The sequence below is a fragment of the Silene latifolia genome, chromosome 1 (assembly GCF_048544455.1).
Source record: "Silene latifolia isolate original U9 population chromosome 1, ASM4854445v1, whole genome shotgun sequence".
NCBI lineage: Eukaryota > Viridiplantae > Streptophyta > Magnoliopsida > Caryophyllales > Caryophyllaceae > Silene > Silene latifolia.
The window spans coordinates 18012182-18121395 of NC_133526.1; the positions used below are offsets into that span (position 1 = coordinate 18012182).

The window sequence follows — 109214 nt, forward strand, 5'->3', positions numbered from 1 at the left end:
CGTGTAAATCACAAGAACCTGCCTAGGTCAATTCGTGTTTTTCACACAAATGGGCCCACTTTTCATTTTTTTTTAATTATTGTGTTCGTCTCGTAATGTTATGCGATACGAAAAAAAAATCGTCAAAATCGGACACCCGAGCATAAAGTTATGTGTTCCGGGTGTAATTTCAGAGCAGATTTGTTACCACGTAAGCTTGTAGAATGATGGCTTTGCTTGACTCTTCCTTTCGGCCTCTCCTGAAACAATGAACAAACTGAGGGCTCGGCTTGGCACCGAGCGTACTCACTCTGACGCTCAAGTCAGTAAACTTAAAGGGATTAAGTTGTGTGTTACTTGGCACAAAGTATATTGTAGAGAGATAAGGGAGTTGATACCAGATTAGTGTGTTTAACTGATTATTTTCGGATCCTTTCCTCAATGAGGGTTGAGGAGTATTTATAGACTTTCACCTTTTGTCACGTAGTGGCCAAGTGGCTTTAGCAGGTGGAAAGACTGATCTACCCTCGGCCGAGGGACCCATGGCAGGCCGGCGGGCCCTGTTGACTCCATGCCGAGGGGTCTTGGATGTGAGTACGCGGATATGCCTCCCGGCTGGCTGGTTGCCTAGCCGAGACCCAAGTGACAAGCCGGAAGGCCGTGTCGGTTAGGCTGTCTAATGCGTTGACTTGCTGTGGATATCTTTGACCTTGCTCAATATGTTGACTCGGTCAGCGGCTGCAGAATATGCCCCATCAATTTGCCCCCAGCGTAGTCTATGTCGTGGTATGGACCTTCGATGAGTGTTAAGCGTATTCTGCGCAAGTTGAAATTTCTTCCCCGGCTTCTTCTTCCTCGGCTTGGTTCTGCTCAGGCCGTACCGTATCCCCCCTCCACATGGATGTGTAAAGGGCATCAAATGTGGAAAATAAAATGGCGCTGGCCGGGACCGAGGTTGTGAGTGCCGTGTGCTTTTGATTGCCCCCAGCCGGTGCTGCCAAGCTCGGTTGAACGGCGGGCCGTTTGGCAAGTAGATACCATGGATCGTGTTGAAGAAGATACGTCGATTGGCATTACACAAAGGAGCGTGTTGAAGAAGTTTAGTAACTGTTTGTCGATTGACATTCCATGGCTGCATGCTTGACACGTGGCTCGGCGTTGATTGGTTGACGCTTCATGGGCTTTGCTCTGATTGGTCGGATTGAGTGGGCTTTGCTCTATAAATAGGACAGTTAGCCCCTCATTTTGGCCTTCCAAATTTCATTTTTTTTCAAAAATTTTTCTCTTGTTTAGTTTTTCTTTCGCAGAGTTCCTTTCTCTTTCTAATTTCTTGAAGCGTTACTTGGTGTAACATTTCCTTCCAAGGTAATCAAACAAATTCTTCAATCTTTTTTCTTGTTAAATATTCGTTGTCATGTCTTCTCACGATGCCGGACCTAATAATCTGCGCCGGGGTTCCCCGTCGCGCCCGATGAAGAGGAGGCACTGGCCGCCATCCCGATAAGGTCCGGGGGCCCTAGGTCTCCTTCTCCTGAGGTTGATCCCAAATTTCTGGAGGGTTTCGAGGATGATGATGATGGTGATGATGACGGTGATGATGTTGACGATGATGGTGATGATGAAGAAAGGACTCATTTCGATGAAGAGAGGCCGCATCTCTTGGATCATGGCGATGCCTGTAAGATCGGTCCTGATCGTGCTTGGACGAACAAGTTCGCCAGTTGCTCTGGTTCTGAACTTCGAAAACATCATTTCTCCTTCGGCAGGGAGTATAAGATTGTTATTCCTAGAGAAGGTCAGGCCGTCTGTTGCCCTCCCCCGGGTTGTATCGGTGTATATATCAGACACCTGGAGTATGGGCTCCGGTTTCCTCTGAATGACTACGTCGTTGCCATTATTAAAGCGATGAACGTCGCCGTGGCCCAACTGCATCCGTTGGCCATCAGGACGATTATCGGTTTTGTATGGTTGTGTCTTTTCAAAGGGGAGGCCCCAACGGTGAACCTCTTCCGCCGACTCCACCATCTCAAACCAACTACCCTAGGCGGCCATGGATGGTATAGCATACAAACCGAGCCGGGCATCGTCACCGTGACCAAGCTGACGTCCTGCAAGGACTGGAGGGGGCGGTGGGTGTACGTTGAGGTTCCGGAGGATTATCCGCTGCCTCGGTCCTTCCAGCACCGCGTCAATTTGCGGTGCGAGAGCAAAGGGGAGCGTGACAAACACGTCTCCCGGAGTAAGCTCAAGATGGATGCCAACAGGGTCCCTCTTAATGAGGACGAAAAACGGGCAATGAGGTTGTTTGAGGCTGAGAAGGACGGGACGCCGAAGGGATGGATGCCCCCGACGCAGATCATTCTTCAGGACGAGCTGCTTTGCCGTGTCGGCCTCATACCGGCCCTCGAACGGGGTGAGTGGGGTCGGTGTGAGGCCCATCTTTGCTTTTTATGCTACTGTTTTTAAACTTGTGTCATTTCTTCCGCTTAACTCCTGCTTTGTCTCTTTTGTAGACCGATTTGGCCCGGAACTGTCTGCCGAGACCCTCAAGAGGTTAGGACTTGACAAGGACGGGAAAGTTGTTGATTTGCATCCTAGGGCCGCAACACGTGATCGCAGACCGGCCCCAAACGACCTTATGGATCAGCAGTTGAAGGTTTTGGACGCGGGGGTGGCTCAGAGGAAGATCGCCGGTAACGTGCCACGCCGAAAGCCAAAAGCAATGTCTTCGGCGGCGACGGCGTCAACTTCAGTTCAACCTTCAATCCCTGCAGTCCAAAAGGAGAAGCTGGTGGTCGTTGTCGATGTCGAAGATGAGGTCACCGTTGCAGAGGAATCTCCTCTCTTACGTAAGAGAAAAGAGACAGCGCCTGCTGCTGCCGCTGCTACTGCTACCGAGGTCGGCAAAGAAATGGGTCCTCCAGCCAAGAAGGCCAAGCCTGGTACAGATCTAACCTGTGGCTCAGATTTAGCTGGTTCATTAGGCGTTCCTAATGACAGGCTCTCTGGTATGTCAATAAATGTTGACATGGATGCTTTGTCCGAATTTTTTGTAGATCAACCGCCGCCGTCTACCGGTCCCTCTGAATGGCTATTAGAGAAGCGGCCTGTGCAGACGGGTGATAAGAATGTCGCCGTTGTCTCCTCCTCCCCGAAGCCTTCCCCCGCCCAGATTAGGAAGATGCTGGCGAAGTGGGCTGACGTGGCCGGTGCTCACATTATGGAGCAAGAGAAGGTCATGGCTGAGGCGGCTCCTGCGCTTGAACGGCTTAGGCTTGAGCTTGATGCTTCTAAGCAAGAGGTCGAGAAGGCGAAGAAGGACTCCCAGGCCGCCGAAAATTATTTCCTCGCTGAGCAAAAGCTCAGGGAGGATGCTGAGAAGGCGGTCCTAGTCGAGAGGGCAAAGGTTGAGGCTGCGGAGGCTGACGCCGCTAAGCTGCGGGAGGAGCTGGCTAAGGTTCAGCCTACTTTCGACTTTGCTGTTAAGAAGAGGGAAGAATGGAAGTCTCTATATTTGGCTCAGTCGAAGGCACACAGAAACACAAAGGCAATCCTCACCCAGAGGGAGGAGGACATTGAGACGCTCCAAACTGACGTCATCCCTAACATGTGCGCCCAATACCGGGACCAGGCCGAAGGAGCTGCCTGGGAAGTAATCAGAGAGCTCTTTCCTGACGGCTCTTTCCCGTGGCAAAAATTTGAACAGCTGCTTGATGATAAGGTGGCTGTTGCGGAGGCAAAGGTGGCGGAGGAGATAGAGGCGAAGAGGGCCACTGAGGAGGCTGCGGAGAAGGCGACCCACGCTGAAAAGGTGAAGGCGGCCAGGGAGGAGGCTGAGAGGGCAAAGGCAGCTGAAGCTGAAGCTGCCAAGTCGGATTCTGGGTCGCCCACTGAAGACGATGCTGCTGATGTCGCCGGTGGCGAGCAGCAACAGGCATAGGGAGACGGGCGGTCGTCACCAGATTCACCCGGCATCTCGGATAGCTTTAGCTGTTCGGGGGCCAACTATTGAGCCTTTCCTCCCTGCCATCTTTTGGCACTTCATGTCTTTATGTCTGTACCCTTTTGCTGTTCCTTCTTTTTTGTGAACTTTGGTAGGTAGTGTTTAGGCTATCCCTATGGGGACGGTCGTCGTCTTCTTTCTTGTATTACCTGTAAACATTTTTAATAAGAGTTTGTTTATTTTGCCTCTGGCTTGGCCGAGGTCTTTTTCTCATTTTTGTCTGAGTTGTCTTCTTTCGTTATTAATTGAGCGCTTTTTCCCGTTTCTGCCTTCGGCTTGGCCGAGGCAGTTAGAATGCGTATCTCAACTGTACTTAACGTTTTTAAACATGTTGGCGTGTCGGTCGCTTCCTCCACCGCCCGAGGCGGTCAGATTTGCGTTTCCCAACCGCCGTTGTGAACATGTTAGCGTATCAGTCGTTGTGTCCCCGTCACTCTCGGTCTGGCCGAGGCAATCGGGGTTACGGCGCGATAGCGTTCGTATCTGTAGACGTGTTGATTGCTTCCTCTTTCACTCTCGGCCATGCCGAGGCGTCCGATTTGCGCTTCTCAACCGTACTTATACGTTCCTAAGCATGTTGGATCAACTGCTGTGGGGGAAGTCGCGTTTTCCTCGTCACCCCCGGCTTTGGCCGAGGTGATCGAGTTTACGTTTTGACTGCTGTTGTAAATATCTTGGTATGACTATGGGAGGGACACTTCATTTTGATAGAAAACTTGGAACATTCTTCATTAGATATAATCAAGCGTTGGGGTGCCCACAATGGTCTCGGACACCTCCGCCGCTATACGAAGTATTTTCTAAGATTGTCGGTGTTCCAGTGGCTCATTAAAGGCACTCCCTCCATGTCTGTCAGCCGGTATGTACCCGGCCTCATTTCTTCAACCACTTTGTAGGGTCCTTCCCAGTTGGCCGTCATTTTGCCATGGATGTTTCCTTTGTTGGTGGCGGCCGACTTTCTTAGGACTAGATCTCCTACTCTTAAGTCCCTTTTGTGGACCCTTCGGTTGTAGGCTCTCCTCATTCTGTTTTGGTAAACGGCTAAGTTGAGCCGTGTCGTGTCTCGACTTTCTTCGACCAGGTCTAGGGAGGCTTTTAGGCTTTCCTCATTTTCGACTGGGTTAAAGGTTTGCGTTACGAATGCCTGCACACCGCTTCAATTATCGCGGGACGACTTGAGACCCATAGACAAGGTGGAATGGGCGTATCCGTTGCTTCTTTCTCCGTGGTTCTAAGTGACCACAGGGCGCGGGTAGTTCATCACCCCACCTTCCCTTCGATCTTCAACCTTCTTTTTCACCCATTTAGGATTGTTTTATTAGTCGTTCACCGCCCCGTTGCTCGAGGGTGGCAGACGGAGGAGTATGCAAACTTGATACCGAGCTCTTCTAGCCAGTTCATTATCATGTCGCTCCAAAACTCTCGGTCGTGGTCAAACACCATGACTTGGGGCAAACCAAACCGAGTTATGACGTTCTCCCAAATCACCTTTCTTACAGCCGCCGTGGTCTTGGCAGGTACCGCGACAGCTTCGACCCATTTGGTGAAGTAGTCAACGGCGACGATCAGATACTTCCTTCCTCCGGAGGCCGTCGGAAATGGCCCTAATAAATCCATCCCCCACTGTGCAAATGGCAGGGGACTAAGTACCGGTTGCAGGTCTCGGGAAGGCGCGTGTATCACCGGGGCATGCATCTGACAGTTCTTGCACTTCTTGGTCTTAACTCTGGAATCCTCAAGCATGGTAGGCCAGAAGTAGCCGGCTCGGAGAGCTTTGTGGGCTAGCATTCTTGCCCCCATGTGATGTCCACAGATGCCTTCGTGAATTTCTGTCAGTATGAGCCCCGCGTCGGCTGGGCCGACACATTTCAAAAGCGGTCTTATTACGGACCTTCTGTATAGTTCTCCTTCAGACACCAAGTACCTTGCGGCGATCCTTTTTTATCTTCTGAGAGAGACTGCGGTTCTCTGGTAACTCTTTTGTAAGTTTGAATTTCATTATCGAAGTCATCCACGTCGTCTCGGCTTCGATGTCGCCCACCATGCCGACGGTCTCAGTGATGCTTTTAGCATTCCTGATATCCACCAGCACGGTCCGGCTGACATTCTTGATGGTAGAACTGGCAAGTTTTGAGAGAGTGTCGGCTCGGTTGTTCCCAGACCTGGGGATGCATTGGATTTGGAAAGATTTCAATTTTGCTGTGTCAGCTTTTACTCTTTCCAGGTATCTTACCATCCCATCGTCTCGAGCCTCATATTCTCCTCTGATTTGATTGGTCACTAATAGTGAGTCTGTCTTCAACACAATGTGTTCCGCCCCGGCAGCTCTAGCTAGCTCGACTCCAGTTATCACCGCCTCGTATTCGGATTCGTTGTTTGAGGCCGAGAAGGTAAATTTCAAGACATACTCAAACTCGTCCCCGTTTGGGCTGATGATAAGGATGATGGCTCCTGAGCTGTTTGCCGTAGAGGACCCGTCGGTATATACTTCCCATACGTCGGGCTGTGATTCTTCTTGATATGTGCACTCGGCTAGGAAGTCTGCAAGTGCCTGCCCTTTTATCGAGGGATTGTTGAGCCTGCCAGATTGTTCAAATTTTTCCAATGCTTTCTCCAATGGTTGGTCGGTTAAGACCGTCACGGGATGTGCGTCGAAGTAAGGTTTTAGTTTCCTTGCGGCAACGACGACAGCGAAGGCTGCTTTTTCAATCAGCGGGTAATTTCTTTCGGCGGGCAACAGTGTATGGCTGACAAAGTAGATTGGGCGTTGCTGCTTGTATTCTTCTCTGATGATTACGGCACTGACCGTGGCCGAGGTAACTGCTATGTATAGATATAGCGTCTCCCCAAAGATCGGCCTGGACAGTCGGGAGAGTTTGAAGATGAGCTTTGATTGCACGAAAGTTGTGCTCTGTTCCTCCCCCACCAAGAAGTCTTTATTCCCCTTCAACACTTTGAAGAATGGGGTGCTCTTGTCGGCTGACCGAGAGATGAAACGGGCGAGAGCCGCCATTCTCCCTGTCAACATCATAACCTCTTTTCGATTCCTCGGCTCCGGTAGGTCCAAAGTATTGCTTGGACTTTCTCGGATTGGCATCAATTCCCCGGCGCCGACAAGCACGCCGAGGAACTTACCCGCCGGACACCGTTGCATTTCATTGGGTTAAGTTTCATCTTGTATTTCCTTAGTGAACAAAATGTTTCGCTCAAGTCGGCCAAGTGCTCATTGTCGGACTTGCTTTTTACAATAGCGTCGTCGACGTAAGCCTCGATGTTTCGCCCTTTTTGATCTTGAAACACTTTGTCCACCAGCCTAGTGTAAGTTGCGCCGGCGTTTTTTTCAAACCGAACGGCATCATTTTATACATGTATGTGCCGTGTATGGTGATGAATGCGCACTTAAGCATGTCTTCTTCGGCCATGAATACCGATGGTACCCTGAAAAGGCGTCGGCGAGGCTCAAGATAGTGTAGCTGCCGTTGCGTCTATTAAGCTATCTATTCGAGGCAGGGAATAGCAATGTTTAGGGCATGCTTTATTAAGATATGTAAAATCAACACACATCCTCCACCCCCCTGATGACTTCTTTACCATTACAACGTTTGCTAGCCACTCAGGGTAAGTACAAGGCATGGTAAAGCCCGCCTCTAACAGTTTGTCTACCTCGGCCTTGATGGCCTCGTCTTTCTCGGCCGAGGAGTTCCTCATCTTCGCTTGACAGGGCGGCGTTGGAGAGTACGTTCAGCTTGTGAACGATCACCTCTCGGCTCACACCTGGCATCTCGGCGGCTGAGTACGCGAAGACGTCTTTATTCTTCCTCAGCAGGTTCAGGAGGTCGGCTCTGAACTTTGGCTCCAGACCGACACCGATAGTTACGGTGCGCCCTGGGTCAATTTCTATTTGTTCGGTCTCGGCCCCCTCGACCATGCTGACGTTGTTGGTGCTCATCGGGTCACCCTCCTGTCGTAAGGATGGGCTCTTCCCCTTTTCTGATTTCTTCGCCACTTTGAGGGATTGCATGTTACACCCTCTGGCAGATATTTGGATATTGACAGTTTCGTCTCTCTCGTCGTTTGAGACGAGCTTTTGTGCCTCCCCCCGGTCCGAGACATACATCAATGTCAGGGCCCGGATGGACATTACAGCATCGGCCTCGCTCAAAGTAACCCGGCCTATCAGAACATTGTAGGCGGACGAACCATCAATGACCACCAACTCAGATAAAACGTTCTTGGCCGCATCAGCCTCGCCAAACATCACCGGCAACCTTATTGACCCCAGGGGCACCAGGCCGGCCCGAGAAGTCGTCAATGGGTTGGTGCGGGGGCTCGGTCCTCAATCTTCAGACCGAGGTTGAGGAAGCATTCCCGAACATGATGTTCGTGTAGGCGCCTGTATCAATTAGGCACCTCTTAACCAAGTGGTTGGAAATGTCCAGGGACCACCGGTCGGGTCATTTGTGCGGGGCTACGACTCCTTCGTAGTCTTTCTTTCCGATGGTTATATCGGGGACGGTGGAAGGGGATCACCGTGGAGGGCACAAAGTTGATGGCTTGGTAAAGCTCATTTAGGTGCCGTTTGTGCCCATTAGCCGACCCTCCGTTCTCGTTTCCTCCGGAACCATCCGGATCACTCCCATCCTCTAGAATACGATTTCTGTTCGCCCCGTCGGCGCTCGTTTCCGGGGCCCCAGCTACGTACTTGCTGAGGGCCCTCTTCCGGATCAGCTCCTCGATGGCGTTCTTGAGATCCCGACGATCGTCGGTCTTATGGCCGGCCTGGCCGTGGTAATCGCAAAATTGGCTTGCGTCGCCCTCCGCCCTCGTCTTGGGGGTCTTGCCCACTCGCCCTTCATTCTTGCTCGGGGCATAGACCTCGGCCGGTGATTTGACCGGGGGTGAGACCGTGATACCTCTTCGGGTGTATGGTCCCGAACTCCCCGCGCCCGCCGAGCTCGTTTCTGTTAGATTTTTCGAGGCGTGACCGACATCGTCACGGCGCCCTTCGTCGATATTCTCCCGGCGGCTCCTCCTTTCCCGGTGCCCAGCTTCACTGTGGCCTACCCAGTCTTGTGGTAATCCCCACCTTTACGGCTTGGTCCGCCATCTTTCTCGGCGGAGTCCGGGTTGAGGACCTCGCACTTGATCGGCTCATTTTTAGCTCGCCTTTCGGAGGCCTTTCATCGGTCGAAGGCCGTCGGTTCGGTGTTCGGCTCGCGGATCTGCTGAGCTTTTGCATCGAACCTCTTCACATAGCTTCGTAGAGACTCGTCCTCCTCCCCCGTCGGATAGTGAGCGGTCCGATGTCTCCACGCCTTCTCCCCGTTGCGGGCGTCTTGGGCTATGAAGTTATCCCTTAGGTCGGCGTAGCGATATCCGAACCATTAGGCGACCCCTTGTACCAACTCTGGGCCATCCCATGTAGGGTTGTTGGGAAGACTCGGCACCATACCTCGTCAGTCGCTCCCATACCGACATGTAAGACTCGAAAGCCTCGGCGTGGTCGGTTGGGTCACTATCCCCTTTGTATGATAGGGACGGCGACTTTAGTTTGGTTGGCACGGGTACTCCGAGGACGTAGGGACCGAGGGGCTGTCGACCACGTGTCGAATGACGCGTGGCGATCGGCTCCTCGCAGCCCTAGTCCGCTTCTCTCGCGTAGCGGAAGGGCTTCTTGTTGCCCGACTTTGGAGAGTCGGACTTCTTTCTTCGTATCTTCTTCGGTGGCCTCGTTGCGCGGCGCGACGCTGTCCCTCCCACGAGTGGGGGAAGGACTTTGTCCGCCACATCGATATGGGCTCCGCCGGCGTCCTAGTATGCTCCGCTCCTTGCATTTCCCCGGACAAGTTGTTCGGGGTCACTTTGGGCCCTGGTCACTGCGTGTGTCTTTGCCGTCACCGTCGGCTGCGGCGGGGTGATCGGCGTATTACCCATCGAGTCCAGGAATAGCTTGGTTTGGCGCATCGACCACGTGTCCCATGATAGTGACGTGGCGTGCGCGGTGTTCTGGTAATATTGGCATCCCGTACGCCGGTTGAATTACTCGGCCGGTGGGGGGATCGCCAATCTCGAATTGTGGACTGTGTCATCCCGATAGAATGCGGTTTAAATGTCGGTCACAATTATTTCTTGTTGCTTTGACATCTTCTTAGCTTGCTGGGTGGGTTTTGTTTTGTGTTTTTTATTTTTAAAGGGATTTTGACTAGCTTTTAGTATGAGTCCCCACAGACGGCGCCAATTATTCCGGGTGTAATTCCAGAGCAGATTTGTTACCACGTAAGCTTGTAGAATGATGGCTTTGCTTGACTCTTCCTTTCGGCCTCTCCTGAAACAATGAACAAACTGAGGGCTCGGCTTGGCACCGAGCGTACTCACTCCGACGCTCAAGTCAGTAAACTTAAAGGGATTAAGTTGTGTGTTACTTGGCACAAAGTATATTGTAGAGAGATAAGGGAGTTGATACCAGATTAGTGTGTTTAACTGATTATTTTCGGATCCTTTCCTCAATGAGGGTTGAGGAGTATTTATAGACTTTCACCTTTTGTCACGTAGTGGCCAAGTGGCCAAGTGGCTTTAGCAGGTGGAAAGACTGATCTACCCTCGGCCGAGGGACCCATGGCAGGCCGGCGGGCCCTGTTGACTCCATGCCGAGGGGTCTTGGATGTGAGTACGCGGATATGCCTCCCGGCTGGCTGGTTGCCTAGCCGAGACCCAAGTGACAAGCCGGAAGGCCGTGTCGGTTAGGCTGTCTAATGCGTTGACTTGCTGTGGATATCTTTGACCTTGCTCAATATGTTGACTCGGTCAGCGGCTGCAGAATATGCCCCATCAATTTGCCCCCAGCGTAGTCTATGTCGTGGTATGGACCTTCGATGAGTGTTAAGCGTATTCTGCGCAAGTTGAAATTTCTTCCCCGGCTTCTTCTTCCTCGGCTTGGTTCTGCTCAGGCCGTACCGTATCCCCCCTCCACATGGATGTGTAAAGGGCATCAAATGTGGAAAATAAAATGGCGCTGGCCGGGACCGAGGTTGTGAGTGCCGTGTGCTTTTGATTGCCCCCAGCCGGTGCTGCCAAGCTCGGTTGAACGGCGGGCCGTTTGGCAAGTAGATACCATGGATCGTGTTGAAGAAGATACGTCGATTGGCATTCTGTCAAGGAGCGTGTTGAAGAAGTTTAGTAACTGTTTGTCGATTGACATTCCATGGCTGCATGCTTGACACGTGGCTCGGCGTTGATTGGTTGACGCTTCATGGGCTTTGCTCTGATTGGTCGGATTGAGTGGGCTTTGCTCTATAAATAGGACAGTTAGCCCCTCATTTTGGCCTTCCAAATTTCATTTTTTTTCAAAAATTTTTCTCTTGTTTAGTTTTTCTTTCGCAGAGTTCCTTTCTCTTTCTAATTTCTCGAAGCGTTACTTGGTGTAACATTTCCTTCCAAGGTAATCAAACAAATTCTTCAATCTTTTTTCTTGTTAAATATTCGTTGTCATGTCTTCTGCTGATGCCGGACCTAATAATCCTGCGCCGGGGGGTTCCCCGTCGCGCCCTGATGAAGAGGAGGCACTGGCCGCCATCCCGATAAGGTCCGGGGGCCCTAGGTCTCCTTCTCCTGAGGTTGATCCCAAATTTCTGGAGGGTTTCGAGGATGATGATGATGGTGATGATGACGGTGATGATGTTGACGATGATGGTGATGATGAAGAAAGGACTCATTTCGATGAAGAGAGGCCGCATCTCTTGGATCATGGCGATGCCTGTAAGATCGGTCCTGATCGTGCTTGGACGAACAAGTTCGCCAGTTGCTCTGGTTCTGAACTTCGAAAACATCATTTCTCCTTCGGCAGGGAGTATAAGATTGTTATTCCTAGAGAAGGTCAGGCCGTCTGTTGCCCTCCCCCGGGTTGTATCGGTGTATATATCAGACACCTGGAGTATGGGCTCCGGTTTCCTCTGAATGACTACGTCGTTGCCATTATTAAAGCGATGAACGTCGCCGTGGCCCAACTGCATCCGTTGGCCATCAGGACGATTATCGGTTTGTATGGTTGTGTCTTTTCAAAGGGGAGGCCCCAACGGTGAACCTCTTCCGCCGACTCCACCATCTCAAACCAACTACCCTAGGCGGCCATGGATGGTATAGCATACAAACCGAGCCGGCCGTCACCGTGACCAGCCGACGTCCCGCAAGGACCGGAGGGGGCGGTGGGTGTACGTTGAGGTTCCGGAGGATTATCCGCTGCCTCGGTCCTTCCAGCACCGCGTCAATTTGCGGTGCGAGAGCAAAGGGGAGCGTGACAAACACGTCTCCCGGAGTAAGCTCAAGATGGATGCCAACAGGGTCCCTCTTAATGAGGACGAAAAACGGGCAATGAGGTTGTTTGAGGCTGAGAAGGACGGGACGCCGAAGGGATGGATGCCCCCGACGCAGATCATTCTTCAGGACGAGCTGCTTTGCCGTGTCGGCCTCATACCGGCCCTCGAACGGGGTGAGTGGGGTCGGTGTGAGGCCCATCTTTGCTTTTTATGCTACTGTTTTTAAACTTGTGTCATTTCTTCCGCTTAACTCCTGCTTTGTCTCTTTTGTAGACCGATTTGGCCCTAATCGTCACGAGACCCTCAAGAGGTTAGGACTTGACAAGGACGGGAAAGTTGTTGATTTGCATCCTAGGGCCGCAACACGTGATCGCAGACCGCCCCAAACGACCTTATGGATCGCGGTTGAAGGTTTTGGACGCGGGGCGGCTCGAGAGGAAGATCGCCGGTAACGTGCCACGCCGAAAGCCAAAAGCAATGTCTTCGGCGGCGACGGCGTCAACTTCAGTTCAACCTTCAATCCCTGCAGTCCAAAAGGAGAAGCTGGTGGTCGTTGTCGATGTCGAAGATGAGGTCACCGTTGCAGAGGAATCTCCTCTCTTACGTAAGAGAAAAGAGACAGCGCCTGCTGCTGCCGCTGCCGCTCATCGCTAATGAGGTCGGCAAAGAAATGGGTCCTCCACCAAGAAGGCCAAGCCTGGTACGATCTAACTTTGTGGCTCGATTTAGCCGTTCATTAGGCGTTCCTAATGACAGGCTCTCTGGTATGTCAATAAATGTTGACATGGATGCTTTGTCCGAATTTTTTGTAGATCAACCGCCGCCGTCTACCGGTCCCTCTGAATGGCTATTAGAGAAGCGGCCTGTGCAGACGGGTGATAAGAATGTCGCCGTTGTCTCCTCCTCCCCGAAGCCTTCCCCCGCCCAGATTAGGAAGATGCTGGCGAAGTGGGCTGACGTGGCCGGTGCTCACATTATGGAGCAAGAGAAGGTCATGGCTGAGGCGGCTCCTGCGCTTGAACGGCTTAGGCTTGAGCTTGATGCTTCTAAGCAAGAGGTCGAGAAGGCGAAGAAGGACTCCCAGGCCGCCGAAAATTATTTCCTCGCTGAGCAAAAGCTCAGGGAGGATGCTGAGAAGGCGGTCCTAGTCGAGAGGGCAAAGGTTGAGGCTGCGGAGGCTGACGCCGCTAAGCTGCGGGAGGAGCTGGCTAAGGTTCAGCCTACTTTCGACTTTGCTGTTAAGAAGAGGGAAGAATGGAAGTCTCTATATTTGGCTCAGTCGAAGGCACACAGAAACACAAAGGCAATCCTCACCCAGAGGGAGGAGGACATTGAGACGCTCCAAACTGACGTCATCCCTAACATGTGCGCCCAATACGGGACCAGGCGAAGGAGCGCCTGGGAAGTAATCAGAGCTCTTTCCCCGACGGCTCTTTCCCGTGGCAAAAATTTGAACAATTGCTTGATGATAAGGTGGGCATTGCGGAGGCAAAGGTGGCGGAGGAGATAGAGGCGAAGAGGGCCACCGAGAGGTCATGAGAAGGCGACCCACGCCGAAAAGGTGAAGGCGGCGGGAGGAGGCGAGAGGGCAAAGGCAAAGGCTGAAGCGCGCAAGTCGGATTCTGGGTCGCCCATCAAGACGATCTTTGCGATGTCGCCGGTGGCGCAAAGAACAGCATAGGGAGACGGCGGTCGTCACCGGATTCACCCTAAGATCTCGGATAGCTTTAGCTGTTCGGGGGCCAACTATTGAGCCTTTCCTCCCCGCCATCTTTTGGCACTTCATGTCTTTATGTCTCGTACCCTTTTCTTTGTTCCTTCTTTTTTGTGAACTTTGGTAGGTAGTGTTTAGGCTATCCCTATGGGGACGGTCGTCGTCTTCTTTCTTGTATTACCTGTAAACATTTTTAATAAGAGTTTGTTTATTTTGCCTCTGGCTTGGCCGAGGTCTTTTTCTCATTTTTGTCTGAGTTGTCTTCTTTCGTTATTAATTGAGCGCTTTTTCCCGTTTTACGCGCTTCGGCTTGGCCGAGGCGGTTAGAATGCGTATCTCAACCGTATTTAACGTTTTTAAACATGTTGGCGTGTCGCCGCTTCCTCCACCGCCCGAGGCGGTCAGATTTGCGTTTCCCAACCGCCGTTGTGAACATGTTAGCGTATCAGTCGTTGTGTCCCCGTCACTCTCGGTCTGGCCGAGGCAATCGGGGTTACGGCGCGATAGCGTTCGTATCTGTAGACGTGTTGATTGCTTCCTCTTTCACTCTCGGCCATGCCGAGGCGTCCGATTTGCGCTTCTCAACCGTACTTATACGTTCCTAAGCATGTTGGATCAACTGCTGTGGGGCAAGTCGCGTTTTCCTCGTCACCCCCGGCTTTGGCCGAGGTGATCGAGTTTACGTTTTGACTGCTGTTGTAAATATCTTGGTATGACTATGGGAGGGACACTTCATTTTGATAGAAAACTTGGAACATTCTTCATTAGATATAATCAAGCGTTGGGGTGCCCACAATGGTCTCGGACACCTCCGCCGCTATACGAAGTATTTTCTAAGATTGTCGGTGTTCCAGTGGCTCATTAAAGGCACTCCCTCCATGTCTGTCAGCCGGTATGTACCCGGCCTCATTTCTTCAACCACTTTGTAGGGTCCTTCCCGATTGGGCCGTCATTTTGCCATGGATGTTTCCTTTGTTGGTGGCGGCCGACTTTCTTAGGACTAGATCTCCTACTCTTAAGTCCCTTTTGTGGACCCTTCGGTTGTAGGCTCTCCTCATTCTGTTTTGGTAAACGGCTAAGTTGAGCCGTGTCGTGTCTCGACTTTCTTCGACCAGGTCTAGGGAGGCTTTTAGGCTTTCCTCATTTTCGATCAAGGTTAAAGGTTTGCGTTACGAATGCTCGGACCCCGCTTCAATTGGCAGGACGACTTCAGACCCATAGACAAGGTGGAATGGGCTGTATCCCGTTGCTTCTTTCTCCGTGGTTCTAAGTGACCACAGGACGCCGGGTAGTTCATCAGCCCACCTTCCCTTCAGATCTTCAACCTTCTTTTTCAGCCCATTTAGGATTGTTTTATTAGCTGCTTCTGCCTGCCCGTTGCTCTGAGGGTGGCAGACGGAGGAGTATGCAAACTTGATACCGAGCTCTTCTAGCCAGTTCATTATCATGTCGCTCCAAAACTCTCGGTCGTGGTCAAACACCATGACTTGGGGCAAACCAAACCGAGTTATGACGTTCTCCCAAATCACCTTTCTTACAGCCGCCGTGGTCTTGGCAGGTACCGCGACAGCTTCGACCCATTTGGTGAAGTAGTCAACGGCGACGATCAGATACTTCCTTCCTCCGGAGGCCGTCGGAAATGGCCCTAATAAATCCATCCCCCACTGTGCAAATGGCAGGGGACTAAGTACCGGTTGCAGGTCTCGGGAAGGCGCGTGTATCACCGGGGCATGCATCTGACAGTTCTTGCACTTCTTGGTCTTAACTCTGGAATCCTCAAGCATGGTAGGCCAGAAGTAGCCGGCTCGGAGAGCTTTGTGGGCTAGCATTCTTGCCCCCATGTGATGTCCACAGATGCCTTCGTGAATTTCTGTCAGTATGAGCCCCGCGTCGGCTGGGCCGACACATTTCAAAAGCGGTCTTATTACGGACCTTCTGTATAGTTCTCCTTCAGACACCAAGTACCTTGCGGCGATCCTTTTTTATCTTCTGAGAGAGACTGCGGTTCTCTGGTAACTCTTTTGTAAGTTTGAATTTCATTATCGAAGTCATCCACGTCGTCTCGGCTTCGATGTCGCCCACCATGCCGACGGTCTCAGTGATGCTTTTAGCATTCCTGATATCCACCAAAGACGGTCCTACCGACATTCTTGATGGTAGAACGCAAGTTTTGAGAGAGTGTCGGCTCGGTTGTTCCCAGACTTGGGGATGCATTGGATTTGGAAAGATTTCAATTTTGCTGTGTCAGCTTTTACTCTTTCCAGGTATCTTACCATCCCATCGTCTCGAGCCTCATATTCTCCTCTGATTTGATTGGTCACTAATAGTGAGTCTGTCTTCAACACAATGTGTTCCGCCCCGGCAGCTCTAGCTAGCTCGACTCCAGTTATCACCGCCTCGTATTCGGATTCGTTGTTTGAGGCCGAGAAGGTAAATTTCAAGACATACTCAAACTCGTCCCCGTTTGGGCTGATGATAAGGATGATGGCTCCTGAGCTGTTTGCCGTAGAGGACCCGTCGGTATATACTTCCCATACGTCGGGCTGTGATTCTTCTTGATATGTGCACTCGGCTAGGAAGTCTGCAAGTGCCTGCCCTTTTATCGAGGGATTGTTGAGCCTGCCAGATTGTTCAAATTTTTCCAATGCTTTCTCCAATGGTTGGTCGGTTAAGACCGTCACGGGATGTGCGTCGAAGTAAGGTTTTAGTTTCCTTGCGGCAACGACGATAAAAGGTCGCTTTTTCAATCGGCGGGTAATTTCTTTCGGCAACAATGTGTATGGTGACAAAGTAGATTGGGCGTTGCTTTGCTTGTATTCTTCTCTCGATGATTACGGCACCGACCGTGGCCGAGGTAATCGCTATGTATAGATATAGCGTCTCCCCAAAGATCGGCCGGACGGGCCGGGAGAGTTTGAAGATGAGCTTTCAGTTGCCTGAAAGTTGTGCTCTGTTCCTCCCCCCAGCTGAAGTCTTTATTCCCCTTCAACACTTTGAAGAATGGGGTGCTCTTGTCGGCTGACCGAGAGATGAAACGGGCGAGAGCCGCCATTCTCCCAGTCAACATCATAACCTCTTTTCGATTCCTCGGCTCCGGTAGGTCCAGTATTGCTTGGACTTTCTCTGGATTGGCATCAATTCCCCTGGCGCTGACAAGCACGCCGAGGAACTTACCTGCCCGGACACCGAAGTTGCATTTCATTGGGTTAAGCTTCATCTTGTATTTCCTTAGTGAACAAAATGTTTCGCTCAAGTCGGCCAAGTGCTCGCTGTCAGACTTGCTTTTTACAATAGCGTCGTCGACGTAAGCCTCGATGTTTCGCCCTTTTTGATCTTGAAACACTTTGTCCACCAGCCTAGTGTAAGTTGCGCCAGCGTTTTTCAAACCGAACGGCATCATTTTATACATGTATGTGCCGTGTATGGTGATGAATGCGCACTTAAGCATGTCTTCTTCGGCCATGAATACCTGATGGTACCCTGAAAAGGCGTCGAGCAGGCTCAGCATAGTGTAGCCTGCCGTTGCGTCTATTAAGCTATCTATTCGAGGCAGGGAATAGCAATGTTTAGGGCATGCTTTATTAAGATATGTAAAATCAACACACATCCTCCACCCCCCTGATGACTTCTTTACCATTACAACGTTTGCTAGCCACTCAGGGTAAGTACAAGGCATGGTAAAACCCGCCTCTAACAGTTTGTCTACCTCGGCCTTGATGGCCTCGTCTTTCTCGGCCGAGGAGTTCCTCATCTTCTGCTTGACAGGGCGAGCGTTGGAGAGTACGTTCAGCTTGTGAACGATCACCTCTCGGCTCACACCTGGCATCTCGGCGGCTGAGTACGCGAAGACGTCTTTATTCTTCCTCGCGGAGTTCGGGAGATCGGCTCGAACTTTGGCTCCAGACCGACACCGATAGTTACGGTGCGCCCTGGGTCAATTTCTATTTGTTCGGTCTCGGCCCCCTCGACCATGCTGACGTTGTTGGTGCTCATCGGGTCACCCTCCTGTCGTAAGGATGGGCTCTTCCCCTTTTCTGATTTCTTCGCCACTTTGAGGGATTGCATGTTACACCCTCCGCGTATATTTGGATATTGACAGTTTCGTCTCTCTCGTCGTTTGAGACGAGCTTTTGTGCCTCCCCCGTCCGAGACATACATCAATGTCGTGGCCGGATGGACATTACAAAGATCGGCCTCGCTCAAAGTAACCCGGCCTATCAGAACATTGTAGGCGGACGAACCATCAATGACCACGAACTCGGATAAAACGTTTCTTGGCCGCATCGCCTCGCCAAACATCACCGAACCTTATTGACCCCAGGGGCACCAGGCCGGCCGGAGAAGTCAGACAATGGGTTGGTGCGGGGCTCGGTCCTCAATCTTCGGCCGAGGTTGAGGAAGCATTCCCTGAACATGATGTTCGTGTAGGCGCCTGTATCAATTAGGCACCTCTTAACCAAGTGGTTGGAAATGTCCAGGTGGACCACCAGCGGGTCGCTGTGCGGGGCTACGACTCCTTCGTAGTCTTTCTTTCCGATGGTTATATCGGGGACGGTGGAAGCGGGGATCACTGTGGAGGGCACAAAGTTGATGGCTTGGTAAAGCTCATTTAGGTGCCGTTTGTGCCCATTAGCTGACCCTCCGTTCTCGTTTCCTCCGGTAACCATCTGGATCACTCCCATCCTCTAGAATACTGATTTCCTGTTCGCCCCGTCGGCGCTCGTTTCCGGGGCCCCAGCTACGTACTTGCTGAGGGCCCTCTTCCGGATCAGCTCCTCGATGGCGTTCTTCAGATCCCGACAGTCGTCGGTCTTATGGCCGGGCTGGCCGTGGTAATCGCAAAATTGGTTTGCGTCGCCCTCCGCCCTCGTCTTGGGGGGTCTTGCCCACTTCTGCCCTTCATTCTTGCTCAGGGCATAGACCTCGGCCGGTGATTTGACCAGGGGGGTGAGACCGTGATACCTCTTCTGGGTGTATGGTCCCGAACTCCCCCCGGCGCCCGCCGAGCTCGTTTCTGTTAGATTTTTCGCACCGTGACCGACATCGTCACGGCGCCCTTCGTCGATATTCTCCCGGCGGCTCCTCCTTTCCTGGTGCCCGCTTCACCGTGGCCTACCCAGTCTTGTGGTAATCCCCCACCTTTACGGCTTGGTCCGCCATCTTTCTGGCGAGTCCAGGTTGAGGACCTCGCACTTGATCAGCTCATTTTTTAGCTCGCCTTTCGGGAGGCCTTTCATCAGTGCGAAGGCCGTCAGTTCGGTGTTCAGCTCGCGGATCTGCTGAGCTTTTGCATCGAACCTCTTCACATAGCTTCGTAGAGACTCGTCCTCCCCCTGTCGGATAGTGAGCAGATCCGATGTCTCCACGCCCTTCTCCCCGTGCGGGCGTCTTTGGGCTATGAAGTTATCCCTTAGGTCGGCGTAGCAGTATACCGAACCATTAGGCAGCCCCTTGTACCAACTCTGGGCCATCCCATGTAGGGTTGTTGGGAAGACTCGGCACCATACCTCGTCAGGCTGCTCCCATACCGACATGTAAGACTCGAAAGCCTCGGCGTGGTCGGTTGGGTCACTATCCCCTTTGTATGATAGGGACGACAGCTTTAGTTTGGTTGGCACGGGTACTCCGAGGACGTAGGGACTGAGGGGCTGTCTGACCACGTGTCGAATGACGCGTGGCGATCGGCTCCTCGCAGCCCTAGTCCGGCTTCTCTCCGCGTAGCGGGAAGGGCTTCTTGTTGCCCGACTTTGGAGAGTCGGACTTCTTTCTTCGTATCTTCGGGGGTGGCCTCGTTGCCGCGGCGACGCTGTCCTCCCACGAGTGGGGGAAGGACTTTGGTCTGCCACTGGCAGTATGGGCTCCGCCGGCGTCCTAGTATGCTCCGCTCCTTGCATTTCCCCGGACAAGTTGTTCGGGGTCACTTTTTGGGCCCTGGTCACCTGCGTGTGTGCTGCCGTCACCGTCGCTGCGGCGGGGGTGATCGGCGTATTACCCATCAGGTCCAGGAATAGCTTCAGTTTGGCTGCATCGACCACGTGTCCCATGATAGTGACGTGGCGGCGGCGGCGGTGTTCTGTAATATTGGCATCCCGTACGCCGGTTGAATTACTCGGCCGGTGGGGGACTGCCCAATCTCAGAATTGTGGACTGTGTCATCCTGATAGAATGCAGTTTCGTCGGTCACAATTATTTCTTGTTGCTTTGACATCTTCTTAGCTTGCTGGGTGGGTTTTGTTTTGTGTTTTTTATTTTTAAAGGGATTTTGACTAGCTTTTAGTATGAGTCCCCACAGACGGCGCCAATTATTCCGGGTGTAATTCCAGAGCAGATTTGTTACCACGTAAGCTTGTAGAATGATGGCTTTGCTTGACTCTTCCTTTCGGCCTCTCCTGAAACAATGAACAAACTGAGGGCTCGGCTTGGCACCGAGCGTACTCACTCCGACGCTCAAGTCAGTAAACTTAAAGGGATTAAGTTGTGTGTTACTTGGCACAAAGTATATTGTAGAGAGATAAGGGAGTTGATACCAGATTAGTGTGTTTAACTGATTATTTTCGGATCCTTTCCTCAATGAGGGTTGAGGAGTATTTATAGACTTTCACCTTTTGTCACGTAGTGGCCAAGTGGCTTTAGCAGGTGGAAAGACTGATCTACCCTCGGCCGAGGGACCCATGGCAGGCCGGCGGGCCCTGTTGACTCCATGCCGAGGGGTCTTGGATGTGAGTACGCGGATATGCCTCCCGGCTGGCTGGTTGCCTAGCCGAGACCCAAGTGACAAGCCGGAAGGCCGTGTCGGTTAGGCTGTCTAATGCTTTGACTTGCTGTGGATATCTTTGACCTTGCTCAATATGTTGACTCGGTCAGCGGCTGCAGAATATGCCCCATCATTATGGTTGTTTGAAATTTTGTTCGTTTCTAATCGTCATTTTTGTTTGTAATTTTATCGTTTTTGGTTATTAATTATCGTTTATTATTATACGAAAATCAACGTTAAAATACGTAAAGAACGAAAAGTGATAGAAAAGTGATATGTGGGGTTTTGATTTTTGGAAACGGTTTTGATTTTGTTAACTTTTGCAATGGGTTTGTAAAATTTTGAAATCGGAATTTGAAAATGAGAAAAAAAAAAACAAGGAAATAATGTAACGGCAATAAGGTAATATGTTAGGGGCGGAATGAGTAAAACTAAAGGCGCAATATAGCAAACCCCAACTCATACATTGCGTTTGTTTGAAGTTTTTTGTAATTTGATACTCATACCTCAAACCCATGAAGTATGAGTTTATCATACCTAAGGGGGAGGTGGGTATAACTTATGAGACTCATAACCCTTGGTATCAAATTTATATTATGAAACAAAAAAATTGTTATCAAGTGTATGCATTTTCGAAAAAATAAAATAAAATGTATATTCATGCTTTTGCAAAAAAAAAAAAAAAAAAAAAAAAAAAAAAAAAAAAACTAAGAAAGGTAAAGCACTTAAGCACCCATATTATTTGTCATACTTTAAAGTCAATATCATTAAGTTAAAAGTTAATGTTTATGAGATTATCAATAAAATGCTTAAGAAATATTTTTGCACTTTTATTTTCTTTGATAATTTTTTAAGACTTTATTTGATAAGTTTTTATTTATTTAATTTTTCAAAATAAGATCATTAATTTTACCCATTGATTCCTAAATCATCTAAAACTGAACCAAACACATGGTATCCTGAATTAAGTTTCAACCCATACCACCCTAATTTGATTCATGATTCCAATAATGTCACTTTGTGAACCAAACACCCCATTAATGTATCTTGTCCATGTTGCATAATATTGATACTAGTTTAGACCCCGTGCAATAAATGCGACATATAGAGTTTTTAATTTTGAATAAATTTCTTATATAATAGTGGTATCTTATTAATTGTTCATATTTCTCGTCATTGTACATTAGTTTGAGAAAAAAAAAGGTTGGAATTGAAAATTAATCAATGTGCTAAAATGTATTTTACAGAAAATATTCTTATACCATAAAATTAATGATTTCAATTTATAATCTCTTAATTTTTCTTTTTTGCCACAAAATTAATAATAATGATTTACAGTTTTTTTTTTATATATGGTTCAAGTCATTCTCAAATAATACCATTTAAGAGATTTAACAATTTATATTTTTTTATAAATTTTATTTATATTTTAATTAAAAATATTATAGTTTAAATTTTAGTGAAAATAATATAATTTGATGTAGGATTTAATTTTAATAAAAAGATAATAATTTAATGAAATAAATCTTAATTGTAATTAGCGTCCTTATCTAAAAAGATGCTTTTTGGAGGGAAAAATTATGAAAATACCTATTCTTTTACTAGATAGGGGATTTCTCGAATATGGTTGACTCAAAAATTGGTGCGGAGATCTTTTTATTTCCGAAAAAAAATTTGAAAGTCCTTTTTTTTTTAATGGTCCATATCGCATTCTGGCATTATCAAACGGTTCTAAATTTATGAGTAAAAATCAATGGATAGTACGAGTACCATTCGAATCGGGTTTTTAACAACCATGCATGACTTAAGCAGAGCTGATTATTTGTCTGTGTTCCCTTACAAACGTTTTCCAACAGATATGGAAAGTGATGAAGGTGAAGTCTTTTTCACACTTTTTAGCATTTTTACCGACAAAACCTTACACAATGATGAGTAGAAGGGTCCATAAATTTATCCATATATATTTACCTTGTAGTTTTAGGTTAGTTTTTACTATGACCAGAAAAGGAAGTCAAAAATATGGATTGGAATAGTAAAATTTTAAGGTCATCTCCATTTGATTCTTGTCCAAATGATTCCTTCACTCATTTCTTGTGCAACTCCAACTTACATCCCTTCCATGGTAAGACTCTTCATTTTTGTGATCTTTTTGGTTTATATATAACACTAATAGACAACTATTTGTAAACAACCACATATATTAATTTTGGTTTCGACGTATAAATTAAATTAATCCCTTTATTCCACCGATTTTTATCCTGAACTTTTTCGAAATTCATCTTCACATTATTTTGAAACTGTGAGGAATATAACCAAATATAGGTCTTGGCCCGAGCTTATTTTTTCTGAAAAAGAATGTACAAAATATATAACTGTTTCTCAAAAAAGATAACCATGATTAGAAATATTGGTAATCAAAATTAATTTTTCGGCCTTTAGGTAGAAATTAAATCTAACTTCGTCCATGAATATGACAATAAAATGAATGACTAATGTTCGCATTATCTTGGATGGGGATTGTTAATTTGTTATATGAATATTACACGACTCGTGAACTTATTTATTCAGATCAACTTTGCCAGATCTAACTAAAATGTCTATAAAAAGTGCGTAATTTTACAATTTTTACGGTGGTAAATTAATTTAATAAGTGATCGCCTGGCTTGCTTCATTTTTATGAAGTGTTGGATGTAAAGCAATATGATCAAGGAGAGATATTAGCACCATGTCCACAAAATATGGACAGAAGTCCAGTGATGCAATACGGAAATTACGAAAAGAGGAACAAGCGATTAACCACAGATCAACTCGAGTTCTTGGAGAACAGTTTCCAAGTAGAGAGAAAACTTGAGCCATGCAGGAAAATGAAGCTAGCCATAGAACTAGGGCTGGAACCGCGCCAAGTCGCAGTGTGGTTCCAGAACAGGCGAGCAAGGTGGAAGGCTAAGAAGGTTGAGCATTTGTATGATACTCTTAAGCATGACTATGCTGTTGTGCTTAGGGAGAAGCAAAAGCTCCAAGAAGAGGTTAGTTAACTAATCATCTCAGTATATATGATGTTTATTTATCAGAGAATAAATTTATTGATAAATACAAGTATGTCTCTTATAAAACAGATTTACGATAAAATATTGTAAACCATTAATAAAGTACGTTGATGTTCTTATTAGCAAATCATGGTAGTTAGTGAAGGTTATTAGAGTGGAGCTAATAATGTCGTTTACACAGATTAATCCCCTATATTTACTAAATGAATAGGCGAAACTCCAACTTTTCCCGCCTAAAACATATTTCCTAGATTAGTACTTGGTATTTTTAGCATATACTATTGGTGTGGACATGATAAGTTATAAATGGATATAATCTTTTGTATTTAAATATTTATAACATTTAATATTTCACATTTTGCACAAATTTATCTTCGATCTTTTTAGGATAAGGAAATTCTTTTTTTAAAGAACTTATTGATATAAATTTATTGACTTTTTATGATAAGAAGTTGCGGCTAAAAAATATGGTATTAGTAAATATTTGTTAAAATTCACTGACTTTTTATGATAAAAATTTGTAGCTAAAAAATATGTTATTAGTAAATTTTTGTAAATTAACATCATTAATTTCTCGGTAAAAATAATAAAAAAGAATTCAAAAAAAATACTTATTTTATTATTTCTTACGATTTAAATTTTTATTTATTTCTCTAATCAAAATACATTAAGGAGAAACATGAAAAATAAGTGAATTGTCAATTTCAATTCTATAAATAATACACTAAAAAGTAAAACTCTATAAATACCGTGCATATATTACACGGGGTCTATATTAGTAACTCTATAAATACCGCGCATTCATTGCGCGGGATCCAAACTAGTTATAGATTATTTTTGTTACGTCTATTTGACATTGACCAGGATATTTCTAAAACCAAATTTAGTTAATTTTCATGGGTTGCATTATCGTTTTTCCGGGCTAATTTTATCTTTATAAGGTGATTGGTTTAGAGTGTCAGTTTTATGAAAATTCTTAGGTTTGTCGAGCGTATCATGTCACTATACAGGATACGCCCTAATCAATATCGTCATTTTTCTAATTCTATTTAGATTATTATGGCTTTTTATTTATGATAGGATGTACGTTAATATGGTACTTCAGATAAATCATAGACATAAAAATCTCGTAATTCTATGTATAGATTATAGAAGCAGACAAAAAATGGGCAGTCCGAATATATTTACAATTTGTAAAATTAAGCAGGTTATAAGATTGAAGTCAATGCTCATGGAAGTAAACAAGGAAAGACAAGTAACAGTGGCATACAAGGAAGTCTCTGAAATTGAAGAAGTTGAAAGCACAAAGGTTGAAGCTCAAATATGTAAGAAACATGAAGAAGGGTCACAAGGCATTTCCAAATTTGACCAATATAATGAAGTCAACCATCTATACAACAACGTCAATTATTTTGACTCTTTGCCACCACATTATTTGGGTGCTTACTCTTAATCATCTTCATCTTTAATGTTGTGTTTCTCTAAGTATTGTTTGTGATTGACAAGATAGTTTTTAGTTAGTTGATACTCGTAATGTTAGAAATAGTTTGGTGTTTTTTATAGTCGAGTAGAGTAAGATTTGTGTAAGACGATATTGTAAGAGATTTTGTTTTGGTTTAAAGAGAGTTACAATGGCGATCTTGATGTTGAGGGGATTTGAACCTAGGTCATAAGTCGAATATCACTACCTCTTATGACTTTACCAATCAAGTTAGTTGACTTCTGCTAAAAGATTAATATTATATATCATTTCATAATTGGTGAAGGTATAAGGTTCTTGAACTTGTAACTTTCAAATGATAATTAATGTGGAATGTGTTCTTTTTAACTATTTTGTTTATAGTATGGTACTATAAAAATGACATTGGATGTGTATCGGTAATAATTTGAAAGGTTTTTTTGGAGAAAACATTTAAAGAGAGCTTTTATGTTTTGAAAATTGTCTAACACCGTCGGCCATTATAATCGTTTAAAAAAAAATCCTCCATGATATTTCTCCATTAAATTTATCATTAGTGAGTGAAGAACCCCTAAATCCCTAATTCTTAACTGGCTGAAAGTAAAAAGAAAAATGTCTCGATAAAGTTAAGATAAAAGCTCACTTACTATTTCGTGTCAAAAGCACAAGTCTTTCCCTCACAGTCGATTTTAGAATAACATATGTTGACCCAACAACTCGTAACTAATGACCTTAAAACAATCCTAACAAGAAGCAACTTACAAGCTTAGAGTGGTAGTTAAACACAACCAGCGACCCTTGTTAAAACAAAAATCCCTTGGTATTTTACAATCTATATCGCCCCAACTTTACATGATATTGGTTAATGTTTAAAAGATTCGAATGATGAATAGTTGATAGAAGAGTCTGGTCTCACGATGTCCCGAACATTGTTAATGTTGCCGTTTCGCATGATATTATCTATGAATTAGTATCCGACAAGAGGGTCCTCGAAAAAAGAAAGATATGAATGAATACTTAAAAGAAGTTGACGAAGAGATAATAATAGAAAAGTGGATTATTCTTTTCAAAAAAGTATAAGTGTGTATATAAATAATATATATATTCAGTCAGTTTTTTTTGTAAAAATATACTCTATATTTCACTTCCAATTTATACTAAACTCCATCAAATTTATCGTAAAATAACACTAGCGTCCTAGCAGTCATAAGTTCATTCAGTCCGTTTCATTGAAAACAGTCACTATTCGTCATAAGTTGATACCCCCACTTGCACTACCCACTTGCGTTTTATGAGAGGGACACTATCAATCTTCAACTTGTGACGAATAATGGCCGTCTTTAATGAAAATTTGTGAAGTTGATTAACCGACGCTTCATTACAAGCAGACAATATATGCAAGCAAGTTGTGCTTTAGGTGTTACTAGTTCAAAAGTGTTCAACTAGTCTAAACCTAGACCTTTCCTACATTGTAAACTTGTTTACATTTTCAAACCACTTCAACACTTTCCATCTTCATATAATTCCATAACTAAAAAATAAAAAAAGAAACTCCCAAGTCATAAACATCCAAACCTGGAGTGAAACAATCAATCAAGTACACTACTAATTAAATACTCAATTAAAAAATAATACCCCAATCATCAATATCATCAAATCAAAAATCAATTCACCTAATTCTTTCCCCCCTAATTCCCCTTCTCTCTCTCTTCCCACACCTCCATCCACCTAGAGATCGCCGATGGACGCCCGGCGTAACGATTCCACGGCGGCAGAGGCGGCGAAGAGAGTCAATAACACGGCGGCGGCGGCGGCGACGACGACGGGAGAGAAACAAACAGCGACTGAACAAATAGTAAAGGAGGAGGAAGAAGAAAAACAAGTGAGCGAAAGCGGAAGCGATTACTCGTCGGAAGACGAAGGAACTGAGGATTATCGAAGAGGTGGTTATCATGCTGTTAGAATCGGTGATTCTTTCAAAAATGGCGCCTATGTTGTTCAAAGCAAGCTCGGTTGGGGACATTTCTCTACTGTTTGGCTCGCTTGGGACACTATTTACTCTGTAATTTCCTTCTTTCTCTTATTCTTTCGATTACAGTTAGTATGGTGTATGATATCTTGCTGATTTTGTCGATTTTCGTGTTTTCGCTTTCGGATTAGGTTAAGTCTGCTATTGGTTGATTAACGGCGTAGTTCAGTAATTAGGAGGTTTTTGTAAACTGATTTTGGTGTCGACTTTGCGAATGCATTGATGTTATTGTATGGATAGGCAGAGCTTATGAACCTTCGGGAGTAGTAGTTGGACAGTTAAGGAGTGAGAAATGGAGGAGCTTTAGTTTTAGAGGTGGCGATAGGTTATTGGTGCGACGTTATATTAGTGGCTGATTAAATGATAACTTTGTGATATTTTGTGATATGTTTGCGGATGTGCTAGTGGTATGTATTGCTGCAAGTAGAAATTTAGTTGTGCTAGTGAGGGTTGGAGAATAGTGATATTTGGAGCTGTGCTACAGTATTGGATTTGGGGATTGTTTGCATGGAGGTTTGATGAAACGGGGAGGGAAGGGTTTTAATGGAAAGGGAGTGCAGTGAGAGGTAGAGGGAGGGATACAAATGTTTGTTTAGTTAGCAAATAGCATTGAAGAGAAATGGAGGGGGGAGAGAATTATAATATGGTATTTTACCGGTTACCCAAACAATGAGACAAATGTTGGATATGGCCATATGGATACGACTCTAATTTTAGACACAGGGATTCTTCTAAAATAAGGATACGTGTCTTGTGGAAGTTTTCTAGTGGAGCCTTGCACTACTTAGCTGAACTTGCCAGTTGGTTTACATCTGCATGGTAATGTGTTTCCTGAACGGCAAAAGGTTGACGGAATGATTTGAACTTGCGTAGTTTTGTTTTTGATCTTTACATTTGTTGTGCCTTGTCTTTCTCTCAATTATTGTTGAAAAAGTATCCAAGCCATCTGCGTTCTTTAAATCTGAAATTTACAAAGCAGTTTCTGTAAATTGTAGGCATTAACTAATAGTGTAGCACTAATAATTTCTTAGTAATTTCCTGCTCATCCCCTGTTTAGATTTATTGTATAGCTGTTTGTATATACTACTTTATGAGGGGTGTCACTCGGTAGCAACCTTTTGTTTTCAACAAAAGGGTATTGTTGTGTATGATACTATGATGTACATCGCCCTTCCCACTTATCATGCCGTAATTATGTTCTTGTTATTGTTTAGCTTTTCTGAGTTGATCACATAATTAATCTGCTTTGCTGTTTTTGTTTGGTTTCCAAATGATTCAGCGTTATGTAGCACTTAAAGTACAGAAGAGTGCGCAGCATTATACTGAGGCTGCGATGGATGAGATAACAATATTGAAACAGATTGCGGATGGAGACCCTGTGGATAAGAAGTGTGTTGTGAAGCTTTTGGACCATTTTAAACATTCTGGTCCTAATGGGCAACATGTCTGCATGGTCTTCGAGTATTTGGGCGATAATCTTTTGACATTAATAAAGTACTCGAACTATCATGGGATGCCTTTAGTAAAAGTGAAGGAGATATGTTATCATATTCTAGTTGGCTTGGATTATTTGCATAAGCAGTTGTCAATTATACACACCGATCTAAAGCCTGAGAACATTTTGCTATTGTCAATGATAGACCCGGGTAAAGACCCAAGAAAGTCTGACGCTCCCCTTATTCTTCCCAATAGTAAAGAAAAAATCTTATATGAGTCTGGGAACAAAGATGCTATAGTGATGAATGGTGATCTGACAAAGAATCAGAAGAAGAAGATTCGAAAGAAGGCTAAACGTGCCGCCCAAGAGTGTGCTGGAAAGGAGGCTTTTGCTGAATCTGAGCAAGACACAGAAGCATCAGGTGGAGTATAGTTTTCATCATAGTAAAAAGTTAAAAATTGTGTGGAACTCCAAGTGAATGTTTCTAACATTGTGAATAGATCATCAGATGTTGATGGTGTGAAGGGAACCAGCGGGGGAAGTTCAGTTCATAAGAGAGGTAGCCGTTCTGCAAGGCGAAAATTGTTGGAGTCTGTGGAACTCAAGTGCAAACTGGTTGATTTTGGAAATGCTTGTTGGACTTACAAGCAGTTCACAAATGATATTCAAACAAGACAATATAGGTGCCCGGAAGTGATTCTTGGATCAAAATATTCTACCTCTGCTGATATGTGGTCCTTTGCTTGCATTTGTTTTGAGCTGGCCACTGGCGATGTTCTGTTTGATCCTCATAATGGTGACAATTACGATAGGGACGAGGTATGTTTTTTTGTGTTTTATGGCTTGCTAGATAAATCTTGCGATGAGCGTCATTTTGTATATTATTTTAGATTGACGTGATAGAAAACTCATTGGTGAGCACGCAAGGTTACAAGATCCCTAAAAAATTCCAGCAAATTCCGAACCGATTTCTACGTATTCCGTATCCGTATTACGACGTATCAAATTTTTGGTTTAAAATATTCTTATTAGAGCTGAGTGTAACGAGTGCTTGTAGTATGTGTATTACGTATTCGTATCGGAGCATACTACTAGTTAGTCAACCAAGGCCACCAGGCAGGTTTTTACTGCTCAAGTATTAATGCATTAATTCAGTGGGATATACTGATTAGTTCTTGTAAGGGAATAAATTTAGGTGCAGGTTGTCATATGTCTCCAGAAACATTTCTCCAACCTCTCTAAAAAAAGTGGTCTGGGAAACAAAAGAAGGAAAATAGAGAAAAACCTAATCCTTAATAGAGAGTTAGAGACTCTTATTGATCAGTAGCTTCTTAACAATGTATGTGTGTGGGTTTAAACAATTTTGATTACTCTTGTGCTTCTCACTTCTTAGGGCTTGCTTGGGATGAGAATAATTATTAAGGGAGTAATAGAGCTAAAATGAACTAAAAAATGGAGGAAAGGGATGGGGTTTGGAGATAGAAATGGATAGAAATGGGGAAATATAGTGTAATAGTACCTCCATTAAGGGAGTAATAGTTACCCACCTCCCCCTCCAAGTAATTATTACCTCCATATAGAGGTAATAGTTCCTCCCTCACCTCCTCTTTCCACCCTCCACAACCACCACAAAACACCAATCTCCTCCCATTTCTTCTTATTTCTTCTTATTTTAGCTCTCATTACTCCCTTAATAATTACTCCCATGCCAAGCAAGCCCTTAATACTATTCATTGTTTTTGGTCGTCTCCACTAACTTTTTAATTCTGTATAGGTTGTCAATTACTCAATTTCTAGTTTCCTATGCGCCTTACCTTGTTTATTCTACGCTTCTTTCCCTTCTATTACATCATTTTCCCTTTACATGATCCCTGCATTTCCTTTTCCTTCTGAATTTATAAACATAATCCTGCTTACTTGATTTCTGTCTGATCAAATCTTCTGTATCCTCAAGACACCCTAAGCATTCCAGTTTAGTACCGCTTTCTATTTAGTAGTGATCTATGTTACTCGGACACGGGAACGGAGTATCGTATCCGATACGTATCGGAGTATCCGACACGTGATTTTGAATTTTAATAGATACGGGAATACGGTCAAAAGAGTATCTTGACTATTTTTACGACACGGATACGACACGTCTTATATAAATATTTTTATCATATTTGAGAAATAAATAAAAAATATGCTTTCAATTTTATTTTTTCTGTTTTGTATAAGTAAAGTTGAGGACTAAGAGATAAAACATACTAATAAAATATTATAATTCCTCTTTCCAGCTTTCATCCACCAACCTTTTACCCAACTTCTTTCTTAGAAAAATACAAACCCTAATATACTACCCATTCTAACTTGCCGCACTACCACTTTCTCTTTCTCTCTCTCTCTTCCTCACACCATCACCATCAAGCTTCAACCTCTTGAGATCTTCTCCTTCTCCTAGCACTGATGACATACTCCAATGTCACCAGATCTGTCAAGAATCTTCATCTTCCATTGCAAGATCGCATCCTCATCTTCCATGTAAGTTTTCCTTGCCGTGTCTGTAATCAACGTATCTGATACGTATTACGTATCGTATCGTATTGATACGGAATACGTCACCCAAGTGCCGTGTCCGAGTATCGTAGGTAGTGATTAAGGCTCTCTTTAGGTGGATGACTATAGCCTCCAGTTAATCCACTTGTTTTACACAATGAAAAAGGGAGTAATCTGGTAACCAATTAAGGGCAGTTGAGGATTATGATTGATATAGTATCTAAAAATATTTCAAGATTTTCTTTCTTACCATACTCATTTTCCATGATTCCCCTCCTTGTTTTTGTTCAAGAAGGCTTTGCTTAAATAAAGAGGCAAGGGAAAGAGGTCATTCATACAGACAGTTTGAACTACGTCACTTACGTGATGGAGTCTGAAGATAACTCTCTACTGATTGTCTCTCCCTCTTAACCTGGAAATGCTATTAGTTAAAGAAGGGGCAGGGGTTGCCAACTAGCAAATGGGTGAATATTATGTGCATGGTATTAAATTACGATATTGGTTGACGTTGCAGCTATGGTAACGAATTGTGATAGCATACTATGATGCAGTTGCGTTTACAAAGTCGGTGCATTTCGATTTGTAATTTAATTGGCCATATTAGTTGGCCAAGTACCGACCTTATCTGTAAAATATTGGTTGTGAAGGCCATATTCAGGTATTTCTGAAACTCCTTAGCCTATCCGAATTTATTGACCCATTAAATTAGAATACCCCTTTATCTATCGGCTAATATTGTGTAGCCACCAGCCATTGGTTATGCGAACATGCTATTTTCTTTTCCATCATAACATTGTATAATGCTGAACAGTTGCTTCTTTCATTTTTAATTAAGTAGCATGGGTTTGAGTGAGCTCACAACTTAAACATGGATATGCTTTCATATAACGGTGTTATTTGTAAAAACTTTTCTTTAACCAAGTTAGCCGATCCAAGTGTCTTAGGATCTACGATACTCGGACACGGCACTTGGGTGACGTATTCCGTATCGATATGATACGATACGTAATACGTATCAGATACACTGATTACAGACACGATACTGACACACGATACTGACACGGTAAGGAAAACTTACATGGAAGATGAGGATGCGATCAACCTACAGTGGAAGATGAAGGATCTTGACATTCACCCAGATCTGGTGACATTGGAGTATGTCATCAGTGCTAGGAGAAGGAGAAGATCTCAAGAGGTTGAAGCTTGATGGTGATGGTGTCAGGAAGAGCTGAAGCAGGAGGTGGAAAAAAATGGGAGAGAGAGAGAAAGAGAAAGTGGTAGTGCGGCCGGTTAGATTAGGTAGTAGATTAGGGTTTGTATTTTTCTAAGAAAGGAGTTGGGTAAAAGGTTGGTGGATCACAGCTGGAAAGAGGAATTATAATATTTTATTAGTATGTTTTATCTCTTAGTCCTCACCTTTACTTATACAAAACAGAAAAAATAAAATTGAAAGCATATTTTTTATTTATTTCTCAAATATGATAAAAATATTTATATAAGACGTGTCGTAAAAATAGTCAAGATACTCTTTTGACCGCATTTCCGTATCTATTAAAATTCAAAATCACGTGTCGGATACTCCGATACATATTGGATACGATACTCCGTTCCCGTGTCCGAGTAACATAGCTTAGGATATTCACTGCCACTCCAAAGCCCGGATAAAGGAAGAGTGTTGCAGTAGGTTTGTGATAAGTTTACGTTGCCCCGAAGCAACGCGCCACCTCTACGCCAGGAGGCGCGCTTAAGGCGTGCTGCATCTCTTAATCGTGGGTGTAGTGGAAATTTTTCGGGGTTCCTAAGTCGTTTTCCAGAAGCGGTGTGCCACCCCGGCAAGCGGCGGTGGTGTCAAATGTGCAACCGCATTCAAGACGTGTGTGGGTTTAGAGGTTGTCTCATATTGACGTCTATGGTGCTCGGACTCGGGTACGGCGTACGGATACGAATCCTTGTGTCGGACACTTGAAGTCATAAAATCACGGATATGAGGACACGGTTAATTAGTGGATACGGTAACCTTTGGACACGGTCAATGTATCCGAATTTCATATTTGGACATGGTCAACATATATAAAATTTTATATTTGGAAAACCCTTTAATTAAATTTTTGTAACTACCCAAAAAATCAAATTGAATTATGTCTTTTTCTCCTCTTAAAATAATAAAATAACAATAAAAAATCCCACCTATGACCTACCCACTTGACTCTCTCAGTGTCTATTAAATACTCCTTATGACTTCTATTTGTTTCCCACACAAATAAAAAATAATTTCTTCCTCTTCCCAATAAAACCATCTCGTTAACCCCCCAAATAAAAAATGATTTCTCCTCCTTCCCCATAAAACCATACCACCCACTATTTCTTCATCTTCTCCATTCGCACTTTCTGGAAAACACAACATTAATCTTCATCTTCTATTATCTCCCTTTATTTTTGCAGTTGAAGTGTCCACTTTTTCTTGTTGCCGACCGGACACGACTGGACACGAATTCCGTGTCCGTATCCGGGTCGGGTTGTACGGACACGGGTACTCTGGGCAAAAGGGTGAGTCCGAGTATCATAGATTGACGCTAAAGGTTATAGGATGCGATGTGGAACTTGGAATTTTGGATCATTAACGGGAGATCAGTAGAAGTTGTAGATGTTATGAAAAGGAGGAGGATTCATGTAATGTGTTTATAAGAGACTAAATGAGTTGGGAGAAGGCGAGAGAATTAGCTCCTTTGGGGTTACAAACTTTGGTTTTCGAGAAAGGTTAGAGGTAAGAATGGTGTAGGGATAGTTGTTGATAGAAAGTTAATTGATGATGCGGAGAGTGACACGATTATGGCTATAAAGCTTGTGGTAGGGGGTGAGGTAGTAACAATTATTATGTACCACATGTGGGGTTGGATGCTACTATCAAACATGAATTTTGGGATGATCTTGAGGAGGTTGTTCGAGGTGTTCCTAGTAGCGAGAAATTAATAATAGTGGTGATTCGAACGGTCATATGTGCTATAGTGTGTTTGTTTTGAGAGTGTTCACAGAGATTTTGGTCTTCGGGAGAGGGGAGAGGAATGAAGCAGGAAGTGGTATATTAGATTTTGCGTTAGCTTATGATTTGGGTATAATGAACACTAGAGAAGAGGTACTCTCATTTAGTGACTTACAAAAATGGGGGTAATGCAAGTCAAATATTATATTTTTTTGGTTAAAAATTCATGGAGAAAGAGCTATATGGATTGCAAAGTGATACTCTAGAGAGTACTGTTAGTGTGGTACTCTGGATATACTATTAGGCCTTCACTATTATATGCGCTATTATATGGTATTGTGTGTTTGGCGGTAAGACATGGGCATGTACAAAAGCTATGATACTCGGACTCGCCCTTTTGCTCAGAGTACCCGTGTCCGTACAACCCGACCCGGATACGGACATGGAATTCGTGTCCGGTCGGCAGCAAGAAAAAGTGGAAAAAGTGGACACTTCGACTGCAAAAATAAAGGGAGATAATAGAAGCTGAAGATTAATGTGTTTTCCAGAAAATGCGAATGGAGAAGATGAAGAAATAGTGGGTGGTATGGTTTTATGTGGAAGGAGGAGAAATCATTTTTTATTTGGGGGGTTAACGAGATGGTTTTATGGGGAAGAGGAAGAAATTATTTTTTATTTGTGTGGGAAACAAATAGAAGTCTTAAGGAGTATTTAATAGACACTGAGAGAGTCAAGTGGGTAGGTCATAGGTGGGATTTTTTATTGTTATTTTATTATTTTAAGAGGAGAAAAAGACAAAATTCAATTTGATTTTTTGGGTAGTTACAAAAATTTAATTAAAGGGTTTTCCAAATATAAAATTTTATATATGTTGACCGTGCCCAAATATGAAATTCGGATACGTTGACCGTGTCCAAAAGTTACCGTATCCACTAATTAACCGTGTCCTCGTATCCGTGATTTTATGACTTTAAGTGTCCGACACAAGGATTCGTATCCGTACGCCGTACCCGAGTCCGAGCACCATAGTACAAAAGATGAGGGTAGCTGAAATACGTATGCTCCGCTGGATGTGTGGCCACACAAGAAATGATTGGCTAAGGAACGAGGTGGTAGGGGAGAAAGTAGGTGTTCCATGAAGCCATGAATTGAGGATAAAATGAGTGAAAACCGGTTGAGGTTGTTTAGCCATGTGCGGTTAGGAGGATTTAGAAATGGGGAAACGATAGTATTGTTAGACCGAAACAAACATGGATGAAGGTGATGGTAAGTGATATGGATGTCTTGGGGATTAGTGAGAATATGGTGATAGAGAAGGCAATCCGGAAAGAATTTATGTTGAAGATGTAGTTCGAGTTTTGATTTTTTTGTTCACAATTTTCTTACCTTGCTTTATTTTTACAACGTGCCTGTTTTTACAATGTAGTTTGCGTTTTGACCTTATTGGTGGATTCAAGCCTAAACGAATTAGATTGATGATGTTAGCCGACCCCATATCATGTTGGGCATTTTTGTATTTCGTTTTTTATGTCAAAATTCCAAAAAAGAATGGGTGTGAGAGCGACTGAGTCACACTCATTGGAGAAGTAGTTGACTTCATAAGTCAAAGGAGGTTGTTTCCTAAAACTATTTGGCTACAGGAGGCAATTTAGCAGCCCACTCACATTTAAAGTCCTACAGAAATTAGGCTGAGACTCTGAGAGTGGTATTTAAACTCTCAGTAGAGGTGAGGCCCTACTCCAGCTATGTAAATGGCCCAGGTCAAATATCAAATTTAGGTCAAAGAGATGAAGTTTGATACACATCAGATTGAGCTACACCCACGAGGAGACAGAATCCACTTCATAAAGTGTAATCGAGGTCCATCCTTGATCCAATTGGCTATAGGAGTAGATTCTTGATTTATAAAGGGTTAAACTCTCTTCTTTTTTGTTATCATGGGAGACTCGCAAATTGGCACATATAATAGTAGGTAAATTATATTAATGTAGTTTCTGTTTCGTTTATGTTCTGCTGGCACGGTCTCTGCAAATTCATCTTGATATATATAATGTCATACATACTGGACTGAACTCATCTTTCAAATAAGAGTGAGCGAGTGACCCAAAGGAAAATGCGAGTATTGATGGCCTCTTGTAACAATGCTAGGAATTAGGAAGTGTAGTCAAATACTCAAATAGTAATGCTTTCCCCTGATTGTCAAGGACGCGATGCTTGAAATGTCTTTTTTCCTTAATGTCTGGACCATTAATCTTACTTTGTTAGTTCCAGACTCCTGTAATCTGTGAAATGCCGGCCTTGTGTATTTTCTTTTCTGAAGCTATCAGGTGTCGTATGTCTGCAAATCACTTCCACCTATTTTGCTATCAGGTCCAGGTTATTATAGTAGTTCGTATAAGTTTTATTTCTCAGGTGGCAGGGTGGACTGTATCCTGTAGCCATATATTGCCTAATAGAGGAGATGGGAATGATAAATGATTAGGGAGAGAAGGATTTTTAAGGTAACATGTGAAGAATGATTGAGATGTGGATTTACCAATTGGATTTATATTTAGGAATCATTGAACTAAAAATATAATCAGGAATGGCCCAAATTGCTACAGTGAGATACCGTATATTACATGGCAAACAGAAATGACATAATGGACAGAGCTCAGTTATCTTTCTTGCATCTTTTTTGTATCGAGTGCTTTTCTTTTCCATGATAACTATGCACTCTATTTTCATCTCTTCATTTCTTATTGTAGGTCAAGTTAGACCCTTAGATTACACCTATTATTAATTGTATTTTGTAAATCTGATAACAGGATGCTGTTTGATTGACTTGGCGTCTATTGTGGTTACAGTGATAATGGCATTGTTGTTTCTGATTGACATCTATTCTTCTTCATCTTCTCCTTCTTGAGCAGTATGCTTTTGATCAGCAGAGTTGCATGTTAGCTTTTTGACAATATTATTTCTAGGTCTTGGATGTAAATTTCTAACTTGTTTCTTACAGGATCATTTGGCGTTAATGATGGAGCTTTTGGGGATGATGCCACGCAAGGTAAGAAGATATATAATATAATCTGATTTAAAAAGAAATTTTCATGTCTAGTTATTTGAGGCGTTGGCTGGTGTATGAATTTGTCTTAAATCAATCCCAGATTGCATTAGGTGGACGCTATTCAAGGGACTTCTTCAACCGATATGGAGACTTGAGACATATCCGCCGTTTGCGTTTCTGGCCATTGAACAAGGTTCTTGTGGAGAAATATGAATTCAATGAACAAGATGCAAATGAATTGGCTGAATTTCTAGTGCCAATACTCGATTTTGTCCCGGAAAAGAGGCCCACTGCTGGCCAGTGCCTTTCTCATCCATGGATTGCTATGGGCCCACACCGTCTTGTTCCTGCTCCAGCCGCTTTATCTCAGCCAGCAGACGTTGCTGCTAGAGAGAAAAAAAGGAGAGAGAAAGATGAGAGAGAAGAAATGGAGAAAGGAATGGGTAGCATTGCTATAAGTGCCGACTCGAAGACTGTCAAACAAGCTATATCTTCGCCCAAACCTTCAAAAACAGCTTTAACTAGCTCCTCCAACTCCAAGTAGGTGATTGCTTTCGTCAGGTACTCAAGTTTTCTGATGTTTAACCCTGAACTTTCTTCATCCCTTCCCAAGTTTTGTCTAATTATAGACACGACATTGTTTTTGTGGGTGGTATGGGGCGGATGCATTCTTTGGTCATGAATAGAGAAACATTGACTTGAGTTCCAAGCTACAAGTCCCGCAAGGATCCTGAACTCTACAACTCCACAGGCACTTGATTGAGTCCCAATTGTGCAATCATGTCTAGTGTGTGCACAAATGCGCTATTTTTAAGACTGTCGATTGTGAAAAGAATCTGTGTACAATATTACGATTAATGACCTTCATTCATTTATTATCTTTTGGTGCGAAGGAAGTTATGAAGACGTTTTCTTATGCTGATAAGTTTTGAATCGTAAATATGATTATGCCCTTTGATAACTTTATCGGCTATATTCTAGCCGGCATTTGCTACATTGATTGCTCATTGTTTACTTGTGGAAATTGTAGTTGGTATGAGTGCTGGGATGATGTACGATTTTACACCCATTTTATGCAAAATAGAGGAATCATAGATTAATACAAACTTGATTGTTAGTATAACGGTCCACAACTTCACCGAACCTTAAATTTGAGCAAACTTTTGTAATCAGTCATCCAAATTGGTTGAAGCGCCAGATCATTAGTTGTCCATGTAATGCGCAACCAGACATGTCTACGCAGAGCACACCGCCACCCTGATTGAGCACTTACTGGGACGAAGTCAAACTGAGTTCTGTCGTAAATGTCGTCATTTTTTTTTTTAGAATTTTAAGCAATCAATCAATAATTATATAAAATGGTCGTCAGTCTGTAGTTCCCATAAAACAAGAACACGGATCACCATAATCACACGGTTTAGCAACAATGAAGTATCTGTTTACATAATCTTGAACAAACAATCCACCAAAAATGAACAATGATACAAAGTACTATGCTATACCAATGGTGTTAGCCAGAAGCTAACACTAAAATATCAACAAGAATACACTTTCTTGTTTATTTATTTTTTGGTGCAACAATTACCTTGTCGTGTTGGTCAACAAGTTATTGACCAGCAGTTTGCATTGCTTTCTTCAAAAAAGAAATAAATCATACGAATGTTTTAGTTCGGAGGGGCATATTTCAGAAATTTGACAATAGTATTACGATTGAACTCTTGGTCTTTGATGAAAAATCAAGAATTGTAAACCTTTGTCGTCGTGATCACGGTCATTGATTTGTACAGAAGTCCAGAAAACCCATGAACTCGTGATTGTGTATCATTTGAATGCTCTTCTCAGTCCCAACCACACCTAACAGAATAATCAGCAGAACTAACTTGTGAGTTGTCGAAAAAGTTAAGGATTATGATAATTTTATTAAATAGTGAAGTGACTCGTCGTTTATTCAAAAATAACGTGTAATTACCCATCGTTAAAGCACTGGCAAAGATGACGGCGGAGAGGATGAAAACAATGATAGAAGCTCTTTTCAGAAATGCAACTAGTTTCCTAACAAAGTATTGTCCCCAGAAACCAGCAAGAAGTGAAACTGACATAAGGTACAAGGCTGCATGAAAATACAAGCATATATAGTTAGCATAGACAAATTTCCCAAAAGGCCAAAACAAACGCGATTGGCAAACCATAGTGAGTCTTTTGCTCCATCGGTTATAGAAACAATGTCGACCACGACTATTTTGTGGCAAGATTACAAACGCGATTGGCAAATGTCGCACCTAATATTTCAAAGTATTGAAGTAACATAAGTGGAGCTGTTTCTATCCATGTACTCAATCATGGGGCAAGATTACAAAGGCGATTGGCAAATGTCGCATCTAATATTTCAAATCGGTGGCATTTTCTTCTCCATGAAAGTAAATTAGGTGATTCAAAAGTTTCGTGGTCCAAATACACAACTTATTCATTCATTGGTGAAAATATGCAGTGGAAATTAAAACAGGACCTACCGTGAGGAATTGGGAACCTTCCGAGAAAGTAGAATTCCACCACAGACAACGACGATGAGAACAACATAACGAAAGTTGCTGTCGCACTGGCCACCTGTCACAATACGAACATTTAGTTGGTGCTATACTGAAAGAACAAAATACGTGATACTCCGTATTAACTTTCTAATACCCGTATGGCTGCCTGATAAAATCCAATCAGCCACTGACATCGTGTAATTAGTACTCCGTAAATAATAACTCTAAATTTTGAGGAGTCTTAGGACAATGATGAAATGACCGATTGTTACCTGAGGAATTACACCAATCTCAAGAAGAAGCGGGCCGAGTATGAATCCACCACCGGAACCCAAAAGCCCGCCAACAGTGCCTCCAAGAAGACCACAAAGTGCACAAAATGAAATGGTCATAGGAGTAAACTCAATTGAAGCTCCACAAACCGACTCTGTGTTCCCGCATATCTTCCTCTTCTTCCCCTCTTTGTACAACTTTATTGCCTCGAACCCAAACAGTCCAAAAGCTACTGGAAACTAGACGAACAGGATAAAATGAAGCGCAAAATCAGTAACATTTTTCTACAACTAGCCGTCGTGTTTCCGACATATTCCAATCATATTATTAGGAATGGGCAAATTAGGACGAAAAGCACATGGTACTCAAATGCATACTTCAGTAGTTACCTGAACAAGATTAAGCACCCAATACCATGTGCTGCAGGCTGAAGCATTATTCTGTAGACATTGTCACATGTCAGTAGCTATCCAAAATACCGACATTTTATCGAAATCAGTTCAGATAGTGCGTAAAATGCATTATTTTAAAACTGGGTTCAAAATACAGCAGACAGATATTTACTATGCAACTGCTATACGTAAATGGAAATGTAGCTTACCTTGAGAACTTGAACAAGAACAAAAACAACCCACACAACGACCATCAGCAGCAATTTTTTCCAGTTAAGGTTAGCGCAAATAATTTCCTGTACAAGTTAGGATTAAAGTGATAATCGGCGACATAAAAAACTCGCATGTAACAGTACCAAGTACAAACGCTATGAAACGAAGGATAGTTTACTGAGATACTAACAATAGCAGTTTTCTCTTCTTTCGGATTTAAAGGCTCGTAGTCCGTGTCTATAAGGACTGCAATTGATTGAGCAAACAGAAAAGAACATGTTAAGGCAATAGTAAAATTAATGATGAATCTTCTAATTTGATTTATTAATTGCTTACGTTCGCCACGGGAGTTAACAAAAGTTTCCTTTTGCTTTTCAAATTCTTTCTGCAAAGTACAAGAAACTAATCACTAAAAAAAAGAGTCAAAACATAATGGCACTTAATTTACTATAAACTAATCACAATTAGCCTGGTAGAACCAAAATAATTACCTTCAAAATCGTCTCTTCCTTCCACATCATAATCCCTCTACTGAACGACCTCGATGACGTGCCTGAAAAGCGCAATTACGATTATACAAGTAATCTCTCAAGATGTTGACTACCAACTAGGCATAATCATCACAACTACCAATAAACTGCAACGATAACATTTCAATTGTAAGACACCTGAGATCCATGAAGTCTTGGCCTAGTGGTTTAACAAGAACGGTATTAAGACAATAAGACCCTGTTCTTTTGGACTAAAGCTTTTTTAATCGAGCTAAACTGAAGTGAAGAACAAAAATGAACTTGGACTTGAACTGCGCTTAACTCAACTTATAGAACCTAACCTCAACTACCCTGAATAGAATTGAACGTAGAGGGCCTAAAATGAACAGAAATTAAGTCCAAAAGAACATGACCGGTACATGTTGAATACTCGTACTAGTTTTTCTGCATCCTTGAATCTTGTTCGGTATGAAGGACACAAGGCCATTACAAATTTACAATAAAAGTGTAAGAGAAATCGAACATCGACATATTAAAACCTCAGCATAGACCCCAAATAGCATCAAAGACCGACCACATTGACAGACATGGTAAAAATGGTTAGAAAGTGAGTAAACGAACCTATGAAAAGAATAATGATGAGAATAGTGATGAGCCAATAAGGAAAGACAACCGAAAGAGCAACACCAAGGGTGATACCAAGCATAAGCATGGGCTGAAATAAGAGAGCCAAATCATAGTCCAAAATCGGCACATCCTTTGTCGGGTGTTGCACTCTTAGATTATACCATACTGATGCTCCTGATGCTGCCATTATCATACCTACCCAACAACCATATTTCGGATCCAACATAACATATTCATCATAATCATGCAATTCAAACATTAAAACTTACCAAAGTTTTGATTTTTATTTAAATTAATCAACGGATTTTCTAACGTGTTCCCTAAGGGTACGCATCAGCAACCCAAATGTGGAAATATTCCTGTGATTATTTCATTATTAATGGTACCAATGAAAACATATTTCAATATCTCAAGAGATAACCATGAGACAACTGGGTTCTTAATGTGTGCCCTTAGTATATACGTTAGAAAATCCGATATAATAGATACAACAATAAGGAAGAACTTACATTTAGAGATAGCCGCAGCTGATTTGGTATCAAAGCCAACAATCAAATTAAGCATAGGAACAAAAATGCCACCACCACCAACACCACCAACTGTCCCAAATGCTGATCCTAAGAACCCAATTATTGTTGCAACTCCAATTCTCCATCCAAATTCTAATTTCTGTAATAAACCCACAAAAACTCACATACAATCAACAAAAATAACAATATTTTCAACATAAACTATCCATGCAAAAAGTGGTGGAGCCAGGGGAGAGCTACCAGGGGCGCTCTCCTCTGGAGAATGCAAATTTCAAAGTTTTTAGTTAAAAATTTGAACTTTTATCTAGTTTCCCTTATACTATAACCCTTTCACCCCGCTAACTTCAAATTCTGACTCCGCCACTGCATATAAATGAAAATTAAACAGAGGAAATAAATAAGTGGACATACAGGCCAAACTTTCTGGTTGTTTGAGAGACTAGAATTGAGCAGAGAAGTCTCCTTTGCATGATTTTGCTGGTATTGCGTTACAAAAACAACAGAGAGAATTGCAACAGTAGAGCATGATAAAAGATATAAAACCAGACTTTTTGTTGCCATGGCTATGTTGTTAGCAGACTTTAGTCAAGGTTTTGTATAGGAAGAACCAAAACTTGTTTTTTGTGTGTGTGGGTTGAACTGTTGATGTACAAACACAAGTGTAATTATGGACATTAATCAGGTGGGGGATTATTCGATTTATGGAAGGTAACGTATCAATTTGTAACCATACCCTTTTTGTTTTGGTCGGGATTTTGTACGTTTGTTGTTGGATTTAGGATAGAGCACGAATCGGATAACTAGTTCCTTGCATTAGTTTGGATTGTATATCTATAATAATCGAGATTTTAGAATTAATATTCGTATGTGATGATGAAAATTATGAAAAATTGGGATATTTAATCTATATTTTTCAAATTAGGTTCTATATTTTATATCGAAATTTAGAGTGGATACCTATCAGCTCGGATATTCGGATTTTTTATTCGGACTTGGAAGTGATTAAATGATCTGAGTCCACTGTTCACCGTTCAATGGGTTGTTATTTAGGTCCTGCGACTGTATCATGTTATCGTATACCTTACCAATAATAAGCCTCATTTTTTTTATTCTATTTGGATTATGTTTAGTTATTCTCTTCATCTTGGTCATTTTGTTAACCTTTACTTTTACCATAAAGAACAAGTTAAGAGGAAATCATTTGTGGTTATAGTTATTGCATGATAAGTGGACAATATTACACGTGGACGCAGTGATTGAGCGAGGAGCGAAGGAGGCTAGCAGGGATGCTCGCCCTCGTTGAAGTTTGTAAATTTCGAAATTTTTAGTTAAAATTTTCGAATTTTTTCAAGAGTCCACTTATAATATTACCATTTCATCTCTACTGACTACGAATCCCGACCCCACTACTATGAACGGTAAAATTAGCTTTTCACACGTATTCATGATACGGAAAGTTTGTAACTGACAATAATTTCATCACGAGATTTGAACGGTCCTTCATGATTTGGAGGTACATATGTCCTCATACTGCAGGGCCAAGTAGAGAAATTTGAGTTGAATTCGTCGACAATAACACTATAACACTCTCATCAAGCTAGTCTCCCTTGTTACATATCCGTCACAAGTTTGTGAGGGTTAAATACTATTCATGTGAATAAATAAGATAAAACAGATTGATATTCCCTAAATACTCTGTTTTTGTCTTATCTACTAGGCACTCTGCTTTTGTCTTATCTACTACATATAAGCTTGCAACAGATATGTCCGAAATTTTTTGTGCAGTATCATATACTCCCAACCAATTTTCATAGATTTATTCAATTGCCTACTTCATAATATTATCTAGTGTAAAAAATGCAATAATACATGTATGTGATGTATCTATCATCTTATAATTAGGACAAAAATGACCCAGCATTCTTGTATTATGCGAAATATGGCATCGAATTGTCATGCATGCATCATACAAACTCAATCTCATACTATTTGGATGACAATACTTTGTTTAATTATTTTATCTAGTTTCGGTTCTTTGTATGTAGCTCGCTAACTATGAAGCAATTTGAATCCTTTTCATTTCTTTTTCTTCATTTTGTAGTATATGTATGTCTGTTTTTTTTTTCATATAGGATCTCTATAGAAAATAAAATAAACGAAAATATTTTTATTGTCTTCAATTACTAATTTAAGTGTCGGTTTTATGAGAGTATAAATAAATTTATGATTATCAAAAATCATGGGAATTGAGATGTTTTAACCAAACAACATATAGGAACTTAATTCATGGAAAATGTGAATTACTTAATGACAAACAAATAAGTGTCCACTCCCTCCTCGACCCCAGTGGTGCAGAAGGATCATGTGGAGATTATCGACATCACTGACAAGGTGGTGACCGTTGCTAAGGGCCCTTCTTCTCCAAAGAAGAGAAAAGAGCCACCATCTGCCTCCACCGTTGCCGGGGAGAAGCCTACCGGCCCTCCAACTAAGAGGGTCCAAACTGGTACGGATCTAACTTGCGGTTCGGATTTAGCCGGTTCGCTGGACATCCCTGATGACCGGCTTTCTGATGTGTCAATGCATGGTGACATGGATGCTCCGTGTAAATTTTTTGTAGATCCTCCTTCGGCAGCTGCCGTTCTTACTGAACGGCGATTAGGGAAGCAGCCTGAGAAGGCTATTGAGAAGGCGGGTGACAGAAATGTCATCGTTGACTCTTCGGCTCAGAAGACTCCTCCCTCCGAGCTTGTGGCAGAGGGTGTGAAATTATATAAGAAGATGGCCAGGTGGACCCAACAAGCCGGCTCCTACATCTTGGAGCAGGAAAAAACCATGGCCCAAGTTGCGCCTCTGATCGCAAAGCTTAAACTTGACCTCTCTGCCGCGAGGGGGGAAGCCGGGAAGGCTAAGCTGGATCTCTTTGCTGCCGAGAAGCGCGTGGCAGAAACTGAGAAACAGTTAGCGGCCGAGAGGGCCAAAGTTGAGGATGCTGATGCCGCTACTGCCAAGATGATGGAGGAGCGGGATAGGTATAAGGGCGCTTACGACGCCTCGGTTGCCAAAAAGGAAGAGGCGCTCAGGGACGTGCAGGCTGCCCTTGCGCAAAAGGAGAAGGATATTGAAATGCTCCAAGATGATCTTCTCCCTAAAATGTGCGCCCAATTCCGGGACCAGGCCGAGGAAGCGGCCAGGGAGGCAATAAAAAGACTTGTCCCCGATGGCTCTTTCCCGTGGGATAAATTTGAACAGACTTACGGACGAGATGGCCGAGGTCATGAGGCGGCGCGCGAGAAGGCGGAGGCGGCGAAGGCGGCTCGGATAGGCCGAGGCCAAGGCACTTGAAAATGTCGAGCCCTCTCTTTGAGCCGGTTCAAGATGTCTTCGCTTCTTGAGCAAAGAACGAGGCAGCATAGGGAGACGGGCGGTCGTCACCAGACTCACCTGGCGTCTCGGATAGCTTTAGCTGTTCGGGGGCCAATTATTGAGCCTTCTCTCCCTGCCATCTTTTGGCGCTTCAAATCCCAAGTCTGTAACCTTTTGTTTTTTTTTTTGTTTCCAAGCTTTTTGTAAAGCTTTGGTAGGTAGAGTTTAGGCTATCCCTAATGGGGACGGCCGTCGTCTGTACTCTCCTTGATCATTTTCAATAGAGTTTTATCCTTTTGGTCCTCGGCTCGGCCGGGACTTTGATCACGAACCTTTACTTATCCTCTTGCGTTATTAATTGAGTGCCTTCGTTTCTACCGCCGGTATGGCCGAGTCAGTTAGGATGCATATCTCAACTGCGTAACGTCTTTAGCATTTCTTCTAGCGTATCGGTCATTGTGTCCCCGTCGCTCTCGGCTAAGGCCGAGGTAATCGGGGTTATGGCTCGATAGCAATTCTTCTAGCGTATCGGTCATTGTGTCCCCGTCGCTCTCGGCTAAGGCCGAGGTAATCGGGGTTATGGCTCGATAGCAATTCTTCTAGCGTATCGGTCATTGTGTCCCCGTCGCTCTCGGCTAAGGCCGAGGTAATCGGGGTTATGGCTCGATAGCAATTCTTCTAGCATATCGGTCATTGTGTCCCCGTCGCTCTCGGCTAAGGCCGAGGTAATCGGGGTTATGGCTCGATAGCAATTCTTCTAGCGTATCGGTCATTGTGTCCTCGTCGCTCTCGGCTAAGGCCGAGGTAATCGGGGTTATGGCTCGATAGCAATTCTTCTCTTTGAGTGCCTGCCTTGTGGCAATTTTGTGGAGGGAACAAACACTTTTATTTTGGTTATGGCTGGACCGACACACTTCAAGAGTGGTCTTATTACGGATCTTCTGTACAGTTCCCCTTCGAACACCAAGTACCTGGCGGCGATCCTTTTTATTTTGGCCGAGGGATTGCGGTCCTCCGGCAATTCTCCTGTGAGTTTGTATTTCATTATCGGAGTCATCCACGTTGTCTCGGTCTCTATGTTGCCCACCATGCCGATGGTCTCAGTGATGCTCTTCACATTCCTGATATCTACCAGCACGGTTCGGCTGACATTCTTGATGGTTGAGCTGGCAAGTTTGGAGAGAGTGTCGGCCCGGTTGTTCTCGGATCTGGGAACGCATTGGATTTGGAAAGATTTCAATTTTGCTACGTCGGCTTTTACCCTTTCTAGGTACCTTACCATTCCGTCGTCCCGAGCCTCAAACTCCCCTCGATTTGGTTAGTAACCAACAAAGGTGAGTCCTCTTCAACACAATGTGTTCTCGCTCCGACCCTAGCTAGCTCGACTCCGGTTATCACCGCCTCGTATTCGGATTCGTTGTTCGAGGCCGAGAAGGTGAATTTCAAGGCGTACTCAAACTCGTCCCCGTTTGGGGTGATGATAAGGATGCGGCTCTCCGAGCCGTTCGTCGTGGAGGAGCCGTCGGTGTAAACCTCCCATATGCCTGGGTTTGGCTCTTCTTGATATGTGCATTCGGCCAGAAATCTGCAAGTGCTTGCCCCTTTATCCAAGGCCTTGGTTTGTACTGAATGCCGAAACCAGAGAGTTCCACCGCCCATTTGATGAGCCTGCCGGATTGTTCGAATTTTTCCAAAGCTTTCTCCAATGGTGATCGGTTAGGACCGTCACAAAAGGTGTGCGTCGAAGTAAGGTTTTAATTTCCTTGTGGCAACGACGACGGCGAAGGCTGCTTTTTCAATTAGTGGGTAATTTCTCTCGGCGGGCAACAGCGTATGGCTGACAAAGTAGATTGGGTGTTGCTGTTTGTCTTCTTCCCTTATGATCACGGCGCCGACCGTGGCCGAGGTTACTTGCTATGTATAGGTATAGCGTCTCCCCATGATCGGCACAGACGAGTTGGGAGAGTCGAAGATGAGCTTTCGATTGCTTGAAAGCCGTGCTCTGTTCCTCCCCCCACCAAGTCCTTATTCCCTTTCAATACTTTGAAGAATGGGGTGCTCTTGTCGGCTGACCGAGAGATGAAACGGGCGAGAGCCGCCATTCTCCCGGTCAGCATCATAACCTCTTTTCGATTCCTTGGTTCCGGCAGGTCTAGGATTGCTTGGATTTTGTCCGGATTTGCATCGATGCCTCTGGCACTGACAAGTACACCGAGGAATTTTCCCCGCCTGGGACACCAAAGTTGCATTTCATTGGGTTGAGCTTCATCTTGTATTTCCTTAGTGAACAAAATGTTTCGTGTAAATCGGCTAGGTGCTCGCTGTCAGACTTGCTTTTCACAATAGCATCGTCGACGTAAGCCTCAATGTTTCGCCCTTTTTTATCTTGGAGCACTTTGTCCACCAGTCTTGTATATGTTGCGCCGGCGTTTTTCAAACCAAACGGCATCATTTTGTACATGTATGTGCCGTTAGCGGTGATGAATGCGCATTTAGGCATGTCTTCCTCAGCCATGAATACCTGGTGGTACCCCGAGAAGGCGTCTAGCGTGCTCGCATGGTGTAGCTGCCGTGGCGTCGATTAAGCTATCTATTCGAGGCAAAGGATAACAATCTTTGGGGCATGCTTTATTAAGATTGGTAAAATCTACACACATTCTCCATGCTCCCGATGATTTCCTTACCATCACAACATTGGCTAGCCACTCAGGGTAAGTGCAAGGCATAATGAAGCCCGCCTCAAGTAGTTTATCTACCTCGGCTTTGATGGCCTCATCTTTCTCGACTGAGGAGTTCCTCATCCTTTGCTTGACGGGGCGAGCGGTGGGAAGTACGTTTAGCTTGTGAGTAATTACCTCCCGGCTCACACCCGGCATCTCGGCCGCCGAATAGGCGAAGACGTCCTTATTTTTCCTTAGCAGGTCCAGGAGTTTGGCCCTGAATTTTGGTTCCAAGTTGACACCGACGGTTACGGTGCGGCCTGGATCCATCTCCACCTCCTCTGTCTCTGCTCCTTCAACCATGCCGATGGTTCGGCCGCTCTCGGACCTGGGAGTGTGCTGTATCTGGAAGGATTTTAATTTTGAAGCGCCGGCTCTCACCTTCTCTAGATACCTTGTCGTCCTATAGTCCCGAGCTTTGTACTCTCCTTTGATCTGGTTGGTCAATAAAAGCGAATCTGTTTTCACCACGACATGCTCCGCACCGGCGGTTCTGGCTAGCTTGACTCCGGTTATTACTGCCTCGTACTTGGATTCGTTGTTTGAGGTCACGGAGGTAAGCTTTAAGGCGTGCTCAAACACGTCTCCGTTCGGGCTGAAAATAACGATGCTGGCTTTCGAGCTATCCGTCTTGGAAGGGCCGTTAGTGTGTATCTCCCATACGCCGGGATCCTTCTCGTTCTTCGAGACGAGTTTATGTGCTTCCCCCCGGTCCGAGACGTATATCAATGTCAGGGCCCGGATGGATATCACATCGTCGGCTTCGCTCAAAGTGATCCGACCTATGAGAACGTCGTAGTCAGACGTGCCGTCGATGACCACGAATTCAGACATAACATTCTTGGCTGTGCCTCCCTCGCCGAACCTCACCGTGTCCCTGACCGACCCTGGGGGTACCGCACCGCTCCAGAAAAGATGTACAACGGGTTGGTGCAGGGGCTCAGGTCTTCAATCCTCAGACCGAGGCTGAGAAAGCATTCTCTGTACATAACGTTTGTGTAGGCGCCTGTGTCAATCAAGCACCTCTCCACCAAGTGGTTGGCTATGTCCAGGCGGACTGTAAGTGGGTCGCTATGAAGAGCGATGACTCCCTCGTAGTCCTCCTGTCCGATTGTCATATCGGGGATGCTGGGAGCGGGGGTGGCTGTGTTGGGCACGAAGTTGATGGCCTGATATGGTTCATTCAGGTGCCGTTTGTGCCCATGAGCGGACCCATCGTTCCCGTCGCCCCTGTTGACAACATGGATTACTCCTATCCGTTCAAAGACGGACTTGCTATTTGACCCGCCGGCATCTGATCTTTGGCCACCGGCAACATATTTGCCGAGGCTCCCCTTCCGGATCGGTTCTTCGATGGCGTTCTTCGATGTCGGCGATCGTTGGTTAAGTGTCCGTGTGGGCCGTGGTACTCACGATCGGCTCGTGTCACCGTCGCTCCTCGGCCTAGGGGGTCTTTCCCATTTCTGGCCCTCGTTCTTGCTCAAAGCGAAGACCTCGGCGGCCGATTCGACCAGGGGGGTGTGGGCATCGTATCGTTTTTTGTAGTACGTTCCCGAGCTCCCCCCGGCGTCCGCCGAGTTCTGTTTCCAGGCAGACTTGTCCGACCGTGACCTATTATTCTCACGGCGTCTTTCATCGGATCGTGACCCGTCGTGGTCACGGCGTCTTTCATCCGGGTTGTCCTCCCGGTGGCTCTTCTTTTCTGAGTGCTCGGCCTCACTGGGGCCTACCCAGGTTTTGTGATAGTCCTCTACCTTAATGGCCTGGTCGGCCATCTTCCTGGCGGCATCCCAGCCCAGGCCTCCGCACTTGATGAGCTCATTTTTTAAGTCTCCCCTTGGGAGGCCTTTCATCAGTGCGAAGGCCGCCAGTTCGGGGTTAATTTCTCGAATCTGCTGGACCTTTCCGTCGAACCTTTTCACATAGCTTCGTAGAGACTCGCCCCCCTCCTGTTTGATAGTTAGGAGGTCGGACGTCTCCACGGCCCTCCTCTTGTTGCAAGAGTACTGGGCTAGAAAGGCGTCCCTTAGGTCGGCGTAATAGTATACCGAGCCGTCGGGAAGCCCCTTGTACCAGCTTTGAGCCATCCCATGCAGAGTTGTTGGGAAAACTCGGCACCAGACCTCATCGGGCTGCTCTCATACCGACATGTAAGACTCGAAGGCCTCAGCGTGGTCGGCTGGATCACTATCTCCCTTGTATGATAGAGGTGGTAACTTGAGCTTGGTTGGCACCTGGACTTCTAGGACGTAGGCGTTGAGGGGCTGTCTGACCACGTGTCGAACGATACGCGGCAATCGGCTCCTCGCATTCCTAATCCGGCTCCTCCCCTCGTAGCGGGAAGGACTCCTTCTTCGACTCAGACTTCTCCTCCAACTCTGCTGAGTCGGACTCCTCTGGTTCCTTTGGGGTAAGCCTCGTTCGTGTTGCGGGGACGCTGTCCTCCCACGAGTACGGGAAGGACTTAGGTCTACCACGCCCACTTTGGGCTCCCCCGGCGACTTGGCTGGGTCAGCTTCTCCTAGCGCTCCGTTCAAATTTCTCGGAGTCACATTTTGGGCCCTGGTCTCCTGGACGGTTTCCGTCGCTCTTGTCGGTGTGACAGTGTGAGCGGGCGTATTACTAATTAGGTCCAGGACCATTTTCAGTTTTGCTATGTCAACCACATGTCCCATGATGGTGACCTGGTTGGTCGGGCGGCGTGTCCGTATTATTGGCATCCCGAACTCCGGTTGGATTACTCCGCGGGTGGAGGGTCACGCGACTCGAAATTGTTGAAGGTATCCTCGTGGTAGAACGCGGTTTCGTCGGTCACGACTGCGTCTTGTTGTTTCGACATTTTCTTGGCTTTTTGGGTGGGTTTGTTTTTGTGTGTTTTTTGTTTGGGAATGAATGTGACTAGCTTCTAGTGTCGTTTTCCCACAGACGGCGCCAATTGTTCCGGGTGTAATTCCAGAGCAAGTATTGTTACCACCCGTGGCTTGTAGAATAATGTCTTGAGTTGAATCCTTCTTTCCTTAATTGTTCCTCTCGGCCTCTCCTGCAACAATGAACGAACTGAGGGCTTGGCTTGGTGCCAAGCGTACTCACTCCGACGCTCAAGTCAGTAAACTCAAAGGATTAAGTTGTGTTACTTGGCTGGATGTATATGGTAGAGAGATAAGGAGGATATTACCAGATGAATAGTGTATTTAGGTTCAGTTGTGGATCCTTTCCTCAATGAGGGTTGAGGAGTATTTATAGGCTTTCACCTTTTGTCGCGTAGTGGCCAAGTGGCCAAGTGGCTAGCAGGTGGAAAGACTGATCTACCCCTCGGCCGAGGGACCTATGGCAGGCCGGCGGGCCCTGTTGACTCACCGCCGAGGGGTCTTGGATATGAGTACGCGGGTACGTGTCCCGGCTGGCAGGTTGCCATGCCGAGACCCATGCTGACAGGCCGACAGGATGCATCGGCTAGGCTGTCTAAGGCTGTGGATATCTTTGACCTTGCTCAATATGTTGACTTGGTCAGCGGTGCAGAATATGCCCCATCAAGGTTATTTCCCATGAATTCTATATAGGAACTCAATTCATGTGAATTGTAACTTCCTACATCAATTAAATTCCTAGATGGACCAAACAACTCCTTATTCTCATTTCCCACTCAAACCCGTCTTTTAATCAATGTCTTTCCGTCTTTCAAGATCTCATTCCTCGTTTATAGGTATCTAACACATTTAGGCATGTCCGACACAGTGTCGGAAACGGAACAACTGATTAGAAGGAGTGTCCGTGCTACCTAGTCTGCCACTGGCAATGGGTAGGATCTGGATAGGATCCTATAAGATCCAGATCCGATCCATATTTACAGGATCTGAAATTCCCATATCCATATCCGGATCCGCAGGATCTAGATTTGATCAGGTTATATTCATATCCTTTTGATAATAAAAGAAAAGTCCCTCTTAAAATATGAAAATATTATTTTTTGTATTTTACTACGATGTAACATACTATTTTCCTTTATTAGATACTAATAATAAAGCTAAAGTTCTAAAAACATAAAAATAAAGTCTTATGAAATTACAATAACACTAAAAAAGTATCTTTTTTTAACCAAAAAATGTTAATCAGAAAAAAACATGGTTTGATTTATGAAAAAAATTAAAAGAACAAAGTTTATAATTTTACTATTTGTTTAGCTGAACTTATTTTTTAAGAAAATGAAATAAAAATGGATCTAAGGATAGGATCTGAATCTCGACCCTACGATCCATATCCATATCCTTATCCACTGGATCTTAAATATCGCGATCCATATCCGCTCCGTAGGATCTGAATCTCAGAATCTGGGCAGAATCTGGGCAGGATCAGGATTCTGTTGCCATCCCTAGCCACTACATACAAAATGGGAGCCAAAATTTTAAATGAAGACAAAGGTAAAAAGGCATGAAATCTTACAAGGCTTGAGAGTTGAGCCTGAGAAATCGAGCTCTATCTATTCAATCGGTTGGTGTTGCTTAAAATCATTTTAATTTAAGATCTCTCAGAGCCTTTTTTTTTTCCACCTCTATTTTAATAGGGTAGCCCTATTTCCACGGGACCAATAAACTGCTCCACTGAATTTGTTGTGATTTGGACTATAATGCCCCTAACTTTGTTTAGGTTACTTGAAGTGCAAAAGGGTATGATAGAAAAGTACCATATAAATCCAGTGACTCCATACATAATGGTCGTGGCATTATGGGGACCCTTTTAATAAGGTGTAAAAATCGTCTTAATTTAAAACGGTCTTAAATAAAAATTAGTGTTAAACAATTGGGTTATAGTTGAATCATTTGCTCAACATCAAGTAGCAAGTGGGTTAAATTGACAACCATAGTAGAGTTGCTCTAGTCGGCCAGTCACTCTATGGTCCAATGTTTTATCTCTTCATCTCATCGTATTCCTCTTTTGCCTTCATTTCCAGCCCAGCAAGGGGCTGCGAGCTGGGACCAACTAACTGAACATTAGTCAAAATGGGTTTTCTAGCCAAATATCTTGGAAGGACCATTTGAACTATTCCAAATATGCCTGGACCCAATTTGGATCGTGCATTCATGGATCTAAAGCGAGCGAATGTACTGTACCAATTAACGGAGACTAATCCAGTTGTCGGTAGGGTCAAACATCGAGTAAAAAACCATCGTCAAATCACCCATCTGCTCTGAATATTTCCTCCTGCCCTCACGCTGCGAGATTATAATAACCGCTTTAACAGAAAACTACATGTACACAGCCTTATCTTTGTGTAAATTCGACATTAACATATAACGAGCGAGGGGAGTTTGATGATACATTGGTTTGCTTAATACCGTCATCTTGCTAAACCAAATCATAGAGGACATGCCTGCCTATTAGAAACAGAAGGTACACACACATTGATGACCAAGAATGAAAAAACTGGCACAACAAAGTCGAAAAGACTAAAGCCTTCAATGTATAGTACTCTGTAAATAAATACTAGGGATAATAATTATAAAAGAATGCATACATAATTTACATGATGAAAATGCCCCACATCAGTTCAAACTCGGATACTCACAAGCTCAAAAACGAATCATCTGTGCAAAACCCGATAACAAATTCTCTACATATTTGATATAACTTGGACGTATAAAAATAAAGCAAAACTCGACAAAGCTACTTACGTGAGATTACAGAGGACATACCTAGCCAAACCCAAAACCAACAGAGACCGTCATCCTCCCATACCGCATTTACAGTGTATGCAGCAGGACAAACCCGGCGAAGAAATTCCCTGAAACTAACCATTCGGCGAAAGAGTCTCTTTTAACGCGGGTTTACACTAACATAATGTAAAACACGCCATTTACACAAATACCCCTAAAAGAGCCTTTTAATAATTACCTTTTGGGGGGCATTTGAGGTAAATAACATGTGGTTTACGAAAATGTTTATGTACAACCACCTTAAAGAAGTATTTGTGATATTCGACATGAATGTTGATTACGGCTACTTGAGAACCAGTCTTGGAGATCTGAGATCACTAGGGATGATAGATACGGAATCTACACATAATCCACCTTTGGAATGAGTGCAATCAATCTGCTTCATAGAGAATCTGATTTCCAGAGAAGGTTCCGAGTCAGTGACAATAAATTCACCTACTTTGTAATCAATCCAACACCCACGTTTCAGGTTTCCTTTCATCTCATCTTGTTCCCCATCATCATCCAAACAGCAATCCGAAGTGGCATGCTGATTATCGGAAGTAGTGAACTCAAATCGAACTGGTTTGATCTCCCACCCGTGTGTATGTTCAAAGTTGCTTACACGCCTTCCTAGTCTCTTAGAATACTTCCCCAAGTGTAGCCTAAATGAAAGTGTGTATATGTCGGGAGGAAAAGGGAATTTTACAGCTGCATCCACCTCAAACCACCATATTTGTTGCAAATAAGCCACAACTTGAAACCTAAGAAGAAGAGAAATCGTTCCAAGACATTAAGATGAAAAGCAAACATCATATAGAAATGATGGGGAGAATGACTAGATATGTACAAGCCTTGAAACATAAGAGAATCAACCTATGTTACTTAAGCTCAGTTAGTGAATCGGACATGGCTGAGTGTCCAAGTGTCAGATTCAACCATTTTACGGCAAAAACTCATATTTTCGGCCTAAATTGAAACTTTCCAAATAAAATATCCACTCTAAGCGTTGAGTTTCAAACACAGGCAGGGTCATATGATAGAGAGTTGGCTGACAGACAGAGAAACCAATATGATTTCTTTTTGGTTATGAGTTTTAACTTTTAATACCGCAACGGAATTATTATCAAAACTTTACAAGGAGCCGCATGGGAACAAATGGCTCCACATGGACCACATGCCACATACAAATATCTATTTTCAACACATGCACAATAAACTATGTGACTCATAAAATTCCTGACACTGTCAATTAACCTTACACTTAAGCTTGCCTAAACAACTAATCGAACATAAATGAATCTAAAATTTCCCTGCTAACTGCATTCATGGAAAAAGGGGGTTTAGTCATCAAATGTAATTATTGAGGAAGCCATAAGCACCACCATCATAACAAACCTAAATTGGTAGGTACTAATACAAGAGAGGTGAATAGTAATGGGTAAACTTCATTTCTTCTGAAAAGCTACAATACTTCCAGCAAAGAATAGAGAGTATCAAACCACATCCGCTTACAAAGGAAGTAGAAGGAAAGACCAAGTTAGCTAAGTTATTTTGACACATTAGTTTACGATTTTATGATTATGACTTACGTCGTTAGTTAGTTAGTTAGTCATAACTGAATCCAAGAGAGCAATGCCGGTTTTACAATTCTACGTAAATTTTTTAGAATCATCCATAAATCTAGAAAGGCCACCAAATATAAAGAGTTAACAATCAAGTCAGCTGGGTTGGTTTCAAGCCAGGATAAGGGGGTCTACTAATATCGGGTTCACACATTGTCAGGTCAAGTCCAACTCTCCAAGTGAAATCAAGTTTGGGTCAGGTTATTATTGGTCATTTAATCCCCAAAAAACTCATCATTTTCAATCCATTATCTATGTTTTCTAGGTCTTCTTTACCTTTGCAATCTTAAATGTTCACCAATCTTCGAGCTTCTTCCTTGGGCCTCATAAGTTTCATCTCACATGGCCAAACCATTTTAAAATGATCATCATTCCTCTTACATTCAATATACACAACTTCTACTTTCTCTCTTATCACCTCATTTCTCAACCGGTCCTCCTTCCTTAGGATCCAGAATTAACAACTCCTACCCCATTTTTGTTTAAGATCCCAAAATCCAACAAATCAGAAATATACAGGGGAGAGTTCCCACTGATACTGACTAGAACCTAGAACGTAATTGTATAGAATTCCAACATTTAACTGGTGAACTCCAAGTATGATTCTCAAATCAAATTTCATACCATGCGATCTAAATTCCTAACTAAGTTCATCAACTAATCTTCTCATCAATTGAAATAACCCCAATCAACAGTACATCTCACAAGTAAATTCCGTGAAAAGGGTTCACAAAAAATCCCATACAGCATAACAAAAACAGTAAATAGAGTAAATATGGAAATTTACCTGGATTCTTCAGTAGGCATCCAGTTCCAGTACCTCCTATCTTCAATCCCAGTGATTGCCATTGCCCTGGCCGAAACCGATAAGCACACCCTCCCCGTAAATCTATCCACCCACACTTGCTGTTCAACAAACAAAGCAACACACACATACACATGATCACAATCTCATTTCTCCTCCACCAAAACAAAACCAAATCAACATCATTAACTAATAAACAAATCAAATTCCAACAACATTAAAAACTACATAGAACCTACCTACATGATCTCCCTAACCAAAACTAGAAAAACCTTAACATTTCCCCCATAATACACAAAAATCAAAGAAACCCAAATTTCTCCATATAATTTAGAAACCTAAAATCACCAATTTTCTTTACAGTTACTACATTTCACAATCCCCCCAAAAAAAACCCTAGCTTAACCCCAAATGCCTAAACTAAAGACCATAATTTTTCCTAAATGCTCAAATCAAAAACCCTAAGTTACCCCCAAATCAAAAACCCCAATTTCCCCCCAAATGCCCAAATCAAAAACCCTAATTTTCCACCAAATGCCTCAATTAAAAACTCTTAACTTTCCCTCAAATGCCCGAATAAAATCCCCCAACTTTCCCCCAAATGCCCAAATTAAAAACCCTAAGTTTTCCCCCAAATGCCCAAATCAAAACCCATACTTCTCCGCAAATGCCCAAATTAAAACCCTAATTTACACCTAAGCTCAACATCAACAAACCCAAATCAATCAAATCCTTCAAATGCCCAAATTAAAAATCCTAATTTCCTTCAAAGAACTAATTAAAACCCCTAATTAAACAATCAAATCCTTTTCAAACAAAAAAAAGGTTCCAAAAAAAGAAGAAAATACCTTATTATCATCGTCAAAGGAAATGGATCTAGCAAGAAGGGCAAAAATGTCTTTTTTAGAAAGATCCTGGAAATCATCAACAAGAAGAAACTGAAGAATCTCTCTATAATTCAATGGCAACTTAGTCTCCCACACGGCATCCGAAGACGCAGCACCACGAAACGCCCTATTAAGCCGCGCAAGATTACATATCTCCGGCGGCTTAAGATACATAAACACACACGCTACACAGGCCTCTGGTATATCTCCTAAACCCGGTCCGCTTTCGATATTTCCCGCGCCGCCCTCTGATAAATTCGAGAGCGACGCTCCCATTTTGACCCACTAATTTTGATAATATGAGATGATTCTTAATATAATTATAATTATAATTATGTAATGGTGATTGAGAGAATGATTAAGAGGGGTTTTGAGAAATTCATTTGGGGATTTTATGTGATTTTGTTGGAAATTTTTGGCATTTTTTTTATTTGTAGGAAGAAAAAGGTTGGATTTTTGTTGTGGAAGTGAGCTGGGAGTTTTGGAGGAAGGGGGGAAGAGGAGGAACTCAAAGGAAGGGATAGGTGGAGTAGTTTGTTAATATTGTGTGGGGTCTATTGTACAACATTGACTCCTAATGTGGATGAGGATTGGGGAATTTTCGATTAGTCTTTTTAATACGGGATATTCGTCTTAAAATTAAAATTAAAATTAAAATAGTTAATAGAGTACTAGTTTAGACCCCGTGTATTAAATGCACGTCTTATAGAGTTATTTTTATTTCTAATAAATTACATATGTATATAATAGTGGTATTTTATTAATTGTTCATTTTTCTCGTCAATGCATTTTGCTTTGAGAAATAAAAAAAGTTGAAACTGAAAATTAATTAAGATAATTGAGTGACATGTTGAAATGTATTTTTGAAAAAAAAAATATTTTTTTTATACCGCAAATAAGCTAATGATTTAAATTTATAAATTTTCTCAATTTTTTGCCTCGAAAGTAATTAAAATGGTTTATAATTTTGTATTATACCTAATATGAGTCAAATTATTCTAAAATAATAGCATCGGTTAAATATTTAGTAATTCATAGTTTGATACAATTTTTTTTAATATTTAAATTAAAATAACATAGATTAGAGTTAGTCAAAAATATAATTTGATGAAAAGATTAATTTTAATGAAATAATAATAATTTAATGAAATAATTTATCATAATTATTAGTTTCCTTACTTAGTTAATGTATATATAATTGTTATTAGCTACTTTATTTAAAAAGATGCTTTTTGGAGAGAAAATTTGTGAGGATGCCTATTCATTTAGTAGATAGATGATTATTTTACATGGGTATATAAGATAAATTTTTTGTTCTTCTTTATATATTTTATGTGCATATTTAACTGATTTTAATTTTAATACGGATATCCTCGTCTTAGATGAAAGTTTGTGTTGTTTGTGTTGTGTGGGGTCTTGTAGAACATTAACTCAAATTTGGATGAGGATGGGGGGAATTATGGTGTGATTATAAATCAATTTGGTTGTTAGAAAATTGATGTGATATGATATTATATTGGTGTAACTTGTGAGTGTCTTCTTGTAATTTAAAGGGAGATTGGTATGGATTAGGGGGAATATAAATGAGTTGTAATTGGTTTGATTAAAGTTGGAGTTTAGTTTCATGATCTCAGGTTTCAATTAAAATCGTCAATATTTAGAGAGTCGGTTTCTCAATAAGTTATTGAGCCACCAATCTTCTGTATTCATTTATTTATTTTTCTTAACCCTTTATTGTTTGGAAAATGAAAGGGCGTCACCGGGTGACACCCAATTTGGGCGCCACCCTCTCACATGGGGTGAGAGGGGACCCCTTCAATTAAAAATAATTGTGAGAGGGTGACACCCAAATATTATTGTTAATCGTGGCATAGAATGACTCTTCTTTAATCTCGTACCTATTTACAAATTAAATGGGTGATTTTTGATGTTGACGGAGTTTGAACTCAGGTAATGACCATCAACTCTCATAACTTTACCAACTATATTAATAACATTGTCAAGTGTTATGAGTATATGTTTAACTTTAGGTATAAGGAGGACGGTTCTCCCAAAAAACGCAAAAAATTCACGTTCATTATCTATACTTTAATAAATGGAGTACATGTTATCTTTGTACTTAAATTGTACTAGTAATTATGTGTATTTTTTTTAATTTTTCTTAGAGACTTTAGTAAAAACCTAATGATTTAACCGAGCACAAGCTACATTTCAAGCCAAATTCGAGCTTCACCTATTTAGGATCAATGAGTAATGAGCTAAGCCTGAAGTCGAACTACTGGAGCTCAAAGTTCTAACTCCATCGAGATTGATTTACTTATATCCTTCTTCCAAATCAAAGCTTTATTGTCGAAGCCAACAATTAAAGGGTGGAGCTTCCAAATCTAACTTAAACCGTTGGTCTACCTTAAAATGGTACTATCCGTCTTAATTGTAAAACAGGTCAAATATTACCCATATAGACAGATGAGACAAGATTATTCTCCTAAATATTGTACTCCTTTTTTTTGTCTCATTCATCTATTTAACTCATCCTATGTTTAAAAAACTTGCAACTTACAAGATTTTGACTTTAAATAGTGAAGTAAATTAAATAGTAAATTAAATTGGCTGGAAACGATTATTAGTTTGAAGTATTACCATTGAGTTTCTTTATTCAGCTTGAAACTTTCTTTGGTTACTAACAAGATTGTTTCTTCTTTTAAAGTTAAACGCTGAACATGACAATCAGTCCACATGGTTTCCGTCAACATGACAATCAGTCTGTCCTATGTCCGGTCGTACCGTTACTTTTATGTGCATTTTATTTTCGTAAATAACCTTCAATTATATTCCCGACGTTTACATCTATTTCCATTCCTTCATTGACAATGAAAAGATTGGTACCGTAATTATTGTGTTACGATCAAACACATTGCACAGAAAAGGGACTAATGACGGATAGATTGGACAGTCAACAAATACACACACATGCTGCACATAGTCAGCGTTTCCGAAGTATACTTCCCATCAAAGCCCTGATTTAAAACATGAAAGTTGCATATATATATTGCTGCATAAACAATAAAATCAAACTTCATAAATGCTACAACTAAAAATTCGAGATCATGTCATCCATGACTTCACACGGTCAGAGACTCGCAGTATCTCAAAGAGACGGTCTTCCTTATAACTTATTGTGAGACCGTTTCATTTATCCCGGTGATGCATTTAAATCAATTCTCGCAATTTTTTTTATAGTCCCTCAGGAGACTAACTATTGTCAAGGATCACATGTTAACAACCAAAAATTCTGTCGTCATTTATGTCCTGTGTTTTACCTGCCAAACACCATAACTTTCCCAAATAGATTTATAGTCAATTATCTCAAAATATAGTAAAAGGCTGAAGATTATGATCTAATCATCCAGCTCAATGATCTTGACAACAGAATCATCGCCAACCTTCTGACAAATGACGACTCGGTCATGTGATTTGATGATACCGAGAGCCTTCCCGTGCTCGAGAGCGACCTTCAATACGGATTCATTTGTTGCACTTGTTGAATCGGCCTGTATTATTTCAACCGCAGAGTTATTTCAATCAACCCGAGTCATTAAAAATCTATAGACATCCCTAACCAAGTGAACTGAGAGAAGAATACTTGAGATTGAGGATGCAAACTTACAGGGTGTCTGGGATCAGCAAGCATGGGGAAGAGACCTCGGACTATCAATGACTGCCTGGCCTGATGATACAAGAGAAGATAAAAGGGTTCAATAAAATGCAAACAGCTTGCACAGGTAAACATAAATAAGTGAGAAATGTACGAGTCAAACCAAGGCCACAGCTCCACCGCCAACAACCAAAAGAGAGCAGTATATGGTAAAATAAGACTTCCTTAGTGGACAAAATGAACAAAAACAAGAGGCTGCTTTTAAATGACCCAAAATGAAAATTGCATCGCATGCAGCTATTTTCCCAAAAAAAAAAAGTGTAATTAGTTTAGTGAGCCATTTCGCTTATCCATCGCAATTCACAATCCAAAATCAATAGTTAGTCCTTTGCTCTATTGGAAATGTAAACAGATAGTATCATTGTGGGCGGTGGCAATTCTGGATAAATATATCAAAAAAAAATGAACATGTTATAAACAATGATCTGGTGTAGGGGAAGCATGAGAGTAAACATGGAAGAGGGTAACTGAAGGATATGGGTGTATTTGAGATTGAAGTAAAAATAGCGTTGCAAAAAGGGGGGCGGGGATTCATATGAAATCTTTTAACTCTTTATTTTTGTTTGAATCTCTTCTTTGCTACTTTAATGTTTTCCATTCTTCTCTTCACACAGTTATTGGTTGATTGTTATGCAAAACACAAAAAAATAACCAAGGAAAATTGTTCAATTGTGAAAAAATTGTTAAACAAAGGAAATAACACTCCCAATGAATCCTCAGTTCCCCAATATAGAGAAAGTATCTTGGTTTATCTTTTTTATATCATGTTGTACTTTTACATTGTTTTGTTGCTACAAAGGTTCATGTTCGGCAACCGCAAAAATATTTTGAGACCAAGTCTTGGCGGTTGTTTGTGAGAGAAAAAACATAAGTATTCAAACTTCAAAGTGCTTGCAGATTCCTCTCTATTATTTAAATAGATCTTCTTTGGTACGATTACACAATTATGATTTATGAGTGTCAAAATACTAAAATAGGACCATCAATTTGAATGCCCCATAAAATAAGTTAATTACTTTCTAACAGCAAACTCAACAAAGTCGGATTTAAGCCACCATACCTCAAAGGCACCAGTAAAACTCCATTTTAGTTGGTTCGTCTTAAGACGGGGAATCACAACAGAGAGAACTGGCATTGTTGGCCTATATTTAGCAATTAATCTGCAATAAACAAGCACCATAATAATGATTAGTTATATATTCCAGACAGAAATCGATAAACCATGCAGAAACTGACAAATCTAATCAGGAGGATCTAGATACAGCAATGAATAATGTAGTGAATGACTTTTACTCAAGACATGAACAGATGAACTTAATGTAACCTCTAGCTTTCGATTTATAGAGCTTACAGCGGACCGTTACTAGAGCAAAACAATGGTTCTTATAATTTTACTCGAAATACCTTGCAGCTCTTCCAGAGGAAGTAAAGCAGATGATAACAGATGCCTTCACCTTTAAGGCAGCCCGCACCTACAGATAGAACGAAAGACCTAATATCAGATAAGAATGAAAAAAATTGCAGGACTTGTATAAAAGAAAAAATACTAGAGTTTCCATGACGAGCTTACAGCAGATGAAGCAATAGATTCCAAGTGAGACATTGGTTCACCCACAAACTTCACAGTTTTCTTGAAATATGCATCTTGATTAAGCACTTTTTCAGCCTGCACAATCAAAATTATGGGGCTTAAAAGAAAGACAAAAATATGACAGTTAAGTGTTAAGGAAAAGTCTGTAATTTAACAAACCTCAAAGCAAATTCTATCAACAGTTTTAACAGTTTCAATAGGGTACAGGCCTCTGAATGTCTCAGCTCCAAGTAGAATTGCATCACTTCCTGCACCCCATATTCAACCATAGAAGACGGTCGTGAACATCAACATGAGTAAAGCAAAGCCAAAGTTCAAACGCCATTTTCTTAGACATACACATTACACAGATAAAAGACCACGGTATATTGAAATAAAAATATCTGTATCAAAACAATAGGGAAAAAATATGCAAATGAAAGAGAAAAAAAGGCAAGATAACAATGAATTTCTAACAGTGTCTCGAGGGTAACTGAGATCACTAACCATCCAACACAGCATTAGCAACATCAGTGGCCTCAGCACGAGTAGGCCTTAGGTTATTGGTCATGCTGTCAACCACACGAGTAACAACAGCTGGCTTGCCAACCATATTGCATCTATGTAAAGCTGCCTTTTGGAACAAAAACACCTTCAAAAGAAGCAGATAACAACTCGTCATAAATGAGCCACAAATACATGCACCAAACAATGCAAGGAATGCTTGTACTCCCTCTGTAATGTCATAATGTTCCATATACGCCACTGTAAGCCTACCACAAGATCGAACCTATTCTAGACCTTCGTTCCCAGCGCAGCAACGCTAGCTAAGCACTACATATCTTCCACTAGTCAATAAAAGAGTTGGTGGAAAGTCGATTGGTAATGTGTGGACAGTGGTCAAGATTGTGGAAGGGGGAGTCCGGACTGGTGATGTTGGGTAAGATGGTGGACCATGGACGGGACTGGGAGATGAACTTAGATGGAGGTCGCGGAGATGACTAGGTCAGGAGTAGGGCTGTGATGGTGGTGGTGTATGCGGTGGCTTTGCGATGTAAGTTAGTTCTTCAGGACTTCGGGTTGTGACTTGTGAGTGGTGGCTGGGTATTAATGGCGGGGTGGATGTTAGGAGTATGGTTACATTCTAACTAAATTAGTTTACTGTAACCGTGACTCACTCGCCATTTTATTTATTATTCCCTCCATTTTTATATTTTCTCATCTTTGTTTTTTTAGGATCAAAGTAACCAAAGTTTGACCATAAATATGTTGGAAATAAAAAATATTAAAAAATAAAACTAAAATATTTAGATTTATTATCAAAACATCTTTCACAAAATAGTATTTACCACCCAAAAAAAAAAAAAAAAAAAAAAAAAGTTAACATATACATGTTGAAAAAAAAACGATCAAAGTTCCACTTAAAGAAACGATGTGCCAGAAAGTAATGGGACTATCATGATATTACGGAGGAAGTACTATTTAGGAAACTGAACAAAGAAAGATGTTCTTAAAGAACAAGATAGCAGCCACACCTTCTCAGGTGGGAGATCAATTCCCAGATTTCCACGAGAAAGAATGATGCCATCGGCCTCTTGGAGAATTTCATCGAAGTGGGTCAAGCCCTACACAAACAGTAACATAAGATACAGAGTAAAATTATTTATCGGTTAGATATTTAGACATGATTGTAACTTGTAAGCATACTAGCTCCTTAAACCAAACTATAGTAGCGCTCACCTCTACAGTTTCAATCTTCGCATATATTTGCGTCTGGCTTAGATCACCTAAACTTGACAGCAGCTCCCGAGCCTGCGCAATTAAGGATTTAAGAAGGTTGTATAATACTACTTATCATCTACAATTTACCAAGAGCCATAAGCACAAGAGAATCATGCATGTAACACCACCTACCTGACGAACATCCTCTGCATGACGAGTATATGATAGTGAAAGGAAGTCAATTTTGTTTTGAACCCCCCAAGTGCTTATGACCTGAGCCGCCACAAAAAGAAGAAAAAAGTTTAATAGAAAGAAATCGACAAAGAAAATCTTTCTTAAAAGCAAAAATGCAGGAAAGTTAAAGACATTGTATTAACTGAGCCTGAGAGCGACTTACCTCCTTATCTTTCTCCGAGAGAGTGGGCATATCAATAGGAACTTGTGAAGCATGCAAAGTAAATAGTGTTCCATCCAATGTTGCAGAATTCTTGATCATACAAACAATGTCGTCCCCCTTTGTCTCAGATACCTGATCAATAATACATGCACCAAAAGCATATCAATAAGTATTGTTCCAACTAAGTCAACACAACACAGGCCATTAAAAGTCTACAGAAATCCAAAAGTAAACCTCAAATATAGAAACTGAGCCCATATATAAGTAATCTAGGTGCATACCTCTAGCCAAACTGATGTGGTCTCACTTCCTGTAAACAAATATTTACCCATAAAGATCATATCTCCCTTCTTCACTGCCTGCAAGATCATTAAAGTCAGTTCAGTATTGCAAAATAGCAAAAATTGTTCTTCAGGTTCCATATAGACCGACCATCGTCCTAAATATTAAAATCATGGCTAATAGCCTAATATTCCCCCAAAATTGCCCAATCAAAGAATGTCATCCTCAATATTCACAACAATTTACGCTTTGAAACAAATATAGTGACCAAAGTTTTAAACAAATTAGGAGGAAAAAGTTCTCATTAGAAGAGGGCTTGAAATCATAATGGACAAAACTGGACCAACAAGTAGCACATCACATGATCACATGGTGTAGGTTACAGGGGAGAGGACACAGGGTGATTTTCCTTTCAACAAAACCAGAAAAAAATATTGCATCAGGAATCCAGCCTATACTTTAGTTCAAAGCAGCTCATTGCTAATAGCATGATAGTACAAATTCTGATTAAGAAGTCCTCTACTAACCCCATCTAGTGAGCCTATTAAAATCAGAGATTGCAAGTTGTAATCATAGGTGCTGCTAGTGCGCATATGAATAGGTGAGCAAGAATCAATGCTCTTCAAAATATTGACAGACGAAAATTAGGACACAAGAATAATACTCCGTAAAGTGATAGACTAAAACCTTAACAAGTATATAAACCATTGCTCAAAGCGCAGAAGTTGTAAATACAAATGATGTTGAGGAAGTTAGTATTACAGTGACAGACTAAAACCTTAACAAGTACATAAACATTGCTAAAAGCGCAGAAGTAGTAAATAAAAAGGATGTTGCGGAAGTTAGTATATTAACAGCTGACCAACCAACTTATAGCTACTACACATGGTCAAATATTCGATGTACAAACCTTCGCAAGCCCATTGTAATTGATGGGTAATATGCTTGAAGAAGCATCTGTCTCTAAATTTGGCGTAAGAGTGACAAATTCATCTTCCTTGAGAGAAATTGCTTGCCCACTTTTATTTACAACTTGCAACTCTGCTCCAACAGTATCTAGCATGACCTGAGATCCACAGAAATGCTGTTAATCTCTTGCTACTTTAATGAACTGCAACCCGAGAATTTACTTCCTTTTAAGCAAAATACACCAACATTTAAGATTAGCAAGACTTTTCGTAATTCAGCAGTGGAAACTTCGTTATTTACTAAATTAGATGAGATTTCATAAAAGAGGGATTTGGTGATATCCGAACTGACAACCTCTTCACAGTTAATGAATACTTCAACAAGTGAATGGGGAGAGATTTGTAGCATACACAAAAAAATCGAAAAATCAACCGAAGGTTGTAGGCAGAGAGATCGGGAGATGGAATGAACAAATTTCATTCAAAGCTAAAACATGACTAATTGAACTTAGGACTTGTTTGGATCGGGCAAAATCTCTTGCTTGGCAAGCATATGGGATAATAGGGAAATTGAGAGATCCATTTTCCCTCCACCAAACCTAACCAAATCCCTCCAACAAAGGAGAAACCCGGAGGGAAAACTTCCGATCTCCATTCCCTCTCCCTTCTCTTCCCTCCCTCTCCCTCTCCTTCCACTTTTACTATCCAAAGTTCCAAACAAACGCTTAAACAACAGTATATTAACTGAAGCTCACTTAAACTAGCTAACAACAGTAGCTAAGATTTAACAAAAATCCTAAATATAGTGAATGATAGTCTTGTTCACAAAAGAACACCAACTACACGAATCTATCATCATCATAGTTACAAATTAATATTTGCTAGCATCAATAACTAACTTCTATTAAATACATCACGTGTTCGATTCAATTAAAAGAAACCTAGCCTCAAGTGATGTTAAGCAGCTAATTCATACTTTCATTAACATATTCACCTTACTAAGCTCCAAACCAAAGATCAAGTATCATCACTCTAAAGATATTAGTTCGAACGAAAATAAAAGAAACGGCAACGCAAGGATTAAAACGACATACAGCGCACAACTTCTTAGTAGCTTTAACAGCAATCTTCAAATTCTCCAAAGTTTGACGGTGAGTCTCAGCATCTCCCCATGATAAGTCAAATCTAGCGACTACACCACCAATATTCAAAATTCACTCCACAAATCGAAACATAAACCCTAGATACCACATCTGTTAGATTAATGAAAAAAAAAAAAAAAAACAAATTAGATGAAAACTGTTAAATTACCAGACATTCCAGCGTTAAGTAAGCCGGAAATGATCTCAACAGATTGAGATCGCGGTCCAAGTGTACCGACGATCTTCGTCATCGCGGAGAAAAAATTCTGCATAAAATTAACAAATCAAAATCAAATCAATGAAATGAACTAGATTCGCACCAAAAAAAAAGGTAGAAAGAGGAGAAAGGTACGGATTTAGAAGGTTCGAGTATGGAAGCCATGCGAATAGGTTCTTCGAGGAGTAAGTGAGTGGAAGGCATGGTTGCGAACTTGCGATGGTGGAAGTATCAAGTATGGAAGTAAGGTTTGAGTGATTGATTAGTGTGTGTTTTAATGGTGGAAGAGGAGAGAGAAAGTGAGTTTCGATTAAGGGAAGTGTTTTTGTTTAAGTTAATAGAAATGTCAATTTTAGTGACCGTTTGGTCGATCGTGATCCCTCGTGTTTAGACTTTAGACCGTAGAGTGGGAGAGTGGTAATGGCCAATACCATGTACGCTGGCCGACTTTAAGTGATCGTCCTACTTTGCGCGGTCTTTTCGTCCTAATTATTTATTTATCTTCATTTAAATACTTTAGATTGTCTTGTTTATTTTGTTTTCGTTAATATGGCTTAATAGAAAGGTAAATTAGTAAATGTTGGGTATATTTATACTAGACTTGTCAAGGTTTGGTCGGAACGGGTCTTAAGTCAAGTTATACAGGACGGGTTTAATAGGGACTGGGTCGATTAAATACGGGTCTTGGATAGTTGGATCGGATTAGGAGTTAGAAAACAGGTCAGACAAAGTTTATAGCGGCTTATTTTACCCAACAATTGTTCGTCTAGTGGTTGTGAACTTGTGTCACTTGTGTTGTGTGTAGATTATCTTAGATCAAGGTCATAGCCTCATAGGTTTAATACTTTTAGTGATATATTTTTTTTCAATGTTTTTATGCTGTGTATATTTTTCCCAATTATATATTTTCTCCATTCCATTCAATTTTATACGTTTGATTTTTGGGCATTATTTATAAGTGGACAGAATCTTCAATACAACTTCTAATCAAGTGCTTGTGGCCCAGTGGTGATTCCAGGCTCCCTCAAAGCGTGGAAAATTCTGCGAATTGCGAGGTCCTGAGTTCAAATCCCACTGTGGGGAATGCATGCGGTTATTTCGGCCTTCGAGGGGAAACCCCGTTGAATAAGTGGACCCTGGGCTTGCCGGTGTCTGGGTGTCCGAGGGTTTGCTCGCTCCTTGGATCAGCCTGGTCGGCCTTTGTGGGGCAATCCCGATGAAGCTGGGGCTGGTAGCTGGGAGAGGGATTCTCCCTTTGCTTGCAAAAAAAAAAATATATAACATAAAAGATAATCATATGAAATCTTATTTAAATTGTCTTAGTGAGTACATTGTGAATATCAAATTTTTATAATTTTTATTAATATATAACTAAATATATGAACAAAAGAAAACAAACATTAATATACTGTATACGTGTATAAAGTAAATGTATAAAATTGAATAAAATGAAAAAAATAATAAATTATTACGGAGTATATTAGAACCTGGTTTCTCATTGTCAAAAATTTAAATTCACCACCTTTTAAATTTCTTTAGTTTTAAGCATACCGTCAACCAAATTCTAGAAACGGCTTTGTTATAACTTCTACATGGTCTTGACTCTTGACTCTTGCACTGTAGGTTGAGCAAAGAGTCAAAAAAAAACAAAAAACAAACAATAGCTAGACTTTTCGTACGTGTATTCCAACACAAATTCTCATATAGACAGCAGATATTTGTCTATAGTTATAAATGGACAAAATATTTACTCACTTTAACATAAAACAAGCAACAAGTTACATGGTGGAGCCCAAAACTATCACTATTTTAAGCATATTTGACCCGTCTTTTAGTTTAGACGGATATAAACCCAGAATGATGCAATTCTAAACAGATAAATATCTTGGATATTTCTTAAGCCACAAGTATGAAGGCAAATACCTATTTTTACCTACTCCATATTTTATTGACCTGAGGAATACTACGTATTACTCCGTAGTATGTATTGACGTAATTTGTTTGCTAAAAAATCCTTAGCATTATAAATGAAGTCCTCCGGGAATTAGTGTTGTTTGGGGCTACAAGCTAGGTAGCACGGACACTTCTCCTAATCAGCCGTCCCGTGTCCGACACCGTGTCGGACACCGACACTCCTCGGACACACGTCGAAACGTGTCGGACACCTACAAAGCCGTGTCTAACTTTCTACATTTATTCGAGCACGTGTCCGACGCGTGTCCATAGTATTTCGGCCGTGTCCGACGCGTGTCCATGATATTTGGACATCATTTGGACTGAATGATGTTCTTTAAGCGTGAAATGAGTCAATAAAGAGATTGATTAAAAGATTCGTTTGGATGGTAAATGAAAACGAGTTATAATCAAGGGCAAGTTTTAGCTTCACTTATTTAAATTTAATATCAAATACGTTTATAAAAATAAAATCAAACGTTTATAATTATAAAATATATATTTTATTAAACTTAAATAACGTGTCCCGTGTCCTAAATTTCAAGGGATGCCGTGTCACGTGTCCGTGTCGTGTCCGTGTCCCGTGTCCGTGTCCGTTTTGGTGCTACCTAGGCTACAAGTCTACACGCACTCTACAACGATATTCCACTCATTTTAAAAAACACAAACTGAATACATATTTGCATTGAATTGAGGTATAAATGTATAATTTGATGGAGCCAAAATTCTCTCCATTTCCTAAAAAGAAATGGAGAGGCCATTACCTATCAACGGCTAAGATTGTATCGTGTCAACATCGAACGGTTCACGATTTATACATAAAAATAAAGGGTTAATAGAGTTAGATGAGATAATATTATTAAATGGGTTTGTGAGAGGAAATGGAGAGAAAAGAAATGGAGAGGATCCTTGTTGAATTTGATGATAGAAGGGCAGTGGTAGAACGAAAGGGGGTTATGAAAAAAAAATGATAATCACCATTCACCAATCTATAGTGACAGATATCACGTGAAAATAAAACTAAAAGTTAGATAAACATAAATGTTCATATTTGATCTCATTTTCTATTGGCCTAGTATTGCCATAAAACAATCCCGTAAAAATGAGTGAAAATAAATAATGGGGAAACATGAATTTTTGATTGACTTTATTCATGGAATAATGTTCATATTTGATCTCATTTTTTCATACTCCCTCATATTCACCAGGTTCTTTACGTTTTCCTTTTCTAGTATGTTCAACAAATTCTTTACGTTTCTTTTTTGGGGTTTAAATGATGGTTAAAACAACAAAAATGCTCCTTAAAACTCGCATGCACCATGATCCAAAAAAATCCGCACTAGCAACTGTTATGGATCCCTTTCTGTAGATGTTTACATAAGTAAAACTCGGGATTGTGATATAAAGTTCCTGAATTTTGGACCATATAAATGGACAATTGGACATACAGAACTAGGGGTGTTAATGAGCCGAGCCGAGCAGACTTTACTCGGCTTGTGCTTAAGAACCAAAACTAGAGCTCGAGCCGATCTCAATCTTACTCGAGTTTGAGAAAAAATTGCTCGTTATCAAGCTTACGAGCTTTAACGCGAGTTCAAGCCAAACACGAGCTTAAATCGAACCTATAAAAAAAATTGTTGATTTTTAAAAAAAAAAAATACTTCTGATATTTTCAATAACAATGCTCAAAGGTTTTATGTAAAAATATTTGGCAAATCAGTGAGGCATTTGATATGTGTGATACAAAGATATAATCATGATAAAATAATTTTATAAAATATGAGTAATATCTTATCTATCACACAAGTTCGAGCAGCTCGCGAGCTTTTCGAGTCGAGCCAGCATTTGCTCGGCGTGACTCACTAAGCTCTGGAGCCAAGCCCAAGCCGAGCTTTAACCGAGTCAATCTCGAATTTCTCCCAAACTCTCTCGTTTCATTATCACCCCTGTACAGAACTTACTCTTTACATCTCATGGGCCTCGCCGTAAAACAATGTTTGGGCCATCAACAATGACTTGTAAGTTGTAACACTGTATTTGCTCTACTGTTTGAGTCATCTAAACAATGTTTTGAACTTTTCATCCATGTGTTACTAGTTCATGTGCTATTTTTGCCTCCAAATTTACAATTACGAACTCTCCCTTCTTTAAATTTTTTGTTTCTTTTTAAAAAAAAAAGTTTAAAATATTAAATTTCGCTATTGGGCGCGATACAAAAATCCTAGCTCCGTACCTTAATTAGTTTAGCACATGATTGCTTTGTGTGTTCTCTCTTTAGAAATCATATATTGTAGACATCTACGAAGTACATGATTATCATCCTTTGTCCCGACTATCTGTTTAGCACATGATTGCTTTGTGTGTTCTCTCTTTAGAAATCATATATTGTAGACATCTACGGAGTACATGATTATCATCCTTTGTCCCGACTATCTGTTTACATTAGCCTTTGGCACATAAAACCAAGAAGAGAGTTCGATACCATTTATAATTATTGTTAGTGTATAATATGTAGACAAAATATAGGCAGACCATCAAATTACTCACTAAGAAAAATAAATAAGTGATTCACATCTTACGAATAATAGGAGATTAGGAGCCAAATTGAATGTACTAAAATACACAGTTGGTCTTCTTAAAAAGACATCTTACAAACAATAGGAACCAAATTGAGTACATTAAAATACATAATTGGCCTCTTAAGACGGTAATATCTATCTTAAGTTTAAAACGAGTCAAATACTAACTCATACAATGAATTATTACTCGTATATGGGAGAAGCTTTTTGTCATTCTCAAAGATAGTGTGCTTTTTATCCTATCTAATTATTTGACCTGTTTTATATTTGAGACGGATATAGCCGTCTTAAACAAGAAATTGGGTAAAACACACAAAGGGACAAATAATTGAGACATCTTAAATACCAGAGAAGCTACCATAGCTTTACCACCTAATGTCAATCATGCTGTAGGTATTGATTTGTGGAAAAGAAAAGGTGAAAATGAGTCACAAAGCTATCTATCAAGTGGCAGGGACAGGAGACTAAACATCTTTTTGACATTTTCAGCATTTCTGTCTGTATTTACAGTACCTATTTACCACCCTTTTTTTGGTTTTATATATGCACAAATTCCTATCCGTCCTAAATTTAAGACGGGTCAAATATGCTCATGTGGGAAGAGAATAAGACAGAATCATGTAGGGGGTGTTGAGCATTGTCCACCTTGGTTCGATTTTGCTGCTGTCGAGCACTATGTTTTACGACTTTTACCTAATATTTTTCGAGTGACAACCCTCGTGACTAATTTGAACTTAATCGAATTAAAAGATGTACCCAAAAGGCCAAAACCCAATGTGTGAACAAAATCTAGAGCATAAGAGACTAATGCCATCAATTAACAGTTATACAAGCTCGAATTTACCAAAAACTATTGATAAAGTTTAAGGATGTATCCGATTAATTTAAAATACAGATGGTACATCGTAGAAAATCCAAATAACGAATAAGAGACTTACACAACTTACTAAAGCTTAGCAGCCACAAGCAATGGCTAATGTCTCGCAGATTAGAAACCAGCTACAGCATCTTCAGTAGTAGGGACTGAAGGTGAGAGTGAGTTCCTAGACTCATCATAGTCATCGCAAAGAGGCGATTGTTCCACTCGAATTTCCTCGACCATCTTAGCCACCTCCATCATTGTAGGCCTCTTCTCAGGCTGTTCAACCACACAAGCCATAGCGACATGAAGCATAGACACTAGCTCTTCTTCGATGTTCTTGTACCTTAACAATTCCGGGTCAAATACCTCTGCAGTCCACTCATCACGGACCACTGACTTAACCCATTTTGGGAGATCTGCAGATAGTTCATCTTCTTCGTTCTTGGAACGGGCTGGGGAGGGGAATTGGGTTGGGGGTTTAGCTGTTAAGACCTCTAGTAAGAGCACCCCAAAGCTGTACACATCAGCCTGCTGAGAAAGCCTCTTGGTTTGTGCTTGTTCTGGGGCTTTGTACCCTCCTAGTCGAGCAATGGCATGCACCGGGTTTAGTAAAAGTGAGAGGCCGAAGTCTGCAATGCAGGCAACACCATTTTTATCAAGAAGGACATTTGTTGATTTGACATTGCCATGGGGAATCTTGGAGGAACTGTATTCAGCATGAACTCGAGCAAGGCCTCTAGCTGCTCCGAGAACTAGGCTGATTCTTGTTGTCCAGTCTAATGGGATTCTTCCTGGTCCCCTGTTTCCTGTTATTCATATTGTTGGCAAAGAAATTCAATTTTTTTGTTTAGACTACTCGTGTTGCTCAGACTCTTCAATATTACCTCGCGTACTCGTGTCTTGACACTCAGACGTGGGTAGGACGCTTGGACACTTCCGTTTAGACCAAAAACATGAATTTTTTTTCATAAATAGACGAATCCGACACTTGGACACGCACCTGTGTCGGATACTTCTAACCGGGTCCGAGAATCATAGAATCCAGGGAGGGTACACTATATGACAATGAGCCAACATGAAATTAGAAGAGGGAAGAGTACATACCATGAAGAAGGGAATGCAAGCTTCCATTAGAGAGGTAATCATAGACAAGTAACTTTTCCTCCCTAGCATAATAATAAGCTCTAAGCCTAACAATATTAGGATGCTTAAGCCTACCAATTACATCCATATATTGCTCAAACTCCTTCCTAGCACAAGGGTTAGCATCCTTCAACCTTTTCACCGCCACCGTGCTCCCATCCTCGAGCACTGCCCGGTAAACCGTCCCAAGGCTACCTTTTCCGAGCATCTCAGCCGATGCACGGAGCAAGTCCTCAAGCTCAAACTTCTTCCTCTTATCAAAGAATACTAACCTACTCTTATCAGTGGCATTAGTCTCATCACTCTCAAACCCGGTTCCGACACCACTTGTATTACTTGCATACACTCTCTTCTCACTTCCATAACTACTTCTCCTCTTTGCAACTTCTTTGTCATCTGTGTAACCCTCACTTCCATTACTACCACATTTTTTGCAGCAAAAGGCTAATATAAATGACAAGACAACCAAGACTAGGACTGAATTAGTTACTATAAGTGCAACAATCACTCCATGGCCCAAACCCTTTTTGGGTTTCGAAGGTGCGAATGAAGACGGGTTTGATGCTACTGTTTCTGTTGAAGCAGCTTCCGACGGAGGCCCATCCCCTGTACAAGAAACCAGCTACATTATCACAAATTCTCATTTAAGACGGTTAGACGGGCATATCCGTCTTAGCATTAAGACGGGTCAAGTATCCCACATAAGACAAAACCAGAATGCATTGAGATTAGAGTGGGGTGTTATTTGACCCGAACTATTCCTAAGACGGATATATCTGTTTTAAGAAAGACCTACTGATTAATTATAAACATTAGCGTGTTCACTTGCAATTAAGATCCTCTCGGTTCCTGTTAATGGTCCGAATTTTGTTCTGGGACGATCTAATGGTTAATAGAGATTGGTGAATTGATCAAGGACAATAATAGAACAATGCTATTGAAACTTGTGACATGGTCACCCCCACATCAAACATTAGTCCACAAAGTAAAAAGCTGATTTCTTCTTTTCAAAATTATCAACACACATTACTTTAACCAACCCCATTACAGAATGAAAGATATTGTTCTGAAAGAAAAGTACTAGAATATATTAGGTAGATTCCCATTTGATTCATAAATTACCACCTCTACAATTCAAAAATCACTACCAAGAAATGTAATTGACCCTCATTTGCATGTTGATTAAGAGATCCTAACCACAAAACTAGCAATTCTGAGGAAAAAAAATTATACTACTGGAACTAGACCTGACAAACGAGTTATTTGGGTAATTGGGTTAGGTACCGGACAACTCTGACGAGTCAATTTGATTTTGAGCTTGTAATCATCGAGTTATTCAAGTTAATTATCGAGTTATTCAAGGATAGTCGGTCGGGTTAGACCGAATTTCATATCATAATTTATTTACATACGAGTCACTCGGGTCACATCAGCTCTGCCAGATCACTACTATCACAAGTACACAATCCTAATGAATGAAATTCCACAAATTTGAACAGCAAAAACTTGTTAAACGAGAGTACTAGAATACACATTCTTATCTAAAACGGTTATAAGCGTAAATTCACGGGTCTAAAATAACTCATATACCCAGTTAATAATGAAGAGTAATTAGAATTTAGAACAACAAATATGTTTCTAAATTCGTTTCACACTAAAAGACGGTTTTAAGAGAGACTTACAGAAAACTCGAAAATATACCTGAGAAAGAACAAGTAGGCAAAGGAGAAGAACCACACAAGCCCTGATTCCCCAAAAAACTAGCCTCCCCAAATTTTCTCAACAATCCATTCGGCAATCTCCCAAACAACTCATTATTCGACAAATTCATCTCCTTCAACTCTCCCAACGTCTCCGAATAATCCGGAACCCGACCCGAAACCGCATTATTTTCCAACCTCAAACTCAACAACCTCGTAAGATTCGACAATTCCGTCGGAAGCGGCCCACGTAAGTTATTATCCGACACATCTAACCTTAAAAGCCGCCTTAAATTCCCAAATTCCGGCGGAATCTCTCCGGAAAAGTCGTTACGAGACAAGTACACATGCTTCAAGTTACTACATTTGGCAATTGGTGAAATAGAGCCGTTGAGACGGTTATCAGAAAGGTCTAGAAACCGTAGCTGATCGAGCGAGGAAAGCGAAGAAACCGGCCCCCGTAAGTTTAGTGAAGGAAGTGAAATCGACGAAACCCGACCCGAATTGGTGCAACGGATACCAAACCAAGAATGTGAACATGGGTTGGTGTTGGAAGTCCAGTTTGTGAGGAGATTTCCATGTGGGTCGGTTTCAGTGCGGAAGTTGAGGAGGGAAACGGTGTCGTTTTGTGCTTGGAGGAAGGAGAGTGTAGAGAGAAGGAAGAGAGAGAGTATGAGCGCCATTGATGAATGAAGGAAGGCGGGAAAGTGAGAATGATGATGATTATGGTGAATTTGGTGATGGTGATGATGATGGTATGGTCATTTTTTTTGAAGGTGTGAAGGTGGGAAAATGTGAGTGGGTTTAAAAGGGGAATTATGAATTATGAAGGTGTGAGATGATTTGAAATCATGAATTTTACCATAATTTTGAATGTTAGAAGATGGATTTATGGTGTTTGTTTGTGAGTTTTGACTTTAGGATTGGTAGGGATTTTGAGGTGGGGTAGATGTTGATTTAGTTACCATAAGTGAAAAATATTTTGTTTTTGAGTGAGAAATATTTTACAAATTCTCATTTAAGAGGTATAATACCCGTTTTTATTTATCATCATGTGTTAGTATCTAGGTAGCACAGACACTTCTCATAATCAGTCGTCCCGTGTTCGACACCGTGTCGAACACCGACACTTCTCGGACACACGTCAAAACGTGTCGGGCACCTATAAAGCCGTGTCCAACTTTCTACATTTATTCAGGCACGTGTCCGAAGCGTATCCATGACATTTAGACATCATTTGGGGTGATTGATGTTCTTTAAACGAGAAATGAGCTATCGAAAGAGATTGATTAGAAGATGCGTTTGGATGGTAATGAAAATAAGTTATAATCAAGGGCAAGTTTACCTTTACTTATTTTTACTTATTTAAATTTAATATCAAATGTTTTTATAAAAGTAAAATCTGATAAGTTCCGTTATCGGGTCTGGGCTGCACCCGCATGGAGGAGAGAGAGTCCGACTTATAAGTTCAAGGAGGTTTCATCCCAAAACCAATTTGCAATGGGTGTAGTAACTCCTTAGTTTATATAATAGACAACTATCTCCTCTTTTTCCAATGTGGAATACTCACATGTGCCTTTATCATGGATGAACTTTATCTTGACACTCCCCCTCACATGTGAGATCCCTGTTCCGGCAGATTAGATCTTTTTAAGTCTTTTATCCAACTGCAATTCTCTGGTTAGTTTTTCTTTTTCTATTTTTCATGCCTAGGTCTTTGTTTCAGTTTTTTTCGACCATGGGCTCTGATACTGAAGAGTCACGGGCAAGAGCACCTAAGAGGGGGATGGGGTGAATAAATGTGAATTAGGTGTCTATTTAAAATTTTAAGCTTAATGAAAACTTCTTTTAAAACTCTTAAACACTTTAAACAATGCTTAGATGAAAAGAGAAGTCGATACTTAAAACTAAAGAGTTAGAAATATTCAACAACGGTTCAGCAAGCAGAAGTTACAGTGCACTCAACAGTTGATTCAGAAGATAAAAACGTGAGTAGAGTGTGCAGTGGAAATAAAACGAAATAGACACGACAAACGATGTTTTTAAAACTGGTTCGGTCACTACTCCGCGACCTACGTCCAGCGCTATTTTATTAAACGTCTCAAAAGTAAACTCATACAAACTAAGACCACCCCGAATAATAAAACAACTCCCCAACCTTCTCCGGTTACTAATGCTTAAAAGTTACTCCGCTTCCAAGACTTTTGCTTTGGACTACTCTGCCGATAGACTCCGTGCTTAAAGCTACTCCGCAATAAGGCTTTTGCTTTGGGCTACTCCGCCGAAAGACTTCATGCTCAAAAGCTACTCCGCTTCGAAGACTTCATGCTTAAGGATAACTCTATCCTAAGACTTTGGTTTGGTTCTACCCGGTTGTTACAAGACTCCACTTATCTCAATGTTGTTCACTCAATTGAACGGAGGAGATAAAATATAAGTACAAAACACGGGATCCTTGAACACGACTAAACGACTAGGTGCAATACAATAACTCAATAAAAGACTCAAAAAATAAATAAACAAACTTGCAAAATGATTCAAAGATTTTGAAATGAAAAACGGTTTTGCAAAGTTAATTTACTCGATTGAAAGCTTAAGTCTTTTTTTTTTTAGTTTAAAACTCGTTATTGCACACTTGTAAAAATGAATTAAGCAAGCTATTTATAATGTTCGAGTAGTATACTTTACACATTAAAATATCTTACACTCATAAGCACAAGTGAATAAAATATTGTAAATAGTTTGCTTGGGCAACATGCACAAGTCAACCGAAATTCTTCTCCAAACAATCGAGTATTCTTCCTCAAGAAATCGGTGCCTAAGAATGCAAGAAATCAGATTGTGCACACGCACAAATATGGGTTGAGTTTTTCAAAAAGAAACAAGCATAAATGGTTGTGTTTATGGGAACCATAAACATTTCCATAAATGTAAAAAGCAAACAACCCATTTATAAAAAGCGTCTTATTGTGCAAGTAAACTCCTTAGGAAAACATTGAAAGCTTTATTTTCTTCAAAAGACTTCAAAATATTTCCACAAATCATTTGTGATACTTGAAATCATTTTAACAAAGATTTAAATAATTTCGAAATATTTCTTTCAAAGATGAGCCTTAATTAACAGTTGACTGAACTGTTGTTTTTGCACCTAAACGTAAATTCAAGTTAAGGATCTCCTTACAACACATGACTTTAGCACTAATGACAATCTTCATCTTTGATCTTCATGATGACTATCTTGCTTGATAACTTTGAATTGACAATTGGAGCTTCATGCTACATGGTTAAAGCTTAAGAAGCACACAATTAAATAACAATGAGAATAATTTGTCTTTAGGCATCATCAACATTTAACTTAATCAAATTGGCTCTCTTTAGATACCATGATAAGTTCCGTTATCGGGTCTGGGCTGCACCCGCATGGAGGAGAGAGAGTCCGACTTATAAGTTCAAGGAAGTTCCATCCCAAAACCAATTGGCAATGGGTGAAGTAACTCCTTGGTTTATATGATAGACAACTCTCTTCTTTTTTCCAATGTGGGATACTCACATGTGCCTTTATCATGGATGAGCTGTATCTTGACAAAATCTAACATTTATAATTATAAAATGTATATTTTATTAAATTTAAATAACGTGTCCCGTGTCCTTAATTTTATGGATGTCGTGTCACGTGTGCGTGTCGTGTCACGTGTACGTGTCGTGTCCGTGTCCGTTTTCGTGTTACCTAGGTTAGTATTTAACCATTTTAAAATTCAAGACGGATAATCCGTCATAAACAAGCATTATTTAAAACGCGAAAGTGGCAATTTACCCCCTTAACTTTGTTCAATAGTGAAATTAGGTCCCTTAACTTTTAATTGTAGCAATCAAACCCCATAACTTTAACAAAAAGTGAAATTCAACCCCAATTTTTATTTTTCACTTAAATTTCAACAAAAAATAATTTATATTTTTATTATACAACTAATAATACATAAAATTACTAATTTTAACCTTCTTAATTCATATAAGTTTACTTGTTCATCTAAAGAATAATTTTACATTCATCTATATTAAATAAAATAAAAATATGATACAATTTTATGAACTATTCTTAGTCTAAAATTGTAAAATTATAAAAAATAATCGTTATTACAATTATAGATTGTATAATATAAAGTTATAAAATTAAATTTTATATTTCATTAATTGGATTATAAAAATGAATTTTGGTGGAATTTCATGAAAAATCAAATAATGGGGTTTAATTTCACTTTTGACTAAAGTTAAGGGGCTTAATTGCTACAATTGAAACATAAAGGGCCTAATTTCACCGTTGAACAAAGTTAAGGGGACAAATTGCCACTCTCGCGTTATTTAAAATATTTGTTTTTCAATTTTTTTTGAAATAGACTGTATAGAAGTTATATAGAAAGATACTTCTATTGTGTAATATTACGAATTAAATATTTGGTAAACAATATTTTAAAAATAGATACTTCTTCTGTTCAATTAATTATTGTTCACTTTTTTTAGTATTTTTTTCACATATTTTGAAAAATGTAAACAATGCAACTGGACAGAGGAAGTATGTAATTATGTATAGAGTGTTTTTTTTAATTTAGATATGTGTAGAGAAATAAAATAATATGGAATTAGGTGTGAGAGCCGAGTACGAGTTTTGGCGTTGCTCGATTTTTGCTCAATATCTCTAGCTCACCTGAACTTAGAAGAGATTGAGCTCATTATCAAGCCTGTGAGCTTAAACTCGAGCAATTGCGCAGAGTTCGTGCTAAACTCGAGCATATATGTAATTGTTAATTGTTAAATTTTTGTTTCCTTTTTCTTTTGTTATTTTCAATAACAGGATTCGAAGTTATATATAAAAATATCGGCAAATGAATGAAAACTTTTGATATGGTGATAAAAAATATACATAAGAAAATCATTCTTTTATAAAGTAAAATATTAAAAGTCATATTTTATCTAATCTTGCGAGTTTTTCGAGACGAACCAACATTAGCTGGACTTGGCACGTTAAGTCTCGAGCCACGCTTTGACCGCTGAGCTTGAGCTGATCACGATCTATCTCGTAAATTGCCTCGTCTAATTATTACCCATACATCGACTTGTAAAAAAATAGAGGTTTTTGAGTGTAAATATAATACATTTATTTTAAGAGTTGATAAATCTACATTTAAGTAGGCACACATACAAATGTCAACTTAATTTGGATCTTCTCTATTGCCTTTCTTTTCCATTTAACGACTCTAATTATTTTCTACAACGTTTTAACAGTTTCAAATAAAAGTAATGGATGATGATATGATAGGCAAATAATATACTCTGTATGATATAATAACCTATAAGAAGTAATGGACAAGAAATAAAGAGAAAGAAATGAAGATGATCCTTACTCATGACAACTAGCTTAATTGATAAAGTCATGAGAGATGATGCTCGTGGACTGGATTCATATTCTATCTGTATTAAAATCGTTCTTATAACTTCTTTTACACACAAAAAAGTAAGCACATACACAACAAAGGTATAAAGTTGGACAAAGTTTTGGCAGGTGAGTATTATACGAAGAATAACAGTACTTTTGGGTAGAGGTGGCCAAAATAGTGGGCTAGCCCCAGCATGACCCGACCCTACTAATGGCCACCTTTGAGCTAGCCCAGTCTTACCCGTCCTCATGTAGAGAAGACTGAGCGCATTCGAACCTTAATGTCACCGGTTTGTTCCGCCTAAACCTTAGGAAAAAAATAAAATAAAAAGGTTGTCAAGCCTGCTGGCTCAACCCACTGGTAATCCAACCTGTAGTATCTCGACCTTGTGGCCATCCCCACCCTTGCACTACTACAAATACAGGCAACCACAACGGCCCTTTAACAACGCTTATTCACGAAAATCATCAAAACACGTTGTAGAATTTATTCCGCGAATTTTACCAAACTTAATGACAACGGTTATGTGTTGTTAACCGTTGTCATTAGTTTTAACAACGGGTCATACTGAAACAACCGTTGTTAATGAAAAAACTAATAACAACGGTTAAATTTTAACCGTTGTTAATGGTTTGGCGCCAAATTAGTGAAAAGTAATCACAACGGTTATATTAGAACCCGTTTTTAATACGTTTTAACAACGGTTGTAGACTCAATAACCGTTGTTATTAATATTATGAAAATCTTAAGAACAACATATTGCTTTATTCTGCTATACGCTACAAACACAAACACAAGCTAATACTGCTACTATATCATCCTCCATTCCTCCCTGATCGTCTCTCTGTCTTCATCTCCGTCACTGTTGTCACGTCTTCTCTCCCTCATCGCGCGTGTTTATCAATCAGGTATATATATGTTTCTTAGCAACGCTTATTATAACTAGATATAGGATTTTTTGGGTTATTATCTAATTTGTTGATAATTTAGCTTAATTGCTTTCCTGAATTTCGTTTATTTGTTTGCTTATTATTGTATTTTCTCAATTAGTTGCCTATTATTACGAATGTAGAATAATGACTCGAACTTGGATGATTGATGCAAATATGAGTGACCGCACCTACAAGGATGGTTTAGCTGAATTTTATGAATTCGTTTTGAACAATTTGAAAGGTTCTTCTAGTATTGCATGTCCTTGTGAAAGATGTGGTAATATTAGCTATACGGCTTTTCCGGACGTTAAAATACACCTAAAAAAGTGGAGATTTAGTCGATCCTATACACTTTGGATTTTTCATGGGGAATCATTAGAGGAAGAGAATAACTCTTAAGAAGATGATGTTGAGGTACACGAAAGGCTAACTGATGATCCCGAGTTTGCCGAGTTTTTGAGTTGGAAGAGTTGGAAGTAGAGAAGTTGAATGTTGGGTCTATAGATAATGAAGAGAATGATGATGAGTCCATTGCTTTTGAAGATGTAGGTGATGACACTAGTAATTGGGATGACCTTAACAACATGTATGAGAAGTTGTGTGAGTCTGAAGCACCTCTTTATCCTGGTTGTAAGTTCACAAAAATGTCGGCTGTGGTGAAGTTGTATAATATCAAGGGGGCAAATGGGGTGAGTGACACGTGTTTCACTAGTTTTTAGCCTTGATAAAGGAGTTGCTTCCTGATGGTAATGTTCTACCTGTTAAGACATATGAGGCGAAAAAACTAATAAGAGGAGTGGGTATGAAATATGAGAAAATACATGCATGTCCAAATGATTGCATATTGTATCGGAAATTATATCAAAACTTAACCAATTGCCCTAAATGTTTGGAGTGGCGTTATAAGGATAAGGAAGGGATCCCGGCTAAGGTGTTGTGGTATTTTCCATTGATACCAAGAGTCATAAGGATTTATGCGAATCCCGATGATGCAAAAATGTTAACTTGGCATGAAACAGAAGAATAAATGATGGAAAGCTAAGACACCCTAAGCAGATGGTAAGCAATGGAAATCGTTCGACGGTAAGTATCCCGAGTTCGGCAATGAACCTAGAAACTTACGTCTAGCGCTGTCCACTGATGGAATGAACCCACACGGAAACATGAGTAGCCAACATAGTACTTGGCCAGTAGTGTTGGCTATTTATAACTTACCTCCATATGTGTGCATGAAAAGAAAGTATTTGATGTTGTCGTTGTTAATTTCCGGCCCTAAACAACCTGGAAATGATATAGATGTATATTTGGAACCTCATCTAGATGATTTGCGATTGTTGTGGGATAGTGGGATAGAAGTATTTGATGCATATAAGAACGAAACTTTCAATTTGAGAGCGATGTTATTGTGTACAATAACTGACTATCCGGCTTATGGCGACCTTTCTGGGCACACAGTTCATGGGAAAGAGGCTTGTCCATTGTGTGGAGAGGATATCGAGTCTGAATACTTGAAGTCTTCTCGTAAGTATGTGTATATGGGAAATAGGAGGTTCTTGTCTCATGACCATTGTTATCGCAAGATGCGAAAAGCATTCAATGGAAGACAAGATCTTCGTCAACCTCCTAGAATTTTGAGTAGGCATGAAGTTTATCGAAAGTAAAGCATATTGAGATAGATTATGGGAAGAAGAGCGGCTCTAAATTGTCTACTCGTGGGTATAAGAAAAGATCCATATTTTTTGATAAACTTCCTTATTGGCCTGACACGGAGGTCGAGGCATTGCCTCGATTTCATGCACATTGAGAAAAATGTCTGTGATAATATTATCAATACCCTTCTGAATGTTCCTGGTAAAACAAAGGATAACGCCGCAGCTAGGGAAGATTTGAAAATGATGGGTATTAGGCTAGAGTTGGCACCACAGAAGAGAGGTAATCGTACATTTTTACCGCCAGCAGCTTTTACCCTTTCACGGAATGAGAGAAAAGAGTTCTGTGCATGCTTGAATGGAATTAAAGTGCCACATGGTTATTCGTCGAACATCAAAAGCCTAGTGTCGATGCAAGACCTAAAACTCACCGGGTTAAAGTCACATGATTGTCACACTTTGATGCAACAATTACTACATGTGGCTATTCGTTCCATTTTACCTGAAAAGGTAAGATATGCTATAACTAGATTCTGTCTCTTCTTCCAGTCCATATGCGAGAAAGTCATCGATCCCGATGACGCGGATTCATTGCAGGACCTCGTTGTAACCTCTCTTTGTCAGTTGGAAATGTATTTTCCACCCTCTTTCTTCACTATCATGATTCATCTGACCATTCACTTGGTTAGGGAGATTTTGTACCTTGGGCCCGTGTACTTGAGATACCAGTATCCTTTCGAAAGATTGATGAAAGTCTACAAGGACTATACATCTAATCGGTATCGTCCGGAAGGTTGTATTGCTGAACGCGCTATTTTAGACGAAGCTCTTTCATATTGTTACGCTCATCTCTCCCCTGAGGAGTTGATTGGCGTTCCTAAGAATCGTCATAGTGACTGGATGACCGTAAAAGGTATTAGGGGCCGGGTTGAAAAAATTGTGACACGTGAAATGTTGCATTTAGCACACATGTATGTGCTAAACAACGAAGATGAGGTGCAACCTTATATTCAACAACACAAAGATGAGCTCAAATACGATCACCAAAACAAGACCGAGAAGTGGATTGCGAACGAGCATACGAAGACGTTTCCCAGTGGTTTAGGAATATTGTCTTACGATGTATCTTGATCAAACTGGTGATGACATCTCTCCTAGGTTACTACGTCTTGGTTTAGGTCCAAATGCCAGGGTCACCTTTTACAACAGTTTTGCCATTAATGGATATACTTTTTACACCCGCGAGCAAGATGAGGTGAGCACAATGCAAAATAGTGGTGTGAGTTCTGAATTTGAGGCAATGCACTTTGCTACTTCAAAAGATAAAAAGCCTATTTGGGAAAAATGCCTTTATTATGGTGTTATTCAAGAAATATTGGTACTAGATTACATTGATTTCACAATGCCTTTGTTTCGATGTAATCAAGGTTGATAACAACATCCATTGTGTCCGAAAGGATAAGATGGGATTTACGTTGGTCAATCTGGGTAAGGTTGGCAATAATAAGGATGATCCTTTCATAATGGCATCCCAAGCTAAACAAGTGTTCTATGTCACCGATCCTATGGATAAGAAGTGGTCTCATTGTACTGCCTATAAGGAAAAGAAGGAGTAGTCCATCCGATAATGATGATGATGATCGGGATGTCGTTTTTGAGGGAATGGATCGATCCGCCACCGTATCTTATTTCGACGATGTTGACACTGATCATGAGGACACCGAAAGCATCTATATGCGTGATGACCATGGTGAAGGTATTTGGGTTAACGAAGAAACTATGACATCCAAGAAACGTCCCGATCCCGAGATAGTTCATCGGGACACGGATGCATGCATCTTTGGTGTAAGTTGTCTTATTTTCTTGATCTTATTATTAGATGTGGATGCTGGTGTTGAAATTGATGAATAATGTTGCAGTATGTATTGTTACAGTTTGGACCGTAAATGGAATTACTGATAATTTTTTAAAAAAAGAGGTTCAACAATAACAACGGTTATATTTAAATTACCCGTTGTTAATACTTTCAACAACGGGTGTAGTACCTCTACCCGTTGTCAATTATTTTTTTTGACATATTTCATTTTGGCGCAAATTTGGTGAAACTATATTACAACGGGTATATTTTAACCGTTGTAATAAAATTTTGACAACGGTTGACTTTTATTGACCCGTTGTTATTAACATATAACAACGGTTCTGCTTTGAGCACCCGTTGTTAATAGTTTGTCTTAATAAAAAACTAATATAGAAACCCATCCAAAGATGCCATACACAAACACACACAACATTATTACTCCAACCGTTGGTATCCTGTGTTAATCCTTCTCTCTTCCTCGCTTTTTACATTCTCGTCGCGGCCGTCGCCCGATTTAAAGCCCGATTCCGTTGCCTTCCCTTATCATCCTGCTCGTTCTCTTTATCATCATCATCAACAAGTATGTTCACTTTAATTTTGTGTTTCGTCATTAGGGTTTTAAGACGATCATCTTGTTTCTTTTTCATGCATCTGTTTGTTTTTCGTCTTCTTTGTTATCATTATCATCCCGCATCATCTACTTTACTCCTCTTATCAGGGTTTAGGATTTTAGAAGCTCAATCTGTTGTTTTAAGTTTTCATTCCTATTAGGGTTTAGGGTTTTAGATAATACTCTGCATGTACGTTGTTAAGTTGTTCATATCCAGCTATATCATTCATATTTGGTTTTTAGGATTATCATGGGTGAAAAACGTAAAAGAAGTCAAAAGAATAATGAGCCTGGTGATAATAAGCCTGGTGAGAGGGGTGCTACGAAGTGCAAGAAAGTCCTTGCGGCTATAGCCGCTAAACAAATCGTTCGAAATAACATGGAGTGAGAAGGGTTTCCCTCTTTTGGTCCAAATGCGGGTCTTTTCTCCAGTTGGATTGGTGCTTGCACAAGACAGTTTGTGCCTATCCATTTATAGGATGTTAAAAGTTTGAATCCAAAATTGGCGGAGTTATACTTGGCTCGTATAAAGGAAGGCTTTATTATACCCGATGAAAGTCATGATGAGTATTTAATGCATAAGGCAGCTGATGTCCACAGGCAGTGGAAGTGTGGCGTTGCTAGGGATTGGTTGTATGTGGACAAGGCAACGGGGGAGATGCGTAAGAGCCCACCGGAAAACAAGTGTCCCACCATCAAGCAGGAAGAATGAGATCTTTTCAAAAAGATGAGAACTACGAGAAGTTTCAGTTAAATATCCTCGCCTTTTAACGATTTACCTATCATTTTTTTTAATTAATGAGTCCTTTATATAATCTTTTTATTATCTCATCTACTTGCGCTTTTATATAATTATTTGAAGGCCGTTAGCAAAAGAAATCGTGCTAACATTTCATGCAAGAAGGGGAAATTCTATGGTTCTCGAGGCGGTTCTGAGAAAGATAGAAGAGGACCTCGTAAGTAGCATGCATTATTGCCCTGTGAGACTTTATTTTTTTAATCACACTTGGACTTGCATTGATACACATTTACATGTATAAATGTTACCATGTTAATGTGTAGGTGGCAAAGGGAGTGAAAGAGGTGGATCAGCATGTAACTTATAAACATGGGCACACGCCTAAAGGATCCCGGTCGTCGCATGACAAATACGATGAGGAAGTTTTGGCCAACATAGTAAGCATTATTTTATTAAGACGAGTTCATTACTAACTTTATTATTTTAGTCACAAATATAATTTGAAGTTTATTTAATATATTATAGGATAACGTATTGAAAGAGGTAGAAGAAGGGAAATTCACTCCCAGTGGTCGTAATGACGTTCTTGCTAGAGCGATCGGCCGACCCGAACATCCAGGTCGTTTGAGGGGCGTCCCGTTACAGGTTGGAGTAACGAAATATTATGGGAAAACTGCCCAGATAAAGAAGAAAGGAAGACTAAGTCTGAGAACGCTGACATGGTAACATTTATTCTATTATTTTCATTTAAGTTCAATTCACATGTTATTGTTGGGATAAAAATTGCTGACACATTACATTCTTGGCAAGCAGCTTCAGTTAATGGCATCCGTACTACTAAAGCTGAATGCTGGAGGTAAGCTTTCCGAAGAAGAAGTGAAGATGATGGAGGATGTCATTTCTAAAGGGGGTACACTACTACAAATTTAGGCAACTACAACGCCCCTTTAACAACGATTATTCACGAAAATCACAATAGACGTTGTAGAATGTATGGCGCGAATTTTACTAAAATAAATTACAACGGGTATGGTTATAAAAACCGTTGTTATTAGTTTTAACAACGGGTCACCCATGCACAACCGTTGTTAATAATTTGGCGCAAAATTGACGCAAATTTAGTGAAAAGTAATCACAACGGTTATTTTTGAAACCCGTTGTTAAAACTTATTTAACAACGGGTGTTTTTTATAACCGTTGTCAAAACATATTTCACAACGGTTGTTGTTTAATAACCGTTGTCAATAACTTCCATACTATAAACCACACAAACACAAGTCTGCTGCAGCCACAAAACACAAACCTTAATACACAAACACAAACCCAAAGAAAGAAACAAACACAAACACAAAACACACACTTTCTCATCGTCTCTTTCTCTCTTTCTCATCGTCGCTTTATCTTCTCGCCGTCACTGTTGATTTCATCCTCTCTTTACGTACGTTCTGTAATTATCAGGTTTGTTAATTATTTCATTTCCATCTTCATTTCCATGTATGTGTTTCTAATTATTTCATTTCCATCTTATATATTTGGCGTCCTTCATACGGATCGAGCATGTTTTAGCGATTAGTTGAGATAATGCAATGTATTTATACTAATGTGTGGGTTGAGTTGTTTTTTAATTAATATATATGTTAGGAAGTTGTGCCATATATGTTAGGAAGTTGTGCCATAATCGATCTTGATGATGACTGATAGATCTATGGAGTTGAAAAAATGGAAGCAAATCAAACAAGCATAACTCAACACTTTCAAAATGATCATTTCATTTAATTTTAAACCAAATACATTACAGCAATTATCAGAAATCAAAAGATGTATAATAAGCGAACAACCCGGTTAAGCGTAAAAAGCGCTTCTCAACCCGCCACCAATCACGCCACTCTGGTATACCGCTAACTTCCGGGTCATTGGCTTCATATTTTGCAATAACAGATTGAATATATGCAAGGACACGACTTGCATGTGGAGATAAGGTTGGAAGAGTACAACTCAACATATCTCTCTCGGCTGCGACCAAGTTGCGAAATGTAACAGGCCGACTAGGGTATGAAGATGATGATGATGATGAGGCTTTGTTGACAAGCCGACGCTTCACGCCTCTTAATCCAATAATTCCGTTGATGTTCAAGGGATGCTTTGATTAATGGGTGTTGATCGGCGGGAAGCCCGGCGAGAACCTTACCATCATCTTCAATCGTTTGTGTAAGCCATTCTTCGTTGTTGATAAAATTAGGGTTCATTGCCATGTTGTTTCAATTAATGAATGTTAGTAAAGGATGCTTTAATATATGTTGGTAAAGGATGCTTTAATATATGTTAGGTAAAGGATGCTTTAATATTTATAGCTAGTAATATTTAATTTAATTTTTTTTTTATTTTTTAAGAACAAACAACAACGGTTATTTAAGAACAACCCGTTGTCTTTAGTTATAACAACGGTTTTGTATATTAAAACCCGTTGTTATAACTTTCCCCCCAAAATTGAGTCACACTTTACACAACGGGTTTTTATATTTAAAACCGTTGTTAATAGTTTTAACAACGGTTTCCGTAAGAAAACTAACCGTTGTTAAAACCTTCTACAACGGACGCTTTAACAACGACCGCTTTTTTATATAACAACGGTTTTTGACCGTTGTTATAGCCTGTATCTGTAGTAGTGGTAATAATAAGGTACAACAGATTGGTGAAGAGGCCGCTACTACCTTGGCAATACATGAGAAGGAAGTATCGGTCAACGAGATTCAGAAAGATCAGGTACCTAATAATGCTTCTGAAGTTGTAACAACTAAAGCCGATCAAAACCTAATATACTTCCTTATTTTTCTTTTGTTTTTTTTTGGGTAAGATCAGGGGGTGTGTTCACTGCCAACTTTTGACATGGTGCCATTGAATTGGTTAATTTTATTAGGTAAATAATGGGTCCGAAAAGGAGATGCAACTTGATGAGAAGACGGTGATGGAAAACAAAGATACATCCCCTTCAAGTCGGTTCCTGTTTTCGATAAGGTATGCATGAAGTGTTTAATTAGTTAAATTTATATGAATGCTGAAGTTTGTGCAAAAATCACCTGAGACAGAAAAGCGTTTTGCAAAATCTTTTGAATGATGAAGCGTTTTTGCAAAGATATAATAATGTATGTATGTGTATATTCTTCAGGCGTAAACAATAGGCCGATTATTCTTCTCAACCCTAATAGAATCGAAAAGCCACATGTGCGTGTTGGCCGGGGTCTCGTAGAAAACAAATCTGCGCAATGAAACTCGTAGTTATTCATGGCGAAAAACTTTTGCCGAATCATACAATAGTAGAGATAACTACAGTCTTTCCAGGCCATGAAAACTTTCCACCTGTCCCGATTCGTGACGACATTACCATTCTGGGAGATGCGCTTGGAAGTTTCATCCAATGGCCTAATACTCACATCTACTTGGCGAAGATATCTCCGCCGCCTCCGCCCGAGCAAATGGAAAGCGATTGGGGTTAGAAGAAATACCTTTATATATATATATATGTGTTACATTTTTAATTGTTGAATGTTTTTATATGTTAAATTTATATGATATTTTTTTTTTGTAGGGAACAAAAAAGGCGGCTTTGGCGGATAAGCCTAAGTCCACAGACATGCCAACAACCTCGACTTCACAACAACTTGATGAGGTATGTATTTAATTAACTTCTCCATTTTTTTAAAAATTAACCTCGCCCCTTTATTTATATTTTGTCTGTATTTATAAAAAGCATGGTAATTTTGTGTAGGGGACAAAAAGACCGATAAGCCTAAGTCCCCGTCTTACTGCTACTACTACCTCATCATTGAAAGAGCAGGTTGACGAGGTATTTAATTAAGTACGCTTTTATTTTTATTACTCCAACTAGGATATGTTACCTTTGGATTTTTTATTATTTTAATTATCTATACTACATGTGTAGGCTGGTGGTAGTAGCACCACATCAAAGACTCATTCTTTCCCTAGTGAAAGTTAGGAGTATAAACTCCACAAAATATAAAGGGAAGGATTACATGCAAAAAGTAAGAACGGGGACGATGATGAGACTGTATGAGGAGGCTGGCCATCGCATAGCCTCCGAGCAACTGATAATTATTCCGCTCGAGAAGGATATTCTAGGGGCTGAGCGCCAAGCGCTTATATCATGGGATCTGCTAGCCGTATGGGCTGGACTAGACCAGATTGATATAGCACACATATTTGTTTGGATGAAGTAAGTTTCTTAATAAATAATTTCATAGTCTAATATTCTGACTACTAGGTAGATAGTGTTTTAAATACCGGAATTAATACCGTAATAATGTAGGATATTGCAATTGAGAGTGATCCCCGAGAAGAATATTCCATCCGATCAATACGGTTCCCGTGCCCCTATGTTTTATCTTTATTTATTCCGGATTTCTCGTTCGAACAACGGGTAGATTATATTGCTCAGCAATTGGCGACAACCAAGAAGCTGATTTTTGGCGTTTATAATGAAAAAGGGTAATAAACAAATTAATATTACGTTTCCCCCTACAATTGCATTTTCATAACTAATATATGTACTTGTTAATAATGATGATGTCTCTTGATGTAGGACTCATTGGGTGCTAGCACCACCATCATGCCGACAAAGAAAAAGTTTTCGGTTGGACTCTTTACATCATCAACCAAGCGAGACTTTTAAGCACTTGATTAAAATGTAAGTTTATAATACTGATTTATTTATAATAACATTTTCAATTTTTATTTATAGAAAAAAGCTCGTTCATATTTTTGCCCCTAAAAAATTAGTTTCGCCTCCTTTTTTTTATTTTTTAAAAAAAGGGCCTTTAAGAAGAAAAGAGCAAACGAGGAGGATCAACCCACGAACGATTCTGATGTTGGCCCTGATTTTATTACGATAACAGGGGTACGTGCTCAAATACAATAACATTAAGTGCAAAATCTGTGTTTAATACTAATACAATACCTAAAGTTCAAGATTCTGATGTGAGTCTTCTCTCGTCTGTTTTTTTTATGTAATAATAGGCCCCTCGCCACCCGGATAGCATACAATGTGGATACTACGCTTGTCGGTTCATGTTGGAGATTATTAGGCGAAGATATCTCGTTATTCCAGAAAGGGTTAGTAATAATTTAAACATGTGTTTATTACTTTTTTTTAAATTAGAGCTAATGTTGTCTTGCAATTGTTGCTATATATACCATGATGTTGCTAATGTTGTCTTGCTTGTCGCTATATATACCATAATGTATTTTCTTTGTTTTTTCCATGCAGTATGTAATCAACAGCAATCAACAGATTGAGCAATACTCAAGTATAGATATAGACGAGGTAAGAGACATGTGGGGCAACTACGTCTTAGAATATATATAGATAGAAATGCATGATACTATACTCACAGTTTAGATCAGCTTATTAGTAATTTTTTTGTTGAAGTTAGGGAATGATTAATTAGTTCATGTAAATTCAACTCCTTGTAATTATATATATATATATATATATATATATATATATATATATATATGATGCTGCTGTTGTATGTGGTTGAATTGAATCTATTGAGTTCTGATGAACCCACCTATGATTTATCTTTGGTCTTTGGTATATGGTGTCTTGATATATGCAGGTTTTTGAATGGCATGAAACAAATTTAATTTTTCAGAACATTAGGTGTACGTAATAAAAACGGTTACTAAAAAAAAACCGTTGTGAATACCTTTCACAACGGTTAATAAAACTAACACCGTTGTGAATGACATTTACAAATACCCGCAAGATAATATTCAACAACAAGTTTTAATCAAAGAACCGTTGTTAAAAGTATTCACAATTTTGGAGGTAAAATTACAACAACGGGTGTTAAACAAAGAACCGTTGTTACTAACAATTTCAACAACGGGTATGTAACATAAACCCGTTGTCAAAAGACTTCATAATTTTGGAGGGAAAGTTACAACAACGGTTATACATACGACAACCGTTGTTATATAATTCCCTCCAAAATTTTGAAACACTTTCCACAACGGAGAGCATCCAATAACAACGGCTTTTAACCGTTGTGAATAATTTAGACAACGGTTCCACTAAATAAGCAAACCGTTGTAAATACCTTCTACAACGGCCGCTTTAACAACGTCCGCTTTTTTTATTTTACAACGGTTTTTACCCGTTGTTATAGGCTGTATCTGTAGTAGTGTTGGGTACAAGCCGTACAACTTTCCACTTTTGTGAAAGAAAATAGCGCATGACCATTGTAACACCCCGACCCAAACCATGGGGCGGGAGCGGTCACTCACGGTAGCCCGCCAAGCTGTGTCATGGCCCAAAAATCAACACCGGTCCTTTCCGACATATTTTGTCCTCACTCATGCGCATCCTGGGAACCTTTCCAGGAGGTCACCCATCCTAAGACCACTTTCAGCCAATCACGCTTAACTGTGAAGTTCTTTTGCATGGATAACCAGAAAAGAAAGTGCACTTTGTCCATATGAGCAGTACTTTCAATCCCCTTAAGCACTAATCAGATTTTAAGCCAAACAATGAACCTCCTCAAGGGAGTACCCCACCCGAAAAACGTTTTCGGTTCAGTGGAGTATTACACCATACTAATTTATCTTGAAACAATTGTGAAACGAAAACATAGTTTATTAAAATTAAGTTTTATTTACTTACTTTACTGGAGTTTAAATAAAGGAGATAAATCACCCCGACTATCACACCTGATTAGACAAATCTCGTCCGCAAATCCTTCTCTTAAAAACTAAAAGGGTCAAATTCAACAGCGACCATGTTATCGGTGGTGAATTTTCGAATGAAAATAAGAGTCTTAACTAATTTTGGAGCATATAGAACGTTTTTCAAAACTAGAGGTGGGTGTGGTACGTATAGGTAGGGTTGTATGTCCGTAACTATTAATTGGAATTGACTCATCATTTCCGACAATTATACCATTACGAAAACTCTTATTAATAAAAGGCGAGAGAGTACCTTGATTTGCTGCCATATGAGACGTAGCACCCGTGTCCATGACCCAAGGCTCGGGAGGAGTTAGTCCAAGAGTTTACATCGGCACCTCAATATCAGTTTGAGACGGTGTTGACACATCGGCCGTGTACGCTGGTTGAAGCCGAGGACCCAAAATTCCCTGTTGAGGTCATGGCGAAAAATCCGGTCTCATCATCCAAGGGCTTGAGGGATATGGGCACGGTGGGTAACCCTAAGGTAATGGGGGCCATTGCCACGACCCATAACCTCTTGGCTATTGGATAGGTGTAGAGGGTGGTGCGGGGGTTACCTGAGCTGATGCCGTAGAGGAAGTGCCCTGGCCTTTGCCGCTGCCTTAGTGACCTTTTCCACCCTTATTCCCCTTCTTCTTTCCACTAGATCCCTGACCACGGCCCCCTTTCCCGTTGTTTGAAGTAGAAACTTTAAAGGAGTTTCCTCCATAGTCGCCATCGACACTACTACCACGAGTATAATTAAAGAGCCTTAGACGAACCAGTAGCAACCTGTTTAGCGGTTATGCTCCCAAGCGCAACGAGGACGTTGCGTTCTTCAAGTGGGGGTGACTGTAACACCCCACGTTAATTGAAGAGGTCCAGTTATAGGCTTAAAAAACTAGTGCTTAAAGGGATTGAAAGTACTACCCATATCAACAAAGTACACTTTCTTTTATGGTCATCTATACAAAAGAACTCCACAGTTAAGCGTGCTTGGCTGGGAGTAGTCTTAGGATGGGTGACCTCTTGGGAAGGTTCCCGAGATGCGCATGAGTGAGGACAAAATGCGTAAAGGACCCATGTTGATCTGTGGTCCATGTACACAGCCTGATGACCTATCATAAGTAACCGCTCCCGACCCTAGGTTTGGGCCGGGGTGTTACAAGTAGCAACCTGTTTTGCGAGACCGACCTCCTTGAGTGTCAGCATAGAACGGGCTCGATAAAAGGCAGGTAGAAGATTGCTTTGACGAATAATCGTCCCAATATCATGATAAGCCGAAGATAAACCCGAGACCAATTGAAGAACTAATCGGCTATTTGAGACAAGGGAGCCGACATTCTTCAATTGGTCCGCCAATGACTTAAGCCGTTGACAATATGCCGAGACGGAGGAAAAATCCGCCATCTCGATATGAGAGGACTTTTGTTCGAGGGTCACGGCCCTGGAGTTCTTATTATCTTGAAAAATATACGCATGACGATTCTATGCCTCCATAGCGATGGATTTGGCTTCAACGATAGTTTCCAAAAGTTTGGTAGATACAGTGGGAATAGATCCACTGGAGGACCGTGACGTCGAGGGTGTCCCACATCTCCTTCTCGTCATCTGTTGAAGGCGGTTTAGGAGCAACCTTGGGTTGGACGATGTGATGGAGCACGCGATTCGACTTTGCATGATTTGTGAACAAGGCAACCCTTAAGGGATATTGATCATTATCCATGCCAAGTTTGATAGGGATATGGTTGGTGATATTGTTCACAGCAAGAGTCGGATGAAAAGTCGACTTTGAATTGGGAGACATTTGCGACGTGAGGTTTGAGTTTTGACGTGAGGTTAGAGATGGAGAAAGACGGAGATTGAGCGGAAGCGAGAAAAGAACGACCTAAAATCCTGATACCATAAAGGAGATTACTTGGTGCCTTGTATTCATTATCTCAATCGTATAAATACAAATGAATCGCTACTAATTAGGAACATAATCTTACAAACTAGGTAACTAAATACAATAATCTAGGTAAGTAAATCACAATAAAATAATTACAATATTACATATTGGGTTTTGTTGGACTTAAATTCAGTTCTAATAAGTAAAGTTCAGTTCAGTTCAGCTCAATTTTATTAAGTTTAGTTCCATTAAGTTCATTTCAGTCCAGTTTAGTTCTGTTAAGTTCATTTTATTTCAACATTAATATTAGTATTCTTATTTTATATTTTTATTGTTATCATTATTATTATATTAATTTATTTACTATTTTTATTATTATATTAATATTTCTTTTTAATATTTATTATATTACTATTACTATTATATTTATTGTTATTGTTGTTGTTATTATTATTATTATTATTATTATTATTATTATTATTATTATATTTAATATATATATTTATTATTATATTATTATGATTAATGGCAATATTATTATTATTTTTTTTAATAAAAGGATGCGCACAACTTTCATTAAAAGGAAAATAAAAATTTACATGAAATTAGTGGGGAGCCGAGAGACAATCTGAGCTATTAAGTTCAGTTCAATTCAGTTCCGTCCAAAAGAACCAGGCTTTATTCTATTACTAGTTTGAATGCCCGTGCGTTGCAACGGGGTAATTAACTTATTTATAATGTAAAAAAAATATAAGGGTTTAATGTTTATATTCTATGTCTAATGATTTGTTTACATATTATTAAAATATCTTTTTCAAAAAAAAAATAAAAGATTAATATATACGTGGGTTAACTCTTATTTATAATCATATAATCACCCCACCTTATACTAATCTTTCGATGTGGGACAATTCTACTATTTATAAGTAATATATTCACCAAACTTGGATTATTTTTCTGATGTGGGACAATTCTACTATTTATACGTAGTATATCATCAAACCTGCATTGTTTTTCAATGTGGGACAAATAACATACTCATAATTACACCATCTTTTTTGCACGTAGTTCGACATTCAACCAGATCCCGAATACGGTTAATTGTTACTCATTATATCTAATAGTTATATTTAAATTTAATAATATGATCAAGTACTCTCCATTAATATTTGTCGTTGTTTTTCTTCATTTTTTTTTATCATAATTGAGATACGGAAATTTCCCGTGGTACCCCTTAATTTTGTCAGATTTTCCATGTTACCCCTACTTTTAAGAATCTGCCTATGGTATCCTTGAAGTTCCATTTTTTTGCCCATGGCACCCCCTAATATAAAGGCTGTTAAATAGACGTTAAGTTTGATGGCGTGACAATAAAATAACAATTAAAAAATAATACCCTCTTTATTGTTTTGTTGGTACGAATATCTCTCTCTTTTAAATGAAAATTTAATTAACTATATCATTATAATATTTGAAATTTCTCATGGTAACCTTGAATTTTGATAGATTACACATGGTACCCCTAATTTTAAGTTTCTACAAATGGTACCCCTGTGTTCACCTTTTTTTTTTCCCAGAATACCATTTGACAACGTCCGTCATAACGTCATTACTCCTATGACTTTTGACGCCTTTTTCTTTAATTTTGTTATCTATTACACAAACACTTCATCATGTAATTCTTAAATCCATATTTTATTTAATAAACTAACATTTAATACCTAAATAACAAAACACAAATAGTATGGCATGCTCAATTACTCATCTAGTTACTCATAGGAGTAACGACGTTATGAAAAAAGTAAACACAAGGGTATTATATGTACAAACTTAAAATTAGGAGTATTATGTGTAATCTAACAAAATTCGAGGGTACCATGAAAAATTTCCGTTATAATATTGACCATTTTATCGATCTTTCTCCCACCTAAAAAAATGTTACAACTTTAAAAATTTAATATTTAATTCAAGATTATGTTTAAAGTCTCTTATATAATAAGTATACTTTGAGAGATTCAATATATTTGGGGTGATACCTAAGTTCCAAGGATAAATCCTATTTGTAATCATGGGATCACCCCACCTTATGATAATCTTATGATGTGGGACAATTTAACTATTTATACGTTGTATATATTTATCACACCTACATTATTTTTCAATGTGAGACGAATAACATATTTAAAAGTACACCATATTTTTTTAACCTAATTCGACATCCAACCCGATTTAATAATAAGCAAATACTATATTATCTATTAATATTCATACGTTTGTTTTTTATTTATTTTTTATCATAATTAAAATATGTGCAAATGATATGATCCTATACTCTAATGATAGAATTTTTTTAACACAATTATAATTATATTATTTAAACGTAGTATATTTACCACATCTACATTATTTTTCAATGTGGGACATATATAAAATCTATAGGTAGAAAATATAATGATATAAACTTTTAAGAGCTCTCCAAGACAATACTTAAGAGACTCAAAAAATTTTGGGTTGATGCCTAAGTTCCAAGTATGCCTCCTATTTATAATTATAGAATCACCCACCTTATACTAATCTTTCGATGTGGGACAATTCTACTATTTATATGTAGTACTCCGTATATTCACCACACCTACTTATTTTTCAATGTGGGACAAAACATACTAAAAAGTACACAATTTTTCATATTAAGAAGTACACCATCTTTAATATGTGCAAATAATATGAAATTTATACTCTAATGATAGCATTTTTTACCACAAAGCTAATTATATTATTTTCATAATTTTTTTAACAATATTTTTTTTGACAAATGAAATGTAAAAGTTTGATATAAAAATTGGAAATATCACTTGAATATAATTTAGGAAATATACATACTATAATAATTAAAAGATTCTCCACTTTATTTTTTACATCAAAAATTATACTTTCCTAAATTTATTTTTGATGATGTGGACGCTCTCTGATCGCTCGAAAAAACTCTCTTTTATATATATATATATAGATTATTAGTATTATTATTATTATTATTATTATTATTATTATTATTATTTTATTTTTATTTTAATTCAGATCAGTTTAGTTCAATTCAGCTCTATTAAGTTCAGTTCAATTCCGTCCAAAAGAACCAGGCTTTATTCTATCATTAATACTTGTACTTGATGTATAAAAACAATCATATATATATATATTTCTAATTAACACATAAATAAGTACGTTAATCATTGAAAAAAAAAACTTGTAGAAACAGTTATTGAGCAGTGTTATAGGCTTTATTAGTCAATTAAGATTTGACCAAAACTGTTTAGGCTTTCTTTATCAAGTGTCGGCATTTGATTAAAGAAGGTGATAATGATGTAGTAACTTTTAAATTGCAATGAAGAAAGAGTATTAAGAGGAGGAGGTGCTACAAATGATTGCTGTTCTCCACACCTCTACTAAAGAAGAAAACTGGTAAAAAAAGTGTGGGGGTCCATGGAATCTGTCTACATTGTGCTGCTGTGTTACATATTCACCTTTTTTTGGACAATCATTTTTGCAATACTACATTCATTTTACCCTTTAACAGAGTACTTGTACTCCGTATAAGCGAATGCCGTCCCAGTAAATTCTTGATTTTTAATGCTCATGTCGCTTTGTGGGTATATGCTGGATTTATAGTGAGAAGACTAATTTATGGGCTAAAGAATGGAATTTCACTTGCTAGTGGACCGGTCATGTACGACTACGTTTATAAACCCACCATTTGAGGAGGATTCAACAATTGGTCCTAGAGTCGATGATTAAGGTGTTGTCCGGAGGTGGTGCTAAAGTTGATGTTGGCTAGAGTTGAGGTTGTGACTTGTGAATTGATAATAACATTAAGTTCTCTCCCTTAGTTAACCAGCATGTAGAATCGCTTGTATACAGATTTGCACTAAGTGAGGGAGAGTTTTCGGTTTTCAACAAACACGCATGTAAAAGGGTACATTGTTGAAGTTCTTCCCTGATCTTTTGGACTGAAACTGATCTGATCTGAACTGAACTGAACTTATAGGATTTGAATTGAACTGAACTGAACTGAACTTAACTTATCTTATAAGATCTAAAATAAACTTAAATTAAGTTGATGGGGCATATTCTGCACCGCTGACCAAGTCAACACATTGAGCAAGGTCAAAGATATCCACAGCAAAGTCAACGACTTAGACAGTCTAGCCGATGCAACCCATCGGCCTGTCACTTGGGTCTCGGCAAGGCAACCAGCCAGCCGGGACACATATCCGCGTACTCATATCCAAGACCCTCGGCCGGCCTGCCATAGGTTCATCGGCCGAGGGTAGAACGGTCTTTCCACCTGCTAGCCACTTGGCCACTACGTGACAAAAGGTGAAGGCCTATAAATACTCCTCAACCTTCATTAAGGAAAGGATCCAACTAATCCACAACTTGACCTAATATCACACATAAACTGGTATTATCTTCCTCATCTCTCTACCATATATCGCTCTGAATAACATACAACTTAATCCTTTAAGTTTACTGACTTGAGCGTCGGAGTGAGTACGCTTGGCGCAAAGCCAAGCCCTCAGTTTGTCCATTGTTGCAGGAGAGGCCGAGAGGAACGATAAAGACAAGAAGAAGCAAACCAAAGACATTATTCTACAAGCCAAGGGTGGTAACGAATATCTGCTCCGGAATTAAGCCCGGAACAATTGGCGCCGTCTGTGGGGAAAGACACTAGAAGCTAGTCACATTCATTCCCAAACAAAAAAAAAACCAACAAAAACCCACCCAAAAAGCTAAGAAAATGTCAAAACAACAAGACGCAGTCGTAACCGACGAAACCGCATTTTACCAAGATGACACTTTCAACAACTCTGGAGTCATACAACCCTCCACCGGCGGTGTAATCCAACCGGAGTTCGGGATGCCATCAATACCCGACACGCGTTGCCCGATAACCAGGTCACCATCATGGGACACGTGGTTGACGTAGCAAAGCTGAAAATGCTCCTAGACCTAATTAGTAGTACGCCTGCTCACGCTGTCACGCCGACAAGAGCGGCGGAAACTGTCCAGGAGACCAGGGCCCAAAATGTGACTCCGAGAAATTTGAACGGAGCGCTGGGAGAAGCTGATCCAGCCAAGTCGCCGGGGGAGCCCAAAGTGGGCGCGGTAGACCTAAGTCCTTCCCGTACTCATGGGAGGACAGCGTCCCCGCCGCACGAACGAGGCTTACCCCAAAGGAGCCGAGGAGTCCGACTCGGCGAGTTGGAGGAGAAGTCCAAGTCGAAGAAGGAGTCCTTCCCGCAACGAGGGGAGGAGCCGGATTAGGAATGCGAGGAGCCGGTCGCCGCGTATAGTTCGACACGTGGTCAGACAGCCCCTCAGCGCCTACGTCCTAGAGATCCAGGTGCCAACCAAGCTCAAGCTACCACCTCTATCATACAAAGGAGATAGTGATCCAGCCGACCACGCTGAGGCTTTCGAGTCTTACATGTCGGTATGGGAGCAGCCCGATGAGGTCTGGTGCCGAGTTTTCCCAACAACTCTGCATGGGATGGCTCAAAGTTGGTACAAGGGGCTCCCCGACGGCTCGGTATACTATTACGCCGACCTAAGGGACGCCTTCCTAGCCCAGTACTCTTGCAATAAGAGGAGGGCCGTGGAGACGCGACCTCCTAACTATCAAACAGAGGGGGGGAGAGACCCTACGAAGCTATGTAAAGAGGTTCGACGGAAAGGTCCAGCAGATTCGAGAAATTAATCCCGAATTGGCGGCTTTCGCGCTGATGAAAGGCCTCCCAAGGGGAGAATTAAAAAATGAGCTCATCAAGTGCGGAGGCCTGGGTCTGGACGCCGCCAGAAAGTTGGCTGATCAAGCCATCAAGGTAGAAGACTATCACAAAACCTGGGTAGGCCCCGGCGAGGCCGAGCACTCAGAAAAGAAGAGTCACCGGGAGGACAACCCGGATGAAAGACACCGTGACGACAACGGGTCACGGTCCTATGAAAGACGCCGTGAGAATAATAGGTCACGGTCAGACAAGTCTGCCAGGAAACAGAGCTCGGCGGATGCCGGGGGGAGCTCGGTAGCGTACTACAAAAAACGGTACGATGATCACACCCCCCTAGTCGTATCGGCCGCCGAGGTTTTCACTTTGAGCAAGAGCGAGGGCCATAAGTGGGAAAGACCCCCTAGGCCAAGGAGTGACGGTGACACGAGCCAGTACTGTGAGTACCACGGCCACACCGGACACTTAACCAACGATTGCCGACATCTGAAGGACGCCATTGAAGAGCTGATCCGGAAGGGAAGCCTCGGCAAATATGTTGCCAGAGGCCAAAAACCAGATGTCGAGGGATCAAGCAGCAAGTCCGTCTTCGAACGGATAGGAGTAATCCATGTTGTCATCGGGGGCAACGGGAACGAGGGGTCCGCTCATGGGCACAAACGGCATCTGACTAAACCATATCAGGCCATCAACTTTGTGCCCAACACAGCCACCCCCGCTCCCAACATCCCCGATATGACCATCGGACAGGAGGACTACGAGGGAGTCATCGCTCTTCATAGCGACCCACTTACAATCCGCCTGGACATAGCCAACCACTTGGTGAAGAGGTGCCTGATTGACACAGGCGCCTACACGAACATTATGTACAGAGAATGCTTTCTCAGCCTCGGTCTGAGAGTTGAAGATTTGAGCCCCTGCACCAACCAGTTGTACAGCTTTTCTGGGGCCGGACTGGCACCCCTGGGGTCAGTCAGATTGCCGGTGAGGTTCGGCGAGGGAGGTGCAACCAAGAACGTTATGTCTGAATTCGTAGTCATCGACGGCACGTCTGCCCACAACGTTCTCATAGGACGGGCCACTTTAAGCGAAATTGACGCTGTGATATCCATCCGGGCCCTGACACTGATATACGTCTCGGACCGGGGGGAAGCACAAAAAATCGTCTCGAAGAATGAGAAGGGTCCCGGCGTATGGGAAATACATACTAACGGCCCTTCCAAGACGGATAGCTCGAAAGCCAGCATCATTATTTCTAGCCCGGACGGAGACGTGTTTGAGCACGCCTTGAAGCTTACCTCCTCGACCTCAAGCAACGAATCCCGATACGAAGCAGTGATAACAGGGGTCAGGCTAGCCAGAACCGCCGGGGCGGAGCATATCGTGGTGAAAACAGATTCGCTCTTATTGACCAACCAGATCAAAGGAGAGTACAAGGCTCGGGATTATAGGACGACAAGGTATCTGGAGAGGGTGAGAGCCGGCGCTTCAAAATTAAAATCCTTCCAAATACAGCACACTCCCAGGTCCGAGAGCGACCGAACCATCAGCATGGTTGAAGGAGCAGAGACAGAGGAAGTGGAAATTGATCCAGGCCGCACCGTAACCGTTGGTGTCAACCTGGAACCAAAATTCAGGGCCGAACTCCTGGATCTGCTAAGAAAAAACAAGGACGTTTTCGCCTATTCGGCGGCCGAGATGCCAGGCGTGAGCCGGGAAGTAATTATTCACAAACTGAACGTACTCCCCACCGCCGCCCGTCAAGCGAGGATGAGGAACTCCTCCGTCGAGAAAGATGAGGCCATCAAGGCCGAGGTAGATAAACTACTTACGGCGGGCTTTATCACGCCTTGCACCTATCCCGAGTGGTTAGCCAATGTTGTAATGGTGAAGAAGTCATCGGGGCATGGAGAATGTGTGTAGACTTTACCAACCTTAATAAAGCATGCCCCAAAGATTGTTACCCTTTGCCTCAGATAGATAGCTTAATCGACGCCACGGCAGGCTACACCATGCTGAGTCTGCTAGACGCCTTCTCAGGGCACCACCAGGTATTCATGGCTGAGGAAGACATGCCTAAATGCGCATTCATCACCGCTAACGGCACATACATGTACAAAATGATGCCATTTGGTTTGAAAAACGCCGCGCAACGTATACACAAGGTCGGTGGACAAAGTGTTCCAGAATCAAAAAGGGCGAAACATTGAGGCCTACGTCGACGATGCTATTGTGAAAAGCAAGTCCGACAAATGAGCATCCGGCCGATTTACACGAAACATTTTGTTCACTAAGGAAATACAAGATGAAGCTCAACCCAATGAAATGCAACTTCGGTGTCCGGGCAGGTAAATTCCTCGGCGTACTTGTCAGTGCCAGAGGCATCGATGCAAATCCAGACAAAGTCCAAGCAATCCTAGACCTGCCGGAACCAAGGAATCGAAAAGAGGTTATGATGCTGACCGGGAGAATGGCGGCTCTCGCCCGTTTCATCTCTCGGTCAGCCGACAAGAGCACCCCATTCTTCAAAGTGTTAAAAGGAAATAAAGACTTCACTGGGGGGGGAGGACAGAGCACGGCTTTCAAGCAATCGAAAGCTCATCTTCGACTCTCCCAACTCGTCCAGCCGATCTTGGGGAGACGCTATACCTATACATAGCAAGTTACCTCGGCCACGGTCGGCCGTGATCATCGGGGAAGAAGACAAACAAGAACACCCAATCTACTTTGTCGAAATACACTCGTTGCCCGAGAGAAATTACCCACTAATTGAAAAAGCAGCCTTCGCCGTCGTCATTGCCACAAGGAAGTTAAAACCCTACTTGACGCACACCCCGTGACGGTCCTAACCGATCGCCCACTGGAAAAAGCTTTGGAAAAATTCGAACAATCCGGCAGGCTCATCAAATGGGCAAAGTGGAACTCTCTGGTTTCGGCATTCAAGATGACCGAGGCCTTCGATAAAGGGACAAGCACTTGCATTTCCCGGCCGAATGCACATATCGGGGAAGAGCCAAACCCGGGCATATGGGAGGTCTACACCGACGGCTCCTCCACGACGAACACCTCGAGCCGGCATCCTTATCATCAGCCCAAGCGGAGACGAGTTTGAGTACGCCTTGAAATTCACCTTCTCGGCCTCGAACAACGAATCCGAATACGAGGCGGTGATAACCGAGTCGAGCTAGCTAGGGCTCACGGAGCGAAACACATTGTGTTGAAGACAGACTCACTGTTGGTTACTAACCAAATCAGAGGGGAGTTTGAGGCTCGGGACGACGGAATGGTAAGGTACCTAGAGAGGGTAAAAGCCGACATAGCAAAGTTAAAATCTTTTCAAATCCACTGCGTCCCCAGATCCGAGAACAACCGGGCCGACGCTCTCTCAAAACTGGCCTGCTCAACCATCAAGAACGTCAGCCGAACCGTGCTGGTAGATATCAGGAATGCAAAGAGCATCACTGAGACCGTCGGCATGGTGGGAAACATAGAAACCGAGACAACGTGGATGACTCCGATAATGAAGTACAAACTTACAGGTGAATTGCCGGAGGGCCGCAACCCCTCTGCCAAAATAAAGAGGATCGCCGCCAGGTACTTGGTATTCGAAGGGGAACTGTACAGAAGATCCGTAATAAGACCACTGTTGAAGTGTGTCGGTCCAGCCGATGCAGAACTGATACTGACAGAGATTCACGAAGGCATCTGCGGACACCACATGGGGGCAAGAACACTAGCCCACAAAGCTCTCCGAGCTGGCTACTTCTGGCCCACCATGCTTCAAGCTTCCAGAACAAAGACCAAGAAGTGCACGAACTGTCAAATGCATGCCCCGGTAATACACGCTCCCTCCAGGGACCTACAACCGGTGCTTAGTCCCCTCCCTTTCGCACAGTGGGGGATGGACATGCTAGGGCCATTCCCAACGGCCTCCGGAGGAAGAAAGTTCCTAATCATCGCCGTTGATTACTTCACCAAGTGGGTTGAAGCTGTAGCAGTACCAGCGAAGACCACAGCGGCCGTCAGAAAGGTAATCTGGGAAAACGTGATAACTCGCTTCGGATTACCCCAAGTTATAGTATTTGACCACGGCCGAGAATTTTGGAGCGACCTGATAATGAACTGGTTAGAAGAGCTTGGCATCAAGTTTGCGTACTCCTCCGTCTGCCATCCACAGAGCAACGGGCAGGCGGAGGCAGCCAACAAAACTATCCTCAACGGTTTGAAGAAGACAGTTGAAGACCTTAAGGGAAGGTGGGCCGATGAACTACCCGGCGTCCTTTGGTCCCTCCGGACCACGGAGAAAGAAGCAACGGGGTACACCCCCTTCCACCTAGTCTACGGTTCCGAAGCAGTCCTACCAATTGAAGCCACGGTACCAACATTCAGAACGGCTACCTTTAACCCAGTTGAAAACGAGGAAGGCCTGAAAGCTTCCCTAGACCTGGTCGAAGAGAGCCGAGATACAGCACGCCTCAACTTGGCCGTATATCAAAACCGGATGAAGAGAGCCTACAACCGAAGAGTCCACAAAAGGGACTTGAAAATAGGAGACCTAGTCCTAAGGAAGTCGGCTGCCACCAACAAAGGAAATATTCATGGTAAACTGACGGCCAACTGGGAGGGTCCCTACAAAGTGGTCGAAGAGATGAGGCCGGGTACATACCGGCTGACAGACATGGGAGGTGTGCCTTTGATGAGCCATTGGAACATCGACAACTTGAGAAAATACTTTGTATAGCGGCGGAGGTGTCCAAACCCATTGTGGACACCCCGACGCACGATCGTAACAAACGAATAAATCGCCCAAGTTTTCCATCAAAGTGTTTGTCCCCTCCAAATTGCCACCAAGCAAGAACTCAAAAAGAAGAATTGCTATCGAGCCATAACCCCGATTACCTCGGCCTTAGCCGAGAGCGACGGGGACACAATGACCGATACGCCAGAAGAATTGCTATCGAGCCATAACCCCGATTACCTCGGCCTTAGCCGAGAGCGACGGGGACACAATGACCGATACGCCAGAAGAATTGCTATCGAGCCATAACCCCGATTACCTCGGCCTTAGCCGAGAGCGACGGGGACACAATGACCGATACGCCAGAAGAATTGCTATCGAGCCATAACCCCGATTACCTCGGCCTAAGCCGAGAGCGACGGGGACACAATGACCGATACGCCAGAAGAATTGCTATCGAGCCATAACCCCGATTACCTCGGCCTAAGCCGAGAGCGACGGGGACACAATGACCGATACGCTCGAAGAAATGCTAAAAACGTTACGCAGTTGGGATGAGCATTCTAGCTGACCCGGCCTGGGGGCAATCAAAAACAACCGGCACTCTCAACCCTGGTCTCGGCCAGCGTCACTTTCTTTTCCACATCGGATGCCCTTTTACGCATCCATGTGGAGGGGGGATATGGTACGGCCTACGAATGATCAGGCCGACGTAGAAATAGCCGATGCATCGAAGAAGCCGACACGTAAAAATTTTACAAAATGCTTGCGCGAAATATACGCTCAACATACATCGGAGCCCATACCACGGCATAGACTACGCTGGGGCAAATTGATGGGGCATATTCGCACCACCGACCAAGTCAACACATTGAGCAAGGTCAAAGATATCCACAGCAAAGTCAACGACTTAGACAGTCTAGCCGATGCAACCCATCGGCCTGTCACTTGGGTCTCGGCAAGGCAACCAGCCAGCCGGGATACATATCCGCGTACTCATATCCAAGACCCTCGGCCGGCCTGCCATAGGTTCATCGGCCGAGGGTAGAACGGTCTTTCCACCTGCTAGCCACTTGGCCACTACGTGACAAAAGGTGAAGGCCTATAAATACTCCTCAACCTTCATTAAGGAAAGGATCCAACTAATCCACAACTTGACCTAATATCACACATAAACTGGTATTATCTTCCTCATCTCTCTACCATATATCGCTCTGAATAACATACAACTTAATCCTTTAAGTTTACTGACTTGAGCGTCGGAGTGAGTACGCTTGGCGCAAAGCCAAGCCCTCAGTTTGTCCATTGTTGCAGGAGAGGCCGAGAGGAACGATAAAGACAAGAAGAAGCAAACCAAAGACATTATTCTACAAGCCAAGGGTGGTAACGAATATCTGCTCCGGAATTAAGCCCGGAATATAAGTGATTTTAAGTCTAAAAGAACAGGGCCTTATGTGAGTTGGGATATTGTCCTACAATCTACGCTTAAAGTGGGGAAACTAATTTATGAGTTAGTGGATTACTTATCAAATCTCTACCTATTTTCTATTGATTTTAGAGACGTACCCTACTTGTTTGTGAACTACGGAGTAGTCTTATACACCTACTTTTGTAAATTCAATGCAAAGGACTCGCCTAAAATATAAACGATTTAGCTACTTGAGAATATGGTTGATTTTCTAAAATTAAATTATGATTTCTCTTAATAACTACTCGCATAAACGAATGAATGAACCAAAGAATATTTTTTTTGTCCTGTGATGTACGGAGTAAGAAACAGTAAAGTACAAGGACAATACGATATTGCTTTGAGGAAGGATTCACTCCATTTTAACCCCTAGGTAAAAAAAATTAAATTATGGTTTTCAGGTACCTTTGTTGGCATAGCCGCATAGAACATCACAATTCACAAGCAAAGCGTCTTGCTTGTGACGGGCTAATCCCGTCACAAGGTGAAGACCTCTCACAAAAAAGGAGAGGGGACAAGGTGGGGCACCCCTCATGTGCTTCCTCACTCACCTCTCATGGGTATTTTGTGAGAGAAAACGATATCCGTCACAAGCTTGTGACGGATATCGCCGTCTTCAATGAGATTTTATGATTCACAAGAGGATGATCAAACTATATACCTCCACTTGCCCTCTCATTCTCATTTGCATTTTATAAGAGGATCACTATCCATCTCCAACTTATAACGGATAATGACCGTCTTTAATAAGACGTACTGAATACCACAAAGGCACAAAGGCCATGGGTAACAGAAACGGAGCATGGACAGGGTAATAATGAGTCACCTCAAACTTTTTAGAGTGCCATAGTGCCATGTGATGGATGTTGCTTTAATCACAAGCCACTCTCGTACACAAATGGTCAACTCCTTAATCAATAATTACGCCAACCCAACTTCTTTATCATTTCAGTACACAAATTAGTATTCCGTACTATAAACAAATTCACAACAATCATCTATTACTAGACTTGCAAATTAATTATAATCCATACTATAAACTCGTAGTCTCACAATACTGAAAATAATGTAGCTACGAGCCTACGACGATGAGGAATTGTAGAAGAGTAGCGTGCATGACAGGACGGATAAATATGGAGACGATATGATCTTTGTTGAAAGTATTATGTCACGAGGATCGACAAGTGAGGTTTAGATGAAGGGAGAAATGAGGGAATGGAGTATAAGGACAATTTGGTACATTAAACAAGTAAATTTACAAATCTTTGGAAATTGGCCTTTAGATAATGAAGTTTTTTTTTTTTTTTTTTTTTTTTTTTTCAAACACAACCTTTAAAATAAAGTTTTTTCAAACACCACCTTAAAAAAAACAAAGTTTGCCAAACACAACATTCTGACCGGATTCCGTCAACTTAAGCATTTTCAGTCACTTAAGTGTTTCGCACGTGAGAACCTACTTGGACTCCCTTTAAACCATCACCTGCAAACCAACAACCACCACAAACAACACAACTACAACCTACATTACACTCCCTTCTATCTGCATACCAAATTTCATACCAAACAAAGCATCATAACCCAATTAAAAGACCCACGAAAAACCCCTTGACCACCCGTTGTAAACCCAGACCTTACACTCCCCTCTACCTACATACCAGCCTTACTTTACACACAAATCGACCCCACATAAGGCCACCTTTGACCACCGTGTTTACAACCCCTGAAAAGTCTGTGCTCTCACCTTTCCAACGAGTTCAA

At 41.2% G+C, this 109214-nt stretch overlaps 6 protein-coding genes across 6 annotated transcripts; 2 read left to right on the forward strand and 4 right to left on the reverse strand.

Moving 5' to 3' along the window:
• The first annotated feature begins 22557 nt into the window (after positions 1–22557).
• On the forward strand, positions 22558–25294 carry LOC141641281 (homeobox-leucine zipper protein ATHB-53-like). The gene is made up of 3 exons (XM_074449953.1): positions 22558–22636; positions 23445–23788; positions 25017–25294. The coding sequence occupies exons 1-3, from the start codon at positions 22558–22560 to the stop codon at positions 25260–25262; spliced, it is 669 nt and encodes a 222-aa protein (XP_074306054.1). The 3' UTR covers positions 25263–25294.
• Positions 25295–26764: 1470 nt separating this feature from the next.
• LOC141600326 (uncharacterized) lies at positions 26765–38221 on the forward strand. Its single transcript, XM_074420548.1, has 5 exons — positions 26765–27330; positions 28577–29156; positions 29244–29554; positions 37252–37299; positions 37400–38221. Exons 1-5 carry the CDS (start codon positions 27010–27012, stop codon positions 37841–37843), a joined length of 1704 nt encoding a protein of 567 aa, XP_074276649.1. The 5' UTR covers positions 26765–27009; the 3' UTR covers positions 37844–38221.
• Positions 38222–38698: 477 nt separating this feature from the next.
• Positions 38699–43063, reverse strand: LOC141600334 (sulfite exporter TauE/SafE family protein 4). The gene is made up of 12 exons (XM_074420558.1): positions 42765–43063; positions 42333–42492; positions 41818–42018; positions 41197–41258; positions 41042–41090; positions 40896–40951; positions 40702–40788; positions 40490–40540; positions 40100–40339; positions 39810–39903; positions 39269–39409; positions 38699–39153 (listed from the first exon to the last, which is right to left on the reverse strand). Exons 1-12 carry the CDS (start codon positions 42912–42914, stop codon positions 39071–39073), a joined length of 1374 nt encoding a protein of 457 aa, XP_074276659.1. The 5' UTR covers positions 42915–43063; the 3' UTR covers positions 38699–39070.
• Positions 43064–53886: 10823 nt separating this feature from the next.
• On the reverse strand, positions 53887–57993 carry LOC141600344 (F-box protein PP2-A15). Its single transcript, XM_074420568.1, has 3 exons — positions 57408–57993; positions 56542–56660; positions 53887–54893 (listed from the first exon to the last, which is right to left on the reverse strand). Exons 1-3 carry the CDS (start codon positions 57720–57722, stop codon positions 54434–54436), a joined length of 894 nt encoding a protein of 297 aa, XP_074276669.1. The 5' UTR covers positions 57723–57993; the 3' UTR covers positions 53887–54433.
• A 2474-nt stretch (positions 57994–60467) lies between these two features.
• On the reverse strand, positions 60468–67868 carry LOC141600363 (pyruvate kinase 1, cytosolic-like). The gene is made up of 16 exons (XM_074420591.1): positions 67535–67868; positions 67352–67448; positions 67135–67232; positions 66043–66198; positions 65132–65209; positions 64851–64982; positions 64646–64726; positions 64472–64543; positions 64267–64356; positions 63239–63383; positions 62912–63000; positions 62732–62827; positions 62566–62633; positions 62222–62321; positions 61114–61173; positions 60468–60997 (listed from the first exon to the last, which is right to left on the reverse strand). Exons 1-16 carry the CDS (start codon positions 67601–67603, stop codon positions 60845–60847), a joined length of 1584 nt encoding a protein of 527 aa, XP_074276692.1. The 5' UTR covers positions 67604–67868; the 3' UTR covers positions 60468–60844.
• Positions 67869–72708: 4840 nt separating this feature from the next.
• On the reverse strand, positions 72709–76527 carry LOC141600354 (leucine-rich repeat receptor-like protein kinase PXC1). Its single transcript, XM_074420580.1, has 3 exons — positions 75638–76527; positions 73898–74542; positions 72709–73599 (listed from the first exon to the last, which is right to left on the reverse strand). The coding sequence occupies exons 1-3, from the start codon at positions 76317–76319 to the stop codon at positions 72920–72922; spliced, it is 2007 nt and encodes a 668-aa protein (XP_074276681.1). The 5' UTR covers positions 76320–76527; the 3' UTR covers positions 72709–72919.
• Between the last annotated feature and the right edge of the window lie 32687 nt (positions 76528–109214).

Excerpts from the sequence above, each read along its gene's own strand:
- LOC141641281 (XM_074449953.1), top strand. The coding sequence starts at position 22,558 with ATGCATGACTTAAGCAGAGCTGATTATTTGTCTGTGTTCCCTTACAAA. Across the intron at positions 22,637-23,444 it reads AGATATGGAAAGTGATGAAG|TGTTGGATGTAAAGCAATAT; the intron begins GTGAAGTCTTTT and ends ATTTTTATGAAG. Across the intron at positions 23,789-25,016 it reads AGCAAAAGCTCCAAGAAGAG|GTTATAAGATTGAAGTCAAT; the intron begins GTTAGTTAACTA and ends AAAATTAAGCAG.
- LOC141600326 (XM_074420548.1), top strand. The coding sequence starts at position 27,010 with ATGGACGCCCGGCGTAACGATTCCACGGCGGCAGAGGCGGCGAAGAGA. Across the intron at positions 27,331-28,576 it reads CTTGGGACACTATTTACTCT|CGTTATGTAGCACTTAAAGT; the intron begins GTAATTTCCTTC and ends CAAATGATTCAG. Across the intron at positions 37,300-37,399 it reads TGGGGATGATGCCACGCAAG|ATTGCATTAGGTGGACGCTA; the intron begins GTAAGAAGATAT and ends AATCAATCCCAG.
- LOC141600334 (XM_074420558.1), bottom strand. The coding sequence starts at position 42,914 with ATGGCAACAAAAAGTCTGGTTTTATATCTTTTATCATGCTCTACTGTT. Across the intron at positions 40,952-41,041 it reads TGTTAACTCCCGTGGCGAAC|TCCTTATAGACACGGACTAC; the intron begins GTAAGCAATTAA and ends AATCAATTGCAG. Across the intron at positions 39,904-40,099 it reads AGATTGGTGTAATTCCTCAG|GTGGCCAGTGCGACAGCAAC; the intron begins GTAACAATCGGT and ends GTATTGTGACAG.
- LOC141600344 (XM_074420568.1), bottom strand. The coding sequence starts at position 57,722 with ATGGGAGCGTCGCTCTCGAATTTATCAGAGGGCGGCGCGGGAAATATC. Across the intron at positions 56,661-57,407 it reads CCTTTGACGATGATAATAAG|CAAGTGTGGGTGGATAGATT; the intron begins GTATTTTCTTCT and ends TTTGTTGAACAG. Across the intron at positions 54,894-56,541 it reads ATGCCTACTGAAGAATCCAG|GTTTCAAGTTGTGGCTTATT; the intron begins GTAAATTTCCAT and ends TCTTCTTCTTAG.
- LOC141600363 (XM_074420591.1), bottom strand. The coding sequence starts at position 67,603 with ATGCCTTCCACTCACTTACTCCTCGAAGAACCTATTCGCATGGCTTCC. Across the intron at positions 63,384-64,266 it reads TTGATCTCCCACCTGAGAAG|GTGTTTTTGTTCCAAAAGGC; the intron begins GTGTGGCTGCTA and ends CTTCTTTTGAAG. Across the intron at positions 61,174-62,221 it reads GTTTTACTGGTGCCTTTGAG|GCCAGGCAGTCATTGATAGT; the intron begins GTATGGTGGCTT and ends TTGTATCATCAG.
- LOC141600354 (XM_074420580.1), bottom strand. The coding sequence starts at position 76,319 with ATGGCGCTCATACTCTCTCTCTTCCTTCTCTCTACACTCTCCTTCCTC. Across the intron at positions 74,543-75,637 it reads GCCTACTTGTTCTTTCTCAG|GGGATGGGCCTCCGTCGGAA; the intron begins GTATATTTTCGA and ends TTTCTTGTACAG. Across the intron at positions 73,600-73,897 it reads CTTGCATTCCCTTCTTCATG|GAAACAGGGGACCAGGAAGA; the intron begins GTATGTACTCTT and ends TATGAATAACAG.